The sequence below is a fragment of the Populus nigra genome, chromosome 16 (assembly GCF_951802175.1).
Source record: "Populus nigra chromosome 16, ddPopNigr1.1, whole genome shotgun sequence".
Lineage (NCBI taxonomy): Eukaryota > Viridiplantae > Streptophyta > Magnoliopsida > Malpighiales > Salicaceae > Populus > Populus nigra.
Genome location: NC_084867.1, coordinates 661,821 through 774,527, shown reverse-complemented (window position 1 = coordinate 774,527; position 112,707 = coordinate 661,821). Strand labels below are relative to the sequence as shown.

The 112,707-nt window shown below is 32.9% G+C and overlaps 16 protein-coding genes, 1 long non-coding RNA gene and 1 pseudogene across 33 annotated transcripts in view; 12 read left to right on the top strand and 6 right to left on the bottom strand.

Moving 5' to 3' along the window:
* Window positions 1-3,218: 3,218 nt before the first annotated feature.
* Window positions 3,219-6,543, top strand: LOC133676353 (protein IQ-DOMAIN 21-like). Of its 6 annotated transcripts, none has more exons than XM_062098020.1 (5): window positions 3,219-3,465; window positions 3,768-3,862; window positions 4,728-5,000; window positions 5,234-5,599; window positions 5,737-6,543. In XM_062098020.1, the coding sequence occupies exons 2-5, from the start codon at window positions 3,779-3,781 to the stop codon at window positions 6,403-6,405; spliced, it is 1,392 nt and encodes a 463-aa protein (XP_061954004.1). In that variant the 5' UTR covers window positions 3,219-3,465; window positions 3,768-3,778; the 3' UTR covers window positions 6,406-6,543. The 6 variants fall into 6 exon arrangements, with proteins under 6 accessions (XP_061954004.1, XP_061954006.1, XP_061954003.1 ...); XM_062098022.1 differs by having other exon boundaries at window positions 3,757-3,862; window positions 5,743-6,543; XM_062098019.1 differs by having other exon boundaries at window positions 3,757-3,862.
* Window positions 6,544-11,629: 5,086 nt separating this feature from the next.
* On the top strand, window positions 11,630-18,215 carry LOC133675904 (starch synthase 1, chloroplastic/amyloplastic). The gene is made up of 15 exons (XM_062097454.1): window positions 11,630-12,123; window positions 13,097-13,458; window positions 13,665-13,742; window positions 13,842-13,966; window positions 14,233-14,314; window positions 14,454-14,627; window positions 14,815-14,896; window positions 15,025-15,116; window positions 15,190-15,252; window positions 15,336-15,425; window positions 15,809-15,933; window positions 16,011-16,119; window positions 16,204-16,259; window positions 17,269-17,308; window positions 17,706-18,215. Exons 1-15 carry the CDS (start codon window positions 11,820-11,822, stop codon window positions 17,862-17,864), a joined length of 1,941 nt encoding a protein of 646 aa, XP_061953438.1. The 5' UTR covers window positions 11,630-11,819; the 3' UTR covers window positions 17,865-18,215.
* A 3,769-nt stretch (window positions 18,216-21,984) lies between these two features.
* Window positions 21,985-23,551, top strand: LOC133675020 (phytolongin Phyl2.2-like). The gene has a single exon (XM_062096286.1). It carries the CDS (start codon window positions 22,285-22,287, stop codon window positions 23,071-23,073), a length of 789 nt encoding a protein of 262 aa, XP_061952270.1. The 5' UTR covers window positions 21,985-22,284; the 3' UTR covers window positions 23,074-23,551.
* Window positions 23,552-25,847: 2,296 nt separating this feature from the next.
* Window positions 25,848-30,851, bottom strand: LOC133676342 (PP2A regulatory subunit TAP46-like). The gene is made up of 9 exons (XM_062098005.1): window positions 30,583-30,851; window positions 30,365-30,487; window positions 29,472-29,558; window positions 29,198-29,302; window positions 28,901-29,062; window positions 27,500-27,535; window positions 27,339-27,410; window positions 26,525-26,805; window positions 25,848-26,297 (listed from the first exon to the last, which is right to left on the bottom strand). The coding sequence occupies exons 1-9, from the start codon at window positions 30,664-30,666 to the stop codon at window positions 26,042-26,044; spliced, it is 1,206 nt and encodes a 401-aa protein (XP_061953989.1). The 5' UTR covers window positions 30,667-30,851; the 3' UTR covers window positions 25,848-26,041.
* A 3,744-nt stretch (window positions 30,852-34,595) lies between these two features.
* Window positions 34,596-39,098, top strand: LOC133675944 (uncharacterized). 4 transcript variants are annotated; one of them, XM_062097513.1, is made up of 5 exons: window positions 34,596-35,189; window positions 35,805-35,930; window positions 36,152-37,380; window positions 37,551-38,473; window positions 38,696-39,098. In XM_062097513.1, exons 3-5 carry the CDS (start codon window positions 36,186-36,188, stop codon window positions 39,050-39,052), a joined length of 2,475 nt encoding a protein of 824 aa, XP_061953497.1. In that variant the 5' UTR covers window positions 34,596-35,189; window positions 35,805-35,930; window positions 36,152-36,185; the 3' UTR covers window positions 39,053-39,098. The 4 variants fall into 4 exon arrangements, with proteins under 4 accessions (XP_061953497.1, XP_061953494.1, XP_061953495.1 ...); XM_062097510.1 differs by having other exon boundaries at window positions 35,793-35,930; XM_062097511.1 differs by having other exon boundaries at window positions 35,788-35,930.
* Window positions 39,099-41,730: 2,632 nt separating this feature from the next.
* LOC133675668 (uncharacterized protein At4g00950-like) lies at window positions 41,731-43,194 on the top strand. Its single transcript, XM_062097118.1, has 2 exons — window positions 41,731-42,576; window positions 42,938-43,194. Exons 1-2 carry the CDS (start codon window positions 42,019-42,021, stop codon window positions 42,986-42,988), a joined length of 609 nt encoding a protein of 202 aa, XP_061953102.1. The 5' UTR covers window positions 41,731-42,018; the 3' UTR covers window positions 42,989-43,194.
* Window positions 43,195-45,694: 2,500 nt separating this feature from the next.
* LOC133675662 (protein RKD4) lies at window positions 45,695-46,739 on the bottom strand. The gene is made up of 3 exons (XM_062097112.1): window positions 46,675-46,739; window positions 45,982-46,525; window positions 45,695-45,856 (listed from the first exon to the last, which is right to left on the bottom strand). The coding sequence occupies exons 1-3, from the start codon at window positions 46,737-46,739 to the stop codon at window positions 45,695-45,697; spliced, it is 771 nt and encodes a 256-aa protein (XP_061953096.1).
* Window positions 46,740-49,327: 2,588 nt separating this feature from the next.
* Window positions 49,328-52,008, bottom strand: LOC133675617 (uncharacterized). Its single transcript, XM_062097046.1, has 4 exons — window positions 51,847-52,008; window positions 50,743-50,815; window positions 50,609-50,664; window positions 49,328-49,667 (listed from the first exon to the last, which is right to left on the bottom strand). Exons 1-4 carry the CDS (start codon window positions 51,891-51,893, stop codon window positions 49,553-49,555), a joined length of 291 nt encoding a protein of 96 aa, XP_061953030.1. The 5' UTR covers window positions 51,894-52,008; the 3' UTR covers window positions 49,328-49,552.
* Window positions 52,009-53,581: 1,573 nt separating this feature from the next.
* LOC133675914 (uncharacterized) lies at window positions 53,582-58,915 on the top strand. 4 transcript variants are annotated; one of them, XR_009835530.1, is made up of 6 exons: window positions 53,582-53,665; window positions 53,793-53,891; window positions 56,514-56,734; window positions 57,796-57,898; window positions 57,983-58,030; window positions 58,260-58,915. It is a non-coding gene; the product is annotated as an uncharacterized LOC133675914 (long non-coding RNA). The 4 variants fall into 4 exon arrangements; XR_009835531.1 differs by having other exon boundaries at window positions 53,642-53,660; XR_009835528.1 differs by lacking the exon at window positions 53,582-53,665 and having other exon boundaries at window positions 53,696-53,891.
* On the bottom strand, window positions 54,905-62,129 carry LOC133675913 (uncharacterized). Its single transcript, XM_062097471.1, has 11 exons — window positions 61,833-62,129; window positions 61,525-61,732; window positions 60,955-61,037; window positions 60,737-60,837; window positions 58,250-58,345; window positions 57,954-58,007; window positions 57,275-57,423; window positions 56,581-56,698; window positions 56,105-56,192; window positions 55,438-55,647; window positions 54,905-55,344 (listed from the first exon to the last, which is right to left on the bottom strand). Exons 1-10 carry the CDS (start codon window positions 61,978-61,980, stop codon window positions 55,469-55,471), a joined length of 1,224 nt encoding a protein of 407 aa, XP_061953455.1. The 5' UTR covers window positions 61,981-62,129; the 3' UTR covers window positions 54,905-55,344; window positions 55,438-55,468.
* A 3,776-nt stretch (window positions 62,130-65,905) lies between these two features.
* Window positions 65,906-69,558, top strand: LOC133675206 (F-box/LRR-repeat protein 25-like). Of its 3 annotated transcripts, XR_009835373.1 has the most exons (4): window positions 65,906-67,021; window positions 67,136-67,294; window positions 68,789-69,036; window positions 69,147-69,558. XR_009835373.1 is itself a non-coding variant. In XM_062096506.1 (3 exons), the coding sequence occupies exons 1-3, from the start codon at window positions 66,122-66,124 to the stop codon at window positions 69,222-69,224; spliced, it is 1,137 nt and encodes a 378-aa protein (XP_061952490.1). In that variant the 5' UTR covers window positions 65,906-66,121; the 3' UTR covers window positions 69,225-69,558. The 3 variants fall into 3 exon arrangements, 2 of the variants coding, with proteins under 2 accessions (XP_061952490.1, XP_061952491.1); XM_062096506.1 differs by lacking the exon at window positions 68,789-69,036; XM_062096507.1 differs by lacking the exon at window positions 68,789-69,036 and having other exon boundaries at window positions 65,907-67,021; window positions 69,037-69,558.
* Window positions 69,559-70,310: 752 nt separating this feature from the next.
* On the top strand, window positions 70,311-75,436 carry LOC133675847 (RNA-binding KH domain-containing protein RCF3-like). Its single transcript, XM_062097364.1, has 8 exons — window positions 70,311-71,321; window positions 72,137-72,607; window positions 72,894-73,142; window positions 73,696-73,950; window positions 74,489-74,571; window positions 74,694-74,802; window positions 74,894-75,020; window positions 75,138-75,436. The coding sequence occupies exons 1-8, from the start codon at window positions 70,581-70,583 to the stop codon at window positions 75,155-75,157; spliced, it is 2,055 nt and encodes a 684-aa protein (XP_061953348.1). The 5' UTR covers window positions 70,311-70,580; the 3' UTR covers window positions 75,158-75,436.
* Window positions 75,437-78,038: 2,602 nt separating this feature from the next.
* LOC133675985 (F-box protein CPR1-like) lies at window positions 78,039-79,269 on the top strand (annotated as a pseudogene).
* Window positions 79,270-80,125: 856 nt separating this feature from the next.
* On the bottom strand, window positions 80,126-85,577 carry LOC133676150 (putative RNA polymerase II subunit B1 CTD phosphatase RPAP2 homolog). Of its 2 annotated transcripts, none has more exons than XM_062097754.1 (8): window positions 85,360-85,577; window positions 84,054-84,679; window positions 83,361-83,549; window positions 82,246-82,914; window positions 81,958-82,151; window positions 81,611-81,874; window positions 80,909-81,067; window positions 80,126-80,465 (listed from the first exon to the last, which is right to left on the bottom strand). In XM_062097754.1, exons 2-8 carry the CDS (start codon window positions 84,640-84,642, stop codon window positions 80,361-80,363), a joined length of 2,169 nt encoding a protein of 722 aa, XP_061953738.1. In that variant the 5' UTR covers window positions 84,643-84,679; window positions 85,360-85,577; the 3' UTR covers window positions 80,126-80,360. The 2 variants fall into 2 exon arrangements, with proteins under 2 accessions (XP_061953738.1, XP_061953739.1); XM_062097755.1 differs by having other exon boundaries at window positions 84,054-84,647.
* A 960-nt stretch (window positions 85,578-86,537) lies between these two features.
* On the top strand, window positions 86,538-91,479 carry LOC133675455 (uncharacterized). 2 transcript variants are annotated; one of them, XM_062096825.1, is made up of 9 exons: window positions 86,538-86,687; window positions 87,781-88,017; window positions 88,208-88,481; window positions 89,046-89,196; window positions 89,787-90,009; window positions 90,105-90,196; window positions 90,380-90,515; window positions 90,760-91,091; window positions 91,194-91,479. In XM_062096825.1, exons 1-9 carry the CDS (start codon window positions 86,644-86,646, stop codon window positions 91,442-91,444), a joined length of 1,740 nt encoding a protein of 579 aa, XP_061952809.1. In that variant the 5' UTR covers window positions 86,538-86,643; the 3' UTR covers window positions 91,445-91,479. The 2 variants fall into 2 exon arrangements, with proteins under 2 accessions (XP_061952809.1, XP_061952808.1); XM_062096824.1 differs by having other exon boundaries at window positions 88,205-88,481.
* Window positions 91,480-95,094: 3,615 nt separating this feature from the next.
* LOC133675540 (protein PLASTID TRANSCRIPTIONALLY ACTIVE 7) lies at window positions 95,095-97,130 on the top strand. Its single transcript, XM_062096952.1, has 3 exons — window positions 95,095-95,228; window positions 95,306-95,368; window positions 96,652-97,130. The coding sequence occupies exons 1-3, from the start codon at window positions 95,100-95,102 to the stop codon at window positions 96,985-96,987; spliced, it is 528 nt and encodes a 175-aa protein (XP_061952936.1). The 5' UTR covers window positions 95,095-95,099; the 3' UTR covers window positions 96,988-97,130.
* Window positions 97,131-97,829: 699 nt separating this feature from the next.
* LOC133676304 (protein phosphatase 2C 57) lies at window positions 97,830-101,241 on the top strand. 2 transcript variants are annotated; one of them, XM_062097962.1, is made up of 11 exons: window positions 97,830-98,286; window positions 98,387-98,515; window positions 98,646-98,748; window positions 98,859-98,969; window positions 99,361-99,440; window positions 99,551-99,604; window positions 100,095-100,211; window positions 100,334-100,388; window positions 100,481-100,568; window positions 100,662-100,708; window positions 100,897-101,067. In XM_062097962.1, coding segments are annotated over exons 1-10 (1,050 nt in total). In that variant the 5' UTR covers window positions 97,830-97,975; the 3' UTR covers window positions 100,664-100,708; window positions 100,897-101,067. The 2 variants fall into 2 exon arrangements, with proteins under 2 accessions (XP_061953946.1, XP_061953945.1); XM_062097961.1 differs by having other exon boundaries at window positions 97,832-98,286; window positions 100,536-100,568; window positions 100,897-101,241.
* An 8,459-nt stretch (window positions 101,242-109,700) lies between these two features.
* LOC133676214 (importin subunit beta-1) overlaps window positions 109,701-112,707 on the bottom strand; it is a 4,232-nt gene continuing 1,225 nt past the window's right edge. Inside the window, exons 2-3 of the mRNA XM_062097836.1 lie at window positions 110,797-112,707; window positions 109,701-110,698 (exon numbers count right to left, since the gene is read on the bottom strand). The exon at window positions 110,797-112,707 is cut by the window's right edge and continues 513 nt beyond it. Coding sequence (XP_061953820.1) covers window positions 110,500-110,698; window positions 110,797-112,707 — 2,110 coding nt within the window. The 3' untranslated portion in view covers window positions 109,701-110,499. The remainder of the gene's footprint in view (window positions 110,699-110,796) is intronic.

Below are 112,707 nucleotides of genomic sequence, written 5' to 3'. Positions count from 1 at the left end.
AGCGGAATTTAAAATGCATTGCTTGGTTTTTACTTGAAACATTGTTGCGTGAACGAAGGGAGGAAGCATTTTAATGAGATGGGTCGGCAAATTCACTGTATTTCCAGGTGACCGTAAGAAGATTTTCGGCTAGTTTGATACATTCTGGTTGCTTGCTTAATCTAGTTTTCTATCATTATTTTATTTTGGTTTGTTGGGTCTGGATTAGTGGATTCCGGTGAGGAAAAAAGGAGAAGTACAAGGGTGGTTGCTAGGATATATATATATATATATATATATATATATATATATATATATATATATATATATATATATAATTTGATTGTAAATTAAGCTGTAATATTTAGAATATAATAATAATCTTGTAAATAATATGATATTTTTTATTAATTTTTTTAAAATAAAGATATAAAATATTATGAACTTATATATTTTAGGATATAAACTGCAATTTTTTAAATAATGAAGACTGCATGAAAAAATAACTAAATTATATATATATATATATATAAGATTAATAGATACATACTTTACCATTCACATATCTAGAAATTATACTGTATAAAAAATTAATATGAAAAGTTTATTTATAATTTATTTTTTTAATAATAAATATTTACTTTTATTTTTTAAATAATAAATATTAGTTTGCCTCGTGTCCTCTTGAAAAAAAAATCCAAAGAAAAGTCTGAAACTCCAAAAAAAAAAAGTGATCCTTTTCTATTCCATTACGCAGCAAATTAAATATAAATTTAATCACATGGGAATGGAATCAAATTTAGTAATTGATTATATATGAACAATTAGTTAGCATATATCGCATTAATTATAATAGTAATCAAACCATATATACACTCAGCTACGTTAATAATTTCAATTCAATAAAAGAAACGAAGATCAGCATATTTGTAGCTCAATCTACATCTATATTTTTCCCCTTATAACAACTCTTAAATTTAAACTTATTTTTTTATAAAAAACATAAAAAAATAACAAAAGAAATTAAAACCAGAAAGAAAAAAAAACCATACAGTTAAAGAAAAGGTAAAAGAAGAACAAAAGGATGGAAGAAGATTGATATTCTCGTTTCTACTACTAATATAATATCAATATTATTAAATCTAATTTAATCCAATAATTGATCAAAAAATTAATCCAGATTAAATTTAGATAAAATAAAAAAGAATTAACCCATTTCAAACTTCGATGATGAAGTCAAAATTTGATTTGATTTTAAAAAAAAAATTAAAATAATATTATTTTAACTTTTTTTAAAATAAAATAATATTATTAATTTGAATTTCAATGATACACCTAAAATTTGAATGGATTTCTTATTAATTTCAATCATAAATGAAAACAAAGGTTATCCCTGTTTCTTTACATGATTATATCTACCAAAATTCAAAGACAAAATAAAATTCCTTCTTACATAATAATATAAAAGACCATCATATAGTCATAATATATCCATCGAACACCAATTTTTAAATGAAATATCAACTACAATGAATAATTAATACTCATAAGAAGAAAGTCAAGAATGTGATTAACATTTATGGTAGAAGATCAAAATATTAAAAACAGCTTCACATTTATTTATATTTTTCTCTCAAATAGTGTAATGTTATTTTTTTCTCTCTACTCATAAAACTTAACACATGCTTATAAAAGTATTTAAATCTTTTCGCATAGCTCGTTTATCATTATCAAATAAAATAATGACAAATAAGTATTTTTTTTTTATCTTCATTGTATAGTAAAATGACCCAAATATTAGCCTTGAAAGAAAAAAAGAACTTGTTATGAAAGGGTATTTTTGTGTTGTCACAATGATTTTTTGGTTATTATAATTTAAGTTGAGGAGAAATTTAGTATTTGTACAAATATAAAAATTAATTAAAAATTAAAGTATATAGTGAAATGATGAAATACCCTTAAAATAAAATAAAAATTAAACTTGAGACGTGTCGTTTTTGGTTTTTCCCAATGTTTTTTTTTAATTACAAAGTCAAATCAAGGGTAATTTTTTATTTGGCTAAATAATAAAACAAAAATGGATATGCGCTTGTGGAGCACTTAGAGGCGTGTGAGAGGTGTCTGCGCCCTTCAAGCAACGTATGTGGCTCCTTCAAGAGTCCAAAAATACCCTTTGTTGTGTTGTTGGTGCGACGCGTGTCACTAGTAGTAGTTTGGTTTGGTGTCGGTGGACCTTTTTCTTCTTCTTCTTCTTCTTTCTCTCCTTCCTAAAACATAAAAACTTGACCCTTTTAGTTGTTTGTATTTTAGTTTCTATCTTTTTTCTTTTGAATTCTATTTTTTTGTCTTAATATTTTTATAGAAATTTTATATGTTTTCAATTTCATCCTTCAATCCCATTTTACAAAAATATTATATCCTCCAATATGATCCTCATTCTTTGAATTTCTATTTTTTTTTATTGGCCATTTGTAAAAGTTTTAGTAGTTTTTAATTTCATCGTTCTATTTGAATTGATGATATTATATTTTTCAATTCGATCATCGGTGTTTTAATACTAAATATTATAACTTCTGATTTCTTATTTTTTTTTACCCAGGTCAATATTGATTGCGGTGATTTTTTTTAAAAAAATTTATCCTTCAACATTAGGTTAATTGAGAATTAAACTTTATAATTTGTTTTGATTTGCTTTCTATAGGGTTATCCCGGTTTCATTACCCATGTTTAGCAGGTTAACTCGGGTTAACTCAACTCATTGTTTTAGTTGAATTTTGTTTTAATTTCATCCTTTAAATTTGAGTTGATTGAGAATTGAGTTTAGTATTTTTTTTTTTATTTGTTTTCTATAGGGTTATTAGAGTCTTATGACCTAAATAGTAAATTTAACAAGTTAACTCGAGTTTATCTGAGGCGATTTAATATATTATCATTTTAATATTTTAAAAAAGTATCGTTTTGAGTTTTTTAAAGTCAAACTATATTTTTATCGGTCTTTCAAGTGATCTTTATATCTGTCAAGTCGATTAAATCATATTAGATCAATTCTTATACAGTTTTTTTTTCCTAAAAACACATTAACAAAACTTAAATATATTTTTTTAAATAATCAAACCGTAAAATAAAGCTTGGGCGATGGTATAGTATGCTCTTATAATTTTGAGGTGGTTTCTTTATAATAAACCTCAAAAAGGCGTTACAAACCCGTGTAATGAAAGTATGAAACCAAGAGAGGGCCCATGATTTTCATAAATACCAGCGGCGTATTGCGCTGGTTGTAGTTATTACTCTCACAGTCTCACCCCCACCCCCCACCTAGCTCCTCCTCCTCCCGACTCTCTCTTCATCCATGTGAACTAACCTCTTCCTCTTCTTCTTCTTCTTTGAACGAACCAAAACCCTTCTTTCAAATGAGAGTGGACAATGAAAGATAGAAAATGTCAAATTAGCTTCCCTGCTAATCAACTCATCCAAGTTTTTCTCAAGGTTTGGTTTCATATATATATATTCTTTGTCTTTGCATGCGTGTGCAAGCGTGATCTTCTTTTGTATGGTTGCTGAGTTCGTCATTATGTTTTTGCATGCTTCATTTGATCTTCTCTTCTTCTGAGCTGTTGCTAAATACGTGCATTTCACAGAAAGCATACTTAGTTCAAGGGAAAGACTCCTCTTTTGGTCCTAATAATTATGTACGCAGTTAATTTGCTTGTGTTCTCATGCTGTTCTTGTCTTCTTCTTTTTGGGTGCTGAAAATTTGATCGATTGACCAACATGAAGCTGATCATCAGTGTAATCGGAAATGGGAAAGAAAGGAAGTGGATGGTTTACATCTGTGAAGAAAGTGTTCAGATCATCTCCCAAGGAATTACCAATAGAGAAAAAGGTAGTCATTTTTTTTTATCATAATGTATTTACTTGCTTCTTTGAAATATTATGTGGTGTTTTTTGTGTATGCTTAAGTAATAAGCAAAGTTAATTATTATTAAGACTTGTTTTATACGATCATTTGGTACACCTAATTGAACTATAAACCTTGTGATCTAATCTGATAGCGTGCCTTCAAAATTTTCATCATACGTTTTTCTATTATTCCTTAGTTAAATATTTCATTAGTGTGTGTGTTCAAAGTTCAAACTCAACTTCAAAATTTGCACGAGTTTTATTTATTATTATTGATTTTTAATTTTTCCTAGTATGCATATTGTTTATTAGAATATAATTTGTAAGGTATCAAACCATCTCCTAATTAGCAAATAATTAAGAGTGTCCTAGATACATAGAGACCACCCACATGAGCAATCTTTCTCGACTCATTTGTTGTCAAAAGGCAATGAATATTTGTGCTATATGAGCTATGTTCAGCTACTAGGGCCATATTTAACGAAGACCTACCCTTTTAGTACTGTATCTAGGACCATAAACTTGAAGGGAGCAGAAATGGGACCATAAAATGTTGCAATCTTTCATGACTTATAGTTATCATGCCACCGATGATATCCTTCCATCCATCTCCACCCACATGTGCACGGCCTTGCTAGACCCTCTTCATGCCAAAAAAAAAAAAAAGAATCTTGCTGTGCTGCATTATTAATTATTTCTTTGTTGAAAAGGAATTTTTTGTAATTTTGCCTGAAATTAATTAATCTTAACTATTAGTTATATGCTAGCTAGCTAGCTCATGATTTTATGATAATTGAGCACAAATTTGACATCGATGTAAATGATGGCTGGCATGATATGTATTTCAGAAAGACAATGTAGAGAAATGGCAACATGAGGCCCCAGAAGTTGTTTCATTTGAGCATTTTCCTGCTGAAAGTTCTCCTGATGTTACAAATGATGAGAGCAATGCATCAAGTCCAGTAACTGAAGATAGAAACCATGTCATTGCTGTGGCAGTAGCAACTGCTGCTGCAGCTGCTCAAGCGGCAGCTAACGTTGTTCGCTTAGCCGGTTATGGTCGATACTCTAAGGAAGAAAGAGCTGCCATCCTCATTCAATCATACTATAGGGGCTACCTTGTAATCCCTCTCTTCATTTCACTTTAATATTTAGATCAAAATAATATGGTTAATCAATAAGTTAACTCTCGTTGAAAACAGTCTAATTAGCTGGTACTTTGAATCCTACGATTATATATATCCTATTGGTACGACGAGCTCAAAGATGATGATGAGATTAAAACTCATCTTACAATATGTTTGTGTAATTATTTTTGTTTTACGAGTTAATTGGCCATGTATATATTTTGCAGGCTCGGCGTGCCTTACGTGCCTTGAAGGGATTGGTGAGGCTTCAAGCACTAGTTAGGGGCCATAATGTACGAAAGCAAGCACAAATGACAATGAGATGTATGCAAGCACTTGTTCGAGTGCAAGCAAGAGTAAGAGCAAGAAGGCTTCAGTTAACTCATGAGAAGCTTCAAATGAAGGCCGAGGAAGAAGATGAACGAAGACTATCGGTGGTTGAAGAAATTATGAATCCTAAGAGTCCATTGAAGAGTTATAAATGGGATAGTAGGAATCGAAGTCCAGGTAAAATATTCAAGGAAAATGCTTCAAAGAAACATGATGCTGTCATGAAGAGGGAAAGAGCCCTTGCTTATGCTTACGCCTACGAGGTATGTAATGCATGTGTTCCGTTGTAATTAGCCCTGGCTAAAATTTGGCTACTTTTTCAACATTTTCTTGACAATTTGAGTAACAAAAATAAAATAAAAACCTCAATGACTTGTTTGTAACTGGTTTTGTATTGCAGCAGCAGCAGCAGCAGCCATTACTCTCCCAAAATAGTCCAAACGGTAAAGAAATAGGACATTTTGTGGATGGAAGTGAGAAGGCTCAATGGGGCTGGAATTGGCTTGAGGGATGGATGTCAGCACAGCCATATAATGTGCGTCAATTGGGTCCAAATGAAGGCTCCTATGTGACATTAAACACAACCACTGCCACAGCCACGACCGATGACATGTCCGAGAAGACAGTGGAGATGGACATGGTCACCCCAACAGGCACGAGCAACTCTAACGTGGGCATACTTGATGCCAACCTGTCTTCGAATAGACACCAACGACAACTGAGTTCGAGCAATGTACCTAGCTACATGGCTCCGACCCAATCCGCGAAGGCAAAAGTGCGTAGTCAGGGCTCGACCAAGCAACAATATGCCCCAGGCACACCTCTGCGGAATCCATTCACTAAGAAAGGATCAAGCATTAATGGTGGTTCAGGTTGTGATTCTTCTAGTTCAGGTGGCGGCACAACTTACCAGGCTCCAATTAGGAGCCCGAGCCCAAAACAAAACGGGATGCGTCTCCATTCTAAAAGACATGCTGGCGGGTATAGCCCTGATTTCAATGGTGGTGGTTGTGATGATTGGAGGGTGCCTCCTCTTGATGGTCATGGATGGAGGAATGATTTCGGTTGATGAGTGATATGAACTATGTATTATGGTGTGTTTATACAGTATTTATTGTGGATTATCGTTTGATGTTTTTGTTAATGATGTCATAAAACTCCAGCCCTTGAGGCTGTGCATGGTATTGGGTTAAATATTTGATTTTTATACATAGTGTCATGGACTATTGTGTCTTCAAATGAATAGTCCAATTATCAAGACTTGAAATTTTCAAATTATTCATTAAAAAATTTAGATATTTAGATGAATATTATTTATTATTCAATATAAAAATAAAATAGTAATTATAAATATTATATAAACATGTTTTGTCAATATGTATATATTACATCGAATTAATATATATATAAGTTAAAAAGATTATATTTTTTTTTTAAATCCTGGTAGAATTAAAAAGAAATGTTAAGATATATGTATTGGGGTGAATTAATATCACTATTTGTAGTTCCAGACTAATGAAATTGAAAAGCAAGCACATGGGGATTTTAAATGCAATAATTTCTTACAAATTAAGTAAATACTTAATTCTCTAATTTAATTAATGGAAAAGAGGACGATAATATAATAATGACAAGACTTGCAAGAATTTTGTGGATTGTACAGGTTTTTTACAACTCTAGTATTTTGGATAAAAAAAGCATCCATGGGAAAATACTTGACCAATAGAATACCTACGAATCGCAGGTGGTAGTGGGAACTACCATGTATCCACGTGTCCTTGTTCGAAGACAATAACTCAGCAGTGCCTGCTAGTGGGAAAGAGTTAAAGTTAGTTCAGAGATTGTATGAAGTATGGTACTTGTAAAATATGGGAGGGACTTTTGTGTTGAATCTTGGGGACATGAATTTTACATGGGAGGGACATTGTTACCATCACCAGTTAAAAACACGTGGAAAAACAAAATATATATATATATATATATATATAGTAAATAAAGGAGTTAAACATTCTTTTTATTTAATTCATTTGTTATTTTAAAATTATTAAGGGATATCTCAATAAAAAATTTAACACTTAATTTGGAAAATTATTTTTAAGGAGTTAAACATTCTTTTTAAAATTAAAATTATTTTTAATTTCATGAGTTGCAAATTTAAAATGTTAATATAGATTTAGAAGATTTACACGGATTTGAAACAATAAATTTATTGGTTTCTCCTACAATGGATTTTATATTTATCCTCCTTCAATTTTTATGGATTAATTATTTTTTAATTGAGTAGGTTACTTTTTTTTTTTTGCTTTTTTTTAAAAAAAAAAATAAGTTACTATAATTCTCATAAATGCAAATAACACTTAATTTGAGTCTAAGTTTATTTTAAAACAAATCCAATTTTAAATATTTATTTCAGAGGCTTGATCATCATCTCATGAGCAATTTGATCTTTTATTTAATATTGATAATAATTAAAAAAATAATTTTTTCCTGATTTTATAATTTGATATTAGATTGGTTGAAAAATAAACTTTATAAAAAAACATTTTTTATCTTATTTAGAATTATTACAGTCTCAAACAAAAGTTTATTTTAGAAATAATACTTGAAATTAAAAACATCTAATTTTTACCATTTAATTAATTAACAAATTAAAATTTAAACATAAACTTATCATGAGAAAAAATATACTAGTAGATTAACTTAAATATTATTTATTTGCAATCTTCAATTTCATATCTTTTTATGGTTTTTTTTACGTATAAAAAAACGACTACACGAGTTGTGAGACAAAATCCTAGAACACCATCAATCTCCATCTCCAAACTCGAAACATCCCCTTTTCACATACATCAGAACACTTATCATTATTTTTAAATTCTCGTAAGCATAACATCAAAAGTCAAAACAAGATAACGAATTTATTTATCATTTTCCAGCGTAACATTATATAGTGTTGGGAAATTATTATTTTTTTATATTTAAATTATTGTGAATTAAAATAGTAATTTATATTGTTTTTTTTACTATCTTTTTCTTTTTTTTTCTTTTTTTTTCAACTTTCCTATTTTTTCTTTTGTTTTTTCATTTTTTTCATTTATTTTTTCTTTTTTTTTCAAAATTTTTTTTGTTGATTTTACTTTTTAAATATTGACCTGATTAAAATTTTCACTTTGTAATTTTTTTCTTTAAAATATTGTGGATACTATGATGTTTTTCCACATATTTTTCTATTTTATTTTTTTATTTTTTAAAATTATATTTGTCGATTTGTTTTTAATATTGAGCTAATTGATAATTTAATTTTGTAATTTTTTTCTTTAACATATTGTTGGTTGCTACAGTGTTTCTCCGCATAGTTTTTTTTTATGATTTTCTTTGAAATTATCTTTTTTTATTTTATTTTTTTAATATTGAACTAGTTAAAAATTACAGTTACAATATGTAAGGAAAACACTATAACTTTTCTTGAAAATTACTGTTGATTGCTACAATGTTTTTTTCCACATGATTTTTTTCTGTTTTTGTTATGTTTTTCCTAAAATTATCTCTATCAATTTTATTTTTTAAATATTAAGCTGATTAAGAATCGCAATTACAAGTAAATACAAGTTTTTCCTCACAAAACACTATGGATTGATATAGTTTTTCCTCACATGGTTTTTTTCCAGTTTCTTTTGTGTTTTCTTTTTTTTGTAATATTTTTTCCCAAAATTATATTTATTGATTTTTTTTAATATTGAGTTAGTTATAATTTAATTTTACAATAAAGCTTAATCATGTAGGGAAAGTATTGTAGTTTTCCTCATAAAACATTGTGAATTGCTATAGTGTCTCTCCGCATAGTTTTTTTTTGTTATATTTTTTTTTCAAATTATCCTTTTCAATTTTATGTTTTTTTAATATTGAGTTGTTTGTAAATTAGAATTATAAGTTATTACAAATAAGACTAAATTATGTGAGGAAGTACTATAGCTTTCATCACAAAACATTGTGAATTGCTACAGTGTTTCCAACTTGATTTTTTTTCTTTTTTTGATGTTTGTTTTGTTATTTTTTTTCTAAAATTATCTCTGTCGATTTTTTTTAATATTTAACTGATTAAAAATTTAGCTTTGTATTTTTTTCTTTAAAATACAGTGAATTGTTGTAGTGTTTTTCCACATGATTTTTTCCAAAATTATCTTTGTCGATTTTGTTTTTTAATATTGAGTTGATTAAGAATTATAATTACAATAAAGCTAAATCATGTGAGGACAACGTTGTAGTTTTTCTCACAAAACACTGTGGATTGCTACAATATTTCTCTAAATGGTTTTTTATTTTATTTTATTAGGAAAAATGTTATAGTTTTCCTCACAAAACATTGTCAATTGCTACAATGTTTTTCCTCATGGGTTTTTTTCCTTCCAAAATTATCTTTGTTAGTTTTTTTTAATATTAAGTTGGTAGAGAATTTAGCTTTGTAATTTTTTTTGCTTTTTATTAACTGAAAAGCTAAATCATATGGCGAAAAGACAGTATCTTTTCTCACAAAACACTGTAGATTGCTACAAATTATTTTGTTCAGTCTCTAAGTTTTTGATCATCAATATTTTTTTTTCGTCATGAAATATTTTCTCCATCATATCTTTAATTTTCATTACTTATCTATCGCTGATTCACAATTATAATACTATCAAGTACATTTATTTTATAAGCCTGTGACAGCACGCGGGCATCTCATCTTGTATTATTAGAAACCAAGAACATGTAAATATCTTTAAAATATTGCAGACTACAAACTATTAACCTTGGTAAAAAATTTCAATTTTGGTTCTGGTTGCTGCAAGTAAGTGAAAAAATAATGGTTCAAAATCATTGAACTCAAATCTAAATTCTAGCTAGCTTTTCGTTTTTGAAAATTTCATTTTAGTAATTTGTTTTTCAATTCTTGATATGAGAAAAGTGAAAGAAATTCAATAAATTATGATAAAAGAAAATTATTGATTGATATTAATTTTAGCAATAAAAAAATATATATTGGTGTTAATAAGTTATATTCTAGGAGAATAATTCTATTAAAGTATTTTTGAATCTCTGTCTTCCTCGAAAATATAGATATGAGTTGAGAGAAAAAAAATTTCAATTTAATTTTGTGTTTTAAATTAATTTTTAAACTTGTATTTTTTTAATTTAGATTAGATTTCAATTCAAATAAGAAAATATATCGATAGGATCAAATTTGGTTTACTAGAAGAATGATTGTTAAATCCTATTATAGATTAATTCAAAGAATCTTTAAAAAAAACAAAAAGAATAATAAAAATTAACTGATTTGAGTTAACTTAATAATTTGTAATTTAACTCAGATTATCCAAGACATTTAACATTTTGTCGGTTAATTATAATTATATTATAATATAACTTTTTCACGTGCAGAGTACGTCCATCTCGGGAAAGGATACATCATCGGGATTTGTACATGCCTTTGAAAACAATTAAACAACTAAAGCGACAGCGTTTTAAAAATTTCTTCAGAGTTTTAAACTTTTCCTTTTTATCGAAATTCGTTAATTCCAGACCTCAAAACTCTGACCTCTCCAATGATTGCCACGTTCACACCTGCCGATATACATTCTCCTTAGATCCTGCCACGTCTCTTTGGGACCCACACAATAATTGGTCCCACTAAAATTGTATACATTACTCAACATCACAAAAAAAATCCTCCCCTGCCACATTCCACCAATAAAATACTGCCGCATTTCTTTTATACTTACTTGGCTATATCATAATATTCAATTTAGGTGTTGTGTTACTTTTACAAGTATTTTTTTTAAATATATAAAATATATTTTTATTTTTAATATTAACATAGCAAAAAAATATAATTTGATTTATTTTCCAGTTAAAAAATATTTTTTTAAAAAAACAACACATTACAAAATACATACTTAAATTAATTTCACTAAATTAATTTTTTAATAGCAAATTTTCGGAACAATCCATCAAATAAAATCGAATCCTAGCGTAGCATCAGAATTCAGATGCTGCCGCATTTACAGAACTGTGGACGACACTACTTAATGGGTCCCACATATGACATAAAGTAGGCCCCATTATCCTACTCAACACCCACCTCCACCGCATCATCTTACTCTCACTCTGCCCAACCCATGCAAGAATTCCACGTGTGGTGTTTGTCAACGTGGCATGCTCTTGAATTTCCATTTTTAAATAAATGCAGGATCCATTTTCGGGTTTCGCGCTTTTTCAGGACATCTAATCCCTCCCCACCCTCTCTCTCTCTCTCTCTCTCTCTCTCTCAGAATCTAAAAAATCTAACACTGCATGACACCTTCTCTTGGTATCAAAGTGTGACGCTTTATGACTTTATTCAGGGATTTTACTTGCCGTTTCAACCACTTGCACACCCCTTCTCTCCTCCACTCTTCAAAAATCTAATCTTGGCATCTCCCTCTCCCTCTTTCTCTTCATTTTTTGATGGAGTCTCTTTGCATTGTTGGCAATGGAGGAGTATCGACATGCCAAGCATTTACTAGATTAGATACTACTAGGGTTGGTTTTAGGCCAAGGGCTCAACTGGGTTTTGGTTGTTTTGTAAGGGAGAGGTATAAATATGGAAACTTGGTGATTGCAAGATCAGGGAGAAGTGGGGTGGGTAATTCAAAAGATGGAAACTTTGCTGTTGAAAATGAGAAAGAAGAGAAGCGTGGTGGTCTTATTTTAGGTCCTGAAAGGGATTCTTCCGGTTCCGTTATTGGTTTTAACTTGATTCCTCCTTCTGGTATGGATATTTCTTTTACAGTAATCTTGTCACAACTCAATTTTCATGGTTTTTAGTTTTTTTGGATTGTGGGATCTTTAAATTTTGGATCTTTTTCTTTACAGTGTTTCTTTATGTATTTTGAGGGTTTATGCTTAGTTCTTTATTTTGCTTTTGGTGTCCTTTATTGATTATTATAATAAGTTATCGATCATTCCATATCCTATTATCTCTTTAACAATTGCTCTTGCTTCTTCTTCTTCTTTTTTGCCTTTTTGTGATTAAAATTTTTTACGAATATATGGTATGTAGTTACTGAAGCAAGGATTGAGTAAAGTAGCAAGTCGCTTGATTGTTAGGGAAACTCTTATGATCAGATTTGATGAGAAAATTGAGTTGCCAACAGCAATTACATGCTGTCATATTAAAGACTTTGTGAAACTGATCTAATTGTTTGGTTCTTGTGGTTTCCCAGCATGTCATTTTCCTTGCATTTTTATTTATTTTAAAATTAAAACACTGGCATTGTTTGGTATGTGAATATATGGCAGAAATTAAAAAAAAAAAAACAATAACAGTGGTTTCGTTTCTTTTCTAGAATTGCAAGAGTCATGACAAAATTCTCCAGTCTTTTGAAATTCTCACGCGTGTGGGCTCAATTGTGCACAATTTCATTAGGAAATAGGAGTTGAACATTATACTTGGCTATCACTAATGTATTTTGAGCTGTCTGTGATTTTTTCCATTTCGTACTAAACTCGGAGGGGATGGAACTCCAAATTTCTTAATTATTCTAGTTTCTCTGTTATCAATAATGAGTAAATTTCCAATATTGAACGCCCTTTTTTCTTTTCCATTTTGTTCCGAAGTCTCCTTTTCATATAATGCCATTCTTTGGGCCTTCCAAATACTATTTCATATTCTGGATTATAATTTTGTATGCTGAAGTCCTGTCCTATAGCTTATTGCAAGATGTATAAAATTTGATCTGCAGGTGATGGTGAGGTTTTAGAGTCTCATGAAGATGCAACTACTGGTGGAACTGAAGAAGCTGAGGACATTGAAGGAGTAGAGAAAGTCCAAACCAGAGTAACTTACAATATTGTTTTTGTTACCTCTGAAGCGGCACCATATTCAAAGACTGGAGGATTAGGAGATGTGTGTGGTTCTTTGCCTATAGTGCTAGCTGCTCGTGGACATCGAGTGATGGTTGTCTCTCCTAGATACCTGCATGGTAGTCCGGCAGATAAGAATTTTGCTGGTGCTTCAGAGTTGGATTGTCATATAAAGGTATATTGCTTTGGAGGGGAACAGGAGGTTGCTTTCTTCCATGAGTACAGGGAAGGTGTTGATTGGGTAAGAATTTTCAGCTCCTTCTCGATTGTAAATTTGTGGACCATTTTATATTCGTGCATAAATATGCAAAAATCTTTCTTTAAAAATTATGTAAAACAGGAGAAACTTCATTTTGTGAAGTTTTTCTTGTTCGCTCTTATTCAATTCTAAACTTCATTTTGTAAAACTTCTGTGATAACGATGAGTCTTACACATCTTCACTTTAGGTGTTTGTGGACCATCCTTCATACCACAGGCCTGGAAACCCATATGGTGATAGCCGTGGTGCTTTTGGTGATAATCAGGTAGCTTCATGATTGTTCCAGCTATTGGGTGATATTGATTATCTTTTGGGCCCTAGATTCACAAACAATGACAAGCTTTCTTCTTATTTGGTTTTACAGTTTCGGTTCGCTTTACTTTGCCATGCAGCATGTGAAGCTCCATTGGTGCTTCCACTTGGAGGGTACACCTATGGAGAGAAATGCCTGTTCCTTGTTAATGATTGGCATGCCGGTTTGGTTCCAGTGTAAGTGATCCTGCTGTTTATCATTACATTTAAAATGTATGTTGTACATTAATTCATTGGCAAATAATCTCCTGTCATTTTCTCATCTCTTTCAAAACCTCCAAATCCAACCCCTTCAATTTATAGATGTTTCCAATTGGAATTTTGTATTTTGTTTTATTTTTTCTTTTTCTTGGGACTGTTGGAAATTTTATTTAACATTTGTTGTGAGTGCAGTTTTTAATTTCAGAAATGTTAACTGGATTTTGATTGTTATATGTGCTCAGGCTTTTGGCTTCGAAATATCGTCCCTATGGAGTTTATAAGGATGCACGAACTATCCTTGTGATACATAACCTTGCACATCAGGTAGGTGCTCCTTTGATGTTTTGAAGTGATACAGAGCATGCGTGTTATTCTGCCTCTTGGGCTTCTTTGTGATGAATTCTTTTATACAATGAGGAGGAAGGTTTGTTACACTAATTCAACAAATTCATCTACATGTTAGGGAGTGGAACCTGCAGCAACTTACACAAATTTGGGATTGCCTTCAGAGTGGTATGGGGCCTTGGGATGGGTGTTCCCTACTTGGGCAAGGACTCATGCTCTTGACACTGGTGAAGCTGTTAATCTGCTAAAGGGTGCAATTGTCACAGTTGATCGGATACTCACTGTTAGCAAGGTCTATGATGTTAATTTATCGTTTGCCATCATTTGTAGCTATAATCATTTGTCTGATGGGCTTTGCTTTTGGAATAACTACATTTTTAAATGTTGAAATCATTGAACAGGTCACTTCTATGGTAGTCATGGTCATCTTCTGATTTTCTCTTTCCTTTAAAATAGTAATATTGGTTTGTTTAGTGCAGGGTTATGCCTGGGAAATAACAACTGTTGAAGGTGGATATGGTCTGCATGAGCTGTTAAGCAGCCGAAGGAGTGTTTTGAATGGTATATTTACTAAAAATGTTTCCCAGGATTACTTTGTTGTGAATAAGTTCTGTATCAGTCAATTAACACATTTTAGTACACTGTAGTGCATTTCATGCTTGAATTTAGTAACATAATTTTTTCACCAGGGATCACGAATGGCATCGATATTTATGAATGGAACCCATCATCAGACAAGCACATCGCTTCCAATTACTCTGTGGATGATCTTTCTGGGAAGGTAGTGATGTCACATTTCCGCTATCAGCTGTTTTGGAACATTGTTTCCTTACCTGCTACTTTACAAGTTGCAGGTTCAGTGTAAGATTGCTTTGCAGAAGGAATTAGGTCTTCCTATTAAGCCTGATTGTCCACTGGTATGATATTTTTTCCTTATGCACTGTTCTGTAAGAAAAATAGAAACTCCTCTACTGTTACTAATTGGAGTTGGATTTTGTAGATTGGATTCATTGGGAGGCTAGACTATCAAAAAGGAATCGACCTGATCCGCTGGGCAATTCCAGAGCTTTTGGAAGATGATGTTCAATTCGTATGTCAGATTTTCATTTATTCCATTTTTGTCTCATCCATTGAATGCTGCATTGCTATCTCTCCACTGGCTGTTGTCATTTTTTTTCTTGCATAAATTTCATTTCAAACTCAAAGGCGTGTGGGAATTATATTTAGCTTGAATTTCAGACCTGAAATGCCCTCAAACTCTAGTCATATCTTCTCATTCTAGGTTTTAAAACTGACATGCCTTTGTTTGAATTAAAGGGAGAATAAATGCTCTCTTAAACCTCATTAGAGGTGCACGATAGCACAGTTAATTTGTTTTTAAGATTTCTTCAGCATCAAATAGAAACGAGTTTGGTGTTTAGTTAAGGAGTGCATTTTCCTTCACAACTACTAAAGATGTACGGTATGTGTCAGGTGATGCTTGGGTCTGGGGACCCTTTGTATGAGGACTGGATGAGAGCAACAGAGTCAACCTACAAAGATAAGTTTAGAGGTTGGGTTGGATTTAATATTCCAATTTCTCACAAGATAACAGCTGGGTAATCCTTCTTTCCCATTCATGTTTTACATATTGCTCAAAATATCAATGACACTAATTCAAGTCTGGAATAAACAGCGCTGACATACTATTGATGCCCTCGAGATTTGAACCCTGTGGGCTAAATCAATTGTACGCAATGAGATATGGGACTGTGCCAGTTGTTCATGGCACTGGAGGACTCAGAGTGAGTGAAAACCTGAAAAGAATTCTGTATCAGTTGTCCTTTTTTTGAGCTTGTACTAAATGGCTTGTACTTTGTGTATATCAGGATACAGTACAGGCTTTCGATCCTTATTCTAAAGGAGGTCTAGGTGAAGGCACCGGGTATGTGCTTTTCCTTAATACTAATGCACTGCATGGTTTTCCTGGAAGTTCTTAGTTGCAATTCTCAGTAGTCAGAGTTAGCCTTTTCTTACCCCAGAGATAAGGAAGGAAAAAGGCCAGAGAAAAAGAAAACTATTCCGTAATTCATTGATTCAGAATTGCAATTTGTTTCAATCAGGTTCTGATTTGATCCCTCAAACCTATAGCCAGAAAGAATTGCCCTTGGTGGAGAAAATTTTATATTTTCAGGAACTGAAGGCTAATTAAAACTGGCAATTGATATGATTTCTACAAGAATTCATGTGCAAAGACTTCATTTTCCAAGCACTGTTCAATTGGATTAACCTACTTTTACTGATCATCCCCAAGTTTTGTGGCCAAACTTGAATTTCAGCTGCAAGTGGGGTGTTGAAATAGATCAATAGGTGTACTATTTCTTTTCAAATTAGGGAAGAAATTTCCATGTGTCTTCATACCATCTTCTCAGTCTCTCCAAGGGTCCTTTTGCCCATTCCTTTATATTTTCAGCAAGCTTTAAAATGTTAAATTTTAGTGACGCCTCCTAAAAATAAACTTATGTAGTGATGTGTATGTCAAATTGCACATGTGCCTGTCTTTCACTCATTTCTTCCTTTGTTAGAAATTAGAGGTTGACAATTTTCTACCATTTTCATGCATCAGTTTATGAACTTGGAATTAGCATAACTTTTTGTTTCATAAAGTACTTACACATGCATGTGTTTATGTACCTGGGGAAAAGGTGAAATGTTACAGCAGGCTTTAGAAAGTTGCGAATATTATTCGAAACTAGGAAAGTAAGACGCATGTATCTGTTTTAATTAGGAGAGTAAATGAACAAAGACTATTTTGTGCTATAGCTTCTGTTCTCTCATGGTGTAAATAACCTCATTCTTTGAAGAAAACAAGTACTGCAATTATCTACATGAATTTAATTCTTCATTTCCCTGAATCTTGTCCAACTTAAACAAAAGTTGTGTTATGCTGACAGGTGGATTTTTTCTCCGCTATCAAAAGAAAGCATGTTGGCGGTAAGTTAATTTAATTTAACATTTTTTGGATGCGGAAGTTGACTTTATTATACTTGCATAGCTCTTTAATCTATTCCTCCAAAGAGTTCCACTGAAATCACCGCTTTAATGATCTGTTAATCTCCCAAGTTAAAATCACCTGTCATGCTTTGTTTTCTGTTGTCCATTGAACAAGGTCTGGTCTACGACAGATGGTGATAATCATATTCTTTTGGAACTTGAGGGTGGGAAAATTTGCTTACATGGTTGTATTGAGTAGATTTATAAGGGCTTCCTCTTGTTACCTTGTCTATTCTATTCATTCTGTGGAACCTCGTCTAGTCACAATGATGAAACAAAATTTTCCTCTCTCTAATTGTCTGACTGTCTCTGACAATGCGTGGCCGATTCTTGACAGGCATTAAGAGTTGCTATCATGACATACCGAGATCATAAATCATCTTGGGAAGGAATAATGAAGAGAGGCATGGTGAAGGACTCCACATGGGAGAATGCTGCTGTTCATTATGAACAGGTTTTCGAGTGGGCCTTCATCGATCCACCGTATATTAATTGAGGATACATAAGAAAAACATCGAAGGACATATGAAAAAGAGACCAGAAACACCATTTTCGTGAAGAAATCAACTCGGCACTTGTCGAAACATGAACATATCAACCGATGATGCCCCGGAAGCGGTTTTTTTGTACCACATGCTCTGTGTGGGCAGTGTTTTTTATGGTTATTCTTTCTCGAGTGATTATATTTTATTCTGCATGTGCACCCCATTGTCAAATAGTTAGTTTTGCACAGGTCACAGCTTGTTGTAATGTACATTCTGATAAAAACAGGAACTGGTATAGATAGTTTTTTCATTGGCAAATAACATCTTAAACCAACAATAAATTATGTTTCAGGTGCCGCTAACTGTTTCTTGGAACCATCAGAAAAGAATCCTGTCACATGGCATTCGCTGCCTGCAGTCTGGATCTACCAGATGTAATATTAAACAGGGGCCAGGCTGTTGCATTTAGGGTTTTTTTTTTCTCCCTCTTTGTCACAAGCATCGTTTATCAGTTGTACTTTGAGTTGGCTACTGGGAGGAGAGGGCGATTTATAGCCTCGAGTGACTAGCTTTATGTTGCTGACTGACCAGGCAATAACAAGCACAGTTCATCCCTAGCTGTCATATTCTCCAATGTAGCAAGGCAAGTTAGGCACCTGCGGTGCCTTGTGTTTTGCATGTATCTCTTAGAAAATGAGGAAAATCTTGGATTTCTTCTTCGGGATTCTCAAAATATGTTATGATGATTATTCTTTTCTCTTCTTTTGATCATGTTTTTGTGTCTGATTGACCTAACAAGTCTCTCTCTCTCTCTCTCTCTATATATATATATATATATATATATATATAATGTAGTCGACTTTATTAAATTTGATTTGATTTCCTTTTAAAATAAAAATATTTTAAATTTACTTTGTACATGTCTGATTTTCTTTCTTTCTTAATAAAAATTTTATAGCACTCGATGAAAATAAAAGGCTAAATTTAGAAGTATGGAAAGTGATATTCGTACCCTAGTTGAAAAATATATTTTTTTCTCTCTTCACATTTATTAATTACGAGTACTTACTTTCGATATTCCACTGGTAAACTTACCACTCAGGCAATGACATTTTCTTCTACCAAGCTTTCTAATGAAATCAAATTCCCATTTCCCATAAGAAATCAAATTAATTTCTTTCAAAACAGTAGATGAGACGAGGAATTTGTGCCACAAAAGGAGGAAAATGCTACGTTAATGGAAGAATTTATGGGGACGAACAGAAGAACTAGCTTACAATCATTGACCAGGTCACTGCACAAACAATTCCTCTACACATAGCCTATCTGGCATCTTATCCAAAGGCTGTGAAGCCATCAAGTTCTTCAGCCCTTGATTAAGAAATTGACATGTCAGTTAAAAAGATAATAATTTGGAGGTTGAAGAGCAATGGGAATCTGTCAAGTTTGTATGTCTCTTCAAGAATTCTCTCTCTCTCTCTCTCTCTCTCTCTCTCTCTCTCTCTCTCTCTCTCTCTCTCTCTCTCTCTCTCTCTCTCTCTCTCTATATATATATATATATATATATATATATATATATATATATATATATATTTTGGGTTATCAAGTTTTAACTGAATCATTTAAATTAATTATATTTTTTTTTATAAATCAAAATAATATTGTTTTAATAAAAACTAAAAAAAATTAGTCAATAGATTATAACTGGGTTTTTCTGGGTCATCCCAAATTATAATTTCCCCTATTTTTTTTTAAATCCAACCCAATTTCATCCCAATAAGTTAATTGACAACCTGATTAATTTGACCAATTGCGTGTGAGACCCAACTAAGTCAACTCCCAAGATTTTTCTTCTTTTATTTTTCATCCAAAATGATGGTGTCAATTGTTTTTAAAGAAAAAATCTTTATATTCAAAACGATATTGTTTTATCTTTTTTAAAAAATTTATTAAAAGAGATATCACTTTAATTTTTTTTATTTAACCTATTATAAGATAAATTTTTACAAGTAAAAAAAAGTCTTCATAAATTAAAAAAACATGTTATTTTAACTTCTATAAAATCAAGGTTTAAAATATAATTATATACAAGATTAGTAAAAAAGTACAAAAATTATCTGACCAACCAAATAATTTTTTTCCCATGGTTAGATAAAAGATAGAAGTCCATTACACCAAACCACAATCACATGAACCAAAAAAAAAAACTAATATTATATTAATATTAGTTTTTTCTCGATGAAAATGATTACAATTTACAAATAGCTCATATTTATAATACATGTTACATAAAAAATAAACCAAACATATTATTACATAATAAATCAGTCATCTCTTGAATTGTTACAAGAGATGTGATGATTTATCTTAATAAATTTTTACCTTTGTGTATGTTTTTTTTAAGCCGTGTGTGTTTTTAATTTTTTTTATTAATGTAGATGTTCAAGTCAATTTGCGTGCACCTTGACTAATCTTACAGGTCTTGAAGTTAATAACTATATAAATTTTCGGTAATTATTGTATTAATAACCAAAAAACTCAAACTTAAATTACTAGAAAAATAAATTCTTTGATTTTAAACTTGTACTGCTCGTACAAACTATTAAATGTTTATGTGTTTTAATTTTTTAGCTTTGCATGTTGTGCCAAAGATTTGCCCAAACGAACCACAAAAGGAATATTACCATAGAAGCACATTGCATGCTCTGTTGCATCTCATCAGAACAAGAGATTCTATGAAAACACATATTTTCTTTTAGAAATTGAGAGAAATTTCTCTCAAGGCACTTTTTTTATGTATATAAAAGTACAATATTTCTCTTTCATTTTTTTTTTCAATTTTTTACCAAGAAAATTGGAGACTTCCATGAAAGAATCCAAAAGAAAATTCAAATTCCCATCAAAAGACATGAGCCTCTCTCTAGTTTGCCCCATCTACTCATTTGGTGATTGCTATGACACCATCTTGTGCTCGTTTATTCGTGTGTAGGGTGTAAAATATTTTTTAAGAGTATATTTTAATTAAAAAAATTTAAAAATATATATTTTTTTAATTTTTCATACCATCATATTAAAATCATTGAAAAACATAATAAATTATTAATTTAATATTATTTTTATGTGAACAATATTTTAAAAAATCAAAACTACCACGGTGCTAAACACACACTTAACTATTAACAAACCACAATTTCCATGATCAAAACCTAAGAATTACTAATTTATCAAAAGGTGAAAAATTATGACATCATATTTCAAGTCTCACCTTACATGAATATGTAAGAATTCTCAGTTTTTTTTTTTAATCCTTGTGGACTATCAACCAAGTCAATAAATGTTGTTATCCTTGTTTGAAATTTATCTTTATCTACACTAAAATATAATCATTAGCTCGAATTCCTTTTCTTGAAAGAAATAAAAGAAGAAGGTTGCATGAATAACAAAAAGCCAAACATATTTTGTAAAAGCAATGTCTAGGTCCTTTTTTTTTTATATAGCTTAAAATAAAGATGCGTGTGCATGGTTATTAAATTCGATTCAATAAGAATGACATGAAGACTTGACTTGAGTAAAAATAAAAAGAAATTAATTTTGTGTGATCCCATTAATCTAAAACTCTATTAAAATCTAGATTATTTTTTTATATCGATATTATTTTGACTTTTAAAAAATTAAAATAACTATGATTATTAAATTTGGTATAATAAAATTGTTTTGGAACTTGACCAGAGTAAAATTTTAAAAAACAAAGAGGAATTGATCTTGTGTGATCTCTTGATGTGAAACTCTAACAAAATATAGATTAATTTTTTTTATAATGATATTATTTTGATTTTAAAAAAATTATAATAATTTTATTTTAATTAATTTAAATTAACTAGAATTAATTTAATTAATTCATGACCCCGGGATTTCAACCAATGGGTTTGATTTCCATGGGCTCGTGAAGGACTTTATTGAAGAACAAGGCTTTTCTTTTTTTTAATCTTTTCCCCTATCATCAAGTCAAACATGATGGAAATGAAAGGAACAAGTCACAAAATTGCTACATCCAAATAAAGAGTTGAAAGGGTATTTATGTAATTAAAAGATTCAGACAGGGAAAGTTTAACAAAGACAGCAGCCATTCTATTTCTTGTACATATCAATGATTTCAATTCTTTTCTTTTCTTCTCCATTTCCAAACCCTAGAGAGAGAAGGGAAAAACAATCAAAGCAAACAGGCTGACAAAATTCCAAATCTCCAAAAAATGAGAGAGAGATAATTTTTTAAGAGATTCCTAAAGGAGAGAATTCCTTTAGAGAGAAAAAAATACTAAGTTTTCAACTTTGCAATGCAAAATTCCTCTTTTTTCTTCAATTCAATTCCTTCCTCTTAAAAAGATCCTTCCTTTTCTTTTTTCTACAGATCAACAAACCAAAAACCCTTCAATGATTTCCAATCCAAATCATGTTTTCTATGCTTGCATTGCTAAGGGACCTACAGTTCTTGCAGAGTTCTCATCATCAAAAGAATCAGGAATTGAAATCATTGGTCAAAGATGCATAGAGGAAACCCCACCTAACCATTCCATGTTTTCCCATACAACCCGCAACAAGACTTACACTTTCTTAATTGATGACCCTTTTGCCTATTTTGCTATTTTTGATGAGAATCTCCAAAAGTCTGAGTCTTTATGGTTTTTGAACCGTGTAAAGGATGCTTTTGAGGAGTTTTTGGGGGCTAAGATGATGAAAGATGGTGAAAAGATGGGTTCCTTTTGTTTCCAAGGTGAATTGCGGTTTGTGTTTAGACAGATATTGGCGTTGGATGCTGACTTGGTGAATGCTTTAATGGAGGAATCAACAAAGGATAGTAGGAATCCAAGCTTGGATTCGACGAAAGCGAAGGGAGCTGTGATTAGACCTTTGCTTCCGAAGCCAAGTAAAGTCTTGATGAAGAAAAAGAAGAGATCACCAGGAGAGGCTAATGGAGATCATCATGGTGGTGATTTGGATAATAACAAGGCGAGTGGTGTTGGTGAGAATGGAAGTAGGGAGTTTTCGGTTACGATGATGCAAAAGAGTGGTGGGTTTTATATGGGGGATGGCAAGCAAAAGGCTAAACAGATTTGGAAGAAGCATGTTTGGGTGGTTTTGATATTGGATCTGATTGTTTGTGCAGTTTTGTTTGGGGTTTGGTTGTGGGTTTGCAGAGGGCTTAAGTGCATTGATGGTTGAATTTGAGGTATTCAAATCCAAAGGGGGATGCTATTGATATGCTAGTATATTGGGGGTGTTCTGCTTGTATATTGGTTATTAACATTGGAGCTGGTTAAGGTTTCTACATCAAAGACAGGGAAGAAGATATAATTGGATTCTAAGAATAATTATTATTGACCGGCTCGCAAGTTCCGTAGTGGCATCTATTGGTAAATTCTTCAACTCTTTGTACCATCAATTTCTGGAGAAATGACAGAGCTCCAATGTTTTATATGCACATCTTGTAACGGCGGGGTGTGTATGTACAAGCCACATATAGAAATTCTGCAGGCTTTTTTCCGATGTTATCTTCTTCCCTTCGTTTTTAGTTGTCAATGATTCTGCTGATGTTCTGTTGCTCTCTTTGGTTGCCCGAGCAGAAGTTATTTTTTTCAGAATGTCTGTGTTTCACTGGAACTTCTTGGATCTGGCTGCAATATATTTTCCTCTTCTCGTCTTTCATTGTTCTTTTTACATTGCCAAGTTTTCTCTTATTGTCTTATATCTTTTAGATTACCATTTAAATGGTATTTATGGATGTTTATCGGCTGCTTACGGCAAAATGACAGAACAAGCTAGTTCTAAGTCTGCGTGTCTCGTTTTGCTATACATGTTGGATTGAACAAAGAGGCCAGAGCTTTACCTCCCTGAGATTTTTTTTTTTTTTTGCTCTGGGAGTAGGTTAGAAGGGGTGTTGCAGTTTTCCACAATCTCCTCCATGGAGGTATGTATGTTTTTCTTCTGTCAAAATGCAAGTAGTCCATCTATAACTGTCAATTCTCGAACGCATGGATTAAAGAAGTCCATAAACTAGCCTTGCAAAACTCTCGTCCTAATTCTCTTCGCCATCCATCTATTTTCTCGATGTCATCCATCTATCATGGTTTTTATTTACTGCATGATGCAAGGAAATCGATGTTTGAAGTTGAAAAACTATGTTTCACGATATAAAGGTTGGTTCTTTTGAGAATCAGATGTCAAATACGAGCTGCTACTTTGGCAGCTTCCCATCCAATTTTAAGGCAATGGGAGATGAACATCTTATTGAAGTTGACATCAGACATTTTAAGCTCTTGCAATGTCCTTGTAAACTTAAAAGGTTTTTGGCATATTCACAGACAAGGAATTAAAGCTGTTCTTATCATTATTTCTTGATAATAACCGCGTGATTTCTACTTTCGGCGTTCTGGTACTGGTTCTCATCAATTAATTTAGCCACAATCAACAAAACCTTGGTCATTGCTAGGCTTTATTATTTCAGACTAGCCTCCTGGTTTGACAGGGGGATTTATTCTCATTATTTTAGCTGACGAACTCGTAAATACACTGACAAATAACTGCTTGCAGAGAACCAGCTTTTTATACTATTCTATTAAGATCCAAGGCAATTTGCAGTTCTACTATTGTCATAGAGTTTTTGCATTTCATAGAACTGTCGGGAGCATGCATGGCAAGGTCATTTAGCTACTGTTACCCTTGACTTCATTAGATATTGCTTGTTCTGTTGTTCATGATGTCTTCCTGTATGGCTGAGATGCCCAAAACTCTTGCAGATGTAGCTAAGAAACTGAGTTGATTGCATCCTTTTTCTAACCCCACGCATTGAATGACAGGGATGCCTCTAGGCCAGTTCTTGGTTAAAATTCCTGGTCCCCCATTCCCATGTCCTCGTCAATGAGATGGATCTCGTCTCTGCACCTGTATTGCTGACACTTTCATGCGCGTAAAGCTATTTCAAGTTTCTTTCGGTGTATTTCGAGAGTCTGTTCTGTCAAGATCAATGGCATAAAACCATTCAAGTTTTTGGTCAGTTAACCCTAATACATATCAAGGAGTTGAATTCTTCTGTCTGCTTTGCTGGTTTCCTTCCCTATAATTAGCATCCATACAACAGCTAATAAAAGCTCTCCTCAGCAAGTCCATCGAAGTACTGGTTGTTTATGACTTTGCTGAGTTGTATTTTCTAATATAAGCATTCCAGCTTCTAATTTGGAAATGCAATAGGTGGGGGACGTTCATGTTTTTATCATTTTCCAGTGCTGAGATGTTTCTTCGGTGAAAATGGGTTGTTTACTAATTAAATTTATCTTGCAGCTCTGGTGCCAAGATATAACCAAAGAGACGTTAAGGAAATTCAAATAATTCTATTAACACATTACTGGAATTCAAATTAGATTAAACTAGGACAAAAGAAATTGTTACTTTAATACAATGTGACATCAAATCACTTTAAAAAACTGAAGATTCATTTGAGAAGCAACATCATCTTATTGCAGTATCTGCTTGTCCAATCCTTCATTATATAAGATCGTTTTGAAATGACCATGTCTTTGGGACCCTACAAGTCATAATACACCCAAGATACTTGAAAATCATCTGAAAAATTTGCTGCTCTCTCCATGCCTTCTTGAGGCCTAGAGGCAACAAGAATTCAAAGATCCGGTGATCTAACCACCAAGCCATAACATTAATTACTAACCACAGTTCTCCATTGAAAAATATGCTATATTCAATGCCCCTCTCTGAGAGCTATCAAATTGTAAGAGGAGAGAATCAAATGAACTGTGACAGAAAAATCATGGGTATTACCTTCACTATATCTTACAGCTCTATTGTGACAAATTGGTTTCTGCATACGAAATCATGCAAGTCACAGATGGGGATTTCGAGTTAGGAATTGGCAAGGACTCCCTCCATCCCATTATCCAAGACAAGAAATAAACTCAAAAGAAAAGCCACTTTGAACAACACGATTGGCAGAAACTGCGTGAACACAAGTTGTTCTCATTTGTATCGAGATGAATATAATACAGTGTAAACTTTTCAACTGAACACCAAAACAAAAACACTGATCTAAAATTTGTAAGGGAAATATTTGAGGTGCAAAGGATGAGTTTTAGCTGTGTTCAAAAGAATACATCACCGATACAGAAACCACTTGCCAAATTTAACCACAAGGGGTGAGCTTCTTATTGCCAGCACCGCGAGGATGATCATCTTTCCAGTCATCAAATGCTCTTGCCTTCTGTACAGCAGCATCGTCATCATCTTCATCCTCTTCTTCTTCGCTTGGTTTTAATTTCTGATTGTCCTTGTACCATGCAGAGTTTGCTTCTTCCATGAATTTAACGTTTCTCTCTTGCCATTTATTCATAATCTCCATCTCCTTCAACCCAGCTTCTTCTATACTCATGGTTGGCAACCTTCCAGATAATATTCAAATTATTATATCAGAATAAGAGGCTTATGAAAGCGAAAGGGCCCAGCTATTCCCACTTGATACTTATATATTGAAGTAATTAGAAAGGAAGGGATCAATGTTGGGAGTCTTCCCTCCTCCATTCCTAAGCGACAAAACCAAAAGAAAAATACTATCTTTTGATGACAGGCATCCAATTTAAGTGTTAATAATCAGGGCATGGAAACATACCTATGGCCAGGTTGGAAGACCTGTGCTGTCATCCTTTCCCTTTCGTTTGATAGGCTTCCACCCACAATACTTGCTGGTCCGAATGTCACTGGCAGGTGCTTGTGATCATGTGCTTCTGAAACCTTTGCTCTCCCTTCTAAAACATCTTGAGCAAAAGTAGCACATGTGATAGGCGGTGAGGGTTGAGTATACCTTGCTTTTACCGCAGCATCACGATGCCAATCTTCAGCTTTCTTGGCACGTTCATCAAGAATCATCTGGGAAAAAGCTTTGTCCCCTCCCTGAAATATAAGTCAAGATAATTACTGCATCCATGTTTATGCAATAAACTCATCATCATGGACAGCTGGATGTAGGCATAAAGACTGAATTATACAGTGCTGCTAACCATGATTACAATAAAATACACAATAACACTATTAGGAATACTAACTTTCATGTCAGAAAAACCTTAATATTTGATGATGGAGAAGTAAAGAATCATGGCCACCTGATGATGCAAAAGAATGGAATGAATGCAACCTAATGATGAAATGGTGCAAATCTTTAGCACCATACTACTTTTCCATGGAATAATCTCTACAATAATCACTAGAGCTGTAAATCTGAGTGTCTTCATCCTGTGCCTACTGAAAAAATAAAAATATCCTCTGACGGATGATCTCTGCGCTAAAAAAAATAATTGCTGGTAGATATGTTCCATCACAGCTATTTACAAAAAATGAAAACTCACAGGACAGTGATACAGCGTATAGATCTCCAAAAAACACAACTACAAAAAACTCTGCCATTTCAGATTTAAATGTGCTAATACCTTTAGCTGTCTTTCCTTTACAGCTGAAAGCATTTCTTCCTCTTTCTTTAACATTTCCAGCAGATCAATTGCCTGAAGAATGGTAATACAGCAGTGTGAGGGATGGATATGTGAAAGACAAGTAGAACATAGCAGAGACTATAAAGAAATATAGGACCAACCTTACAGATAGCCAAAGAGATGGTAATAATCCAAGCCTGCAAAAAAAGAACAGTGTGATTTCAGCAACACTTCAACTTTGCGAAAGAAAAAAACTACAAATTACATGTACAGCTGCTTCTGTTTTGTGAATATATGTAGAACTGTTAATAAACATACTACAACCAATTAACTCCATAAACTCTGTCAAATTTTCAAGCATCTACTATTCAAGTTTGAAAAAAAAAAAGGAACAAAATGAACACCTAGAAGCCAAACTACTTTCTTCATCATGGGGAAAAACTTATTTGTGCAACCTATCAATGTGAAAGTTGCATTAGCACGAAACAAAAGTGTACAATAATGGAAATACAAAACCAGGCTATACATCTTATTCTCTGAACAACGCTAGGAATAATAACACTTTCACTAACACACTTGTGTGGCGATTATATTTCAGGAAAGCTTTTCCAAATCACAGTGACCTGACTAGTTACATTTAACAACATTTCTATAATTTTGAAATGCGATAACTAATAAAACATCATTGGTTAGTAATTAAAATGATTAAAATATTGGTACCATCAGCATTATTGTATTTCTTTAGAGCTGAGGATAATTATAAATGAAGTAGTTAAATTCACTGGTGCAAAAATGGGTTTACTGGACTGTTAGAGAATACACTGCATAAGCAAAACTACATTTTTAAAATCAAACAAAAACACTAGCATAGGGCTCACAGACTCAAACAAGCTACGACTAAGTATAACATCAAAAGCAATGGCTCACAATAGTGAGACATGATGAAGTCATTATTTCTAGTTACAAGGCTGTCAAACCAATAGTCCAGAGAAGCAATAAAATAATGAGTTGATTATACTGTTAATTTTCCTAAAGAAAACTTAGAAAGACTCGAACTTCTAATTGACATGTCAGTGCAAAAATTACCCTAGTGAGTGATAGGAAATTGGTTCAATATTGAACAGTTTAGAAAAAGCAACTACAGATGAGGTAATGATGGAAAATTAATTTTCAATGCTACTTATCCAGGCACACCCCTCCCCACCAACTGCATGGAATCAACCCTTAAGCATCAAAACAATTGAGTTAATTATACTGTTAATATCCCAAAGAAATGTTACAAAGGCTTGGAACTTCTAACAAATAGGAAATTGTCTCAACAACTACTAATGAACTGCTCAAAAGCACAGTTACAAGTGATTAATGTGCTAAAACAATATGTTTGAAGACTCCATAGTCACACTCCTCTCATCAACTATATTGAATCAAACCCTTATGCATTCAGCCACTCCAAATCTGAAGTGGTGGAAGTTAAAATAGACTACAAAAATTTAAACTACTGTGCTAAAGTACTTCAGGTCACTTTTACAGCTTATCCTGTAAGAGCATAGATAACAGCTAACCTCCCGCTCTTCTTCTCCATCATCATCCAGCAGGTCTTCCTCCCCGGCCTCAACCAGAGTTGATACTGCTGCAGCTTTAGTTGAATGAAAACGCCGCTCTTTCTGCTCCTTTATTTTCTCCAGCTTTGCTTCTGCAGCTATTTGGCGTCTGTATCTGGCAATCTGTATAGAGGCACATGAAGGGGTTGTGAGTGCAGGAGCTAAAAAACCCCCACGTTGCAAAGGAAGCTCAACAAAACTATGATGCATCAGAGTAATTTTGATTGTAAGAAAGTATTGACAAAGACTTGAAGCTACCTTTAGAGCCCTTCGATCTGCAAAAGTATTTGAAGTCCCTTGAGAAAATGTTTGCAACTCCTCCTCTGGTACGAGTTCCATTACCTCACAAAATGAGAGGAATTCCTAGAACAAGTTGCCTTCATAAATATCAACTGATATATAACAAAACCTCAAAACATGCAGAAAACATTAAGTACCAAGGAAAAAATATATGCCCAGAAGCTCTGTTGGCAGCTGCTATGTTGGCAAACAAACTTAAGACTATGTACTTCAGGTAATGAACAGAAGTCACCTTTAACTTTGCCTGGGAAGCCTTTAAAATTTGTATCCTATCATCCTGAGCAATGTTTTCAGTCAGCTCTGCCAGATAAAATGGAACCTGCAATTGTGATAAGCTATCAAGTTAGAAATCAATTTTCTTACTGAATTCATTCTGATGTAAAACTAGCAAGTTTACAAAGTTCATAAATTCAACAGTTACAACAGCCATTTACATGTAGGTTTCAAATTTGATCCCAGAAAATCATTTCCATCACTGTCAATTAAATGAAAAAATAAAAAAAACCCCAAGCTTCAAAGTCTACATTTGACATTTAATTGAATGGGAATGAAAAGGGAATTTAACCAGCAAAAAGACATTAGGTTATAAAAGATTCGAGCTTTGAGGCTCATTTCAAGACCTTCCTAATTCACCCCACCCACCCTACATAAAACATAAAAACTATCAACATTAAAAGTTACCACCATTTTTAGACTTCTCCTGTCTAAGCTAAATAACATTTCCAACAACCGTTCCAAATTTTGTGTCCCCAATATAATTCCACATAGCACCATACCATAACAATCATCATACAACACAAAGCTGAAACCACTGCATCAACTTAGAACAACACTGCTTCCTTCACTCCCTCAAGTGTTAAAACCTAACCACGAGTCCCTTATATTTCAACCTAAGAAAGTAACTTCATGATATATTAACAGTTCCATTTTGATACTAAAAAACTCATCATTAGGGATTATTTCCTACATTTAGTTCATCCAAAATTAATAATTCAAAAAACACGAAAAAGAAAACTTTCTCCTTTTTTTAACCAACCCATCAATTAGAAACCTCTAAAGTTTCATACTTTTTTTTAAAAAAAAAAACTAAAATAAAGAGAGAAAATGAACAAATTTAAACATTACCAGAATATACTTGAGATTGGTAGTGCTAATATCCTCTATAGTCTCATTAGAAGAAAATAAACCCAATTTACTAATCATTTCCTCACAATTCTCCAGTGCTTCAATTCCCTTCTTCACCAATTCCTGTCAAAATCAAATCAATCAATAAAAACCCTAAAATCAAATAAAAAAAGTTACAAACTTTGATAAAAAAAAAATCTAATGAGAAAATGTTATACCTTATCATTAGAACCAGATTCTATTGCTTTTAGATGGATTTTTGAAGCTTGATCGAAGAGAGAAGGAAGGGGCAAGTCTTCCATTATCAATTCACCCACTAGAAAACGAAAAAAAACTAGAATTTGATTTGGGTTTTGAATTTGAGGATTCTTAAGCCAGGACTTTGAAGGGTAGAATTAGAAATTTGTTTTTGTAAATGATTAATTTCAAAAATAAGGATGAGAAGCCAGAGAAGAGACAATACAGCTGCAAGAAATATATATAGAGAGAGAGGTTTTGATTCTGTGTTCGTGCCTTAAATTGTTTGTCATTGGAATCTCCACCCAGAAACTGCCACGTCATATTTTTATTAAAGTTTTAATCAGCTAGAATTTTTAGTTAAATTTCGTTTAGTAATATTTCTATCACCCCATAAAAAAAATTATCCGATATCAGACAGGCCATCAATACTTAATGCACCCATGAAAATATTTGGAAATAAATTTAAATTTTTTTTAGGCCAAGAATATAAATTAAAAAGTTTACTTAGTAAAAATTGCTGTGTAATATTTTAGAGAAAATAAAAATAATAAGTTTTTAAATGTATTGTAAAAAACTTATAAGAAAACATAAAAAAGTATAAAACTATTTGAAAAAAAAAAAGAAAATTGAGTTTATTGATCTGATAAATATATTATAGAATCATTGATCCTTTATTTTTAAAAAATAAACTTATCCATGCTTTTTCCCAGATTTTTTTCATGAAACATTTTTGTATATTTAAATTATAATTTTTTTATAATTTTCACGGTCACGATTGTTTCTAAGATCCAAGAAATATTTTACTTTTATCATAAAAAAATTGTTTTACCAGTTTGGGAGTTTAGATATTCATACATACAATTTGATTTTGATATATGCAAAAACTTAATCCAAAAAATATTTTATTATATAAAAACTATTTTTCGATTTGTTTTTAAAAAACTAAATCCTTCCTTGACTAAAATTTAGACTAGCCAATCTTATATTAATTGATGCATTTAAATAACAAATTGCATGTTTTACAAACCAGATTGTGAGATAGATGGTAATATTTATTAAATGTAGTTAATATTTTATAATTAATGTTTTTGGGATCATGAAAATTTATTTATTATTCAAAATATTATTTAAACTTTAAATTTAAATTATAATTGAAAGAGAAATATTATTTAATCAAAATTATTAATTTATGGAGTATTAATTATAAATTTATATTATATTAGGGCAAAGAGGAATGCATAAAAAGGGTGGTCTAAGTGAAGGCAAGAAAAAATCTTTCCCTAGTTGACAATCTAGTGCTTATTAGGTCTAGAAAGGCCTAGACTTAAAGTAATTTTTTGTTAGGTCAAGAAAAAATCTAGTGTGTGTGGTGTGTCCTCGATTTGTTTTTCTATTATTATATATTTTTTAAATTAATTTTTTAAATTTTTATGAAGTTTTTGTTTATAAATACATTAAAATATTATATATTTTTTAATATTAACATATCAAAATAATAATAAAAACACTAAAATATTAATTTAAAACTAAAAAAAAAATTAAAAACCACAATTCAATCACCCAAATGCATCTCAAATTCATGCTAGAAAAGCAATGAGGTCCCCTTGTCACATCTTGTCTTCCACGAATACAGTTGTCTTATTACTTGTCTAACTATGTCTTGTCTTGTGCCCAAGCTCGCAAGTACATTAACTTGTGTTTTTTTTGGTGCAGTCACTTGTGGTCAAAAAGCTTTAGCGTATTTGTTATCGCGTGAGTATTTTTTAAATAATTTTTTATGTTAAAATATATATTAATGATATTTTTTTATTTTTAAAAAATTATTTTTAACATTAACATATCAAAACGATTCAAAAAGTACAAACCGCACTCAATGAACATAGATCAAATATTACACTATTGCACCATATTAATGTTATTCTCAAATGAATTTTTATATCGTTAAATTAACAGATATTAAATAAATATTAACACTTAAATTAGTAGAGTTTATAAAAAATTAATTTATTACGAATTTGAATAATAAAAAAGTAATTTGAAAGTAATATCGATTTACTAATGAGACTAAACTCTTAAAATAAAAACATTAAATCACCATTATATTATATTTCTCTTTTTTAACTTATGGGCTTACATCTAAACGTTTTGCCGACGTCCATTGCATATATATATATATATATATATATATATATATATATATATATATATATATATATATATATATAAATGCATTTTTGGGTTTGTTTTCTTACATCATAGACTAAATCTTTCGTTTCCTTAATGAATTTATGACATATTAGATAGACGGTCTAAGCTATATCATGGCTAATCCAAAAAAAAAAAAATATGGCAATTTTTTTTCTATAAAAAAGTACTGTAAAAAAAATATTAATGCTTTGTAAGTGTTTAAAGAAAAAATTGTGACTTGAGATTATTACCTGGACTAAATGTAATAAAATCATATGATTTTATAATATAAAATAAAAAAAAATATAAGTACAATAAAATAAATTAAAAAAATTAACAACAAAAAAATTAAAAAAATCACATAAATAATAAACAACAACGAAAAAATAATTATAAATCAACAATTATCATAATCTGAAAAAGTAAAAAATAAGGGTGTTTTTTTAAAATTTTAATTTTTTAGTTTTATATTAATTTTTAATTTTTAAAATTTTAAATTATTTTGATATGTTGATGTTAAAAATAAAATTTAAAAATAAAAAATTATTTTAATATATATATATATATATATATATATATATATATATATATAAATAATCTCTATCAAGGAGAGAGTATATTTTTCCACGTCTACAACTAAAGAAGGCATGATTTTGTTGACTTTGTAGCTTGTTCTCTGCAAGGTCTCAATCACAGGCACAGAGGAACAAAAAAGGAGAATATATTTTTACCTTGACTTGAAGCCCCCATAACCCTTACCGGTAATTCACAGTTGTGACTTGTAAGGTTGTTATTTAAAATATTATTTATTTTAAAATAATATTTTTTAAAAAAAATAATTATTTTTTATATAAAAAAATTAATTTAAAGTAAAAAAAATTAAAATTTTCAAAAATATTTTTTTTTAAAAAAATAATCATACACTTGTCATTGAAATATTGAACACGGTTATAGGATAATTTTTAGCGTATTTGGAAGTGTGGCTGCGGTTATTTTTTAAAGTGTTTTTTATTTAAAAATATATCAAAATAATATTTTTTAATTTTTTAAAATTTATTTTTGATATCAGCGCATCAAAATAATTTAAAAATATAAAACAAATATTAATTTGAAGCAAAAAAAATTTAATTTTTTTTAAAATACTTTTAAAACATAAAAATAAATAAGCCGTAAGATTCCATAACTTTCTTGTGATGAATTTTTGCAAGATCATTTTCTTTTTCTTTTATTTTTTTTTCTTTTGAAAAAAAAAGAAAAAAAAAATACATAAAATGTTTGGGAATATTATCTCGTGTCACAAAACTTGATTCTGGCCCAATCAAATAAATTATGCTAATCTAGTGACTCAAAATTGATATATAATTGAGCATATCATATTTTATCTTCAAACTGTTTTTTAATATTAGTTTTATTCTCAAACTAGTTTGATTTCTTAATTAATTAAGATTTTCTGTTAGAATAATTTAATTAAAAAAAGTTAAATTTCTTATAAAATGATACCGTTTTTCTAGAGTACTATCAGATGAAAATATATATTTAAAAAATAGATTAAATTAATTAGTCTTTAATTAAGAATTTTCTTAAGATTTTAAAAGTAAATTAAGTTAATACAAAAAAAAATTATTCGAGAGCAAAAATGGAAACTATGCAGAGGCATTTTTGAAGTCTACCCTTCATCATTTAAGAAGAAAAAAAAATCATGCTCAGCCTGTTTGAGGAAGACGGGATATTATACAAGCACCAGGATTAGTTTAATATATTCTAATAAATCATAAACACAGTATCAATATTTCAATGATAATAAGACAACAGAAACTAGCCAAAATGTTGTCATCTTTGAGGCTGTTATCCTTCTAATGCAGGCAAGTGGTCATTTCCATTGACTATATCTGCAAGAGAGATAGCTAGAGAGGTTGCTTGATATACAATCAAATTAATGAATCCAACAACATGACGTCCAGGTTCCAGTGGCAGATCTTGGAATGGATTTGTACAGCTTTTGTTGAACAAGTTCATGCTTGCTACAGGTCTCAACCAGGGAAGCAAATTGAGGAGGAGGCGGCCAATCCTTTTGGCCCCATGAAGACTTGGCTTCTCTTAGGTGGATTGAGCAATCATGATGACAGTCAAATACTGAAAGTGATATTTGCAGGAATTGCCCCTCACCGAAAAAAGAAATCTTATTACATGATTCTTTATGTCTCTTTAAATATCTATATCAAGTGGGTTTTTTTAATAAAAATGGCAGGCGGGGTTTTCTTCTTATTCTTCTTCTTACTTTAGGGTAGGTTAGGGATAAAGAGGCTTGACTTTCTGGTTCTAGCTATGAAACTACTTCAAATTCGCAGATGCAAGATAGGAATGGTAAAAAGGACATGACAGTGTGCTCCCTGTCAAGGTATTGAAGCTTTTGTGGTTCATATTTCTCACGTTGAAACCATACAGGATATCATTGACTGATCTGTTAGAGGTTGGTGAGAGTTGTCACCAACTTAGAAAAAATCCCTTTTCACATTGGAGGAATCTTATGATAACTGAAGAAATAGCGTTTTTTTAACTCTCTTTTGTATTTTTGTAATGTAATGTAATATACTGTACTGTACTACTGTATACTAGACAGGCAAGCCACATGGGATAAATACTGTATTCCAATGACTTTCTTGATGCAGATACGCTTCTTTTTGTCTTCTTCAACTCTTGGATCTTACTATATGGAAATGGTGAAAAGCTACTAGGAGTCTAGGGCTTTTGTTTCCCAAGACGTTTATCACATGATTTGAAGGAAAGAAAAGGAAAAAGGGTACTGAAAAGTAGTGGAAGTGGGGGGGTTCTTGGATGATCAGTTTCTCTCTCAAAACATGGGAAACTTTTGATTGTTTTCTTCTATTCTGTTACAGTATATTCCTTTTTAACTGATTTTGCAGCGTTGTACATGTGTAAGGATACAAATGCTTTTGGCATTCTCTGGCCATTTATTATTCACATCTTAATTGCAGTACAGGTTTTTCTGCAGCTGGGTGTAGGTGGTCCTTGAGGTCTCCATTGGATCATAACGTTGCTGTCTTTGAGCTTAAATTTCTTTCCCAGAAGTCTTTGGCCTGTGGTTTTGGAGCTGAGGAATCTTTAACCCTTTACAGAAGTAAGTTCATCTGCATGATTTGTTCTTGAATTATGGAATTTCATGTTTCCTTTTGTATCTGTAAAAGTGTGCCACTGTGCATTACTGTTTCTCAATTATTGGGATGCTTTTTGCCTCAATTATTTGTGCTAGGCCACTGAGTATATATGTGTTTTTTATTAAAACTTACCTGGGATTGTTTCTAATTAAAGTTGTTTCTTAACTTTTAATTCCCCAATTAGCATTTTGAAAGGAACAGAAGGGGATTTCTCAGAAATGGATGGAAAGGAGGTTTCTGGTTCTTATTTGATAGTCTCAGAAGGGAAGAGTGACAGCTTCTATCCAATGTATTTTGGTGTTTCTTGTGCTCTCTTCGCTCTCAAAGTCTTGACAAAGCCTGTTAAGGAAGACGATAGATGGTCAGAATTGTGCGATAAAATGCTTCGAGGAAGTGCTCATCTCTTGAGATTGCTTGTTTGGAAAATCCAGAGAGAAGGAGCAAATGGTGAACACTGTGAGCTTCTTCATAAGCTTGAGACTGCTGAGAAAGAGATCATGGAGCTGAAGAAAATAAGGTGTGACGATGCAAAAGCGAATGAGAAAGTTGTTAGTATCCCTGCATCGCAAGAGCAGAGCTGGTTAATCGAAAGGAAGGAGCTTCGACAGCACATTGGAGGTCTTATGAGTGAATTGAGGGTTCTTGAGAAGAAGAATGAAGAAGCTATTTCTGAATTGAATGAAAAATTGAACGAGATGAAACTTTTGGTGCAGTCCAAGGATAAGGCAGTGGAGGAAGAGGAGCATAAAAGGAAGGAGTTAGAAGAAAAATTAGCAAAGACTGAAAAAATTGCAGAAGAATTGAGAGAAACGGCTAAGCATAAGGCTCAAGAGCATTCTACTGATATTTTGAAGCACAAAACTGCCTTCCTTGAGCTGGTATCTAACCAACGGCAGCTTGAAGCTGAGATGGGTAGAGCACTCAGGCAACTTGAGGCTAAAAGGAAAGAGCTTGATGCAGTCTTAGAGCAAAAGGAGGAGTCAATGATGTTGACCCAAAAACTGTCCATGGAGGTTGTGAAGGTGAGAAAGGATTTGGAACAGAAAGATAAGATCTTGTCAGCAATTCTGAGGAAATCCAAGCTAGATACAACTGAAAAGAAAATGCTCTTAAAGGAGGTTAAATTATCAAAGTCCAAGAAGAAGAAAGCTGAACTAGAAACAACAGAAAGTTGGAAATCTGTTTCAGAGTCTAAGCATGAGAAGCATTCATTGAGAAGTATGTTTTCTCTCCATACCAATCTGATGAGGTCAGAAGATCCTCCAATTAAAAGAGGGGCATCCCAAGTTGTAAAGGGCGGATCACAGTCAATTGATTATCATCTTGAGTATGAGAATCCTGAGTTTCAAAAGAACTCGGAAGTTTCTTCGCCACTTTCTAACCTCTATTCACCAGAAGGATGTGATGAACTAGGTGAGAAAACATCCTTGATTTAACATGAAACTCTAATATTTTGCTAGCATTGGGTATACATAGCTGAAATACAGTCCTAATGCTCAAGTTATGACATCTTTTTTTTCTCCAGATCTCCTCTTTTCAATGTTTTCAATCCTTTCCTGTTTTTCTCTTGCAAGCAATTGCAGCTGATGGCAAGCGGTTGGAAGGATGGGTTCGCTCGGAAGCAGGAAAGTACGCAGCCACAATTGAGAAGAGGCATCATTTAGAGATAGATGCTTTTGCGGAACAAATGAGACTTAAAGATGAGAAATTAGAAGCTTTTCGCTGGCGAATGCTGAGCATGGAAATAGAATCAAAGCGTCTGCAGTCTCACATTGAAGGGCTGAACCGGGATGTTTCACGGATCAGGCATGAGAACATGAAACTGGAAGCCTTGTTATTGGAGAGGCAAAAAGAATTAACCGACTTGAAAGACCAGCTCAAGGCACAAATAAAACCTCAGTCTTGCCAACAGGCCAACTTAAGCTCATCTCTAGATGATCCAGCATTAGTCCATGATTCCATTTTGTCCAGAGCCAAGAATGTAAAGAAAGAACAAACAGAGAATAATCAAGAGGGAAAGGTACATCTGACGGAAACATCTCAAGAGAAGAATACTGAAAAAGAAGAAGAAGAAGAAGATGAGGAAGCCCTTCATAACCAGTCCAGAAATGTCAGTAAAATTGTCCAATCTCCAGAAAACGAGTTTGAGGAAGAGAAGGATGTCTCCAACCAAGGCTGCACTCAAGAGGCAAGTGCGAGTCCAGTGGTGGTTGATACTGTAGAAAAGATAGCATTGACTAGCCAGTCATTGATGAAGACAAATAATTCAACATGGGGGATGGACCTCCATGCTCTTGGAGTTTCTTATAAGATCAAGAGGCTGAAGCAGCAACTTCTAATGCTCGAGAGATTGACAGGAAAGCAAGACAGTGGTGAACATTTAGGTAACAGTGATGAGGCAAAAAATGGGATAAAGGCCTTCCAAGCATTGATGTCTTTGCTTAATAAACAAGTCAACAAGTACCAGTCGCTCCAAGAGAAGACCGATGAACTCTGCAAACGGATGGTAAGCCGTACACAACTTTGGTGCATTTCAAGAATTACTGCATATTTTGGCTAAACTTCCTTTCAATGAGAGGCATAGCTTCCTGCCCCACCATGTGTCCATCTTCGCCCCGCCCCCCCTCCCCGCCCCACAAACCATGTTGCCAGCCAATCTTTTGTCATCAGAAATTTTGCTGAATTGCTGATCTGCTTTTATTTTCGTTTCTCTCACTTGTAATTACAGCATGATAATGATGTAGACGTGAGTCGCAGAGATTCCAGCACTAGCACTGCTAGGAAAAAGGGAGAAACTAAAACATTAGAGCAGTTCCTGGAGGAAACATTTCAGGTTCAGAGATACATGGTTGCAACAGGACAGAAACTGATGGAAGTTCAGTCCAGGATTGCATCTGATTTCGTCAAGGTCCCCGAAGAGCTTGAAAAATCTGCCGGCAGCTTTGACATGAAGCGTTTCGCTGACAGCATTAAAACTCTTTTCCAAGAAGTTCAAAGAGGACTTGAAGTTCGGATTGCTCGAATTATTGGTGATCTTGGGGGCACTCTAGCTTGTGAGGGAATGATTCGTATGAGAGGGTTGTGATCCCAACTATAAGGGTTTATATATATATTAGTTATTATATCACAAATTTTCCTCGCATCAATCTTTTAAACCCGGTCCAGTAGTATAATTTGAATCTTAAATTGGCATCTAATTTTTTTTTTATAAAAAAAAAATTTATAATTTTAAGTAAATACAACATATTTAAAAAATCGAGATCCTTGGGCTAACACCGGATTTTCTTCCTCCATATGCTCCGAAATCTCCTGGAAGATCTTGTCCCCATTAATTACCATCACTGATATTCTGCCGACCTGGTTTCCTCCGCCATCCTTTCTTCTGGTGAAATAATCCTCTTCTTTTGTAAATTTCGCTATGAAAAATTCATCGCCAAGATCTGTGACAGTGATACTACCAAATAGGTTCTATCTATGACACAATCATAGTTACCCAGATCACCTAATCCAGGATTGATTCGGAAAAAAAGGTGGGATTCTTGGTTCATTGGGTCAATTTCGATAAACTTTTTTATATATTTCTTAAATCATAATTTATATATAGAAAAATAGTTGTTAATTGATCAGATTTTAGATTTATTTTCTAGATATTACTAGTTCAAATCTTACAAATATCAGAATCATTAAAGAATTACATTATCGTTAATTTTAAAACTTGTAAGATTAATTGAGATGTACGTAAGTTAACCTTGATATCCAAATAATACTAAAATATTCCAAGTAATGCCAAAAAGATAGGAGTACTTGTCATGCTTTCTTTTGAAAAATTCTAAAAGCCATGGGAGACCATTCAAATAGTAAGCTATCTAGTGATTTAGAAACGCACTAAAAGATGATGCCCTACCATATATGTCATAAACTTGGTCCATAATCTCCATGAAAATGAGCAATGAATCAGTAGATGCTCTGTTGTTTCCATATCAGTTATATACAAAGAATTTACTGAGAGCTCCATTGATAGGAGACCCTTTTGACTTCAAAAAGTTTTGGTATAGATTTTGCCTTCAGCCACCAACCAAATAATTTTTTTTCTATAGAGACGTAGATATTCATATCATTATTTGAAAAGAAATTCAATTTTGTCAATAAAAAAAGATCATTTCTTAAATCATATTATTATTCCTTGAACTCCATGATGTTTTATATATATATATATATATATATATATCCCACATAGTTCATGAAAAGATCAGTTTTTATTTATTTATTTTGCACGTAAAATTTTATCCCACAAGAATTTTAACTAAATACATTCTTTTAAATATATATTTTTTAAAATCATAATTAAAAATGTTATTTTTAGACCTATTTTTTAAAAACTATAACTTTAAAAATTATCACAATATCTAATACACATTTAATATATAGACGAGATGTGATATTAAATTTGAAAATACAGTCGCGTAGATATTAAACCCAACTCTGAACTTCATGATCATTGGTCTAGAGTAACTTGATTAACTTTTTATTTTAGATCATTTTTATATTAGTTTGATCAAATTTAATTCAAATTTAGTTAGATGAAATCAAAGAGTTTTTAAAATAAACTAAAACAATATTAATTTTTAATAAAATTAATTAATTTAAATTGATCTAATAATTTACAAATTTATAAGATGGATCCTACACTAGGTCAAATTCAAGTTAGGTATGATATCTTTTCGTAGCACCATTCTTTCTTGCCATCAAGAACTCATTTGATATTGTGGTAATGATAAATTTTTATATGTTTCTTAAATTATAATATATATATATATATATATATATATAGTTTTATAGAAAAGTAGTTGACTCAACAACTAAGAGTTAAAGAGTAAAAAATACATGAGGAGCAATATAAAGGAAATTAAACAAAATATATATAGAGATATCTATTTCTTTAATTACCTTGACTTAATAAATATTATTAGACTATGCACTAAAATTACAAGTTGAACTAATTATCTTTAAATCATAACTTGTAGAAGTGAAACATACACTTCTCGCTAGCCTGTAATCAAGAACAAGAATGAAACAAAGTTACAGAAAAGCATCTTTCCATGTTAGACTAGCTGAACTTCATTAAAAACTGAGTCATAAACTGAGTCCATATATATCTCCATGAAAACGAGCAATGAATCAGCAGATGCATGCTCTGTTGCAGAGCATATATAGTGCTGAAAGCTAGCTCTATTGGTAGCAGGCCCTTTTGACTTAAAAGAAATTCTAGTATAGAGAATAATTATGCCTTGAACCGCCAACCAAATACAATTAATTTTGTATTTTTAATGAAGTTGTAGATATCCAGACGAAAGAAGAACAGACACGCCGTTGAATTCAATTTTGTCAATTAAAAAAAACATTTCTTAAATCATATTATTATTCCTTAAACCTCATCACGTTTTTTTTATGATTTTAATGTATAATATTAAAAATAAAATAAAGATATGAAAAATACATAATTTTAATATGTTTTTATTTTTAATTGAGAATTCAAAAGAAAGGTTTTATCTTATGTGAAGAGCCGGAGGGGCACGGTAGCTACATGACCAAATTGTAACCGTCCACACCACACTTTATTTCACCATATTAAATACATATTTGTATGATGACTTTTCAGAAGGAAACAAAATTGACAAATGACCGTTAATGGTCGTTACAATGATCCAATTAAAACCCTAGTTTTCTATAGCAGCTGGGACCCACAGCCTTGCCCACCAATGTGAGAAAAATTAAACTAGCCATTATCTCGTGAAGTAATAGAAGCGCCAGCAGCAGCAGCAGCAGGAGCGTTTGATAGCTGTGACTCTCACCATTCACATTATTCAGTCATTCACCACCACCACCACCACCAACCACACCACCAGCTCCCCCGTATATCTTGCTTTTCCCGAACCCCAAAAAAACAAAAAACCCATTTTTCCAGCTATAAAATTATGATCTGGGCTGGTCTTATTTCCTAGAGAAATTTACTTCGCGTCCATACATATTTACATAAAGAAACAGGTACTCATGGGGTCTGGTGATGATCAGCTAGGTTATGATCCGAGTCCTGCACCAAAACTCTCCTTGTTTTCACTTTCAAGCAAGCTACATGAGTCGCCTGCAGGGATGTTAACCCCGCCAATCCATACATTAGCCTCAGTTCCATTCAAGTGGGAGGAAGCACCAGGCAAGCCTAGACCTTCTTGCTTCACTCAATCCAAGCCCAAGTTTGCTAGGTGCTTGGAACTGCCACCAAGGTTGTTAAATGAGGCCAAGGTTAGCAACATGCCTTCTCCAACAACTGTCTTCGATGGACCTTACGTGCCTCGTTCCTTGTCTCTTGGAAAGGGAAGATCATTTAGCAACCTAGAGAATTTGGGCTGCGGGGAGGTGAATAGCAAAGAGAGGGTTACATTTGGGTCTGGTAGGTGGGGATTCTTCAGGAAAAATAATAAAGAAGTTGCTGCTCCGAGCCATGGAGATATTGGTGTTAATCATGGAGGTGAAGCAGTTAGAGTGAAGATCACAAGAATTAGAAGAAGATCAAGTTTCTTGGGGCTTTCTCACACAAGATCACATTTTTGGGTAAGTATATATATACCCAACCAGCAAAAAGTTCAATGATTTTGTCCTTTTACGGACACTAACTGGATATTGTAGCTAAATATGGTCACACATACACATGGATATATACATATCATAGAAAAGCCAAATCCCTTCCTGCAGGATGTGTAATATGTGCAGAAGTAATATAACTTTTGTTAGAATTCACATCGCTCTTTAGATTTTCTGAATTTTCATGTTTTTGCTTTATCCTTTGTTTTTGGGAATTGGAGGGGTAGCTAGCTAGCTAGGATTTTCCTGGCAAAGCCATGGAGCTTGCTTTCTGATGCTATATGCTTATTAATTCTCTGCGCTATATCATTGATATTGTACGTAAATGCAGACAGACATCTATGAAAGCTTCAAGCATGCGGTCCCATGGACACGAAGGTAGAGCAAGAAGATAGAAACTGAGAAAAGAAGAAGAAGAGCAAGCCTCGTCAGTACCAAAGTTCAATTTCTCCTTGATGAATTATTAATTGTGCAGTCAAGTCACTACCTATATATTTCCATGTGGTGCTGTTCGTAGTTCTAATTTTCTTCCTCGACCATTGAATTTGTGTATAGATATAGATCAAAATCAATAATGTAACGCTTGTTTTTTTTTTTTTTTTTTTTTTTTTTTTTTGATTATCGTGGGTGTCCGGGCCAGCTTGCGCGCACCTCGACTAATCCCACCTTGTTAATATCATTTGATCATGACTTTTGTTTCCTCACCTTAAGTTGATTATTACACAACAAGTTAATGTCACCGTCCTTTGATTTGTCTTCAGCCCACTTGGCCCCTCTTCTATCACGAATTAAATTGGAGGGTCACGCGAGGACCTTTTTAATTATTATTATTATTTTTGTGGTGGAAGAATGATTTTAAAAAATGATTTTTAATACATTTTAATGGTAAAAATAAATTTTAAAAAGTAAAAAAAATATTTTAATATATTTTCAATTAAAAAATACTATAACCTAAAACAATTGAATTTATTGGCAAATAACTATAAAACAGATAACGCAACATCTTCTTTTATTTATTTATGAAAAAAAATTATTCATCTCTTTAAAAAAAAAAAAGCCCAAGCAAACAAGTCTAAGTCAGGAAGCCCTAAACAATCTATCTTAATTTTAAAGGTAAAAGTTAGATATGTGGGGCTCACTCTTTTTTTTCTTCAATATTTCTCCTTTTAATTTATCTTTCAATCTTTTTTAAAATTTATTATAGTATAATTAAATAAAATATAGTTTTTAAAAAATAAAATTATTAAATCCAGTGAAATCTATAACCTAGATTGTGGGTTGAGCTGCGAAGCTTGAGTTAATCAAATATTTTGTCGTCTTGATATTCTTAAAACAAAATATCATCTTCATTTTTTAAAAAACATTAAGTTTAGTTTGGATCGGTCTTCATAATATATTTCAATTTTGTTTTTATAGGACTAATTTATTTAAATTTATTTTTTTATATGATTATCACGGTTACATGACCCGAATCAACAAGGTCGCTCAAGATATTATTACCGAACATCCATATATGTGCTTGTGCTTCTTTTTTTTCCTTTAATTTTTCTTGCATAAACAAGCTATATATATAAAGAAAAAAAATTGAAGCAAACAATTAAGATGTTTACTATGATTTAATGATACACAAGAAAATAGATATAAAAAGCAATCAAATCTAGAGGCTAGGTAGATGTAGGGTCATTGAAAGAAAAAACATTGACAAAATAGACTGAAATAACATGTTGAAAATAGAAGCGGTGGCTAGCCCCAGTATTCAGCATGGTAATATTGTTGACCCTAGCTCATTTAATAAAGGGACATGCCACTTTTGGTCAGTCAATAGACCGGCTAGCTAGCAATTTTTTATTATTATTTATTTTTATATATTTTAAATTCGAGTTAAATTACTATATTACAGCACTCTTTTAATTAAATTCTACTATTAATCATATGCAGGGGCAGAAGGATGTGGACAGTACTATGGAAATTAAGCTAAATTGATTAAATAAGTGGTTATTATTATTATTATTATTTAATTTGGGGTGCAAAAGAAGTAAGCCTTGAACTTAAAGGGTTGATTTGAAATTTAGAGGTAATATAGAAAACTTCACACAGAGTTTGGTGACATGTCACTTTCACAATACCTTGATTCAAGTGCTCATGAAAAACTATGTACTGTAAAATCTTGACTAATTTTTCATTTCAAAGAAACTTAGCTTTTCCTTTAAACTAACTCCATTTAATTATAATGTTGAATTCGGGTTTAATTTTAATTAATGTATAAATTGAATTCACAAAAAATAATAGAATTCAATTCATTTTATTTCTTGTATTTTTCTCATTATCTACACAAAAGATAATGCTAGATAAATATTTTTTTAAAAAAATTGATACGGGACAATAAATAATAAAAATAAAAAAAAATTAAAAAAAATTAAAAAAAATAAAAAGCTAAAGAAGATAAGTAATGAAATTAGAGATATGTAAAGTTTGTAATATTTTTATTACTCATCAAAACCATCTAACATTTAGAAAAGTATGATATAAATATTAAAACCCCAACTAGAACAAGTATTTTGGCTTATGACCCACTAAATAAAATACCTAATAATAATTAAATCAAACCCAACAGGTAAAATCAAAGTAATAAACCTTAACTAAAAATTCATATAAATTAAACCAAAAAATATAAACTAAAGCCTAATTTTTCAATGATTTGGGCTATCCTCCATTATCATACGCGTGCGTAAATAATATTTTCAATTCAGTATCCCATCAAAACTAATTTTAACATTAATTTTTTCTATTTAGTACTATAATAACAGGAGTGGTTGGCCGATTTACGTCAATTTTTGACATTCAAGGTTGTTTGAAGCATGAGATTTTATGAATTCGGACTCGAGTATTTCAAACAAAGAGTGTGATTGCATTAAAACAGAACATTTGTGCAACAAAAGAACTTTATCAGTGCCATTTCACTTTTCTCGAAGGCAAAATAAACACACAAAGAAAACCGCAGTTCCAAGGCCACACAGTAAAAGTGCCAACGAAGACTAAAGCTAGCTCTTGATTCCAGAATTAGAAATTAGCCCTAAAACAAAGTAAGTCAATGATATGCTGCCGAGAGCCTTCTCCTCTTGTAATTGGCCTTGAAACAAGCCTGCCTCAGCTTCTTTGTTCTTTCGGTCAGCTCTAAGTCCGGCAGTTTTTCAATAAGCCTTTTGTGCTCCTCCAGCATGATTGTGTCGTACTCACTCAGCCCCATTTCCTTCATCACACCAAACAAGCCCATATTGAATCCTCTAAGAGAAAAACTTTGAAAATGATACAAAATTTAATGAAGATTAATTAGAGGAAGCTAGCGCATGTGTGCAAGATTAACCATGCACGTACCTTGACATTGTTGATAAGAGAATTCAAGCTCTTGATCTTCCTATGAGGCCACCTCATAATCTTAAGTTCTCTGCATCTTTTTTTCAGCACAGTTAGCCCCACTTTCATTTCTCTAGCCGCTTGAGTGATTGGCATGTTAAAATGCTTTTGGATTTCTTCCAACCCCAAAGCAACCGACCTCTTCCTCCCGCTCATCTTCCTACTTTCTTCTTCTTCTTCCTCCTCCTCCTTCACGCTTGAAAAGCTAGCACAATCGCTTTGGACCAATAACATGGAGAATCCTTTCAGGTGATGATCACCTTCGATGACATTGTTGTCAAGATTTTGCCCAAATGAAGCATGGATGCCTGGGTTTAGCACTGGCTTTGTGTCGATATAGGCATTCTCTTGATTATACCAAGACTCAAGATTACTTTCAGAAAAAATATTATCACTACTGATATCTTCAAGGTGTTTGAACTGATTGATGTTCTCGTCACGGGGCACCAAGGGTAGCAAAATCGACGGATCAAAAAGGCTTTCGAAGGGGGAAAGTTCTGAAATTCTGTGAACAGATAAACAAAATACAACAAGAATAATTAAAGATCATGAGAAGTGATAAGAGAAGAACCTGAGATTTTGAACAAGAAGGCAGCATAAATTAAATTATATAGTGAAGTACATTTTCGACAAAAAAAGGGGAAAGAATCTTACTTTTGGAAGGTGTCTTGATCATCAACACCAAGATCCCAGACATCAAAGTCAGGTGGATTCTCCATTGTTAATGGAACAAGGAGTGTTGTTGCCTTGTTGAATTTATTGAGAAAAGGAATAATGGGGAAGGGTTAATGCATGGGAGAACAGTTCAAGGAGAGGGTTATAAATTATGGTGGAGATAAGAGAAGGGATTATAATTAATTGAAATAATTAATTAAGGGCACCACGTCCATGAGAGTTACAAATCCAGTAGAATGTAGTTAATTATCACATTTACTGATGAACAATTACCAATAATCACTAATGGGGGCTGCATGATCTATCTCTATTTAATGACTTTCTTAAGAATCATTTAATATATTACGTGCCATGGCTATCATGCCCCCAGGTACATTCTCATTCATTCATGCATGCATGCACACTAGCAGCCCAAAAATATGTATTTCTTATAACATTATTACCCCCATGATAATTTATTAATTTTATCTAACCTATGTTTATATCGCAGTTATTAAACATGATTCAGCTTGACGGGTTGATTTTAAACCTGACCGACTTATTTCTAGTTTGAATCGAATGTAAAAAAATTAATTAGAATTAACATAATAGATCCGGCATGTTAACCCACAACCTAATTAAAATTTAATTTAATTTTTTTTAATAACATTATTTTGAATTTTTAAAAATAATTAATAATTAAAACAACATACTAATATCAATCTGCCTGTTCTACAATCTTGACCAAGTTTATTAACTATGATTTAATTAGATGAGTTGTTCATGATTGTAATCTTTTGGATGATGGGTATATATAAAAAAAAGTAGAAAAATTTGTATTGTATAATTTTGATTTCTTGAAAAAAAATACTGTAATTTTAATAGGATTGTATTATCAAAGATTAACCCACTTAATCTATCATCCAAGTCGAGTTTTAGATTAGGTATTGAATTAAATTGAGTTTATTATCTATTATTTGAATATATGAATTGTTAATGATTGTAATGCTATTGATAATGATTACAGAAAAAATAATTAGTATCACTCAAAAGAAAAAAGATTTGATATTGAAAATTCGGCATGTAAGATTTATTTTTCTTCTTTTTTAACATTCTCAAGGCAAGATTCTGCATGGCATGGATAAAAATACTAGTAGATCATAATGATAGCATAGGGAATTAATTAATGAAAGTAAGTTACATGGAGATTAACGAGATTGAAGGATCATAAATTCACTGTTAAGATTTTCATCATCATCATCTTATCTTTGATTCTTCTGGGATTTGGGGATTATTGATTGCTAATTATGGTCTCAGCCGTCACTGCCAGTAATGGCCCAAGCCGTTACTTGCATCTATACCTATCTCTTTGGGCTTTCTTAAGCCACCTTTGTCAGAATGGAGTGCATGTAGAGGGCTGGCTGAACCCAGGAGACCTTACGGCTAGCCACACCTGGGCTTGCCCCAGCTGGGGTTTCTTGATTTTGTCTTCTTTTACGAAGAAAAATCATTATGTTTTGCCCACATGAGACTTGGCTAGAATGGACAGTCATTTCACCTCCTTTTTGGATCGCCAAATTGCTATGAATCACGGCAGAGATTTGCATGCAACTAATACACAGATCCCACTGATGGGTGGGAAGTGGAAACCCTATCTGAAAAGGGATTAAGGGCTAGGATCTGCCGTGTCAAGATCCGTTGTACCTTCCATGAAGTTTAGATCAATGCCCTACACTTCATTAGCATAATGAGATGGCATGGCCTTGAGCCCTTGACTGCTTTGGGTTCATAAAGTGAATGACCAAAATGCAATGAGTGGCATTAAGGTCACGTTCGTGTGGATAAGACAGCAGAAACCCCACTCTTCTATCAATAAAGTGGAACTCATGCTCTCCATTTTGCCTGATGGCTAATTATATCAAGTTCATCCATTTGATTTTATACAGTCTCATTGAAAAATTGTAAGAATCTGCAATGGAGTTTCAAAAATTATATTTATAATCATTTGATATTGCATAATACTCTAATTTTTGGCTTTATTTTCTAGTATAATACATCATGATTAAAATTATATTTTACTCTAATCATAATTTTAAAAATATTTGGTTAATCAAGACACACTATAGATTACATGAATTTTATTATAAGTATAATACAGTATGATTAAAAACTGTGTTTTGCTTTAATCACAATTTATAAATTTATAAATATTTAGTTAATCAAGATACACCATAGTTTGCATGAATTCCATTGAAAACTCGCTTAAAACATGGATTAAAAAAAAGCTATAATTTCTTATTTTTTAAAATTGTAAAAACTACCACAACACCAAATACCTACTTTATTAACAATCAAGATAATGTCTTGTAGATGGCATAGAAATAACAATGTTTCGAGATTAGGCAAATTATATTTTTGCAGAATCAACCATCCTCCTTAAGCTTCTCAGGTTCTGGCTTTGTGTTGGCATGGGAGCCAGGCCATGTCTATTTGGGCAGAAATGAAAATTTCTCACGGTTTAGGCATGGCCAGAAATGGTTAAAATTGGAATGCTTCTATCCTGCTGTATGAATCAAACAATAATGCCTAAGCACATTGGTACAGAAAACATCTGATGATTGCTAGGTGGGTGGCCAGCAAGGGAAGAGGAACATTGTTTAAAGAAGTTTGGAGCCCGTTATTTTTTGTCTCCAACAAGCACTTCGATTCAATTGCTTTAAATTCTTCTTTTGCACCATGCCTAGTGCATATTAAGGCAAAAGCAAATTAATATCTGCCATGCTCAAATAACAGCTCAAAACCAAGGATTTTCAAGGTCCTGCATATGGATTAAGTTTACAAGAACATTCTACAAATGTTTGTGAATACTAATCTCATTTCATGATGCCATTCCCTCTCCAAATTCCTCAATTGTTTTTGTTGAGAGTGTAAGGACGTCGACAAAAGCAGAAAATGATGCTCGGAGAAATCGCGCCTCAACTGCTTCAAAGTGCCTATTATCACAAGAAAAAACAATTGGTTATAAGGTAAAGGGCTATCAAACTACAAGGTACTAGGCAATTTCATACAAGAGAAAGGCATACAGTACATCAATACTTCAGAGACACCAAGTAAACAACAAAAGGTATGAAAAGAAAAGGATAGCTAATTTAAGGAAATGTTTGAAGAAAGAATTATGGTGTAGTTTTATTGCTTCAAAAAATATACATAGTGAAGAGGATAATGTTGTATTGCTACAGCTATTATGGACCAGCTGCAACGAAAAAAGTGGTGGGGTTAGCTTGGCAGCAAGGTATAGAGCATCCAAAAATATATAGCAGATTGGTTCATGAGGACAGTTCATTTGTCTCCATGATTCAAGCAAATGAAATTCGTTTTTTACCAAAGTTACTCGATGTTTATTTGCATCTTTAAAGCAACAAACTGGGCAATTGCCTGCTTCATCAACAGTTGCCAAGGAAGAGGCAGTGAAATACATAATACATAACTGGTATAATATGTGTGTGCAACGCAGAATCACATGACTGTTATGCCTAAAGAGCTGAGTGAAGTAGTTAAATCTGATAAATTCCACTTCAAAGAGATATTGGATTGCCAACATGAAGCAATTTTACTCCAAAGTATGATCTTGATTAGGAAAAAAAAAATTAATTATCAATTGGCTGCATACGGTGAAATTCCCTTCTCTTTTTTTTTTTTTTATTGGCAAGGAAACAAGTTTCGGAAACTCCAAGTTCATATAAGAAAAAAAGGAATAAACCTTAATTATCTTGCACATAATTAAAAGCAAAAGTTAAAATCAGTAAATGCCCAAAGCATCACAAGATTCTGAAAACATTTCATCCTTGCCATCCTGGCAAATCCATTAGATTCGAACAATAATCAGAAAGCAAATAAGGATAAACGCCAACCATCATCATGGAAACAAACTTACACCGACAACTTCCCATCAGAGACTGACATCAGCCTCTTCACTTTATCAGGCTGCAACTGCAATGGGAAAAGAGCAAAATAAGGATCTAACTAAACAACAATCAATGCAGAGATGAAAGAATGCAACTGCTTCACCTCCTTATCGACAGCTAATGCTGCATAGATTATAGAAGCATTCTCCTCGGACCCAAAATCTACTTCGAAGTCACTGCAGAAGACAATTTATTCTAGAACATCAAACAGTATCTTATAAAGAAATTTTCAAATGTAAATGAACCACTTATGACCACTGGTGCCACTTGAATAGAATAATTTAGTACGGCACGATAACAAAACAGTTTACACGTGAATTCATCATATTTCCTTGGAGATTCTTTCCTAGATGAATTCATTCATCAAAATTATAACCATTACCTGATATTCTCAGCATCCTAGTATTGTTTGCTCACATTCTTCAAACATTTAAGTCATTTATTCTTAAACATCAAAGATTTACAAACCACAATATAGATTTTGGAAATTTTGCAGAATTATGAAAATGCAATAGCGCATTAGCCATGTGCTATTAAAACTTAAATAACTTATGAATCATTGTCAAAATGCTGCATTTTTTTGCTCCTGATTTCTACAATCATAATGGAATCCACACGCTTCAAAATTAGAGAAACACATTGACAGGAAAAAAAACTTTATTTGCTTCCACATTCTTCCTTTGATTTCAAAACAAGTTTCCCTCCATGTAGCTAAATATATGAAACCAAAATTACTTCAAGCAACAGAAAATTGACCTACTTTGAGCACTAATGGTAAAACTCAAAACTGATAACTATAAATCACAAGTTTTTCAGCAGTTTTGATGGCAGTTCTGCTCTATAAATGAATTTTGAAAAAAAAACCCACAAACAAGAAAGAATCACTTCACAGACCATGTCATTCAACACTACTCATATACAAAATACAACACCAAAGATTCAGACTTTATTTACTTTACACAATTAACATGAAATATGAAAAAAAAACCCTAATCAATTCTCAAGTCAATGAATGCAAAAGTAACAAAAAAATTAATGAAAAGCATGACTATACACAAGATATTGCAAGTATAAATATGACTTAGATGTATTGAGATAGAGAAACAAAAAAGAATTCCAAGGAAGTATAAACACAGAACAAGAATTTAGTGAAACTCAAAAGGTTATGGCAACTAAAGAGAAAGAGAAAAGAGAGAGAGAAAAATACCAGCTGAAATCCCATTGGGTATCCAAAGCAGCAGCAGCAGCAGCCATTACTTTTTTTTGCAATCACTCTCTCTTCAACACCCCCGTCTTTCCACAACGGGAAGAAACTATCTAGCGTTTCGTATCGTTGTGTAGAGTTAGTCAACGTTGTCGTTTTATGTCCTCACAAAAAGAGGGGGAGACTGTAAGACTTTGGAACTCGTACCATGTAATTTTCTTTTCTTTTCTTTTACATTTTAGTTTTATGATAAAATATTCTCGAATGATTTAAGATTAAATCATTTTTTAAGATAAATATTAATATAATACTTGTAATAATTTTTTTTCCAGGAGAACGATATGAAAACATATTTAAAATTTAGAATTAAATTGATTTTTAAAAAAATATTTTTTTTAGGAGGGGAGCATCACCTCTCAAACTTAATGAGGCACTATCTTATACAAATCATGTAATTAAAACTATTGGGTATATTTAATATATATATATATATATATGATAAAGATATTTAAAATATATTTTGGATTTACTTATACATCAACCAAGATTAAATTCCTCTCTAAATGATCTTAATATTACATCTCTCCTATCAACTCTTGTGATTAAATTTTTTTAATAATATTTCCATAGATATTAACTTCAAAACTTGAACTTAAAAGGTCAAAAAATGGAACAAACCTCATTGACCATCAAGTTAATCACTTGAGGTTGAATTGTTGACTGTAATTAAAATTATTGGGTAAAAGGGTTTTTATTTGATTTAAATTAAATTAATTTTTATGTTTTTATATTATGCTAATATCAAAAATAAAAAAAATAAAAATATTATTATGATGCATTTCAAAATAAAAAAATTTTGAAATGTAACTACGACCACACTTGTAAACATAAAATTAAAAGAAATAAATAATCATTGCCAACAACATTATAATATAAGGATAAGGATGACAACAAATTATTAATAATAAATCATAAATTAAATAAAAAAATTATAATGTATTTTAAAATAAAAAATATTTTATATGTAATCATGGACACATTTTTAAACATATTATTAGACTAAGGATGACACAAATTATTAATAATAAATTAAACAAAATGATTAAGACGTTTTACTATTTGTGGCCTATTATCAAAGCAATTAATTTATTCTGTATTTTTTAAAAAAAATATTGGTTTTAAGGGGTTTTTTTTGTTAGATGATATTTTTTAAGCTTTATTTTGGTTGTTGGGGGTTAATTTGTTGGTATTTTAGAAGTTTTAGATTAGTTTTAAGGTTTTTTTTTTGTTGCTATAGTTTGTGTTTACTTTTTAATCTCTATTTTTTTTATACAAATAATAATATTTTATTTAATTTTTATTTTTTTAGATGTCCGGGTTAGTTATCGTGCACCTCGACTAATCTCACAAATCCTAAAGTTAACAATCATAAAAGTTAATTTCACAGATCCTAAAATTAACAATTATAAAAGTTTTCAGTGATCTTAAGATTTAGAGGTTTTAAAATAATTAAAAATCAATTTGAGTAGTGAGAGAATTAAAAAAAGAAAATGACTTTTATCGCTACAGAAATTGCTATATGAAAAAAGCTTTGCATATCTATGCCCATTATTTTTATATTTTTGAAATTCCGAATTTGACTCATTTTTAAATCAAATAATTAATGTAACGATTAAAAAACATATAAATAAGATTAGAGTATTTTATTGACCTAATTAAATTCACACTCGGATGAACATAAAATTCAGCTCGAGTCAAGTTTTGAATTGATCCCCTGAGGAGTCTAATTTTTCTAGTATATTCCAGCAGAATATTTGGTAAGGTTGGTCCCTCTCTGCCTTTGTAAGCTTATCATATGGTATATTACTCCACACAAAAAGAATATTTTCTCTTTTACTGCATAATAATTTGTCTCGCATTTACTATTTGCTTTCCTTCCTTCTTCCAAGCTCTACTTCTTGACCCAGAGAAATGGACACAAGATCCATCTTCATTTCAGGATTCAGAAACAACTTCCAGCCACCGAGTTCTTTTTTCCCTTTCAAAAGGTAATTAACACACACTCTTTCTCTAATTTGTGTTCGTTTTCTTATGATAATTCTATAACTATGGGCAAGAATTTCCTCTTTTTTGTTTTTGTATTGAGGGTATAAAGCGACATGAACTTAGCATGAAGCTTAGCTGGACATGGTTTAGCATTTCATGGTATGATGGTAGGCTAGTCTTGATTTGAAGTTTATTAGTAAGAAGAGTCTTCAGTGCATATGATCGCTTGGCTTGAATCCTAATCTTGTTTGCTAATTTAGTTGCCTCCCTTTCTTCAAGTATAGACAAGAGAAATGTTATAAGAAGAATTATGAGCCATTAGTCAAACCCATCAATCCATTCCATGTTCCCACTATGCGATCAAATGACTCGTGATCTTCTTGAAATCTTTACCCTTTTGGGCATGATCTGAAATCAAATTTGTTTGCAACTATTCATTGTTTAGGGCTCTCTTCTTCTCTGTATAGTTTCCATGTCTGCCTTGCTTGGTTTGCATTTTCCATGTGTTTACTTGTGTTTGGAATGGAGCATTGCTCTGTGTTTGATTTTTTTGTTTAATGGACCATTACTCCCCATCTCTTTGAATTAGCTAGTGCCTTATCATGATGCCTTTGTTAAATGTAGAATTGAGATGGTGGTTACTTGTCAAATAAAAGGCTTGCCTTGGCCATTGTTTCCGCTTTAATATACATCCCTTACAACTGGGTTAAAGGAAAATTTCTGAAAAACATGCGAGTCCATGAATCCATTGAATCCAATCCACTCACAAGTGAATGCAGCAAGGGAAAGATAAGAGAAACGGAAACAAAAATATAAAAACAATTGATATCTGTGACCGTTTTAAAATGAATTTCTGGAGAAGATGTTCTTCTATCTCAACTGTCTTCATCAACTAGACGCTGTCATGGTGAACCGAGCTCAAATAATAATTGTCAAGTGAGATTGGGATAAGTTTATTAGCAAACTTAATCAACTTTTAAGCTTCTAGTTATGTAGCAATGCTTATGCTGTAATATACTCAAATTTAAGCTTTTTATATATCTCAAAAAATAATTTGTTTGCAACATGGTGCTCACACGGGAAAATGGAAAAAAAGAAAAGGGAAATCTTCTCACAAAGGGGCTGGCATTGGCATGCAAAGCGAAATGGACCGTCACTTGTTTTATGACTTCTCCATGTTGTTCTTTGCTCACCCTCTATTGTTTTTCGTACTCTTTAGTGGCTGATACAAGCTAATTTGTTAATATCATTGTTGCTCGTGAAAGAGGATCCAAGGGCTAGAGATATTCCTTGATGATGGCTTCAGGTCTCTCTATACAGCCTCCTGAATCACATTCGTAATGTTAATTTATGTCATAACAAGGCCATCTTTGCCTTGCTGCTCTTTATTCTGAATGTATAGTGCCCATGTTATGGTCACATGGAGCCGCAGCGCTGGGGGCTTGTCAATAAACCCTGCAAAATGAACAGGAAAAAAGACCTTTTTAGGTTTTACTCTTCGAAGAAGAATGCCTTGAACAGAGACAGTGAGAAGCCAAGTGAAGTTACCGATAAAAAGGGGGGTTTATTGTCTGTTAGCTCATGCGAGGGAAGGTCCAACTCTGGCTGGCTGCAGACTTCTTATAGCCCTTCGTATATACTCAAACATGAGCATAAAGAGACCAAAGACGGATGATATGCTCAGATGCAGCTTTTCAACTGCGCAAAATGTCGAACAAATGTTGTTTTTACCTAATAACGTTCCTCTCCCTGACCACCCTGGACCAGACAAACAAACAGAAAATATCAGCTAATGATCTTAAAAAGAAATGCGTTGCATAGTATTTGTGTGGATAGGACCAAACATTCTCTCTTCCACCAGGCTGTAGGCACAAAACAAAACCATGAACTTTATCAGTGAAGTCTTATCACTGGATTCTGATCACGAAGGTTTCTAGATGCATTCGCTATCTTCAACTGCTTTAATGAAAAGCAAGTTGAAAATTCATTGCCGAGGAGATAGGCATTCCATCTAGAAGAGAAGTTAGGATGGTGCAGGCCAGGAATCAATGGAAATTCAGGAGTAGGCAATAAGGTGCCCTTCGGACCATCTCCCTTTTCTTTCCTCATCCACAGAAAAGAAAAGGGGAAATAATATACTACAGCATGCTTATGTTGGTAATCTCAACAATGGCTAACACACAAATAGAAACACTTATTGAATGTGGATACTTACGAGAGCTTTTCCTGGGAAAATTACTCCAATCATGTGGGCTCATCTTTGTTTCTGTTGCGTTAATTAGTTCATGAAGAACTTGATTGACCTGAAATTTTTTAAGAAAATCAATATTTGGATTTTTATATGTAGTCAAACATGATTAAACAAACCCCAGAATACAATTTCAGTATCTCTCGTGATGTATTTCTGAAAGTGGTGAAATATTACAGACTAATTTGTTTGTTTACGTGTTATGTCCAAATTCACATAAAAAGTTATTTAGCATTCAAGCAGATTCGTGATTCATTAGCAACATATATGCATCTACTGTTGTTCATAATCCATTGCAATGTCATAATATTTCCTGTTTCACCGGAAAAAAAAAAAAACTATTTCCCAATCAATGTTCAATAATTCTCTATTGCAGAACTGTCGCTGTGCTGTAATGAAATGGTGAAGTCATATCATATCTCTATATAAGATAGCAGGAATACCTCTTTGGTCCTCTCATGACTCACTAGATGCCCACCGTGGAGATCAACCATTCTAGCAACAGGCTGCAACTTCTCTGCAAGCCTCCTTGCATAATATATCGGAGCAATGATATCATGCCTAGCATTCAGAGCACCTCAAATTAGTCATAAGCAGGTACAAGTTCTCAAGGATGTAGTTATTAGAATATCATTACTACATATATATGACAAAAACTATCCATCTATTCTAACATGTAAATATTAAGAATCTACTAATGTATACACCTAGGGGGTAGCACTCATTTAAGAAAAAACAAAATAACCTACTGGCTAAGACCACTAACCGTGGATTATATGAATTAGCTATGTACAAAATAAGTTATCTAAAAAGCTCCAGAACTCGTTAGCAAAACACTGTCAAGTATGCTGCTAGTGTATAGTTTTGACTTTTGGCATTTCCTTCAAAGAGGTGAGATATGCATTCTGAAACGACATGAAATACATGAAAAATGATTCATTTCCCATTATTCTTTCTTCAACCACAAGCTCATTTCTAATGAGTTAGTAGCTTTAAATTTTTCATTTCCCCGCATAAAAAACATCTCAAAACACAATATGTAGGTAATAGGAATATTAGATAAATGATTTGGCAAAATAGTGTATTCCATAGCAATAAGAAAGAGTGGCAGCTCTGCTTTCAGAGGATCACTATTACCTGCCATGTATGACTGATACAAGAAATCCAGCAGATCTGATTAATTCAGTTTCTGTGCGTGTCATCTTATGTGTCCAGCAAGCATTGACTTGACCATCAAAACCATAACTAGACTGCATCCCGGTTGATGATATACCTTTGACGTATTCCTGAAACAAACAGTTTTTAAGGTCCAGCTAAAGACATCCTTGTGAAATAATAGAGGGTCAGGACAAGCAGCGCAGTATTTAAATAAATGGATGATCAGAACAAGTCGCACAGTCACAAACAATTAACTGCGGGTCTCATCTTGAGGCGAAACATCATTGCAATAACGAGCAGGTGACAAAACTTGCTAGAAGCAGGCTAACATGCATGTATAGGATCAGTGCATCTACGGAGTTAGCATGCACCCCTGGATCATCTTGTATAATAAATGCTTTATTAGGGCTTAATTCAGGAATGTTAATGAAGAATAAAGAATGATGGTTTGACAACTTTATTACATGAACAAATATTATCTGACATTCTTAATTGTTTAGTTCTATGGTCTTCTATGGTGTCAGTAAGCATTTATATAACAACATGAAAATCAGACACTCAGAAGAAGCAAAGACCAGCAACCTCTACAGTAGTAAATGCAAGGTAAGAACAAATTTTAAGATTTAATTTTCCCATAAGATCATCATGCTTTTCTTACTTGATACAAGATTGCTCTTCTTGTGCTAGACCCAACATACTCATCAAGATATTCCTGCACATCAAAATAAACATCATGTGAGTTCTTGCAGTCACAAAACTGACTTCAGAAATTATCAGAGTAAACAGCACAGAATCTATTTCAAGATTGTCTTCATACATTCCATTTGATCTTTCTAAAGGCACTCCTGATTTGAAGGAAGATATAGCTCTTTTTATTTTTTTAATGTAGCAATAACGGCCAATATATAAATTTTCTAGAGCTACCAAATTCCTAGTCTGGACCTGATTATTTACCTTTGTGTAGTGAGTGTCCAAGTCAACAGCAGCCCTTTGCTCAGGAGTCTTTGCCTTTAAGAAACGGATAGCAACAGATATTGTTTGACGGTCAAGCTGCAACAACAAAAAAATTCATCACTTCATGGTTCTTCAGAAAAGAAAAATGCACTCTATGGCTGTTGGCCAGTGATTTCAAATAAGGTTGAGATCTTATAAAACCAACAGATGTGAATTGCATCCTGTTAGGAGAAATCCCTGACAATGCTATACATCTTGCACACCTCACAGACAATCTATAGAACTAGAGGAGACACGGTCTCTCGGTGTCCTCACAATATTGTAATAACAAGTTTATCAATTGATGATCAGAACATCAAAGGTTTATCATATATTGTCATAAAATAAGCATCCGATATTAACAAACAGTGTTGTGAATGGTGTTATAAGCAGAAGAACAAGTGTTTGTTGATTTCATGATCTAAATCCCAAGAAAAGCTGTTATATCACTGGCTAATTCGCCAAAGGTTCAGTAGCAACAACGGATCTTCTTCAAACTTAGGTTAGGATGGGAAGAAGAGTTAGCTGCTAACTTGATTGTAATTTATTATCGTCAGCAAGTAATCCTGTATCAATCTTAATACATTACCATGTGTATATTAAATAAATTAGGTCGTTTTTTCCCTTTGTCCTATAGCACAGCAGGGGTGATGCCAAGTTGCAGGCCGTGGATTGTGACTTTTTAAGTGATGAGTGCACAGAAGAATAAAATAATAATGATGAAGTCTTGCCATAAAACACAAACGTTTTTGTAAATGGCCAGTGAATCCACACCCAAGCAATAATTTAAAAAGTTGCCATGTTTGACCCCCTCAAATATGCAATCAATGTTTTTATATTGAAGTGGAAATTTTTGACTGTCATAAATACTAAACAAGTAAACAGTGTGGATTACACGGTTTGACTACATGCAGGTCCATAGAGGTTCCGGAGCCAGGCAGTCCAAAATCAACCATTGACATGTTCAAAAATGACTCCCTAAAGCTTTGAATATTGTCCAGAGTTGGTAGAACGACCAAGTTAAAGTGCTAAACAGCTTCAATATAGTTACGCAGTTCAAATCCGACCTAACTTTGACCTAATTCACAACTCTTCCAATATACTATAGCCATGAAAAAGACTTCATCTTGAGCAGCTTTAGGTGATCTTAATAGGAACCATGTTATTAATTTGTGCTCCCTGCGCAAGAACCAAACAAAATTTCACAATGTTGCCTCCCTCTAAGGCTTAGAAAGAAAGACAGTCTTCGATTATCTGTCACATATCTCTCCTCCATGACAAGCTCCATCCAAGGAGTCTTTGCTCATCTGAATCGTGTAGGACAGAATTTGACTTGACTTGTATAATATAAAGCTAAGGTACTTGTCATTTTAGAGTGTGGAAATGTCTTGGTCTTCAATTTATGTAGTTCTGGATTCCTATGTTTGGAGTTATACTAATTAATGAGGAACTTGTACCAAACATTCGATAAAACTTCTTTAACTAAAACATAAATACCAGGGCTTTTATTTTGCTAAAACTTTGATAGTGATACATAAGATATTGAAGTGCACTCTTTCACACTTTCCTAAAATAATGAAAGTCACGATAGCTAAAAGCATAACCAAAAAGGTGAAAAGGAAAGACAGGAGGCAATTCTAGACCCTCTCACATGAGAAACTTCGTTTTGCTTGTAAAACAACTAAAGTTGGGGGCTGAAAATCATCAATCATACTACTTTCTTACTTTAATTCCTTTGCCTGATCATCTAGCAGCAGGTTACACTGCTTCAGATGCGTGACATATCTAGGGTTCTCAAAAACTCATATGAGGTAATACAAACTATAGAAGCCATATAGTTGTGTTGCCTTGGTATACAAGTGCCGACAAGCAGGGTTTTGCATCGCCTAACTACAATTCCCAGTATGTTCACCACAACCAATGACCAATCCTAGACCCTATATAGCTAATGTAGCAATGCCACCATATCCTGCTCAGACTAAGACTTGGTGGAAATTTTCTATGACGAATCAATACTAGAAAAAATAAATATTCACTACAATAACAAGCACTTCTTGGAGATTTTACGTGGTCAAATTATGCTTGTAAATGATGCGGGGTGAATATTTGGAGTTTATGAAGCAAGCATTATACTGAGAAAAAGCCAGCAAGATACTTTTATCAAGTAAACTCTGGAAAGTACAAACCTTATCACCTAAATTCCTAATATTGAAATAGATTCACATGTGAAAGACAAAAAAACAAAAGCTATAGTGAAAGCTATAGTGAAACAAATGTTAATTCCTTCGACTTGATGTTTATAAAATTATGAAATTTAATAAAATCAGAATATTCATGTTAGAAAGAGAATTCAAAAGAAATGGAACTGTGTGCATTTGAGGGAACTAAGTTAGTGTTCATAGGAACATGAAGACAGCACAGCTGGACAGCAACACAAAGATATAATACCTTTGGTAAACATTCGAAACCTCCACCAGTTACATTAAGTAATGCCAAAGATAGAACTCTGTCCGGCACCATTGCTGCTAACTTGCAAGCTATCATAGCACCTGTTTCATTAATAACATATCAGCCAAACTCTGAAGAAATCGTTGCGAGGCATTTGATTTCAGTTACATTACTTAATGCCAAAAACAAAAACTCAAAACTCGGAATCATGGACTCACCCATTGAATGGCCAAATACATGAGCTTTTCTCCAACCTAGATGATCCATCAAAGCAATTGCATCTTTTGCCATTATTTTTGTTCTGCACTCAGCAATAAAAAATAAAAAAATCATCAGTGGAACCCACACGCCTTTGCTTCTAAATTCAAGGCAACTACTTTTTTTTCTATCCACACCCAATTACATTGCTAAGCAACACAAGCATCTAGAACTATTTAAAGCGGAGTTGAGCAAGTCAAAATTTCTTCTAATTCTACACAACTATTAAACTATAAAATTCCATTTCTTCCCTATTTTTTCTCGAAAACCAAACAAACAAAAAAATCAAGGTCAAAAGAAAGTTGTAAAGCAAATGGAGATTCAACAACTACCTTCAAAAAAGCAAAACACCATCATAAATCAAATAAAAACACAAAACCCAGATCAAAAAACACACCAAAACTTCCAAAGGAAATCATAAGACAGGGCCATGCATCAAAATTCAAATGACCCATCATAAAAGAATCAAACTTGAATCAACCCACATAAAAAAATTAACCATTAAACAACATTAGTGTGAGAAGACTCACGAATATTCAGAATTTTTGGTGGGCACAGAACTCCTTCCCATACCACGATTATCAAAGGCACAAACTTGAACACCATTAACACCACAGCCATCTTCCCCATTATCATCTGATTGATCAACGCCTCTCATTCCATCATCATCATTGGACCTCTCTTTCCCTGTAAGTGCCTTTATTTGTGGACCCCACGAATCATTTGTCCCAGCAAATCCTGCTCCCAATCAAACAATCCACAATTCATCAATCAAACAACCCAGTTCAAAACAAAACATAGGAAGAAAAAAGATTTCTTTTTTGATAATTGTTATTACCTATAATGAGAAGAACTTTTGTGGTTCCATGACCATGAGTTCTGTAAAAAATTTTGATGCCATTATTGTTGTTGGTGCTGCTAGCACTAGCAGCATCAACTCCATCATATAAACTGGCCTGGTGTTTACCTACCTCGCAAAAAGGCATGATGTTTGCTTCCTACACAAATACAAACTTTACAATATTGCACAAATGCAAAGACAGAGAGGAGATGTTCTCAGAATTTTGGACAGGAAATTCCGAGGTTCCAGAAAATGGAGGAGAAGAAAACAGAGGAGAAGATGCTTTGCGATTTTGGTGATGTTGGGATGTCTTTTATTGGGAGTGAGTTGCATCTTAGTCCCTTTATTTTCAATTAAATACCTTTTACTCCTTGTATTGTATAAATCATAATTTAGGGCCTTAATTAGATTTGACTTCTTATTTACCGTTGTAGACCTTTTCGATTAATGTTAAAAGTGACACCTAACAAAATGAATATTGACATTTTTTTCACTTTTAGATTTTTTTTCCTCAAAATATCATGATAAATATGTTTGATAAAGTTGTAAAAATTATTTTAAAAGTTATTTGGAAATCGATAAAAACTAGAAGTTATAAAACAAAACTTTTGAGACTTTCTTTTAACACAAATAATTTTAAAATCGGATATTACAAAGATACAATCCTATTTATTCACTATAAAAGCCATAGTTAATTAAATAAATTTATAAATAATAATTTTAACTCAAAATTTATATTTTTTTAATAATTATTTGACTTGATAAATAATTAATAAACTATAGATATTATCAAAACTACTCAAAACCTAGTCCAAACTTGACATGAGATGTATATATTTATATCACGTATACAAATTTATATTTTTAAAAATATAATATGACATATACATACTTTAATATTCATGTAATATATAAACATGTGTGAGTGTATTATTTTATTTTATGTTGAATAGTAAAAAAATATTGGAGAAATATTTGAAACTCAATGAATATGATATAATATAATATCTAAATTTTATATCTCATAAATAATGGATAAAATACATATATAGCAGAAAACCGACTGTGAAAATTCCGTTGTCATCCCTAAAAGGACCTTACGCCATGAACATAAATGATAACGCAAGGAAGAAGTGTGGGATGGACTAAGTTATTAGTTTCTTACGAATACAAGGACTAATATGTAATTTACCATTGATGCGGGGAGGTGGATGATAAGCTGGAGAGTGGACAGGTGTTGTCGGGTGGGAGATATATAATAATCCGTTTCTGCTCAGACAAGAGATTATTTAATAATTTGGGTTACGGCTCAACGTGGGGGAAAAAAATTTGAAGGTTCCAAGTAGCAACGTCCAGTTTAATACTAATTATGAACGGTCAAATATTTTTTAAAAAATTATATATTTAACTTTTTTAATGTATTTTTATAATTTAAAAAATTTAAGTTTAAACAAAAAAAATTTATAAATGCATATAATCAAATAAATCAAGAACAATATGTACGAATAAATAATAAAAAGTTGTTGGCGATACTTAAAAATATAACTTGAAAAATCAAGAGATATATATAAATTAAGATATTTAATCTTGAAAAACATGATACTTACTCGGCTGTATTTGCTAAAAAAATTTATTAAATAATTTTTTTATTTAAGTAAATGATAATAAGAATAGAGATACAAATTAAATTGATTGAATAAAATAATTTTTTTCAAAATCAAATTAAAAAGATAAATTTCTAAAAATATTATTTTTTTCAAAAATAAATTTCATTCATACAAAAGATAAAAAAAAATATATAAATGAATTGGAAAAACTCTTTAAATTTAAATGCATAACTAAAAAAATAATCATCATTTAAAATAGATTCTCCAAATAAAATAAAAGAGAGACCGAATACTAATTTAAATATAAATTAAAAATATTTAGAGAAAAAACCATAAAAATGAATCGTTAGATTTTTTTAATAGAAAAAAGAAAAAAAATAAGGTATTGTTGGACTTAGTAAGTCAAGGCAACCCACCTGGCTCATCTTATCAAATCCCACATAATTGGGCTCTTAATTTTCATTTTTTGCAATGTTTACCTCAATTTTTTTAAAAAAAAAATCAAACGCGTCATCTGATTTGTCTAGATTTCAATTATTGTGATAGCCAAAAAATCATGGTTTAAATTTTTTATACTCAAAAATTTATTTTTCAACTTATTTTGACAAAAAACACCTATAAAATACTATACGAACCTAATAAACTTAATTATAGCCTAAAAAACCTCAAGAAACTATCTCAAAAATCAAAATCAACCCGAATCAAAAAATTAACTCGAGCTCATATTTGTTTTTTCAATAACTTTAAAGGTAAGAAAAAAAAACATATAACATGAGCTTCTCTCATCAAATGAAACCATTTGACATAAATATCATCCGTTTGGTAACCTAGATCAGTGTCAACATCATTTTTCTCTTTCCACCATCGAGATTTGGAGACCTCTGTCTCCTTTCTCAAGCAGAGATTAAAAAAAATAACAAAATAAACTTTTTGTGTCAAAATTAAATTAGAAAAATATTAAGATACTAAAATTATATAATTTGCATGATTAAGTTCAAGAATCAAGATGCATATTTTACAAAATTTATGACATGCCACCTTCGTTTGGTGCATTTTTCATTTCGGTTTCTTTTCTTTTAATCTTATATTTTTATAAAAAATCAAAATCAATTCATCTTCAATTAACAATAAATAACTACAAATAAAATTTAAAGATCAAATTAAAAAAATATAAAATTTTACACAGCACATCTATAATAATATATGAAAAGATAAAAAATAAAGCCTTACATAATGAAAAATACATGCCTTTTAAATTAATACTTAATGCATTCATGATTGTGATAGTGGGTTTTTTAGCCTAAGGTTCTTAATTTATGAACTAGTCCACGATCATTTTTATTTTTATATTTTGAGGCGGTGAATTCTTTAATTAACTATGATTTTGCATTTTCTTAATGAGAATTATGATTTTGCATGTTAGTGTAATATTGTAAATGAAATTATTAAAATATAAATGTTTAATTTCTTATAATAAATGTTTAACACGTAACATTTTATATAACAAAACCAAACAAAAAAATATACAAATTTTTAATCCACAAGAAAAAATTAAAACAAAGGAACAATTAATTATTTTTTAAAATACAAGTAACACAATTACAAACTAATTGCTTAAGTTACGAAATCTAAATTTAAATGCACAAGAAATAAATATATTTGAAAGTTTCTAGTTTGATTTAAAAGCATCACCTAGTACATGTAAAAGTCTAGGAAAAGCTCATGGAGCTTCACTTTTATTTTTTCCCCCTTCCCTTTGAGCTCTTTTTACTTTTTTTTTTTTAGTTTTTTTTCCTTTTAATTTCATCATTAAATATTTTTAAACAATAATTTAGATTGCCTTTTAACCAACAAAGTTAACTAGTTTACATTTATCTAATTTAATTTCAAACCTTGAGAAGGAAATCAGTCGAGTTGATATTTTATAATTTTTATAATTTTTTTCTTAATTTTGCTATTGATTTCTATTATTGATTAGTCGGGTTGTTTTTGGACAGTTAAGTTACCTTAATCATGTTTAGATAATTCTTAGATGATTTAATTTTAAATTTGGGTTAGGTAAAAATTTAGATGAAAAAGTTTTTTTTTGTCAATTTCATTTATTTTTTATTAATTTAATTCTCAATTTTTTTTTGATGGACGGATTATCTTTAAAACAATCAATATATAAAACTAATTTCTATAAAAAATAATTTTAATCCTAAATTACACACGAAATTAAATCGAGACTTTTCAAGACTTGGTTGCGAATTCAAATTTAATAACAATATTTACAGTCTTAATATTTTTATTACCGTCAATGTTTTTCTATCTGACGCACGCCATAGCGTATTTGTGTAAACTACAAACTAGTTATAATTCTAATCACCTTCAAGTAAACAATCGGTTCTGGGCTCTCTTCAATAATTCTAAAATATAAAATACTGGGCCTATAAAACGGCCCATTAGTCAGCATCTTCAGATTTCACTCCAACCAACCGACAGATCACTAAAGAAGTTGCCGCCTCCTCCACCTGTCATTCCATGCGGGTCGGGTTCGTGGATCATATCTACAACCACCAATCCCTTCTCAGTCCGGCTCACCGCCGTTGTTTTCTTCTCTGCGTTCCTAGACTGGGTCGGGTATCACTGATCCTCCACCGCGTCCTCTGGTTATCGGGGTCTTAGGTTTTCATAAAGATGGAAGACAGAGAAGCTGGATTACAAGACAGATTGAGCGATCTACCAGACTACATAATTCACGAAATCCTTTGTTTCCTCGAGATTAATCAAGCGATCCGAACTTCTGTCTTGTCCAAAAGATGGAAAAACTTGTGGGCTTCTGTTCCAGACCTGAATTTCAACAGCAAAGGTTTTACAGAACAAACGTTTCCTAAGTTTCTCCGAAGAGTTATGTCCAAACGGGAAGATAGCAACGTTCGGAGACTTGACATGTTTGCCCATTTGCCCATTCGTCTCTCATCAATGGAGGGTTTGATAAATTACGCAGTGGCTCATCAGGTTGAGGATTTTCGGTTTGTTTCTGATGATGTCCAACCTGTTTCTTTACCAGCATGTGGTTCCTTGAAGACCCTTTTCTTATCTCGATGTAAGTTTGGTGATTTGCTGACATCTTTTGGTTTCGGTTTTGTTAATCTGACCTCGTTGGACTTGTATGTGTGTTGGTTTTGTTATTCTGAGAATGATTTTGGTGACCCTTTTGCTAGTTGTCGGAATTTGAGGAGGTTATGCCTCCGTTATTGTCGGTTTCCATCTTTGAAAAGGTTGAAAATTACTGGGTTTCAGCTGGTTAGCTTAGAAATTCAAGGGTTCGGCTATGGTGATCGAGGGTTACAAGATGGTTGTGAGGTTGAGATTTTTGCGCCGAATCTGTTGTCTTTTGTGTACAAATTCTCCAAACCAGTGGATTTCTGTGGGCTTCATTTTCCATCTCTTGATTATGTTGAGGTCCATGTTTGGCAACATGGTACTGATGAGGCTACTGATCATGACAAAAGAAGGGCCAGTCTGTTCTTGATGAGTATGTTTGAAGGCTTTGGGAATGCACAATCTGTCAAGTTATATTGCGAAACCATTCAGGTATTTTTCTGTAATCTTTACTGCTGGTGATGAAGTAGTAAAAAAGAAGTTTAGCAGCTGCTGTTTTATTTATCTTACGTTGAATGAGTTTTGGTGTCCTGGCCTTTTTGCTAGGTTCTTGATTTGGTTGATGGATTGCTAGAACAACAACCTTCTCCCTTTAAAAGATTGAAGAAAGTAGATGTGCAATGTAATCGTGAATCATTCAAGGTACCTGCTCATGTGACAAACTACTTACTCGCTGGCACTATTGGGCAGGAACTACATCTAGAGGTAATTACGTTTCATTTCTTTTTTCTTTTTACATATACATTACATCACAAGTATAAGGGGTATGAGCACAATTGATGGTGTAATTTCCACGTCAACTTGGAAATCCATCTGTTCTTAACCAGGATGTGATTAGCTATGTTAAATGCACTGTTTTGTTGTGTGCTTACTGTCCTAAGGTAGAGGGATGATGTGGATCAACATTATTGACATGCTTTTGTGAAACTTGCAATTCCAGCCTTTATTTTTCTTCCTCATTTTTGAAGAATTGATGGTCAATGTTTAACCATATCTGGTTGATGCTTCTAAATGCAAAGAAATTTGACAAGTTTTGTACACTATCCTATTTTGTTTTGATCTTGCCAATTAATAGAATATAATTGAAATTGGATTTTGTACGTGATTTGTCTATGCTTGTTAAGTCTAGGTAGGTGATCGAGTGTTGGGATCAATCTAAACCCATTTAGGGTTTGTGACAGGGGTTGGCATGGCTCTATGCTCTCAAGTGTTTTATCTGTACTGTGTACCTTTAATGAGTTTAAGGAAACAATAACATGGATGCATTCCTTGCTTTACATTGACCTGCCTCCTTCGAGTAAACATTTTTAGACTAGATTCGGGAACAAAACATCTTTAGCTACTACCTGATAGACAATACAAATGGCTTAGCATTATACTGTCATAGGTATTCCATTGACTTTGATTTGGTGCAAGTTAATTCTTTCATTCTCTCACGAGTTATCTCAAATAATGGCATACCTTTCTTTAATTTTGACTTCCTTGTTCATTCAGATTGTCAAAATCTGGCATTTTCTTTTAAATGTGCATATCAATCTAGTCTTGGTACCCTTTTATTTGCTTTTCTGTTATTCAGTTCATTTGTCCTGACAATTTGGGAAGTACATATAAAAAATTTAGTTATGCATCACCTTTTATTTTGGGGAAGTCCTTTTTCTCTGTTGGTTGTGGGTGTGTGTATTTACCTGTTTTGGATAAGCTTATATCAGTTCACCTGTATATGAGCTCTGCTTTTCAATTTACCTTCACTTTTGTTTGGATTGCATTGTCTGGTCAGATTTAATTTTCCATGGAGATTCTTAAATATGTTGGTTTCCAAATATCCGTAATGAATTTCAACACTCGTTTTGTCTATGCTTGTTAAGCCATAAGTCCTAGGTAGGTGACCAAGTTTTGGCATCAATCCCTGCTCATTTAGGGGTCATGATAGGAGTTGGCATCAGTAGATGCTTTCAAAGTGTTTTAATTGCACTGTGTAAAACATAATGAGTTAAGGGAATAATATATGGATCCATTCCCTGCTTGATATTGACCTGCTTCCATGTCATTCTCCATTCAGTCAACCTTTTTAAATAGAATTAGGAACGGAACCTTGTTACCTACTTTCAAATTGACATTACAAATACCCCAGCATTTTATTGTCTTAGGTACTCCAAAGACTTTGATTTGGTGTTCATAGATTCTTCCCCTCTCTGTCAGGTTATTGAGCTGATCGGAACATGCAAACTGTTGGTGGACCTTTCTTTTTCCTTCTCTCCCTCCCTCCAATGCTGACTCCCCTATCTATTTGGAGCATCGAAATCTATTATTTGCTTTTATATGTGCATATCTATTTAGTCTTAATACCCTTTTTTGCTTTCTGTTATCCAGTTCATATTGTCTTGACAATGTTGTGAGGCACTGGCTGAAGATTTAGTCTAATGCATCACCTCTTCATCTTCTTGCAGGTGCCAACCTGATGATTAGCAGTTGCATATTTCATAGGAGTAGATTTTGGCGGTGATGGATTAATTCATACCAAACTTCCCTTTCCTTTTGTTTACCTTTCTTATTGCAGCAAAGGCGTCCATACATTGTGAATATTTTGTCTTGTCTCAGCAAGCAAGTGCATGGAAAGTCCGCTTCATCTTCATAACAACACTCCCAGAAAGGCTGAAAAGGAATGTAGGAGAAACTAAGTTGTGCACAATCGCTTAAGAAAGAAAACTTCAAGTTTAGTCACCAATCTATGCTTTTTGTCTTCTTTTTTTCCAAGTATATACACAATCAATTTCCTTCATTCAGAACCTCTTGCTAGAGGACATTTGTGAAGTCAATGCTGCAACGATTGTGCAGGTTATACTCTCTGATCTTTCCAGAGCTTTAAAATGTTGCTAGAGTAGATAGTAGTAATTGCAAAAATCCTCCTTTTGGATTCTATTGTAAATTTCAATGAAAAATGAATTTAATGCTGTGATTAAGATGAAGAACTGAATGGTTACCCAAAGAGATTGTCGATTAGAGAGAGAGAGAGAGAGAGACTACCGGACAAAAATGGTAGGCCATAGTACACTGCCCCTAGAAATAAGTGACCTCGTTTGTTGAGAATGAATGAAGACCAATTTTTTCAATATATGAAAATTATAACTATTTTTTTTATAAAAAATCAAAACTATAATTTATAATATTAATTTTAATATTTTATATTTATGATAATCTAATTATAAACTCTTAATTTTATTTAATCTAAGTGAAATGATCATAAAAAAGTTATATTGTTAACTAAGAAATGAAAGTTTTTATATTAAATTTATAATAAAAATTAAATATAAAGCACTAGCTATATATAAAAATAATAATTTTAATCTTTTATATTGCCAAAAAGTTCTATATAAAAGAAAGAAAATTATATTGTTCATGTCTTTTATTGATTTTCTAAAAAAGTAAAAAACTTAAAAGGAAAAACCATAAAAAAACCTCTAAAATATATTTTTTCAAACTTACTATAAATGGAAAAAAAATACTTTTATAGTTTTTTGAATGAAGGAATATTATATTTGAATATAAAATTATATATTTTTTTTATTTTTCTAAGCTCTTTTCTAAACACCTAAAAACTTTAAAAAGTAAATAGGAACTAGAATATAGTTTATATTTATTTTTGTACCATTGAAATTTAAGATTGGATCACCATGAGAGAGTAAAGTATATAAAAAAGAAGTAATTATTATTTACTTTTAGTCAAGCTAACTTATCACTAATGTATGACTCTCACACACACTCTCTCTCTCTCTCTCTTCCTTTCTCCTTTTAAGATTCTCCCATTCCTCCTCCTACCACTAGGGTTCTCCAAGACTCACACAGGGCAATCAAGCAGGCAAAGACTTAAAGGACCAAGTCCTAGCAAGCAGATTGCAAGAAAGAATCAGACTTTGAACATTTTGACAAATCAAGAACTAGAGAGACAGATCTTGAGTGTATAACCTTTGCATTTTGTTGGGTTTCCAAGAACATGGAGAGATCTAGATCCAAGAGGAACTACTACTATGACCATCAAGATTATGACAATGACAACCTCAACAACAACAACAACAACAACATGGTTAGGACCAAACCCAGATACAACAACAACAACAATTATTACCGTCAACGTGGACAAGGAGGCAATAACATGTTCAACAACAACAACAGGTTTTCAAGAACCCAACAGCAGCAGCAACCGCAGCAGCAGCAGCAAGACCCATCATCGCCATTAATGGTGACAACGAGTTACAGAATTTTATGTCATGATATGAAAGCAGGGGGTGTGATTGGTAAGTCGGGGAGCATAATCAAGTCCATAAGGCAACACACGGGAGCGTGGATTAATGTTCATGAGTTGATTCCTGGTGATGAGGAGAGGATAATTGAGATTTCAGATACGCGTAGGAGAGACCCAGAAGGGAGAATGCCTTCGTTTTCGCCAGCGCAAGAGGCGCTTTTCTTGATTCATGATAGGATTCTTGAGAATGATTTGCAGTATGGTGTGGTGAGTAGTGGTGCTGGTGGGTTTGAGGAGGACGAGTATGTGGGGAGAGGAGGGAATAGAGTGGCTACCAGATTGGTTGTGTCAAGAATGCATGTGGGGTGTTTGTTAGGGAAAGGAGGGAAGATTATTGAGCAGATGAGGATGGAAACAAAGACCCAGATTAGGATTTTGCCTAGAGATCATACCTTGCCAAGATGTGTTTCCGTGTCTGAGGAGATTGTTCAGGTTTTATGTTTCCCCAGCTCTTGTGTTGTGCTTATGACTGACTATTACTGCTGCCTGGAACTTTTTTTTGAACAAAATGTTGGATGGAGCTTGATGTTGGTGAGACTGAAACTGAAGCTTGAACTGACCATATCAGGGGAGTTATTGGATTGATTTATAAATGACTAATTCAATTTTAAATGCAATGGGTTTAATGCAATGTTTGGGAGTTATGCAACGTTATACTTGAGTATTGAGCATTGACTTATTATTGAGGCCTAAGAGTATCTTGGGTTTTCATTGAATGATTATAGGATGATTCTGACATTATGAAATTTATAGGATTTTAAAGAATTTATTACTGCAATGTTGTTTGGATATTTGGCTTGATCCATTTAAAACCTGAAAAGAGATCAATGAATGGAAGATGATGAGTAAGAGCTGTCATTTATTTAACTTGAGGGAATTGCGGCTGGTTTTGCTCTCTAATGTGTTTGGTGTCTTTAATTTTTTGATTAGAGAACCAGATAGTTGAGTTACTTTCAATAAGAGTTTCAGGATGTGAATTATTGTTAATGGAAGTTAAATTCATGACTGCACGCTTTGTATATTGGTTCCTCTGCTGTGCCTTGATATGATTGAATTTGTTGTAAAATGCATAATGTGATGTTATGTCAGGAAGGTACTAGTTTGAGATTTCTTTGCCAATGGAGGGTTTTGGAATTGCATGAAGCTACTGGTCTTTTTCCTCTCTTGAAGCAAATGTAAAGCCAGAATAAAATGGTTCTATTTGAATCATCATGTTCAGTGCCTCATGCATTGCACTTTCCTGGCAGGTTATAGGTGATGTCAATGCTGTGAAAAATGCTGTCGCTATTATTTCATCAAGATTGAGGGAGAGTCAGCATCGTGACCGCAGTCATTTTCATGGACGAGTACAGTCACCAGAACGGTTTTTGGATGACGATTATGTTCCTCACATGAATACTCGTCGTTCATCAATGGATGGACCGCCCTCTTTTGGATCACGATTATCTGGCCCCAACTATAGAAACAATAACTATTCCTCACGAGCACCTGGTTTTCCTGTTGACGCTGGGGCAGATCCCAACACTGACAGTGCACAGCCCTTTTATGTTGAGGACCTTGTGTTTCGAATTCTTTGTCCAATTGACAAAGTTAATAGAGTTGTTGGAGAATCTGATGGCTTAGTGGACTTGCTTCAAAATGAAATAGGTGTGGACGTTAAGGTTGCTGATCCCGTGTCTGGGTCTGATGAACAGATAATCACCATCTGCTCTGAAGAGGTACTCACCATCTCCTTGTTTCTATTTAGTATAGAGTGTGCTCAAGTGTCTATTCTGCTTATAAAGCTATGCTTGTCTTTTTAAGTGGTGTTCTATTCCTTCCAGTTATGCTTTACCACTTTGCTTCTTGGTCTATCGGTTATGTATTTACCCTACCCTTTAATTTGAGTTTTATATTCTATTATATTTCGGTATATTTTCATTTTTTTTCCTGAGCTCTGCATTGTCACCCATCTCTTCAATTTCAAAGGTTCTAACATATCTATTGGTTTACATCTATGCTCAGGGTCCTGATGATGAGTTGTTTCCTGCTCAAGAAGCTTTGCTGCACATTCAAACACGCATTGTTGATCTTGTTGCAGATAAAGACAACATAATAACAACCAGGTTACTTGTCCCATCTAGTGAGATTGGCTGTTTAGAGGGAAGAGATGGCTCCTTATCCGAGATGGAAAGTTTAACTGGTGCAACGATAGAGATCCTGCCAAAGGAAATGCTTCCGACATATCTATCAGGGACTGATGAGCTTGTACAGGTTTGTCAAGCGACCGTATGATAAACACCATTGAAACAAAGACTTGTATATGCTTGATGCTAAATCTCACTTAAGACAACATAATGAATAAACACTAATGAAACATAGACTTATATGATGCATGATGTTTAACGTCACTTAAGACATTTGGATGAGTGAAAATAACTTTCTGGTTCACTATGGGCTAGTTTTGTGACGGAGAATTGTCGTAACTGGCACAGTTAAGTTTTGATAGATGAGAGTTCCAAACTATCCTGTTTGGTGCATAAGTGCAGGACAGTTTCCTTATGAATTCATTTTCTAGCTGACTGTTCTTAATGCCTGTGGGTCAGAAGTGAACAAATGTGAGGCAGCCTCCATATGGATACTTCTTCCCTGTGCTTGTGGTGTGTACTTCGTAACTCGAGGATGATCTTAAAGTATCATTTGTCAGTTGCCATGCGTGTGATGAAAGATAAATGAAGTGTTGAAATCTGGGTTCCCATGAGATCAAATGAGAGCCTTGTGAATAAGACTTCTATAGTTTCCAAGTGGTGTTTGATGTTCTCTACAGATTCAAGGGGAAGTAAAGGCAGCTCGTGATGCTCTTGTTGAAGTTACGTCAAGACTTCGTAGTTACTTATACAAGGATGTCTTCCAGAAAGACCTGCCACCAACCGTGTCCGCACCAGGCCCTGCTGGGACTGCTGGAGGATTGCAGGCAGCTTCTTCAAATAACCCAACTCCAGCTCGTGAAGGTCACAGTGGTGGTGATCCTCCTGCAACCTATCAGAATGTGCAATCTGCTTCAACAACACAGCCATCGAAGGTTCATTTTTTTTGCTTTCTGTATATCTGAGTACCCATCTGCTATTGAAGAAATTGGATAAACATCTAACCAAATTTAATCTTCGTTCACATTTTTGATAATGTTCAGCAAATAAGACTTTTAAATTAAGGCTCAGACAAAGTTGAATTAGAACTTAATTTTTTTTTAGCTTATCTTCCAAAGGTAAATTCAAAGCATTTCTGTTCTGTTTGCTGCCTACTTGGAGTGCCCTTATAAGTTTTGTAGCAAATAGCTTCCTTGTGCAGTTCCTGCTGGTTTTATGCTTTTTTTCTAATGGACTTTAAACCATTTTTGTTGGATGCAATTCATATAATCTATCAATTGCATGATATAGCTTTTGGTCTTTCTAAAAAGAACAACATTGAGGAAAAGAAATCTATCATTAGATTTTGGGTGAGTGTCCATCGTGGAGCAATGTTTAAATTAATGAAGGAGCCGGGATTGAGTTCAAGAAATCTGTAATTATAGTTCTTTTTATTTGAGATTTCTAAAAGGTGAGTAACCCTTGATTTTATAGGATGCTAGAGGATCTAGTTCTGAAACAGTGAAGCAGAATGAAAGCGAACACCATGAAGATTTGCCTCCTCCTACAATGAATAGGTAGTCAATTCAACTATACTTTACCATGTTAGGCAGTACGTTCTTTCTTGCAATACAGTAGGCATATCTCAAGAGCAACATCTGATATCCACTTTGTAACATGCATCTTATTTTCCTGTTAGAATCCCTGTAACACTTGTCACTAGGAGTATACTTGAAGTTGTCATACCAGAGCCTGCAGTCCCCAAGCTCATTACGAAATCAAAAAACAAGCTTGCACAGATTAGTGAGGTGAGCCTACTCTTGCAGCAAGTTTCCATCGATTTATTTACTTACCTTAAGTTTATAGTATTTTTAGCTGCCCTCTTCATTATGGGTACAGTTATCTGGAGCCAACGTAACCCTTGTTGAAGATAGACCGGATGTGACAGAAAAGATCATACAAATATCTGGAACCCCGGAGCAGGCAGAGAGAGCACAGAGCTTGCTTCAAGGCTTTATTTTAAGCAGTAAGTCCCTCTCTATCTTTTGTATTTTCTACATGTCTGTGTGCATTTGGACATGCTTACTCATCTCTTGATCTTATAAATTCAATTGAAAAACTCGGTCCTTTTTCTTCATTTCAGTACAAGAAGATGGACCTTAGGCTAGTCACTGAAGCCAACGAACTCAGACTTGTAGCTGGCTTCAAATGGGAAGAATTCCTGATGTCCAGGTATAATACCTAGAGAATCCATTCTGTCCCTTATTTGTATGTAATTGATTTGGTATCTGTTTTAAATCACAAATTTCGGGAGCAAGAATTTCGCTGTGTAAATGTAACTTGTTTGAGCTCATTGTTTTTTCTGCAACGCCACAATTTTCCTGTATGAATTGCAGTTTCTCTGTTATTGTTTTGTATCTTAATGTATTTCCTTTGCATCAATTGTCATCAGCTGGGTTTAAATTTTCGAATTTGCCCAATTGCTTCGTATTCCATCGATGGTGGATGGGAGTTTTTGTAAGAAGTAGTCGTAATATTTCTTTTCCAGGGACTATAGCTCTCGTAATCATATAGCCTGAACCCAGTTATAGCTTTTATCTAACAATTTGAAGTATTGAACTCGTAAAAGAGTTAGTACCTGGATCGGTAGTCAAGAAGGAGTTCCATTTTTGAGGTCAGTGTCAATAGAAATTTATTCTTTTCAATGCAGGTGTGTTCTTAAGATTCATCTGAGTAAAAAATCAATTTCATTTGATGCGTGTGCGCAAGGAAAACAACTCATCGTCTTTGTTTACCTGGGAGCTTGAAAACAACTTATTTTCTTTGTATATCGCGGACCCTGTTTCATTTTCAGTTTCGTCTGAAGGGAAGCAGCTATTGTGCAAGCTCCCTTGATAACAATTTTTACCAATAAAATAAAATAAATTGAATAAGCATATTAAAATAATCTCAAAATAAAAAAAATATTTAATTTTTTTAAAAAATACCTTTTCAAATGCAATTTTAAATAGCCTCTAGCTATTTGAGCCATGCTCTATGATATAGGTTAGGTTGAATAATTTTATTTTTCAGCAAAATAAATAAATAAATATACATGTTTTTTGAACATGCTTTTGGCCACAAAAAAATATTCCAAGTCAGAAATAGAAAAGTTTATAGTGAAACTAAATAAATAAATCAAGAATTATCTATGCAAAATAATAATAATAATAATAATAATAATAAAAAGAAAAGATAGATATATATTAAGATATTTGATTTTGTAATATGGGTCATGTATCTAATTGTATTTAATAACTTTATTTCTTAAAATAAATCTTTTTATTTAATCAAACAATAACATAAACATATACAAACATGAAAGCGATATAATAAAATCAAAGAAAAAAAATATTATACAAAGTTGTATATTTTTTAAAAAATAATAATTAAATTTTATGTGAGAATCAAGTAAAATATAGGTGATTTTAACCAAAGACAATATTATACAAAGTTGCACATTTTCAAAAAAATAATAATTAAATTTTATGTGAGAATTAAGTAAAATATAGGTGATTTTAACCAAAGACTAAATTAAAAAGTTGAGAGATAAAAGTGGCTATAGATATTTGATCTTGAAGCATGGTTTATAAACTTGATTGTATTCAATAACATTATTTCTTGGAACACATGTTTTATTTAATAAAATTAAAAAAAAAACAAAACACGCATAGAAAAGCGATTGAATAAAATTAAAGGAGAAAAAAAATTAAGTGGGTTTACATAGAATCATATTGTAAAAAAAATCAAATAAATTTGTTAAAAATCTATTAAAATTAAAAAAAGTCAATAAAAAGATAAATCACAAAAAAAATAAAAAGATAAAAAAAAGCTTAGGCCCACGAGCTTAGGTGGCCTAGCACCCCTAATCTTAAAAAAAGCCCAAGTGGTCTTTTAGTCAAAGTCCGCTTGGCTAAGCTGAAGGGTTTTTTTTTGTTTATTAAGCGGCAGATGACACATCACTTGGCTTTTCTTGAATTTTAATTATTGTGGTGGCCGAAAAATCAGAGTTTATAATTTTTTATGCTTGTTAATATATAAAATAGTGTTTAGAAAAAAAATCTTATGCATCAATCTTCTCGGATTAGAGAGAACTCAACCTCAAGTTTAAATTATATTGTCTCAGTCTGGTGGATGTCCAATCAAAACTCTCAAACCCTTTTTTTTTCTTCAAATATATAATAATTTTAGACATTAATTTTAGTTTGTTTATCTTAATTTCTGTAATGAAGAAGTAGCAATTGAAAAATTATTTCTCTTTTCATTACTTCTAATGTAATAAATTGTAAACTTTAAACTTACTTCATGAATACATGTAGTGAATTTTTAATATCATAATAAAAGGTTAATTTGTTAAGTAGAGTTCTAAAAACAATTTTAATTCTTTAATAATTTCTCTTGTTTAATTTTTCTTATGGCTAGCTTTCATCAATAATAATATTGCTGATTATCATAAAAAAAAATCTTTAATAATTTCACACATTGATTTAATTTCTTGTTTTTCAGTTAGAAATATATTGATGTATTGGTGAAACCCTAGATCGGATGACATTGTTTATTCTACCATTTTTTTTTCTTGTCATCAATTTTTTGCTTTATTTTATTTTATCCTTGCAGTTGATGATGCCTGCATCTATTTATTTTTCTATAATTCAATTATTTGATTTTGTAAACTTAATTTATTCACTAGCTATATCAAATTAAAGACGGACTAGCTAGATTACAGCAGACGACGATCATGCATGAGCAAGGAGGCGTACGGACTAGGTTATGATATTCCAGCCCTGGATATGTAGAAACGTAACAAAATGCAAGTATGATTCCTTTAATGAGTTGAACTGATGAGAAATTTAAATTTAAATTGAAACCAAGTAAAAAAAAATACACCAGACATGTTCGTATATATTGTTTCTTCTTCTTCTCGTTCTCCCAAACCCTAACCCTAAGAATAAACTCTTATCAAGCCTAAACCCTAACACTAAAAATAAACTCCCATTAAAAATACCCTCTGATTACGTTCCCCTCACTGATCCTGTTCCTTCTCTTCGTTCAGTACTCTCTTTTTCTCTGATCAGTTTTCTAAGGAAGATCATCTTATATTCAAATGGGGAATTACAACTACTTTTGGCCTGAAGATATAATTAGAGAGATTCTGTTAAGATTACCAGTGCAATCTTTGCTTCGATTCAAGACTGTTTCTAAACTTTGGTTTGATGTCATTACAAGCTCCAACTTTATTGACAGCCATTATCAACATCCCTCAAAACGAAAACTCTTTGTTATGCTCGCACAGCGGCGAGAATTATATAGCATATCAGTGCTTCCCGGAGGAATAAATAGAGTTGATGATCGCAGCATGCCATTCGCACTGGAAGCGGGTAAATATGCAGCTGAAATTGTGGGTTCTAGCAATGGTTTAGTTTGTTTAAGTATCCGTTCAAAGATATCTAATGATCTTAAAGCTCATATATTATGGAATCCAGCAACAAGGCAATACCGAGAGTTACCTCCTAACAGGATTTGTTACAGTCAAGCTCAAGGGTTTGGTTTCCATCGATCACTGTATAAACGACTACAAACTGCTCCAAGTTGCTTACAGAAAGAATGGCCAGCAGGAAGCTAAGGTTCTTGCATTGAGCACAGGTTCTTGGAGAAAGGTGGAGGACACTCTTCCTTCATATGATTACGGTATTGCAAAACCGGTGGTTGTTAAAGGAGTGTGGTATCACATGGCAACAGTTGCTCGAGAAACACCATTTACTATAAGGTTTGACATGGGCGATGACACCTTCTCCAAGGTGAAAACTGCACCTATACCTTATCATTCCTCTCCTGAATATCTCGTTAAGAAAGTGAAGTTGATGGAGTACAAAGAATTGCCTGCAATTTGCGTATTCGAATATAATTACTGGATCCCATATCCTAGTTTATCGTTCAAGGTTGATATATGGTTAATGAACAACGAGCAGTCTTGGACAAAGGTATTGACATGTAGTCAGAATTCCGTTCCCATTTCTGATGTTGGCTTGCTGCCTTTAGGGTTCTGGGTCGATGAAGAAAGTATAATCTCGGAGAACTACAAGAGGGATGGCTTGAGCTTGTTTAATCTCTCGACTAAGCAATCGAAAGTGGTTGTGTTAGATGAAGCCAAAAGGTTTGGAAGTGCTCATAGTTATGTGGAGAGCTTGGTTTCAGTCTACCCTACCAGAAGTCAAGATAGGGACTCCACAAATTAATTAGACAGATCATTTTATATAGATCTTCTTTTCCTTTTTTAATTTGTGAGAGTTTTCTGTTACTCAACTCAATCAATTCTGAGCATTCTAAAGTATATATTTGGACTTGAGAGCTTATTCAGGCTGCTAGCAATAAAATAATTTATTTAAGAAATGCAAGAAGGAATTATATTCTTAGCTAGTAATAATATCAGGTGAGCTCATGTCTTTGTATCCTTTAGTCTCCATATTATTTGTTTAATTGATTTGTTTTCTTCTATACCATAACGAGCAGCATGAATATATTATATTCAGATATATATATATATATATATATATATCTTTCTTGATTTTTCATCATTTTTTTTATTGGCTGAAATCCTATAATTAGCAATTCACATAATATATATATATATATATACATATATATATATATACATATATATATATATATATATATATATATATATATCTTTCTTGATTTTTCATCATTTTTTTTATTGGCTGAAATCCTATAATTAGCAATTCACATAATAATTAGCAATTCGATATAATCTTCTAATAAATGCAGATAATATTAAATTTTAGATAAACCAATGTTGTTTTTTTTTTTTAATTTATATCTCAATGCAAGTTTTCTGATGCTATTGTCTTAATAGCCATGTTCTTAATAAAATCAACGATTATAAAAAACGAAGAAGAAGAAGTTGCTAGCTTGTGCAAGTAGTGAATTCGCCATTTGATAAATATAAAAAAAAATTAGGGTTTCAGTTATGGTTTATGAAAAACTTTATAATACGCAGGATAATTAGCTAGTAGCATTTTATTAGGGTCTATTAAAGAAAAAATAAACACAAAGAAGGAAAAACCAAATCTATAATCCATAAAAAAAGATTGACTGGCCAGATTTTATTTTCCTCCTTGTCAAGTGTAAAAGTTGTGATCGAGTCTGGGAGTATATTTACAAAAGGTTGATACACAATCAACATTACATTTCACTAGTAAACAAAATTAACCTCCTAATTTAAGGATGTCTTCGATGTCTGAATCTTACAGAGAATCAGAATTTAAAAATGTCTCGGATGCCCACAATAAAATATTCTCAAACCACACTATGCTCCACTCTGAGGCGAAAACTGAGGTGCTCGGCCAAGAGGTATCATGAGATCCTTCATGACCTCGTACTCTTCTGCACTCATGCGGACACCATCTACCACCTATATATTTAGCCAACAACAAATCCAGTGAAATATGCCATCAAAGGATTTCTGAAATGTAAATTCAAGCAAGACTAAAAATCCCAGTCTGATTCTGCAACTACGCTACCTGGCTAAATTTCTTATGCAACGAGTTCTAATATTTCAATTTGATATAAAGAGTCACTTCAGTCTTCTATTCTTTATATTAAATACAGACCCAAAAAAGCTTCCAATATAAACACTGAATTTTGTCGAAGCTGATGCCTAATCAAAATGTATGATTCATATATAACTTCCCGCTTTAATTCTGCAACAATTATTTTAGTTTCTAATCACATGTGCAAAGAATCCTTTTTTTTTAAAAGACAACCCTCTTGTTTTAGAACTTCGCTTCAACATCTCAGCCTTAAAGTAAAATTAACAAGAGAATTAAACCAGATTTAAATATCAAGAGTATTCACCTTCTGAATCACCATTCTCCTATTATCCATGTATGAAATGAGTGCTGGGATCCTGCATACAGAGAGAGCTTCAATGAAGAGAAGCGCTATAACTTGCCACTGTTTCATTCTGAATGCTGGAACTGCATCAACAAAGGACATTGTACCCAACAAGTTCGCCTGTATAGGGGTTTCGAGCAGTCAGACCAATCACAAACAATACTTCTCCCAAGTTTGCAGGCGACAAATTAATATATTTGTTCATTTATTTCAACTCCATGATGCACAGAACAAATCCTATTGAGTTAAGGTCAAATTCTTATGATGTCCTTTCTGAATGGAAAGCAAGAAATGAAAATAAACTGTGTTTCCCATAATTGAGGACATGCTGTATTTTATCAAGTGAAACGTGGGATATTAACAGGTCAATGACAGACCTAACCAGAGCATACTTATATCCACAATTAGGAGTATGGAACTTTGTTCAATCATTCAAACAGTGTGCTCAAATAATATTGCTCTATCTAACGTTTATTTTTTACCCTAGTGCATTGGTTACCCCTCTTATCATTGCAAAACAAATGAAATATAAACCTCCAAATGCTTTAAAGAATACCCCTCTTACAATATCTAGGAGGCCAAAATCCATATCCTGTTGCCATGCTACTCTCACAATAGATTATACCCATTATTGCTATAAAATAATAGTTTAAGAATAAATACCGCTCCTTGCTCCAATGTAGATATAGGTATTGGTAGCCTGAGATCAGCAACAACAACAGGGAAAGCCCGACCAAGACAACCCTCAATAGTTTGCTGGATTTCAAAGGAGCGACCATCTCCCAAGACAATCTTCCGAGGGTACTCCCTCCCATTAACCATCAAGTATTCCTCATGGGAACTTTCATCTTTGCCGTATACATATGCCAAAGAGGATGATGTGACCCATGCAAACAGAGCCATCCATATTGTCGCGAAAGAGGATAACTGGAAAGACATGAGAGCATAGGAAGTGTAAATCTAAAATTGCAGACGCTTGTGAGCTTAAAAAACAAGTATCAAGAGTTTACCTCCAAACTGAAACCTTCAGGAGGAGCATCATACCATGAGTTCTCAGGATCAAAGCATTCAGATTGTGGAATCCCAGGCTTTCCTGGCCACTTAATAGTTGAGGATTCTTCATCAAGCACATCAACATCCTCCATGGGATCCCCTTGATCCAAATCATGCGGTTGAGGTAATATGACGAGTCCAGCTTCAGACACTGAACATAATTGCAAGACAACACAAACTCAGAAAAATCTTATTTTGTCCACCAAAAAATTAATTTCATCAAACTTATGTGTAAGATGACATACGAGCATTACTGGCATCAGCATCTCCAGATGCAACAGCTTCAGCAGCCTGGCTCAAAGCTTTAGCACATGCTTCAGCTGATTCGAATTTTAATACATAACCATCATCTCTCTTGTCTATATTGTCTACAATCTCAGGACCTGCTTTTGTATCTTTCATTTCCCTAACCTCGCAAAGATCTCTACTTCCAGAACTACCAACTTTCTCATCAGCCCAAGTAACAGAGCGAGTTAATTTCTTCGCACCAGAAGTTTTAAGAGAGGGCTTGAGTGATGATTCAACCGGTTTAGCTGCTTTTTCAGACACAGATTTTTCTTTAGCTTCAGTAGTAATTGTAATGGAACTGGTTTGACAGGAATCAAAAGGTGAAGACAGATCTTGACTGCTAAGCTCATCTTTTATGGCTACTTTACTTCTATCTTCTTTCACCTTCCTTGATGTCTTACTAGAACCAACCTTTCTAGTAGCAGAAGATTGATTCTCAGAGCTTTTCTGAGATACCTTTTCTTTCTGTTTCTGTATTTTTGTTTTGGAAGTAGTGCCTGCCAAACCTGAGGGACTTTTTGAAATGCTATACTCATCTTGAGTGATAATGATGGTGCTTGTGAAGTTCATGTCATTGATGAAAGATTCTTGTTTACTACTTTGTTTAGTACCTTTAGCTTTTGATCCTGTAACGCATAAATACAGTTCACTCGGAGATTCGTTTGACAAAATAATATTGAAAGGAAATGAAGATAAAACAATTTAATAAAGAACAGATGGTAGTTGTGAGCGAATAAGAATGTCATGAATAATGTAAATTTGGAAAAAAGCTTCAAAATGGTGTTAAAGGAAGGAAATAGAAGCTTCAATTCTTAGAGATTTCACATTTCAGGGCCCAAGTAAAATTGACAGAAAGCTCTACCCAATTAGCCTTTTAAAGCTAGCCAGCTTATTGGAATTTGATTTTTCATTCATGAAAAAGTGATGCATAAGAGAAGTTCTAACTGAACATCAAAGTTCTAACACAACATCTCTGCAACTTAAATAAAAGTTTCATTCATTGCATGCTTGTCAACAATATGAATTAAATATAACTATAAGATTGAATATATTCCACGAGCAGAAGACTGACCCTTAGAGCCTTTATGAGATCCTTTTGCTTTTGGTTTCTGAGTTTTTTTATCAGTGTTGGTGTCTGTCAAGCCTGAGGGAGTTTTTGAAATGCTATATTCATCTTGAGTGATAATGGAGCTTGTGAAATCCATGTCATCGATGATAAAATCTTCTTTACTACTTTGTTTGGTAGTGTTAGCTTCTAGCCCTGCAATGCATAAATAATCACCCTTCAGTAAAAGTAACAAAATGGTATCAGCAAAAAACTTTTTGAATCCAAAAGAAAGGGAGAAGAGATCCTACGTCAATAACTGAGAGCAGTATCAAAAGAACAAGTCAAGCACTATGTAAATTTGGAAAGAAACTACAAATGGTAGTAAAAAGGAAGGAAATAAAAACTTCAGTTCTTAAAGGTTTCACATTTTAGGGCCCATCAAAAATTGAAAAGTAAAGGAAAGTAATTAAAAAAATCTACCCAATTAAGCCTTTCAAAGTTAGCCAGCTTAGTGGGATGAGACTTTACTTCTTATGAAACCGATAAGAATAAGAAAACTTCAAACCCAACATCTCAACAACTGAAGTGCAAGTTTGATTCTTTGACAAACAGTTCCATTTGTCGAACAGTTGTTCATAATACGAGTTAAGTACTACAACACCTGAAAGATTAACCCAAAGAAAAGCATAAATACAACCAAAGATTTAGTACTAATACCTTCTTTGTGATTTTTCAATGGTAAGGACTTTGAATTACGATCCCGTTGTGGAACATACCCTTCAATTGCATTTGAAGGACCAATCCATTGTTCAAAAGAAACCTCTCCCTCAACTTTTTCTGTTTTCTCCTCGATCTTCAAATTTGAAAAACCCAAATCCCCATTCTTCCCCAGACTACCCTCAGAACCCAAACTAAAATTATCAAACAACATCAAAACCTCATTAAGTTTTGCTGGATTCAAAACCAAGCATCTCTCTTCTTGCAAGCTCCCAGAAAAAGTTCGACTATTAATAACACAACTAGAAGAGCAATACATGTACGTCTCGTGTAGATCATAAACTTTATGCTCCTTCAAAGAAATACGATATCGGCCTTTTTGAGGGCGATCAGATGGCAAAGAATTGCCACAGAGAGGGTAACCACAGAGGTTCGCTATCGTTCGTTCAGTAACAACATCTTCATAGTCACTGTGCGACATTATAGATCCAGCTGCAAATAATTGATCCTCATTTTGGATGCCCTCGAGAAGAGAAAGTTGTAATTTGTAAATAGTATCCTTAACAACAGTTGATTGATCTTTCGCCATTGATGCTTCACATACAAAAAATATGAAGTTGGTCTCACTGCAAAATTATCTTCAATTCACTTCCAACAAAATACAACTGGAAAAATTCTAAGCGTGTAAAAACCAACTAACATTGCCAATATTTCATATGCAGACAAGATTAACAGATTCCGTTTCAATCACCTCTGAAATAGTTAATAGCGTTGAAGTTAATATATTTAGCAGAATTTCACAAAAATAAGAAAAGAGCTAAAACTTTGAACTTCATTACTGAAACTATACCATACAAACGTCCACATATAACAAAGTTCAACAATCGATCAAAGCCTACCCAGCAAGTAGTTTCATTCTTCTATCTAGTTCTAAAGGAAAACAGCAAAAGAGAGTGCAACTTGCACTGGTTCCTAAAGTAACGTATCAAAGCTTTCCAAAACTGGTTTATTAACTAAGCTACTTGACCAGAAACTACTAATCCTAGCAAAAATTTGGTGATAAATTGACGGGACGTTAAATTTCACTTCAATTTTAAAGAATTCAAACAATGGCAACTCATATAAACCACAAATTAAAAAATTTCAAGTTTCATAGCGGTATTTTATCGAGCACTGAGTCTGCAATACAAAATCAGCCCCAATTTTACCTACCAAAACCAAAAATAACTCAAACCCAATATTTATCCATTCAAAAGAGGAGGAATAATGCAAAAACAGAAGCTCAACAAAGACTTTCATCACTTACACTCAAATCTTCACCAAAAGAGAAGTAAAAACAAGAAACCCGAATCCAGCCCACTTAACCTAACAAAACTTTCCCTCAAACCCAACAATCTCTCGAGGTTGTGTGTTTATATTAAGAATTCAAATCGATTTTTTGGCGAAAAAGATCACCTTTTGAATTAATTTTATTATGGTTCGTTTTCTCTTCTCCTCGTCCTCTCTCTCTCTCTCTCTCTCTCTCTCTCTATATATATATATATATATAGGCGGTTTGTACATGAAACGGTACCGTACAATATAGGCGGTTTGTCTTGGCTTGTTTTGCACGTTCGTTGCCTGCTCTCGTGTTTTTATTAGGGTAAACTTCATTTTGACCCCTATAAATGCAATAGTGTTTGATTTATACCCTTTTATTTTAAAATTTATCAGCATTTTGGTACCTTTGAATGTTTTTTTTAAAAGGTTTTTAATTGGTTATTTTGAGATATTATAAGAAATATTGGGATTCGGGGAAAACAATGAAAAGTAATAAAAAATAAAAATCATTATTTTGCTAGTTGTTATCTGATAGTAATGGATAAAAATATGAGCTTCCAAAGCACATTTCTAAAGAGATCTTGCAAGCTCAAACAAACAGCCTTTAATGGGTACCTAAATTTCTAAATTTACAAGACTTCCTTTAAAAAGAGAAAAAAAAATAATTAAAAAATATTTCCTTGAATTTCCCATTCCCATTTTATGATATAAGAAAATCCACCTCAAGTAATTCAGAAAACAAACTAATTCCAAATCTAGGGACTAATTGATAATATACTCCATAAAATATATAGTTTTTAAGAATTAAATATTAAAAAAGTTAACCCTAATATTTATAAAATAAAAAACATGAGTCATTAATTTTTTTTTATATAAATTTAGATTAAATTAGATTTTAAGCTGATTGGATTCAGATCAATTATTAGTGTCCTAGTTTTAAAATAATAATGCGTTGATTTCATTTTTAAAAGCTATTTTATTTTTATGTTTTAAAAATGGTTTTAATTTATATATATATATATATATATATATATATATATATATTTAAATTATTTTAATATATTAGTATGAAAAATAAATTTAAAAAAATAAAAAAATTATTTTAATATATTTTTAAATAAAATATAAAAAACAACAGCTACAATAATAACTGGGGCTCTAACACCTTATCAAAGCCGAAGACAACCTTAAACAGATTATCTCTAATGTATCATTTGAAACCAAAGCAGTGAAAATCAGGTCACTCTGTCTTCTCCACAGCTCCTCGAAAATGGCAGTTTCCCTCCTCCATCACCCTCCTTTAAGCAACCAACGGTACTCTCCCTCCCTCTCTCTCTCTCTCCCTCTCTCTCTCTCTCGTTATATATAATTCAGTTTTGCTGACACTCTTTTGTATGTACTTGGCGTCTGCTATATATATATATATATTTAGCTAATGACACTCATATTTGGCTGAGATTAATTGGTTTGTCTAGCATAGGACTGAAAAAGAAAATACCCCTTTTCAACTATGGTTGAAGTAGGTGAGTTTTTTGAGCTGGGTAATGATAGCTCAATGAATAAAGGTATCTTGGAATTGCAAAGTAGAAATTGCTCAATTTTCATAGAGTGATTGTTGTTGCTACTCTTTGAATTTGTGGCAAAAAAAAAAAACTTATTTCTGGAGACCATATAGCTCAACTTTGAAGTTTGTATGTAGTTGCTTCAATAGTTTGTGGGGAAACAGGCCTGGATTAGTATGCTTTTTCGCTTGAAATAGAGATTAAAGTTAGGCTTAGTCAATGATATAGAGACCAAAGGGAGGTTTCTTGAAAGTCTTGTCCTTGAATGCGTTTTTCATATAAAACTGTGACAATTTGGTTGTAAGATGAAGAGCTGTCATGTTTAAGTTAGGGTATTACACAACCATTTTGGGATGGGTATGGTAGGGAATGATTTGTTGCAAAGTGGTTCATCCAAGCAGGACATTCATTCATGTCAGCACCATCAAAATGCAATGTCAGCTCAATTAAATTATTGCAGAAAAGCTAATTTAAAGTTGGAATAGGAAGTGATTTGTGATACGGTTCTGAGCTTTCTTAGTATACTTCTCAAACTTCTATTTATTTCCTTGTACCATTTGTCGCAAATAAGCTTGATGAAGGATAAGAAATGTTGCTTCTGTCTTCCTTGATAATGTTCAAGTTGACTTGGTATTTTTGTACTTAAAATGGTTCTTGATTGAAGCACATCTGAATGGAACATCACTTCCTGCCTTAATTCCATTATGATATGTGTATATTTTTTTCTACACATCTACCTATTCATGTAAGATTTGTTGTTGTAAGACATAAAATTTTAACATCATGTAATCTCATGATGCTGTTTCATGGATGAATGGTTTGATATTCTTATCTGACTATTCCAGGATAACTCAAGCGTTTGTAGACTTGAATTCAAGGTCTTTGCAGAGAGGCATCACTTGCTTCTCAATTTGTCTCCAGAAGCAGAAATGCAGCATCGAACTATACATGATACCCACTACAACAGTTGCTCGACACTGGATGTTGAAAACTTTTGCTTCAGCTGGCTCATTAAATGCAGAAGTGGAATGTCAAGAAAATCACATTTCCCCTGGTTTCTCAACTTCTAATGACTTCCGGAGGTCGAAACTTACTCAAATACATTTAATAGACTTTCTTTTAAAATGATGCCTTTAATATTTTCCTGACCTTTTTAAAAGTTTGGATAACTTGTTTGAACAATATTTTGTAGTTGGTCTCGGACAAAGTTTGAGACTAGAACTTTTAAAATAGTCAAAGGACTTAAATGACATTTTTGTTTTGCATCAGCAGGTCTAAAACAGTGGCTGACAGCTCAAGTAAACCCTCAGATGGTGTGAATGATTTTGAGAGACAGTTGCAAGAGTTGTTTGATGAAGTCAAAATGATGATCAAGATGGGAAACAAAAATGATGCCATGGATCTACTTCAAGCAAATTATGAATTTGTCAAAGAGCAGATCAATGCAGGTTCTAGAGGCATTGAAGAAGCTGCTACTCTTGACATCGTAGCCTTGGGATACATGGCTATTGGAGACTTAAAGTCTGTTGGGTTTATCCTGAACAAGGTAACTTTCTTTTTCCTAGTCTGTTGCGTTGTCAATCTGATTCATGTGTTTGAAATCCTTTGTTAAACTTTTGATGTCTGTGGTATGTGTTTGTTGATCCTGCTATTCTGTTCTTAAATTCATGGCTTTTCTTTCCTTCAGTTTGTAATTTTCTTTTAGATTTTGTCATTTTTTGAATAGGCCTACCTGAGTTGACCAACAAATATAGAGAACATAGATTTGTTCTCTTCTTATAAGTTATTAAGTTAATTCTAGCTCTCTAGTTTAAGAGAAAAAAATGAGTCTCTATTCGTGATCATGGGGTATGTTAAACATAGGAACATGTAAAATTTCTATGTCAAATTGTTGTCGGTGATAGTTCTTCTTTTTCATTGGCCTTGAGCCTCATCAAATTGTTCATGGTTGCATTTTGTTTCTTATTCTTTGATCCTCAACAGTTTTTTTTGATACATTTATACATATTAAATCAATGTCTGGTAACCCACATTTATGTTGACAAATGAACATACATGCTTAATATATATCTCTTTGTTTCTCTTGTGCTTCATTTTCATGGATGGCCAGTTGGACGAAGTTGTTGAGAGTCTAAAGGATGATGAACCTCTTCTGGATTCAGTACTAATACATATGGGAAGCATGTATTCAGCTTTGGGGAAGTTTGAAAAATCCATGCTTGTATATCGAAGAGTTATTGCTATTCTAGAGAGAATACACGGTAAATGCCTTTTAATTTAGTTTTCTTTTTTGCTAAGTTCGCCTGATATACTACTTATTGTAACTTAGTTTGTTTAATTGCTCTTCAACAATTAGCAGAAGGTAAAGTCCAATGTTGAAGCTGGATGCGACTCAATTTTTTATTACACTATAGTAAACTTTCCATATTTCCTGCCCCCCAGCATACTAAAATTTTCTAGCAGTCCTGTTGTTGACAAAATTAGAATTGCCCAAGTCATGAGTGCAACTATAATTCATGCTGTTGCATTTTTCTTATTCCATTTATCCATGGTATGCTAATTGTGTTTGGGCTATATTCATGAACCAACTAACATGGTAGTTTTGTCAAGTTTTGAGCAAATTCCACATTATTGACTCTGAGGTCAACCAATAATCATAAAATGAAAACTGGATCAACATTGAGTGATGATATGAAGTTTGATGGAGTCTCAAATGGTTTGATCCATTGAAAATACATTGCTTTATTCCTGCTCTTAATGCTGCAATTAACCTTTGAGATTTCCTTCAACTCTTTAATAATGAGGCAAGCCCAAAACTTAACAGTTGTCCTATGAAATTGCTTTCTTTTAGGGAAAGGCAGTGCTTTTCTTGTCTCACCATTGTTGGGGATGGCAAAAATTCTGGGTTCGATTGGAAAAGCTACCAAAGCGATAGAAGTCTACCAACGTGTGATAAGTATTCTGGAATCTAGCAGAGGAGCTGAAAGCAAAGATTTGGTAGTGCCTTTATCTGGTCTTGGCAATCTTTTGATCAAGGAAGGAAGAGCCACTGATGCAGAAAGTCTTTTTAATAGGTTACTTTACTTTCTGTTGGTGTCTTTATTTAATCTTCGAAGTTAAGTTATGACTATTCACCTCCTTGCTGTTCCTTTTTTTTTTTTTCCTTCAGAATTTTAAGCATATATAAGGAGTCATATGGTGAATATGATGGAAGATTTGGCATGGCTTTGTGTTCGGTAGCCCATGTGAAGTGTGCAACAGGTAACTATGTGTAACCCTCTCACACACTGAAAGATTCACCCATGATGGTGGATTTTAAACCTCCTGCTTTACAACAGTTTACTGTTGATAAATACAATATTAACCTTGTAAACTCTACCGCTGCCGCTTTTCCAAATTTATCAGTTAAATCAACTTAATTGCTCATATTCCAATGTTTTGCAGGGAATGCAGAAGAAGCTATTAATTTATATAGAAAGGCTCTTCAAGTCATCAAGGATGCAGACTACATGGCTCTAGATGACAGTATCATGGAGAGGATGAGGATAGATTTGGCTGAATTGCTTCACGTTGTAGGAAGGTAAAGCCAGATAAAACTAACTTTTATGTTGTATGATTGATTTGGAGGGATTAGAAGCAGGTGGCGGCCTTCTGTTCATTGTTTTTTATTGCTGAAAAGCTTTAGGGCTTTGTTTGCTTTGCTGGAGCTTTTCAAGCGATTTTTGTGTCGTTTCGTTGTTCCAAAAAAAAAAAAAAAACCTTATTGAATTTCTCAAAAAGGTGGCTAACGTACTTCCTTTTTGTTGTTATATGGTTTCTTGTAGAGGAAACGAAGGCCGAGAGCTACTAGAAGAATGCTTGTTGATCACTGAAAAGTATAAAGGAAAAGATCATCCAAGCTCAGTTACACACCTTATTAATCTTGCAACCTCGTACTCACAATCAAAGAACTATGTCCAGGCTGAGCGCTTGTTGAGGACAAGTTTGGAGATTATGATGAAAAGTGTGAGACCGGATGATTCATCCATCACCTTCCCGATGCTGCACCTCGCAGTGACTCTCTACCGTTTGAATCAGGATGAAGAAGCGGAGCACCTCACACTAGAGGTTCTGCGCATTCGTGAGAAGGCATTTGGAAAAGATTCTCTTCCCGTCGGTAAGCCTTCTTTCCCCTTTATAATCATCTAACTAGGCTATCTGATCAGTTAGTTTGTGGATTCTGAGCAATGCTGATGTTATTTCTTGATATGTATGGCAGGGGAGGCTCTGGACTGTCTGGTTTCCATCCAGACCAGATTAGGGAAGCCAGAAGCTGAGTTGTTGGATCTTCTAAAACAAGTTCTAAAGATTCAAGAAAAAGAGTTTGGCTATGAGAGTGAAGAGGTTATGAGAACCCTAAAGAAAATTGTATTCTACTTGGATAAAACAGGAAGAAAGGATGAGAAATTTTCCATGCAGAAAAGATTATCTGTGCTCAGGATGAAATATAATCAAATGATGCAATATTAATGTTATAGTGGTTAGATTTTTTGCTGGATGCATAATTTACTTCATTGTTTCTTGTGAATTTCTTTATAATTTTTTATCCAATTTGGTACAGAATGGTGGGAAAAAAAAACGAAAATGATTGGAATATTGGATTGAAGTTAAAAAATCTATAATAAAATCCACCTTCTAGGGTTCCACATTGGTGGGGACCCTTTTGATTAAAAATTTAAAAATAGGCCTTCTACTTATGTTAATTTGTTTTTAGAAAAGATAAATAGAATAATTATTTATTAGAGAGATATAAATCAAGTTTGTGTTTTTATTTTTTATTATTTATTCCTTAAATTTTTGGATGAGATAAAATCAATTATTTCTTTAATTGGATTTGCACTATAATCCAAGCATATAGAGCAATATAAAATTAATTATAATTTAGTTCCTATAGTTTATTGAAACTAATAATTAACTCCTATAGACAGTATAAAAAAATAATTAAATGTACCAGCCTAACCATCATCGATTAATTAGTTTTGTTAAACTAGAAGGATTAGATTACAATTAACTCCAAGGTAATAAAATTAATCACAATATTATTTTTAATCTCACAATTAATAAAAACAATAATCATATTAATTAACTATATTTAAATGGAATCAGCCTTTTACTGTGAATTTCACTGTGCAAATCCACAGTATAAAACAAATGTCAAATATCTTTCAGTTATATGTTTTTTTTTAATTAATTTCTTTTATTTAATTTAGTTTTTTAATATTAATTTTTTTTTCTATTTAGTTATTAATTATAACTAAAAGGAATCAGTTATTTACTGTGAATTTCACTATATAAATCCTATGTGAAAGATGAATATCTTTTAGTTATAGGTTTTTTTAATTAATCTTTTTTTTGTTTAATTTAGCTTTTTAATATTTTTTAATATTTAGTTATCATACTCTCATGACATGGATCTCAGGTTTGACGGGTTAACCTGGTTTTGCAGGTTAACCTAGTTGACTCAGATTTTTTTTAATTAGTTTTTTTTTTAATTTTATCTTTTAATATTGATTTGATTGAGAATTAAATTTCATAATTTATTTTGTTTGTTTTTCATTAGATTATCTTGATCTCATGAATGAGTTTTATCGTTCCTCTCCTTCCAAAACACTATTTATTGGAATATTATTTTACTTTGTTTTTTTCTTTTCAATTTTTTTTTAATTTCATTTTTTAATATTAAATTTTTTTCTATTTAAGTATCACACTTTCATGACACGACCTTACAGCTGAACCCATATATAAGGTTTGGTGTTGCAGCCAGACCCACCTAAATTTGGATCAAACAAGTTTAATATTATTATTATTATTAAAAATGTTATTATTTGTATTATTAACTATAACTAAAAGAAATCAATATTTTACTGTGGATTTCATTATGCAAATTCACAATGAAAGACAGATGCATTTTATTTATAGGTTTTTTTTTCAATTAATTTTTTTTGTTTAATGTAGTTTTTTAATATTAATTTTTTTTTTAGTTATCATACTCTCATGACACGGATCCCAGGTTTGACGGGTTAATTTAGTTTGATGGGTTAACCCAATTGACTCAGATTTTTTTCTTTTCCTTAATTAGTCCTTTTCTTTTAATTTCATCTTTTAATATCTATTTGAATGAGAATTAAACTTCATGATTTGTTTTATTTATTTTTTATTAGATTATCCTGATTTTATAAGGGGGTTTTACTGTACCCTTCCTTCCAAAGCACTATTCATTGGAATAGTGCTTTGCTTTGCTTTGTTTTCTTTTCAATTAATTTTTTTTGTTTAATTTCATTCTTTAATATTAATTTTTTTCTATTTAGTTATCACATTTTTATGACATGACCTTACAACCATTCCCACATCTATGACTTTTGGGTCTGTTGCAGCCAAACCCACTTAAATTTGGGTCAAACAAGTTTAATATTATTATTTATATTATAAATATTACTATTATTATTATAATTAATATTATAAATATTACTCTTGAGTCAGGCGTTGCAGCCAGACCTCGAGGTTCTTAGGTTTAATTTTGCAGATAGACACAATGCTCATGGATCTTAGTTTTTTATATATATTTTTTATGCTAAAAAAAGTGAGGATTTCACTATTCCAATCCAAGTGAAAGACATACGCCTTTTAGTTACAGTTTTTTTTAATTAATTTTTTTTGTTCAATTTAGTTTTTTAATATTAAATTTTTTTCTATTTAATTATCATACTCTCATTATATGGATTCCAGGTTTGACAGGTTAATCTAGTTAACTCAGATTTTTTTTTCTTTTTCTTAATTAGTTTTTTTTCCAATTTCATCTTTTAATACCGATTTGATTGAGAATTAAACTTCATAATTTGTTTTGTTTATTTTTCATTAGATTATCCTGATCTCATAAGGAGGTTTTACTATACCCCTCCTCTGAAAGCACTATTCATTAGAATAGTGTTTTGCTTTTTTTTTTCAATTAATCTTTTTTTTGTTTAATTTCATTCTTTAATATTAATTTTTTTCTATTTAGTTATCACACTTTCATGACACATCCTTGCAACCAGATCGACATGCAAGACTTTTGGCTCTGGTATTGCTGCTAGACTTACTTAAACTTGGGTCAGATAAGTTTAATATTATTATTAATATTAAAAATATTACTATTTGTATAATAAATATTACTATTGGTTTTATAATTAATATTATAAATATTACTCTTGGGTCAGACATTGCAACCAGACCCAATGCTCTTAAGTCTTAGTTTATATATATATATATATATATATATATATATATATATATACATATTATGCCAAAAAAATTGGAGATTTCACTATGTAAATCCACAATGAAAAACAGATGCCTTTTACTTATAAGTTTTTTGTAATTAATTGTTTTTTTGTTTAATTTAGTTTTTTAATATTAATTTTTTTTATTTAGTTATCATACTCTCATGACACAGATCCTAGGTTTGACAGGTTAACTTGGTTTGACAAGTTAACCCAGTTGACTCAGATTTTTTTTCTTTTTCTTAATTAGTTTTTTTCTTCTAATTTCATCTTTTAATATCAATTTGATTGAGAATTAAACTTCATAATTTATTTTGTTTATTTTTCATTAGATTATTCTGATCTCATCAGGGGGTTTTACTGTACCCTTCCTCTTAAAGCATTATTCATTGGAATAATGCTTTGCTTTGTTTTTTTTTAAATTAATTTTTTTATTTAATTTCATTCTTTAATATTTAATTTTTTTCTATTTAATTATCATATTTTCATGACACAATCTTGCAGCTAAACCTCCATCCAAAGCTTTTGGGTTTGATGTTGCAGTAATACCGTCTTAAACTTGAATTAGACAAGTTTAATATTATTATTAACATTAAAAATATTATTATTTATATATATTACTATAGATATTAATATTACTCTTGGGTCAGGTGTTGCAGTCAGATTCAAGACTTTTAGGTTTAACTTTATAGATAGATTCAACGTTCTTGATTTTAGCTTGTTTTGATATTTTTTATCTAAAAAAAAAATGACCCACGGTGTAGCAAAACACTTAATTAGTAATAAATTAATACTTCACCGGTTCTTAGTGAATAGGATGCATCGGTTTGGTTTCTTTACATTTAAACCGGTTAAGTATAAAACAAATGAAGAGTCTAATCTCTTCAAAACAGAGCCAAACAGAACAAAAAATGGCCGTCTCTGCTCTATCCTTTGCTTTCTCTTCACTTTCACCTCCAAAATCTTCACTGTGCTCGTTTCCAGAGAAATCCCAGGTTTTTAAATCTTCTAATCCCGTCACTTCGTTCTCTTTTTTCATGTTATGGCTTAGTGTTTTAATTTTTTTTTCCAGGTAGTCTCAAAGTTGCAAAAAAACAGTAGCCGTGGTAGACGAGTCTGGCGCCGGAGGAAATTGGTATTTACAATTATATTTCCTTTTTTACCTTTTTAAAATGAGACCCTTGTTGGTATTTCTTGAAATGTGAACACTGAAACAATTTCATGATGAGATATATTGAAAATTTTGAACATTTTTCAAATAATTCTGAACCCTTATCAGGAAGTCTTGAAATGTGAACACTGAATCAAGTTCTTGATGAGAAGAAATTTTGAAATGTGATTAACTTTCTCGATGAGAATAATGAAATGTCTGCTTGTGTGTTTGTTTGGGTTTTTGAGGCCTATAACAGAAGATAGAAGTATTAAGAAATGAAGAGAAGCTAAAATTGAACTTTTAGGTTAGGGTATACCTCCCACCCTTACATAGGACAAGTATTGCTACTATTTATTACTGTTAATATTATAGTTTAGAATGTGGGTTGGTCCCTTTTTTCATAGATGCATATATTTGTTGTTCTCCTCATGATAGTGTGTAAAGAACTAGACCAGATTTTCCATACTGAAAAGAATTTTTTCTGTATAAGTTCTATAGAATTTTTGTCAATGTTGAGATTTTGAATTGGATAAAGCTACTAGGCAAATCTGATTCTTATAGCTTTCACTTTGTTACTTGTATTGGCTTAGGATTTCTTGGCTGTAAAATTCAGTCAAATCATTTTTAAAACAGTTTTTGTTTCAAGTTTCTGACATATAATTATGTACTTGATGTAAACTGATATTTAGAATCAGCTTTTAGATAGAAGGAGTCTCATCTTTTATTTGTTTACAACTCATGACATTTGTTTTATTATCTAGAAACCTGCTTTACATGGCATTGAAAATATCAATTGCAATCGTAATGAAATTCACAAAGTCAGTATTATCTTTATAGGCCTCAGTTCTTATCATGTGTCTATTTTGAAGTTAAAAGAAAACTGAAATGGAACTTCAGCATTTCAAGATTCCCTATAATGAAGTTATCTCAATATTCACATTACGAAATTTGCTGTCAAGAATTTTATCATCCAACATCTTGCCTTATTTATTTATGATCTTGGTTCCTCTTTTTCACACGACATGCTTGTGCATGCTGGCTAGATGATATAGCAGTTGCCTGTGATTTATATGCTACATGTGGATAATTGTATGGGGTGGATTTTGGCAGCGCATCCTTGCTGGAATTTTTATGGGCTGTAGAATTGGCCTTGTAACATATAACCTTAATTTATAACATATAACCTTAATGCCTTATTTGTTCATAAACTGGGCTTAAAATGTTGTGCTTGTGGATGTTGATTAAAAGTGCTTGTTGTGTTTTAGACTAAGGAAGATGATCTATTGCGATATAAATTGGAGCGAGTTCCTTTCCTTGAGGAGCAGGTTAGAAAGATTAAAGACGAAGGAAAGTTATTGACAATGGATATCCACAGATTGTTACTATCAGAGGATAACAGGTTTGATTTTGTGAATGAGATTGCAGCTGAGGCCATAGAGTATGTTGAGAACAACAGAGATGACTACGGAGGAAAGAAAAAAGCCATTTTACATGTGCTTAGCAACCGTATGAACGATGCTGGGTATTCCCGTCCGGTGGCATATGAAGAATCCGACCCCTTCCTGCCAGGGCCTACTTATTTGAGGCAGGAGCTTGAATAGACCTTGATATTAGTTAGATCTGCCATGTTCAATAACCTTTGGCTAAAGGCTGTTATTATAAAAAAAATAAAAAAATAAAAAAAGAAACATTAAAGGCTGTATTTTCTAATTCATAGTGTATTGGCTTTCTGTTTGATATGTTATCATCAATTGCATTTGTTCTTGCCCTGTAATGAGATGTGTCCTAGCTCCTATACGCCGAATGATTTCTACACATTCAACCCAGAAAAGAATCTGAATTCTGAAGACTATGATCAGTGAGCTCCAACAAGTTTCTGTTTATCTACGCGGATTGCTTAAACAAACGGGTTCTAAAAACTTATGGTTGACTCTAGAAACTTATGGTTGGATCCACTATTATTTTTTAAAATGGTAATGTATGGAAAAAATATTAAATTAATGTCTCTATTTTTTATATTTTCAAATGATTATAATATAATGATGTCAGAATTGTTGAAGAAAATTTAAGAAAAAACTATAAAATGAAAACCTTTTCAATCCAAATACACTGCTAAATGCAGTACAAATACAGGATCTTCTTATCTTGGTAAACCTAGTAGTACAAGCAAATACAACTTATTAAGATTGTACAGCTATTAGCCTTGAGGTTTGCAACAGTACAGACAAATGTGCAAAATTACTTGCCTCTAGTGGCAGCTGAACTGCATCATGAGTTCGTAGAAAAAGCAAAGTCCAGGTCCAGAAAGGTGCCAAAAATTAATTAGATCATGTATAGTGAAAAGCCACTCAGATCTTGCCATGTCATGATTCAGGACCAGAAAGTTGTGGGTCCAATCTCATGTGACCAAAGGTTAACTTCCAAAAAACTGAGTACCATACATGTAACCCCATGTAGAACCTAATCGTTAAATCAGTTAGAGGCTCTGCTTCATCCTCTTATCCTTCACTAGACAAAAATACCACCGCCAGACCTCATCCCCACCGTACAACATCTGAAACTCTCTAACTGAGCAACTCAACTCAGTAAATGGCATTGTTTAGGCCACAGTTGGAGAGATTCCTATCAACCAAACTCCATTGTGGCCACTCCAGTACCAAAACCCCCACTAAAAACTTCTTTTTTGCTACTAGGCCTAGAAGCCAGTGTTCTGCTATAGCAATAGATGCCCCATCTTCATTAACTGATGTTGCTGGGATCCGGTGGGGTTCTACAAGCTTGCAAGGCGCACGTGAAGAGATGGAGGATGATATCATAATTCGATCAGACGGCCTTGAAGGATTCTCCTTTGCTGCTGTTTTTGATGGCCATGCTGGTTTCTCTTCTGTGAAGTTCCTCAGGTTTGACAAATTTTAGAAACATCAGCACAATCATGGATTCATATTTCTTGAGTTCTTTTGGTGTAGTTTCTTTATTCAGTCTTTGATTCATCATTGTTAGGGATGAGTTGTACAAGGAGTGTGTAGCTGCTTTACAAGGCGGTTTGCTATTGAATGGAAAAGATTTCAATGCTATTAGAAAAGCATTAGAAGAGGCTTTTGAAAGGGTTGATGCAAAATTGCTAGATTGGTATGCCTGTAGAGTTTTCTTTGTGCAAAGATTGCTTTTGATTGTAGAAAAATGGGCAGATAGTGAATAGTGTAATTCTATATTCTATATTATCGCGTTGAAGGTTTAGGTGATGTTTGATTTTGTAAAGGCTTGAGAAGGATGGTGCGCAAGACGAATCTGGTTCGACAGCGACTGCTATGTTCATTGGAAACGAAAAGCTAGTCATTTCGCACATTGGTGATTCATCTGTGGTATATATTCAATTCTAATGTTATTACTTTCTGACAATATCAAAGGAAAAACTGAAAATATGTTGGGTGATTATGAGCAATTTTTGCATAATGTTTCGCTTTTGATTCAGGTCCTTTCTCGTTCTGGAAAAATGGAAGTGTTGACTGATGCTCATCGACCTTATGGAAGCAATAAAATCTCTCTTCAAGAAATCAGAAGAATCAGAGAAGCAGGTGGATGGGTGTGTTTTCTTGCAATTTCTATAGAAAGTTCATCTAGTCTTCTCTTGACTGCTCTTACCTTCTTCCTTGCTATCCTTATGATTGAAATAGTGCTCAATTTGGTATCCCTTGTTGCCATTTCCTTGTTTTCATATAGGAGTATCCTGCTGATTTTAGAATCAAAAGGATTTCTTTTTCGAAATATGTTAATTTTCTTGGCATTTTGCCTTGTTATAACGATTTGAAGTCTGACCATTTCTTAGTAAAGTTTCTTAGACAATGATCCATAAAAGCCTTGTACTTTTGTGATCTGTGGGAATTTCATCTAAATCTCCTGTATGCTTCTTCCTGATCAAGACCAAATCTTACATACCTTGTTGTCTGATGATTACTATTGTAATTTTTCTGTAGATTGTCAATGGAAGGATTTGTGGAGACATAGCCGTATCTCGTGCTTTTGGTGACATGCGGTTCAAGACAAAGAAGAATGAGTTTGGTCCTTTTAATCTCTGACTTCCTTTTCTACTTTTGAACACAAGGGTTAGTTTGAATATGTCTTCTACCAGCACGTACATTTCTTAACAATGTGATACATGAATAGGATGCTGGAGAAAGGAGTCAAGGAAGGGAGATGGTCTGAAAAATTTAGTTCTCGGTAAGATCTTTTCCATATTTTCCATCAGTATGTTCATCTACTCTCCATTTTTGTTAACTGAACCTTGGTTATAAGATAGTTATGGTGCATTTCAATTGCGTATAAAAGATCGCAAGACCTGATAGATCAGATTTAAAACATGAAATAGCCCATGATTTGGGTTGGTAATGGTTATTCGGTCAATCTACCTGCCTTAAGAACATAGCAATTGGAGCAAAAGACAAATCTCATTCATTGTGGCTAGTACATCTGGCCTGTATGTTTCTAAGGTTGTATGCTCTCCTAGGAACTACAAAATGCATGTTCTGTTGAGATAAGTTCATATGAGAAAAACCCTATGCCGCCACCATTTACTAATGGATGGATGACAAAAGCTTGCTGCATATGTATTAGCCAAGAATGATGCTCGATACAGTGATAAGATAAGGAATCACTGAATTTATGATTTGCAAGTTTTTTCAGAAGGTGAACTAATCTTGTGTTGTGACAGAGTACAATTCAATGGGGACTTGGTCATTGCATCTCCAGAAGTTTACCAAATAGCTTTTGGATCAGATGCAGAGTTTGTAATTCTAGCATCTGATGGTTTATGGGATTACATGAACAGGTGTTTTATCCCATCCTCCAACTGTATTTCTTAGTTGCATTCTCTGACATCTGTTTCTGTAATCTCTTGATTTTTATTCATAAGCAGCATCTTGCTTAACTGTTTGCTATTGTGGGTAACAGCTCAGATGCAGCTGCTTTTGTCAGGAACCAACTTCAAAAACATGGAGACGTTCAGGTAATCATTATGTTGGCTATTGAATATCCAATGAATCCATTGCACTTGAGTTCTGAACCTGGAACAAGTTTTGAATGTCTGCATGGTTTTAGATGATACCATTGCTGTGCGGCGGCATTTCTAACTTGCCTCTCATTCTGCTTTCAGCTAGCTTGCGAAGAACTTGCACGGAAAGCTATTGTAAGAACTTATATGGACAATTAGTCTTATTCGACATTATCATTCAATATTTTACTAGGGACTTCAAAAAGCTTTGAATTCCTTGTATTGCAGGACCGGCGGACACAAGACAATGTTAGCATTATCATTGCTGATTTAGGGTACGCATGTTTTTGCTTTCATGCATCTTCGTCAACGCAAATTGATAATGAAAATCTAAACTGGTCTAAGATGTTTGAGATTTGCAAGCTTCTTGTGCGTGCTTTTCTTTGATTATTGAGAAATGCAATAATCTTAGAATTCTGCCATTACTAATTTTGTTCTGTTTTTGGTCTTAACTTCTGCAAAGGCGGACAGACTGGCAAAATCTGCCTCTCCAGCAACAAAATGTTGTGCTTGAACTGGGCCAAGCTTTTGCTACCATTGGTATTGTCACACTTGGAATATGGATGTCAGCCTTGCTTTCTTCATAAATGCTAGAGCTTCAGAAAGTGTATATAAATCAACATAGATTTCGACACATTAGTCCATAGAAATCTATATGTGTCAGCACCTTCATGCTTTTCTTTTAGGCGAAAGAACGATAAACATCTTGTCTTTCGAAATCTCATTTCCATAATCATATTGTATTACATTGACTCTCTGAACAATACCTGTTGAACACACAAATCATACTGTAGCTTTGTTACATAAACATATCTTTGAATGTTAATCATCGAGGATCAAGAGAGAAAGAAGATAGGAAACTGATTTGGTATTGATGGCTTGGTATTCAAGTTTTGATACCGTTTAACCTATGTTCTCAATATCAGAAGCAGCAAAAGCATGCTTTGTGATTAGTATGGCCCAGAAGAACCCTGACCTCTCTACTATCAATTCGCACTGTTCTATGGTGTTTCCAGAAGCCCAATCCAAGCTTCGTAGGAAATTCCATCCTCCTTGTAAATGTGACCGTACCATTACTTGCCCTTTCCTTGGCCCTTTTTGCAACCAACCATTTCCCCATCTTTCCTATGTCTGTACTTGACCTGCATTTCTTTACTTTTTCCAGCTTTCAGTGAAAAGGGTTGGAGAGAAGCTGAAGCCAAGAGAAAATCCTTGTCATAATAAACCCAAGTCTTTATTTGCTCAAACTTTGGCTTCATCTGACTAGGATTTGTTACTGTGACCTTTCCTTCGCGATTCGCTGTGAACCCTGGGTAGGATTTTGTAAAGTTGGAGACGGAAATGGTGGTAACTTCGCCTCTAGGAAATTCAGGGAAAGTCGACAATGTTTGATAAGCTTGAAAAGCGAGGCCCCATCACCGAACACTACAAAAAGAAAGGCAGCATTTTTTTTTTTATTAACTTAATTAGCTTGCGACATATCTTGATTTAATTCTATATACTTTAAAATTAATAATTATATAAGCCTTTAATAATTCCGAGATTTATAATACTCAAAATAATAATCTATAAAAAATAAATTTATAACTTGAATAGATGAGCTAAAAAGCACCCATCTTGACTATATTGTATATTGTTTCCGAAGCCATCTTTTATAAGAGTCTGTTTATCTATATAATAACAGTATTCTATTTCAACCACGGCATCACCGCCTAGATAAATGAGACCTAAGTATCATCTTGGATACATAGCAGAGGTTCTTCTGTCACTACTAGAATTATTCTAGGTACAGACCCAGGTTATGGCATGTTGCAATTTTGTTAATGTAATTGGCTTGCTTGAAATGAGGACTCATCAAGTATACGGTGGCTACAACGCCGAGGCTAATGACGTTGCAATTCTCTTGTTGGTTAGCTGTGGGTGACAAGGCAAGGTGGAATGGAAGAGGAGGCCTTTAACTCGGTTATTTGTGTCGTGGGCTTAAGCCTAGGAATTGGGTGTATAAAACACACCTGAAAAGGTAAAATACAAGTAATCTATACATATATATATATATGATGTATAATAGAAAAAATATATATATAAATGATGTACAGGTGCTCTGAATTTCCAATCCTCAAAGCAATGGCTAGAGACTAGATATATAGATAGTCATTGGCAGGAAGAAAACTCTTAAAAAGAAATTCAAATCTAATAAGATGTTAACATTAATATCAAGAGTGATACGTTTTTAGGTCTTCCTGCTTCTTAACATCTATGACAAATGCTCAAATCTTGAAAATACATGGTGCTTGACTCATGCAGCTCTCCTTGACCTCATCCCTCAGGAACCAGAAATTAAAAAAGAAGGTTAACAGTTCTAGCTTTTTCGTTGATAAAATGAAAAATAGAGGAGATTTTGTATTGTTCTGCTGCGTACGTAGGGGCCATGATTGTATATCCCAGTATCTTCATCAATCAATATGTTTGCTGTAGAACACATTTTGGTGAGATAATGCATGTTGCTCTTCCTTGGATTCTTTCTTTTATTAAGGTAAGTGGCTAAGGCTTGAATTCCTTGAATTAATATATTGGCTAGTGAATTAAATAGCCCCATTTCTATATAGATATGATAGGCACCAGGTAGCCAAGCAATTAATTAATAACACTATTACAAAAATTACTGATGATTGTTTTTCCGACAAACATTTTATGTTCATGGTATCATCAATAAAATAATCATAGACGGATTATTAATGTAAATACTGATAGAAGTTTTTATTGATAAAACTGTAAAATATGATAGTGGTTGGTCATGATGGTACTTTCAAGTGCTGATCATGGAATCCACAACTCAACTCTGTGAACCAGCAAAAAATTCCAATGTTAAGCTCATCTCTTTAACTTCCATTTGCTGGAGACTCTCTTGTATGAAGTAGCAAAAGCCAGCTCTGCTTCATTATTTATTATTAGAACATAAGATAAGCAATTGCCTGAGAAGTTCATACACAAATCAGTACTGACATGCACGCATAGAATTACACAACGTAAAATCTTATCTTAGTCCCACAATTGTGTGGGCTACGTACAATAATAATAATACATTACTAAATAAAATTCATTTTGAAATGCGAGATTACACATCTCCTCATGCATGCACGAACAAAACCTCTAGAGGGAGAGTTGATGGTTCGAGAGGAGTCAAGGGCTCTTGCCACCAACAACAACAGCTTTCCCCCTGGGGTCATGCTTATGGTTAGCTCCTGCATCACCATAATCCAGCAAATCCAGCAAAAGCTTCCTTGCATTGATCATATGGATGCCATCCTTTACAAAGAGACAAGATCCTTGGGTTATTAAGAGAATGCATAAACAAAAGATACTCACTACTTGAAAGAAAAACAAGAAATTATCTCAAAATAGAAAAAAGTTCAGGAAGAAAACGGGAGCTAGGTATACCTTGACAAATGAGTTGTGTGGATTCATGCCTTCCTTGAAGCCTTCAACCAAACCTACAAGTGAAAATAAACACTCTTTGTCAAGCTATATTATCTAAATTTTGAGAATATGAGATACTGAAGGTAATGCTGAGAAAACATATACAAACCCGAAGATGATAAGGGAGCAAGGAGCAAGAGGGACAATAAAAGAAAGGTCTTGATCCTAAGAGTAGGCGCCATGGCTAAATCTTGAAGTTCTTTGTGAGGATATGAGCTATGGCCTTAGCAAGAGTGGAGGAGGGGAGGTTGGCTTTTATGGCTAGTGGCAGAGAGTGCCATAAGAGCTATGGTGATGGTGTGCACCCACCCAATAGCTACAGAATGATGAAGAAATGCATTAACTTTTAGCCCACAACCCTAAAGTCAACTTCACTGTTCTTTATGCTGCATAAAAAAAAGCAGCAGCACAATTAAATGTCTGCATGTGTGGACAAAAGCTCTTCTGCATGGCTTGAACTGTGTTAGCCATTTTCAGCTATAGGTGTGTAAGCCTTTTTTAGTATGTACTCGATCAGCCTTGATTTTCAGTAGAGTACAGCAGAATGTTGTACAAGAAACAGCAAATCACTCATCTCATGTCATCATCATTTTGCCATTTACTTTAATTTGAACCACACATCCCTGAGATTTATATTGAGTGGAAGCTACTGGAAAAAACTCCATGATCCAGGTATTCTCCTGAATATTCATCTCAACACATGACAGAGATCAGAAAGATATAGTTTACATTTAGTTTTGGTGTTTTATCATTTAATTATAGCGAGAAACATCAGTAGATTAATGGAAAGAGATTTTTTATAGAATTTTATTTTTGTTTTGGTTTTAGAACTGTGAGTAAACCAAACCTAATTTACCTAAATAAAACCTGAAAAAATCATATTTAATTCACCCAGCATATAAAAAATGAAAACCTAATTAACCCGACTATATAAACACACAAGTTACAAAACCACAACAGTCTTGCATCTCCTTCCACCTCTCATCCCCACTCTCTCGTCCATTGTCAAATTCAAATCTTAATCCATAACTTAGAAAAGAAAAGGAGAAACCTAAATATATTCAAAGGTAGGTGGGAAGGATTGAGGACAAAAGGAGAAACATTTTCTCCTTCATTTCATCGTTGTGCCCTGTCCCACCATGCACTAAACAACCATCCATCCATCCATGTAAAACCAATACTTGAGACCCTCACGCCCCTCCTCGATCCCATGTCTGATATTGTTACTGGCCATTAATTATAAATAAATCATAATTTTGGTATTTAATCATTTATGGGGAGAAATTAATTAACATCAATAGATTAGTGGAAAGAATATTTTTTTTTTAGAATTTTATATAGATTAGCGTGTCAAGTGATGATGAAACAGATATGAATCCTATAAATAATAAATGACTGATCTTTCATAAAAAAAAATGAAATTAATTAATTATTAGTATACCAATTAAAGCTTCAGAATTAATTTCTATTTGAAGTTCTAAAGTTCAAACCTGGAAAAAAAGGAATGGAGTAGAATCTTATAAATAGAAGAGGGGCTACCCTTATAATTTCCCATTTATCCATAGTTCAATATTTTAATTTCATCAAATTACGAATGGGATTAGCCAAAAATCCAAAAATATTGAAGCTCAGCCCATGAACAAGTCTAATTATAATGCCGACTGTCTCACTACGTATAACAAGCTTCAATGGGAGCTAGGCAAGATGGAAAGGATTGTCAACCATATTATCCTGCGACCAAGTATTGATCAGTACTAGTGGATATTCTTATTCCATATATCCGCCTCCAAGATCTCTTTTTTCCGTGGTACCAAACAACAATTTGAGAAGCAAAAATGCTTTTGATCCTCATGTTTCGGCTTTCATGACCATTTGAAAGTAAAAGAAAAGAAAAGAAGAAGATGGAGACAGACATGGCGAGTGGCCTACAGATGAAATCAAATGGAAAGCATTTTGAGAAGTTGGTTTTTGGTGAGGCATTAATTAGCGGGACTAGCTAGGAGCACTAGCAAAAGAGGGGACAGCACAACTCTTTGAACTCCCAACACTAGGACCAGTACTAATTATTTTAATCATCAATTAAGACCAAAAAGTTCAGTTAATCATCCCTGAGGAGACAATATGTTGGTAATTATGGTGTTTATAAGGTTGGTAATTGACTCATAAACTTGTTGAAAACTCTATTCTTTTGGAAGAGGCTCTAGGTTGTCGGACAACAAAATTATTGCCCTTGTTGTTTCACTTCAATGCCTAGCTAGCTAGTTTATATGTGTATTCATGGGATGTTATAATGTCTATGTTTTGAACATCAATCTAATGCTTTTTTATTATTTCACTTTAATGACTGGTTTATTGCCGACGGAATATTTTGTAGGTGTTTTTTAATAAATCTAATGTTCATCGTTATTAAATTATTAAATTTAAATTTAATTAATGAATTCTTATGTAGTATTTGATTATTGTCTTGTGGTATAATTAAGAGACAAGGATGGTGGGGATAAGATTATTCCAACGACAATTTATTTTGTTTTTGTTAGTCTATTAATTTATCCAAATATATTTATGTATTTTTTTTTGTATATATTTCTTTTATCTTGGAACATTTGTATATTTTATTCAAATCTAATGATCATTAATATAGTAGACATTCTCCATGATTTAACATTCCCGTCAAGACACCAAATTTACAACTGGAAATCCATGGAATTGGGTCCTTGGGTTTGAGGTTTATTCAATGGTGGTGGAGAACAACCAAATATAAAGGGGGTTATTGATGAGAAATGGACGTTTTCAAAGGAAGTTTCTATGGAATAACATCAATTATGGGGAACCAAATAATAAGTAGCAAGAATTATTTTAAGTCAAGGGAAAAGGTCATCATCCTCTCCCTTTGAGGACCATAATAAATTTATTTTGTGATGTGTGGATATTAGCTAGGTGCACGTCTTATGTGTCAATCTTATCGTTCTTATATATAAACTATATATTTGTGCTCACAAATTTTCATATGAGATCTTGTTTGATCTGTGTGTGTGTGTGTGTGTGTTTATATATATATATATATATATATATATATATATATATATATGGGACAATTAATTTGTATATTGGCAGAGAAATATAGTATATAGTTCAACGTACCTTATAATAACTCAGATAATTTTTTTATTAAATTAAAAAAAAATTATAGTTCTCCATTATATGCATGCATGGGAGCAAATGTGCAATGCCATAACATGTGCCATGCTTATGAAATAAAAAAGGAATTTGTAACCAGATAAAAAAAATTCTAAATTTTAAATCTCATTATTTATATAATTTTTAAGCAATTTTAGAGTTTGATACTCAAAAACAACTCCCAATAAAATACTATATATAAGTTAGAGAAGATTTAAGAAATTTATTTTATACTAGTCATGGTTTTTATGTGATTTATAAATAGTCATATATATATAAAATATATCTTAATATCTTTTCTAATTAGAAATAAAATAAAGTTTATATATAATATTGATGTATATTTTGTATTGTGTATAGAAAACAAATATCTGGATTTTTTTTTTAAGATAAGACAACATGATTAGTGTTCACCTATAAATCCTTAATTATAATACATGTGATATTTATTAAACAATAAAGATGTTTTTATCGAATTAATTACTTGGACACAGAATTCGTATAATTGTTATGGATAAATGGCTGTAGAAGAAGAGCTAGAATCCATGAAATCTGTCGGTCAAAAGTGGTAGATTCTGTTCATTTAGGATGCTTACCCCTTTTTTATTTTATTTTATTATTATTGTAATTCGATAATTAATTTTCTGATTGGGAAGAAAAGATAGCGTCTGTAGCTAAGATGGAGGACAAGCAGAGGAGAGGAGGGAGGAAAGAAAATGTGAAAACACAGCCACATTCATTGCTTTGTTAGATATTAATGGTGGCAGTCATGTCACAATAGCTCACTCAGCCACCTTCTCTGAACTACCTTTAAAGTAAAACCTGCTATTCCTTTGGTGGGGGGTTTGTGTTGCACTCGGGGAAAGAAATAAAATAAAAATATTAGATAAGTTTTTAAAGAAATTATAATATATTCTTTTAAGTTTAAGTTTTTTAAGCATAAAATTTGTGCCAATATATATTATCTTCTGTGATCATTTGATGATGATCGAGACTTAGACCATGATATAATATTAAAAAATCAACTCAGTTTAAAAAAATTAAATTGAATTTTCGAGTTGTAGATTTTAACCTATCAGGCTGATTATGTCAATTCTCAATTAATTTAACTTAAAATTCAATGTAAATCAGCAACCAACCTATTGAATTACCAAATTTACTTATCATGTTTACTAAAAATTTGATTTGATATATGCTCTGTAATGGGTTATGATTTTTATTTCTCAAAAAAAAAAATCTAAAGTATGAAAACTATTTTGATATGTTTTTTTACATAATAAAAATTATAAGTATAAATCAAAAAGTTTATTCAAACATCTAATAATTATCTATGTAAATAAATAAAAAATAATTGTTAATAATAATTAAAAGAGAAACTTGAACATTGAGAGATGGATGTAATCATAATATTTGATCTTGCGAAAGGAGACATTAATCAGTTTATATCTACTAAATTTATTCATTAAAATTAATAAAAAATAATAAAAATAAAAATACATATGAAACAGAGTGAAGAAAATAAAAAGAAAAGGAGTATACATAACCAAGCATATAAAAAATATTATTTTAAAATAACTATTTTTTATACAAAACAAAACCTACTTGTATAAAGTAAAATAAAAAATTAAACACAATAAAATATTTTTTTTAAAAAAAACTTTGAATGCATCGAAGTTATTTTGTCTCATAAATATTTTACTTGTTTTAAAATTTGTACAAAATAAAAAAAAACCTTGATCAACATGTTTAAATTTCATTGAACCGGAGGTGGAAGAATATTTTTAATATATAAAATAATATAAAAAAACAATAATACTAATGTTCAATCTAATCTTTTAGTAAGTCAGCATAAAAGATTAAAATACCCTTCATATCCTAATATACCAATTTTTCTACCAAGAGGCACAAAAGTAAGTTCAGAATCCATAGTAAACTATGTATATTACTTATTCCACCGCATGCATTAAAGTTTTGTTAAATTATTTCAATAGTTTTTCAATTACAAATTATTGTGAAAAAGGTATTTAGAACCGGTAATCAACTCCTTTATTTAAAATAATAATTACTAAAGAAATATTAATTATCAAATCATTTTTAAAATGGTATTCAAGAAAGATTATCATGGAAGAACGTTAAATTGAAATTTGGGTTAAGAAAAGTTGCTGTCAACAGTCTAAAACTGTGAGTACATTCCCCAATTATTTTAATATCTCTTAGCAATTGTTTGTGTGATGTTTCAGACGAAATCATTAACATAATTAGGGAAGGCATGGAAACAATGTTTAAATGTAGAATCCAAGCAAATTCGAGATCTTATTTTATTTTATTTTTTATCAGAAACAAAACTCAAGATTAAATTTACAAATTCAATATATTTTCAAGCAAAAACAAGACAAGGAAACTTCTAATGAGATTTCTGGGGCCAAAATGTCAAAAAATTCCAGAAATCCCATGGTGGTCTTGCTTCATAGATGAAGCAAGCAGAATACAATCGCAAGGCCGACATTCAATCCTTACAATGTCCCCACAGTTCATGACATGACATCTTACAAAAATATTACACATTCTGACAGAAGAAACCTATATTTGAGAAAAGAAAGAAAAGGAAAAACGAGGGCAGAAGAGTATATGATTTAATGAATGCAACTATGCAAAAAGTATATAACATTTGACTTGAGACCTATGAAGACAATTAAAAAAAAAAAAAGAATAATGCAATGCAGGATTCAATACCCTCAATAATATGTTGAAGGCAAGACCCCCAACCATGTATACCAAAACAGTGCAACAGTTAAAAATACAACCTGACCATGACTGATATTATGATAAACTGATACAGACATGAAGAAACAAAAAGAACGAGGAGCAGAAGAAATCAGGAATGAAATATGGGTCTTCTGTTGTGCAGCACCTAGGTGATCTTCAAGTGTAACAAAACTTTGACCTGACACGCAGATATCCATCCCAACAACCCAAGGTACTTCGGAGACGATGACCAAGGCAGTATGGTTAGTCTGACAAGAAGAGGTCAACCATTTCAAGGAACAACAAACAGCCAATGACTCGGTGTTGACTGACTTGTATTTACTCAGCAAATCGGATGTTGCCTCCCTCCCATTTCCACCAATTCTATTCTCTATACTCAATAATTTATTGGACTTTTTTGACAGACACCTTCACCCACTTCTTCAAAGCAACCCCCACCCACTTCTTCTCCATGACAGAATCGAGAACCCAAACTCACAGTGCTGAGGCAAGAGTTAGTGACAACCTGAAGACCGGTGACTTCCATTGTCTGAAAATAGCAGACGACTGATGACCTGACACAAATGCAACCCAGGACCCCGACTCAATACACCCAAATGCATGCAGGGACTTCTAAAAGGAAAGAACATGCCGAATAGCAATAACCTCAAACTGAAATGGCACGACTGATGGCCAACTTGGCCCATTCGGCAGATTCCTTAATCATATGATCATCAGAAGACAAACATTCATTTAAAAAGTCTTTGCTAGAGAGAGATTGCTGTATCAAAGAACCAGCATTACTTCCCAGTGTATCTGCTAAATCTCCAAGGACTCCAATAGCAGTTTTCATCACCACATCATCCCTGCAGACAGAGAGCTTACAAATCATTAACCAGAAAAACTCGTGCACATTTTATACATAATCAAAAAAAGAAGAAAAGGAGTATATTTCAGAACTCACATGTCTTTCTCCATGTACATGCTATCCAAGAACTGCAGGATGTGAGGTGCATAAGGAATCAAGAGCTGAGTTTTAGGAGAATTCTTAAAACCTTGAAGAATTCCAGAATATGCCTCCAAAATTCCGTTTCTCAAAGAATTTGTGTACTCAGTAATTTCATCATCAGCATCAGCTGTGTGGGCAGACAATTCAGCAGCGCTCTGCAGCATGGGCATGGCATACATCAAGTACTTCTCAAAATTCTCTCCTATTGCCAGGGCAATGTCGCCAAAGCTAGAGAAAATGGGAGGCTTCACAGATCTATGCAACTGGTTGCTTGATAAGTCCTTGAGAAGCTGAGTCATAATACCATCACAGTAAGGCAAAGTTTTATCTTCCAATGCCCTGCAAATATCCCCCACCACACCAACAGTAACCGCACAGACTTGGTACTCCTCAAAATTCTGAAGGCCCATTTCTAAGTACTTGTAAAACTCTGGCATGTATTTGGCAAAATCTGGACCAGTTGCATAGGCAAGGGCTCCTATAGCCAACATGGCCTCCTCGTGCACTGTTGCACTTCTACAAGCAAAAACCCTCAGGAAGAGTCCCATTATCTGGTCTGCATATTGCATGAACACATACTTAGTTGGCTCAGAGGAGCCTAACTTCTGAATTATGACCTGTAAGCAACCACAGAGAAGCCCTTGCAATTCACCCTGCTTCTCTCTCTCATCAGAAGAAAGCTTCTGCCCTTCAAGAGTATTGTGAAGCTCCATCATGATGACAGGAACCAGTTGCAGCACCATAGGTGCGGTTTCATCAGTTGAGCACCTCACCACCTCATTCAACGTTTCATATGCAGCAGTCCTTAATCGGGACTCCCCAGCATCTTCTCTGTGGGTAACAGTGAGAAGTGCCTGGACAATTTCTTGGAAGTAAGGAGTAAGGGGAGATGATGGGCTCACCTCTTCATAACCCTGGGCAAGGAAATAGAGGGCACCACATGCCTTCTCTGCTACATTGGCAACGTCCTTCATGCTCTGAAGTAGCACAGTGACAATTTGTTGGCAATTTGCCTGAGTAATTATTGGTGTATCCACAGTTGAACCATGAAGGAATTCAAAGATTCGACCAAGGGTCCAAGCAGTCGTATCCTTCACATGGTTATTTGGATCCTTGGTCAATGCAGTAAGCATGAAGTTCAATGCAACATTAACAAGTGGTGTTAGCTTGTCAGGGGAAGGACCCTCCAAGATTGAGCCAAATGCATAAGTCGCTGCCTCCCTTTGCCTCCAATCTGGTTTTGTAATGTTCTCTTCAATGAATGGCATAACAAGTTGCACAATATCATCTCCCACAGTCCTTGCAACCAAACCAAGGCATGTTCCGCCAGCCATTGCAATATTCCAAGCTCCTTCATCTTGATCCTGATCCTCCTCTTGCTTAAGAAGAGTTTCCAACAGCATAGGGACCAGAGCAGGGAGAGCCTGCTTAATAAAGTAAAAGCAAGGAATCTCAGAATCCCCAGTGAAATCACCCCCATATTCTTCCAAGATATCTATCTCCTCATCACATATTGAACTCCAGAATTCAATTGCTTGAAGAGCTACAGGTTCATCATCTTCCCTCACAGCTTTTGCTGTGATGTTAAAGATATCCTGAATATAAGGAGCCAATTTCTCATAATATGTTGATGAAATAGAGACCAAACACTCAAAAGCAGCCTGTCGTATCTTCACTTCTGGGGACAGTGTTGACTCGCAGACCACTCTCATGATATAATCGCGCTCCATATCATTGCTGAAATTTGCTTGAGCAAATCCAAGTGCATTGTACAGTGCTCGGGTTGCAGCAAGCCTAACATCATTGTTTCCTTCAGATGCATTCATGCCCTGAACTACTGCCGTAAGTATCTTGTTTACATGGTCT

What these genes read in the sequence shown, in the direction of transcription:
- LOC133676353 (XM_062098020.1), top strand. Translation starts at nt 3,779, where the DNA reads ATGGGAAAGAAAGGAAGTGGATGGTTTACATCTGTGAAGAAAGTGTTC. An exon ending in CATACTATAGGGGCTACCTT is followed by an intron (nt 5,001 to 5,233) that starts GTAATCCCTCTC and finishes TATATTTTGCAG; the next exon opens with GCTCGGCGTGCCTTACGTGC. An exon ending in CTTATGCTTACGCCTACGAG is followed by an intron (nt 5,600 to 5,736) that starts GTATGTAATGCA and finishes TTTGTATTGCAG; the next exon opens with CAGCAGCAGCAGCAGCCATT.
- LOC133675904 (XM_062097454.1), top strand. Translation starts at nt 11,820, where the DNA reads ATGGAGTCTCTTTGCATTGTTGGCAATGGAGGAGTATCGACATGCCAA. An exon ending in ACAGGGAAGGTGTTGATTGG is followed by an intron (nt 13,459 to 13,664) that starts GTAAGAATTTTC and finishes TCTTCACTTTAG; the next exon opens with GTGTTTGTGGACCATCCTTC. An exon ending in CCGAAGGAGTGTTTTGAATG is followed by an intron (nt 14,897 to 15,024) that starts GTATATTTACTA and finishes TTTTTTCACCAG; the next exon opens with GGATCACGAATGGCATCGAT.
- LOC133675020 (XM_062096286.1), top strand. Translation starts at nt 22,285, where the DNA reads ATGATTTCCAATCCAAATCATGTTTTCTATGCTTGCATTGCTAAGGGA.
- LOC133676342 (XM_062098005.1), bottom strand. Translation starts at nt 30,666, where the DNA reads ATGGAAGACTTGCCCCTTCCTTCTCTCTTCGATCAAGCTTCAAAAATC. An exon ending in CAGATCGAAGGGCTCTAAAG is followed by an intron (nt 29,063 to 29,197) that starts GTAGCTTCAAGT and finishes GCCTCTATACAG; the next exon opens with ATTGCCAGATACAGACGCCA. An exon ending in GTCTTCCAACCTGGCCATAG is followed by an intron (nt 26,298 to 26,524) that starts GTATGTTTCCAT and finishes ATTATCTGGAAG; the next exon opens with GTTGCCAACCATGAGTATAG.
- LOC133675944 (XM_062097513.1), top strand. Translation starts at nt 36,186, where the DNA reads ATGGATGGAAAGGAGGTTTCTGGTTCTTATTTGATAGTCTCAGAAGGG. An exon ending in AGAAGGATGTGATGAACTAG is followed by an intron (nt 37,381 to 37,550) that starts GTGAGAAAACAT and finishes AAGCAATTGCAG; the next exon opens with CTGATGGCAAGCGGTTGGAA. An exon ending in ATGAACTCTGCAAACGGATG is followed by an intron (nt 38,474 to 38,695) that starts GTAAGCCGTACA and finishes TTGTAATTACAG; the next exon opens with CATGATAATGATGTAGACGT.
- LOC133675668 (XM_062097118.1), top strand. Translation starts at nt 42,019, where the DNA reads ATGGGGTCTGGTGATGATCAGCTAGGTTATGATCCGAGTCCTGCACCA. An exon ending in ACACAAGATCACATTTTTGG is followed by an intron (nt 42,577 to 42,937) that starts GTAAGTATATAT and finishes ACGTAAATGCAG; the next exon opens with ACAGACATCTATGAAAGCTT.
- LOC133675662 (XM_062097112.1), bottom strand. Translation starts at nt 46,739, where the DNA reads ATGGAGAATCCACCTGACTTTGATGTCTGGGATCTTGGTGTTGATGAT. An exon ending in GATCAAGACACCTTCCAAAA is followed by an intron (nt 46,526 to 46,674) that starts GTAAGATTCTTT and finishes ATCTGTTCACAG; the next exon opens with AATTTCAGAACTTTCCCCCT. An exon ending in CTCTTATCAACAATGTCAAG is followed by an intron (nt 45,857 to 45,981) that starts GTACGTGCATGG and finishes GGTGTGATGAAG; the next exon opens with GAAATGGGGCTGAGTGAGTA.
- LOC133675617 (XM_062097046.1), bottom strand. Translation starts at nt 51,893, where the DNA reads ATGGCTGCTGCTGCTGCTGCTTTGGATACCCAATGGGATTTCAGCTG. An exon ending in ACCCAATGGGATTTCAGCTG is followed by an intron (nt 50,816 to 51,846) that starts GTATTTTTCTCT and finishes TGTCTTCTGCAG; the next exon opens with TGACTTCGAAGTAGATTTTG. An exon ending in CATTAGCTGTCGATAAGGAG is followed by an intron (nt 50,665 to 50,742) that starts GTGAAGCAGTTG and finishes TTCCCATTGCAG; the next exon opens with TTGCAGCCTGATAAAGTGAA.
- LOC133675913 (XM_062097471.1), bottom strand. Translation starts at nt 61,980, where the DNA reads ATGCCTTTTTGCGAGGTAGGTAAACACCAGGCCAGTTTATATGATGGA. An exon ending in GTATCAGTCATACATGGCAG is followed by an intron (nt 56,699 to 57,274) that starts GTAATAGTGATC and finishes TCTGAATGCTAG; the next exon opens with GCATGATATCATTGCTCCGA. An exon ending in GTCATGAGAGGACCAAAGAG is followed by an intron (nt 56,193 to 56,580) that starts GTATTCCTGCTA and finishes AAAAAATTTCAG; the next exon opens with GTCAATCAAGTTCTTCATGA.
- LOC133675206 (XM_062096506.1), top strand. Translation starts at nt 66,122, where the DNA reads ATGGAAGACAGAGAAGCTGGATTACAAGACAGATTGAGCGATCTACCA. An exon ending in TATATTGCGAAACCATTCAG is followed by an intron (nt 67,022 to 67,135) that starts GTATTTTTCTGT and finishes CCTTTTTGCTAG; the next exon opens with GTTCTTGATTTGGTTGATGG. An exon ending in GGCAGGAACTACATCTAGAG is followed by an intron (nt 67,295 to 69,146) that starts GTAATTACGTTT and finishes TTCTTATTGCAG; the next exon opens with CAAAGGCGTCCATACATTGT.
- LOC133675847 (XM_062097364.1), top strand. Translation starts at nt 70,581, where the DNA reads ATGGAGAGATCTAGATCCAAGAGGAACTACTACTATGACCATCAAGAT. An exon ending in TCACCATCTGCTCTGAAGAG is followed by an intron (nt 72,608 to 72,893) that starts GTACTCACCATC and finishes ATCTATGCTCAG; the next exon opens with GGTCCTGATGATGAGTTGTT. An exon ending in CCTCCTCCTACAATGAATAG is followed by an intron (nt 74,572 to 74,693) that starts GTAGTCAATTCA and finishes TTTTCCTGTTAG; the next exon opens with AATCCCTGTAACACTTGTCA.
- LOC133676150 (XM_062097754.1), bottom strand. Translation starts at nt 84,642, where the DNA reads ATGGCGAAAGATCAATCAACTGTTGTTAAGGATACTATTTACAAATTA. An exon ending in ATTGAAAAATCACAAAGAAG is followed by an intron (nt 83,550 to 84,053) that starts GTATTAGTACTA and finishes TATGCATTGCAG; the next exon opens with GGCTAGAAGCTAACACTACC. An exon ending in ATCTCATAAAGGCTCTAAGG is followed by an intron (nt 82,915 to 83,360) that starts GTCAGTCTTCTG and finishes TATGCGTTACAG; the next exon opens with GATCAAAAGCTAAAGGTACT.
- LOC133675455 (XM_062096824.1), top strand. Translation starts at nt 86,644, where the DNA reads ATGGCAGTTTCCCTCCTCCATCACCCTCCTTTAAGCAACCAACG. An exon ending in CCTCCTTTAAGCAACCAACG is followed by an intron (nt 86,688 to 87,780) that starts GTACTCTCCCTC and finishes TGACTATTCCAG; the next exon opens with GATAACTCAAGCGTTTGTAG. An exon ending in GCAGAAAGTCTTTTTAATAG is followed by an intron (nt 90,010 to 90,104) that starts GTTACTTTACTT and finishes TTTTTCCTTCAG; the next exon opens with AATTTTAAGCATATATAAGG.
- LOC133675540 (XM_062096952.1), top strand. Translation starts at nt 95,100, where the DNA reads ATGAAGAGTCTAATCTCTTCAAAACAGAGCCAAACAGAACAAAAAATG. An exon ending in CGTTTCCAGAGAAATCCCAG is followed by an intron (nt 95,229 to 95,305) that starts GTTTTTAAATCT and finishes TTTTTTTTCCAG; the next exon opens with GTAGTCTCAAAGTTGCAAAA. An exon ending in TCTGGCGCCGGAGGAAATTG is followed by an intron (nt 95,369 to 96,651) that starts GTATTTACAATT and finishes GTTGTGTTTTAG; the next exon opens with ACTAAGGAAGATGATCTATT.
- LOC133676304 (XM_062097961.1), top strand. Translation starts at nt 97,976, where the DNA reads ATGGCATTGTTTAGGCCACAGTTGGAGAGATTCCTATCAACCAAACTC. An exon ending in ACATTGGTGATTCATCTGTG is followed by an intron (nt 98,749 to 98,858) that starts GTATATATTCAA and finishes CTTTTGATTCAG; the next exon opens with GTCCTTTCTCGTTCTGGAAA. An exon ending in TCAGAGAAGCAGGTGGATGG is followed by an intron (nt 98,970 to 99,360) that starts GTGTGTTTTCTT and finishes ATTTTTCTGTAG; the next exon opens with ATTGTCAATGGAAGGATTTG.